The sequence below is a fragment of the Mesoplodon mirus genome (genome assembly GCF_964341445.2).
Source record: "Mesoplodon mirus genome assembly, chromosome: 2".
NCBI classification, from domain to species: Eukaryota; Metazoa; Chordata; class Mammalia; order Artiodactyla; family Ziphiidae; genus Mesoplodon; species Mesoplodon mirus.
In genome coordinates this window covers 202780955-202919874 of record NC_138977.1, presented here as the reverse complement: position 1 = coordinate 202919874, position 138920 = coordinate 202780955, and the positions used below count along the sequence as shown (strand labels likewise).

At 48.3% G+C, this 138920-nt stretch overlaps 8 protein-coding genes across 13 annotated transcripts in view; 2 read left to right on the top strand and 6 right to left on the bottom strand.

Annotated features, from left to right (window-relative positions):
• Nucleotides 1–4172, bottom strand: part of KAZALD1 (Kazal type serine peptidase inhibitor domain 1) — a 5510-nt gene extending 1338 nt beyond the window's left edge. Inside the window, exons 1-5 of the mRNA XM_082611782.1 lie at nt 3943–4172; nt 3131–3464; nt 2195–3040; nt 1231–1799; nt 1–87 (exon numbers count right to left, since the gene is read on the bottom strand). The exon at nt 1–87 is cut by the window's left edge and continues 74 nt beyond it. Of these exons, the coding sequence (XP_082467908.1) occupies nt 1–87; nt 1231–1747 (604 nt within the window). The 5' untranslated portion in view covers nt 1748–1799; nt 2195–3040; nt 3131–3464; nt 3943–4172. The remainder of the gene's footprint in view (nt 88–1230; nt 1800–2194; nt 3041–3130; nt 3465–3942) is intronic.
• Nucleotides 4173–21380: 17208 nt separating this feature from the next.
• SFXN3 (sideroflexin 3) lies at nt 21381–28601 on the bottom strand. The gene is made up of 11 exons (XM_082635911.1): nt 28502–28601; nt 27188–27351; nt 26356–26530; nt 25917–26011; nt 25505–25580; nt 25034–25119; nt 24685–24812; nt 24456–24505; nt 23558–23607; nt 23043–23090; nt 21381–22769 (listed from the first exon to the last, which is right to left on the bottom strand). Exons 2-11 carry the CDS (start codon nt 27346–27348, stop codon nt 22673–22675), a joined length of 966 nt encoding a protein of 321 aa, XP_082492037.1. The 5' UTR covers nt 27349–27351; nt 28502–28601; the 3' UTR covers nt 21381–22672.
• Nucleotides 28602–30745: 2144 nt separating this feature from the next.
• On the top strand, nt 30746–48571 carry PDZD7 (PDZ domain containing 7). Of its 2 annotated transcripts, XM_082604835.1 has the most exons (17): nt 30779–31016; nt 35145–35285; nt 35589–35763; nt 36282–36458; nt 36695–36842; nt 38054–38114; nt 38502–38909; nt 39418–39615; nt 40791–40883; nt 41195–41245; nt 41855–42030; nt 45059–45150; nt 45276–45367; nt 45519–45590; nt 46421–47008; nt 47324–47424; nt 47846–48571. In XM_082604835.1, the coding sequence occupies exons 1-17, from the start codon at nt 30794–30796 to the stop codon at nt 48059–48061; spliced, it is 3012 nt and encodes a 1003-aa protein (XP_082460961.1). In that variant the 5' UTR covers nt 30779–30793; the 3' UTR covers nt 48062–48571. The 2 variants fall into 2 exon arrangements, with proteins under 2 accessions (XP_082460960.1, XP_082460961.1); XM_082604834.1 differs by lacking the exon at nt 40791–40883 and having other exon boundaries at nt 30746–31016.
• Nucleotides 48572–48860: 289 nt separating this feature from the next.
• On the bottom strand, nt 48861–58895 carry LZTS2 (leucine zipper tumor suppressor 2). Of its 2 annotated transcripts, none has more exons than XM_082633611.1 (5): nt 58808–58895; nt 53083–53532; nt 51827–52474; nt 51041–51292; nt 48861–50214 (listed from the first exon to the last, which is right to left on the bottom strand). In XM_082633611.1, the coding sequence occupies exons 2-5, from the start codon at nt 53488–53490 to the stop codon at nt 49531–49533; spliced, it is 1992 nt and encodes a 663-aa protein (XP_082489737.1). In that variant the 5' UTR covers nt 53491–53532; nt 58808–58895; the 3' UTR covers nt 48861–49530. The 2 variants fall into 2 exon arrangements, with proteins under 2 accessions (XP_082489737.1, XP_082489736.1); XM_082633610.1 differs by lacking the exon at nt 58808–58895 and adding an exon at nt 56035–56195.
• Nucleotides 58896–60973: 2078 nt separating this feature from the next.
• TWNK (twinkle mtDNA helicase) lies at nt 60974–67256 on the bottom strand. The gene is made up of 5 exons (XM_082635888.1): nt 65348–67256; nt 64915–65155; nt 64669–64776; nt 64219–64360; nt 60974–63149 (listed from the first exon to the last, which is right to left on the bottom strand). The coding sequence occupies exons 1-5, from the start codon at nt 66588–66590 to the stop codon at nt 62829–62831; spliced, it is 2055 nt and encodes a 684-aa protein (XP_082492014.1). The 5' UTR covers nt 66591–67256; the 3' UTR covers nt 60974–62828.
• MRPL43 (mitochondrial ribosomal protein L43) lies at nt 67257–68474 on the top strand. Its single transcript, XM_082635899.1, has 3 exons — nt 67257–67441; nt 67532–67638; nt 67752–68474. The coding sequence occupies exons 1-3, from the start codon at nt 67311–67313 to the stop codon at nt 67985–67987; spliced, it is 474 nt and encodes a 157-aa protein (XP_082492025.1). The 5' UTR covers nt 67257–67310; the 3' UTR covers nt 67988–68474.
• Nucleotides 68475–70451: 1977 nt separating this feature from the next.
• On the bottom strand, nt 70452–82966 carry SEMA4G (semaphorin 4G). Of its 2 annotated transcripts, none has more exons than XM_082635866.1 (15): nt 82810–82966; nt 79344–79822; nt 79101–79249; nt 78772–78834; nt 76036–76134; nt 75821–75914; nt 75558–75671; nt 75199–75368; nt 74946–75115; nt 74537–74681; nt 74186–74408; nt 73664–73779; nt 73349–73524; nt 73100–73161; nt 70452–71505 (listed from the first exon to the last, which is right to left on the bottom strand). In XM_082635866.1, the coding sequence occupies exons 2-15, from the start codon at nt 79465–79467 to the stop codon at nt 70679–70681; spliced, it is 2532 nt and encodes an 843-aa protein (XP_082491992.1). In that variant the 5' UTR covers nt 79468–79822; nt 82810–82966; the 3' UTR covers nt 70452–70678. The 2 variants fall into 2 exon arrangements, with proteins under 2 accessions (XP_082491992.1, XP_082491993.1); XM_082635867.1 differs by having other exon boundaries at nt 73364–73524.
• A 4747-nt stretch (nt 82967–87713) lies between these two features.
• On the bottom strand, nt 87714–130360 carry SLF2 (SMC5-SMC6 complex localization factor 2). 3 transcript variants are annotated; one of them, XM_082601364.1, is made up of 20 exons: nt 129897–130360; nt 127268–127311; nt 126035–126759; nt 124632–124689; nt 119180–120168; nt 118126–118196; nt 115049–115171; nt 113952–114119; nt 112718–112820; nt 109319–109394; nt 108377–108518; nt 104188–104290; nt 103088–103264; nt 101619–101716; nt 100965–101052; nt 98391–98522; nt 97875–97952; nt 96154–96240; nt 93930–93998; nt 87714–91469 (listed from the first exon to the last, which is right to left on the bottom strand). In XM_082601364.1, the coding sequence occupies exons 1-20, from the start codon at nt 130034–130036 to the stop codon at nt 91434–91436; spliced, it is 3507 nt and encodes a 1168-aa protein (XP_082457490.1). In that variant the 5' UTR covers nt 130037–130360; the 3' UTR covers nt 87714–91433. The 3 variants fall into 3 exon arrangements, with proteins under 3 accessions (XP_082457490.1, XP_082457491.1, XP_082457492.1); XM_082601365.1 differs by having other exon boundaries at nt 119180–120165; XM_082601366.1 differs by lacking the exons at nt 87714–91469; nt 93930–93998; nt 96154–96240; ... (14 more) ...; nt 126035–126759; nt 127268–127311 and having other exon boundaries at nt 129272–130360.
• Nucleotides 130361–138920: the final 8560 nt, after the last annotated feature.

Genomic DNA, 138920 nt, shown 5'->3' with positions numbered 1-138920 from the left:
TGGGGTAGGCAAACACTTCACAGCCAAAGATCACATCCTGCCCCGTCACGTTCCAAATGTCATATGGATGTGCCACAATCTGGGGCTCTGGGGGTGGAGATAGGAGGCCTAAGAACAGGATGGCACATCCAGCCCAGCAAGGACCCCATATACAAACCATTTTGAATGTGTTTGTGAGGGAACACATATATGCTGAAGTAAATACACATCCATAAGCATGACATGACACATACACAAATGTAGCTGCAGGTACGTACAAGGGTGGGAACACAGAGATGGAAATGCACAGGCAGACAAGATGCACAAACAAGTACAGAGACCCACACCTCAGCTTGGCAACCACACTCTGTCCCTGATTGCTCCCCTGTCCTCATTCCACCCTCTAGGCCCCTACCCTGCTGGATTTGTAAGCAACACCTCCCTCACCCACACCCTCCCCCTTCTCTAACCAGGTCTTGCTGCCAAAGGCCCGAAGATCAGCCCTTCCCCCACCCCACCTTGGTGGGGGGGGCAGTCCACGTGGCAAAGGCAAGGACACTGAAATCAATCTGGGCAGCAGGCAGAAAGCCTGGGGTCGTGGGGAGACCCTCCCGCAGAGCGTTTACTTTCCCAGCAGCCCCAGCCAAGCCAGACCCCTCAAAGGCGCTCAGGAAGTGAAGGTTACTAGAGCTGCCAAAGAAAACTTGAGGCTTGAATAGCCCTCAGCCCGCTGGGATGGGGGAGGAGGAGCTAGAAGAGCCCCCCTGCTCCACTAAACCCTAAACGCAGAGGAAAGGGGAGGGCGGGCAGAGGCCCGGAGACTAGGTTAACTAAGCACTGGCTCTACGGAGCCGCCCAAACGAAACCTGATTGCATCTCACAGGAACCCAAGTTTCCCTGCCTGAATTCTAGTGGTCTGGGCAAAGTCTGAGAGTCTCTCTTCACTCTCTCAATTTTGAGGCCAAGCGTTGGCTATGTGCCTGCTCTCTCAGAGGGTTGGTCTCTGCCAGCCGGGTCTGGAGCTTTCACGCGCCCCAACGCACGCTGCTTATTGACAAAGCTCCGGACCCGCACCTTCAGGCGGTGGCTTCTGAGGACCAGCCCCGAGAGCAAACTCCTATAATGGACTCGAGGCCTCCCTGGCGTCATCTTTTTCGCTCAGCTGGCCAGAGACCAATGCTGTCGGGGACCGGGGTGCAACGCCTTGAGGAAACCCAAGTGCCGGGGGTCGGGGTCGTGGGCCGTGCGTACCCGATTCGCAGGGCCCGGGGTGCGCCACGGTGAGGTTGGCGTCCGGCCGAGCGCGGGCCGCCTCCTGCAGGCGGCAGATCTGAGCGTAGGTGCGGCCGTCGGAACCGCAGAGAGGGCGCTGCGAGCGGCAGGCACACAGTGGCTCGGGCACCTCTCCGCGGCTCAGGTCGCCACCAGCGTCCAACTGGCACTCAAGCTGCTCGCCGCAGCGCCCGTAGAAGTGGGCACTGGGGTCCAGGTCGCAGAGCTGGCCCTCGAGATTGGCGCATTCCCAGCAGCAGCCGCACGCGTCGCGCACCCGGCCGGCCAGGCAGCCCCGCGGCGAGGCGCACTCTTCTGGCCGGCAGGGAGCGCAGCCCTCGCCCTCCGCCAGCAGCCGTAGCCAGCCGCGCCGCAGGTAATCGGGGCCTAGGGATGGCCGCGCGCCAGCCGGGGTCGGCGTCCGCACCACCAGGAGTAGCAGCAGCAGCAGCAGCAGCACGGGCAGCGGCAAGGCAGCTGCGGGCGGCTGGGGCATGATTAGCTGGAAGCCTTGAGAGTACTAGGGGCTTCAGCGCGTGCGTGGCACCCTGCCGGGGATGGAAACCAGGTCAGGAGGTCAGAAGCAACCTCCTTGTCACTCGTACCAACTTGGACCCTAGCACTGCCCCCTCCCCTGCTACCTTGGAGTCAAGTGTCGAAGGGTCATAGGAGGGGTCATCCAGTTACGCTGGGTGGTAACTGATTGGGCTGTTCTTGGGGGTTGGGGAGAGGTGAGAGGAGGGAGTGATAAAGCTCAAGCACACACGCGCACCACCACTACCACCACCCATCCAACTTCGAAGCTTCCTGCCCTAGAGATGGGTGGGAATGGCTGGTCCCAGGAGGAAGGAGTTGTTAATAAGGGTGGAAAGGGGGTGGGGCGGGGGAGGGTGTGTGTGTTGGGGTGGGGGTGGGGTGATGCCCTGGGGCCCAGAGCGCTCACCTGGTGTCCGGGACTATGCCCCTCAGAGCAGCCGTGACTCCTGTCCGAAAAAGCAGGCAGTGGAAAGGAATCGGGTGGGCCCGCCAGCCACCTCTGCTCCGACTTGAGAATCTCTGACAGAGTCCACGGACTTGCACTCAGGGAGCAGCTCCTCCGCCCCCTCTCCCCGCCCCTCGACGTTGCATACCCCACCCCCTCCCCTAGTTCTGAAGCTGCCAATTTTATGCAGCCGCACGGGACCCTCCTGGGCCACTTCCCCCTAGCCTGGTCCAAACTCACAGTAAGCACAGAACAGCAGTAACCGGACACCCAAGCTGGGAAAGGACTAGAGATGGGGTGGAGTGCGGGTTCGGAGTAGGGGATGGGAGGGTGGGGGGTAGCTGGGAAGTTAGAGTTGGTTGAAAGGCTAGGCACTGTCCCATCTGACTTTACAGTCCCATCCGCTAAAGCAGCTGCAAAATGACGAGGTAGGAATTCTTGTGCCAAGTCGGGCGCTCCTGCAGGGCAGAGCCAACCAACGTCGTCTCCCCGCAGCCCTGGGGCGATTACAGGCTTGTCCACCCCACTTCCCCACCAAGTCGCGGACCAGAGACTCGTTGTTTACTTCTGCCTCCTCACATCTGGCCTCCTCCTCCCTCCCCACATCCGGCAGGTGCTTCAACCCGAGGAGGAGCCGGGTGATTATAGAGGTCCCAGCCGACCGGCGGCCGCTGTCGGAGAGGTGGGCGGGGCGCCTCCCCAGTGGGCAGCGCTCCGGGTCAGAATTACAGGTTATGGTTGCTAGGCCGGCAGGGCCAGAGGCATTCGGTCTCGCGGCCGCCACCGGCGCCACCGTGGCACTTTGGGCTGGGGGCGGGGAGGAGAACATTCCTGGAGGCCCGTCCTCCGTACCGGGGGTCTGCCAGGCCCCGCCCCGGCCTGCCCCCAGCGGCTTACAGAAACCGCGCTGCAGTCCAGTTTGTAGGGGACGGAGACGGAGCTTTGCAGCCAGGCAGGGGACGTTATTCAGTCAGGCTCGCTCCGGAAGGACCTGGCCCGGGGTGGACACCGCCCTCTCCATCAACCGCGAAGTTGGCGGCCGGGTCTCGGCCTCTGGACCGCCCAGGAGGACTGGCTCCGCATGCGCACCGGGTGCCGGGGGCGTCGAGCTCTCGGAAGCGGTCAGAGACTCTCTCTCCTGACCTGAACGCAGCCAAGCCCCTTCATTTAGGGGTTTCCTCGAAGGGCTCTACTGAGGTGGGCGTAGCCAGATACACAGTCACCCTGGTCTCTAAAACGCAGAAGAGTGAAGGGAAGTAAACTTCACGCGAGGTCTCGTAACTGTCGCGAGAATCAAAACAGGAAGGAAGTCTAGGAATTCAGAACAGGAAAAGCCCGCGGGTTTTAAACCAGAAAAAGAATGGGTGGAGCCCGGTAAGGCTGATAGTTGTGGGTAATTCCTTGTCCTTGGCCCTGGGGGCCAACTGAGAGTGTCGACCTGGGGCAGAAGTTAACTGTAAGAGAACTGCGGGAAGCCCTGAAAAAAAAGGGGGATGGGGGACTTGAAATTGCGGAGCTGACTAATGGAGCCACCCAAGGACAGGTCTCTGGCTCTGGTTTACAAAGTACCATGAGGACTGAGATCGATGTCCGGGTTACAGAGCAGAAGCAGTCCGGAATCTCTTAATGAATTGTTACTAGCTTCTAAAACCAGGAGCCAATATTTAAATAACAAACTCCACAGATCTAGAAACTCTTCACTTACCCACCTTGTTGTAGCCGGTTGTTTACTTTCAGTCTCTGCTGTGCTCTTTGCGCCTGGTATTAGGAACTGTGACTAACTCACCACTGTATCTTGTGAACCTAGCCCCTCTTCTGGCAGCACAATAAATTGTCGGTAAATATGTGTGGATTAAATGTGAAAGACTTTTCCTGAGTGTAAAAGTCAAGTTTAACGTGGATTTTCGGAGTCGCTGACGAAGGCTGGATAGACAGGGAACGAGCGCCCTCTGGTGGTCTTGCGGTTCGTGACGAGAACAGGACCATGCATACAGTAGGCACCAAAGTTGTTGACTCTACAGGACATCTTCTTTTATTAAGTAAAGATTTGTTTCAGGAAAACTCCACATATTGTAAAAATACGTTTAGAAGGGAATTTTTTGCATAAGACACAATTTGAAAGTTTAGATACTTTCCCAGATCCCCATCATCTGACACTTTATCCACTAAGGCTCCAAAACACATTCAGTAACATCTATTCGCATCGTAAATAGTAAATAAATAAATAAATTTAATAAATTTGCATACTTATACTTTGAAAATGTTGACTCAGTTTGACCGGATCATGCAAAACTGTTGGGCCACAGGAAAAGGATTCTCTTAATTCAGATGATGTGACCACTGCAAGGAAAGAAGCCAGGTGGCAGCATCTTTTGCATCGGCATGAGGGAGACTAGATTCAGGTGAGGAGGGTGAAGTTAAAATTTGTTGAAGAACATAATCCTGCCTCTTTCCTCTCCTTACTCTTTCCTGTAGATATTTGTTCTGAAGAAGGAATGGGGTGTAGAATATAGTTTGCTTTCCACTGTGAACCATAGCCTGGAGTTCACGGTTATCATACGTTTACTTTCTTTCAGCCACTGACCCATGAGATAATTGTTAAATATAATGACAGAATGAAATGGGTCCTAGACAAATGAACAACATAAGATGAAACACAGCATAAAGGATCAGTTTGGTAAGAAATTACTTGGGAGGACCCTCACATTCTAACCTGTCACTTCTTGAACCCTATTTTGACACAACTAGTGAAAATTATAGGGTTGCAACTTTGGAAAAAGCAGAAGTGAAATAGATCGTCCAGACTGACCCGTTAGAAATGGATACAGAGGAATTGTGCTTCCAGTGAACATTAGAATCAGTTAAGTCAAAAAAGTTTGAACATAAATAATTAAGACGGAATACCTTGTAGCTACCTACTACGACAAATTGGTGAACTCAGTCAAAATGAAAAATACATGTTGGAAAATAGAGTTAAGTGAAAAGGAGAAGTATATGAATACTGATCATAGCTGTGTAAATATTTATTATATATATCATCAACAAACACCCTAAGAGAGTGTGGAACAAGGCAAATGGTTGAGTATAATGCTCACAATCCTTTATTTTGTAAAATTATTTTTCATAATAAAAAAGTAGAGTCTACTTTTATAGGTAAATTAGGATGTTGAGATAAATGTAGAAAGTTGGGCTAACCAGGTGGGAAGATAAGCATTATAATTCAGCAACAAAAAGCGTTACCAAATGAAAGCTGGAACACCCAGCAGACTAGCTCTCTGGAATACCAAAACATTAAGGCAAGTTGAACGAGCTTTAAGACATGCAGAAAGAAATCAGGTGAAAATTTTCTTCAGCTTACTTTTCTTATGTCACAGGAGGCAACTCCTTCCCCCAGTCTCCCAGTTTCCCATCCACCTTTGAGATGGAAATCATAGCCCCATCTGACCTAACAATGTGGCCACATTTTGTATTGATAAACTTAGAAGTGATGTAAAATCATTGACTCTACATTTCTGTTCTCTTTGTTTTTAACCTTTTTTTTTAAATTTTGAAATATAACAGACAAGCAGAAAAGTGCACAAAGTAGATATAGAGTTTGATTAATTATTACAAAATAAACACTCGTGTGATCATCATCCAGATCAAGAAATACAACATTGTTAACACCCCCAGAAGCCCCCATCATGATTAATCCCTCCTTTTCCCCCTGGATAACCACTTCTAAACTCTATATTTTCATTTTACCTGGTTTTGACTTTTATATAAGTTAGGATACACCTAGGAATGGAATTGCTGCTTCACATGATATGCATGCATTCAACAGTAGTTACTACCAAACCATTTTTCCAAATTTTTCCCCATTATGCCACATCCTTGCCAACACTTGGTATTGTCAGCCTTTTTAGTTTTAGCCATTAAATAAATATTTTAGAGCCTAAGATTCTAACATGACCTATCCCGCAAGGATTTCCTCCCCTGGATTTTCAAAAAGCTTTATTTTGAAATAATTTTTAGACTTGCATAGAAATTGCAAAAATAGCACAGAAGGTTCCCATGTACCCTTTACTCACCCTGACCCAATGATAATATTTTATTTAACCATAGTATAATTATCAGAAGCAGGACATTGGCATTGCTACAATATTATTAATTAAACTATGGGCATTAAGTCAGATTTCACCTGTTTTTACATGTATTCATGTGTGTTTATAATTGAAAATTTATCACATGCATAGGTTTATGTAACCATGAGGTGAGTTAATGTGTCTTCTGGCGTATGAGAAGCTAAAGCTCATGCCAAGGGAAAAGCCAGTAGAATCTGCAATACTAGATAAAATGTCTTTTAATATATAAGTTGCCTTTTCAATTATTACCCAGAGTCATTGAAGGGAAGGGAGGCTAGTTGTCAGGGTAGCTAAATACTCTCACACTTTTCACACTCTACATCTACCTGTTGGGGCAGCTGTGGGCATGGGGAGAGTCCCAGTTTCACTGGTTGAAGTCTACTTGTTGTTATGGCACACGTGGAAGGGAAGATTTGGTGATGACAAGTGGTGTTCTCCAAAGCAGAAGGCTCTTGAGTCCCACCTGACTTTTTACTTGACAATTTTGCATGAGGCCAGTGAGATACCTTCCTGCTGACACCTCTAGAGTGACTCCTCATTCCTTCCACCATTATTTTATATAATGTCCAGATGATTACCAAACTTCTATCTCTGGCACAGACCTTTATCCTGAAAGTCACACCAATATATCCAAACTGATGAATCTCCTTCTGATGTTTTCTTCTAAGCAGCCAAGGAAGAAGACCATAAGCAGCTCCAGCCTACGTTATACTTATGGCTCCCAGAAAAAGCATCAGTACATCAAATTGCAGGGAAATATGTTATTGACTCTGCTGGGGTGCATGCTAAACAGGAATTAATCACGTGGCTGAGGCCTGACCAGCCTGGAGCTTGTCTCCCCTGCAGCAGGTGTCGTCAATGCCCTGCCCCCCAAAGGTTACCTGCAGACAGTTCCTGTACAATCTCATGGGTCTCTCTACCTGAGGGAGTCCTTTGGCCCCTAGAGTGAGCTCAGCTAGCAGGGCAGTCTAAAAATGCCACAGAGTTAACTCAGGAGCAAGCCATAGCCAGCGAGGCCCAGGAGTTGGAGGATAAATACCCCTGCTTCCTTTCCTTTCAGTGGAATAATTCTGTGCTGTATTCTCTCCAGGCTTGCAGAAGGGCTCCCCCTCACTGATGCACCTTTTATTTACTTTTCCTCCCTTCTGTCACTTCCCCTCTCCTTCACTGTGTTTTCTGGGATAACCTCCCAAATAATCCCTGTCTTAAGTTCTGCTTTCTGGGAAATCAAAATTAAGATAACCTCTGTAGAGGGAGGAGGCCATCCATCTGAGAGCCCCATCAAGACCATATGGACCAGGAAAAGTTCTTGGACCACAAACTACATTTGTTAGTGACAGTATCCTTGCTTACATTCCACTTTCAACCTTTGCTCTTAAGACATAACACAGTTTAGCATTGGCTTCTGTGGGGAGTGGAGCAATAGGTTAATATCCAAGACTCTCCTGAGCTGGCTGTTTCCTTGAAGCCAAAGAAGAAGCTGGGAAATGCATGCTAGAATTCCAAGGAAAAAATGGTGGGATGCTTTCCCAAGGGCTGATGGAAAATAGAACTTAACAGTAAACCAGGAACTACTTGGTGTTTAGGCAACAAAATCACACAGAGAATCCTGGACTCCAGGAGAGCATCAGAAAATGGTAAGTATAATGCTGAGCAGAGAACAACTGCCATCTCTGTTCAGTATGGGCAATTTGGTACTATCAGAACAAACGTGTTAGAAAGAACATGGGCTAGAAAGAAGAAACATGAGGCTCAGCATAAACCTTTGAGCATGTTATTGAGTCCATAAACCTTAAAAAAAAAGTCCACAAACCTTACATGTCGATATGCACAGCCTCACAAATCCCCAATTCCTTCGTGTATTTTCCACCATTTTCCCCAGGAGTAAGATACAGGGAGAGAGGTACCAAAAGATGACGATCAGGTGAACTATGCCTGGCAAGCCTCCTGCTGGTTCTGTCCCCTGACTGGGGGACACCCCAGTGGGGAATTTGTTGAGTAGAATCACACAGAAATTGAGCTCAAGAATTGTGTAAAAATATGGCGCTTTAAGTTAAGGGACTGAAATCTCTGGGGTCCTGGGACTTGACTTCTGTCACACTGCCCTCTACAACATTGTTTTTTTTTTTTAATTAATTAATTAATTTTGACTGTGTTGAGTCTTCGTTTCTGTGCGTGGGCTTTTCTCTAGTTGCGGCGAGCGGGGGCCACTCTTCATCGTGGTGCGCGGGCCTCTCACTGTCGCGGCCTCTCTTGTTGCAGAGCACAAGCTCCAGACGCGCAGGCTCGGTAGTTGTGGCGCACGGGCCTAGTTGCTCTGCGGCATGTGGGATCCTCCCAGACCAGGGCTCGAACCTGTGTCCCCTGCATTGGCAGGCAGATTCTCAACCACTGGGACACCAGGGAAGCCCTACAACATTTTTAAAGAATTTGGATTTATCACAAGAGTGAAGGCTGCCGTATATCAGTCTTGTGCTTTGGGAACTGTCAAGTGCTAACACTGGCCCAGCTGTCGGGTGCTGTCTGCAAAGCAGGCGGTAGCTGCAGTGGGAGGCAGCTTAAAACGCCCCACGGTCTAGGAAGGGCCTCCGAGAAGTTCTTATTTTAACATAGAATCCAGGCTTCCAGTCAGCTTTGCCAGCAGCTGTGACCCATCTGAACTTCAGTTTGTTCTGAGAAACGAGGATGAATTCAGCCTTCAAACATGTTGTATTTGGCACAGTGGGTTTTTTTTTCTTAATTGCCAATATTTAAATAATGAGAAATTTTATATAAAAATCCAGAATTTAGGGGCCGGAGTCATTAGGCCAGGATGTTCAGAGAGGCCTAAGGCCAGCTGCTCCTAGTGCTGAGATAAGGAAGTGAGAAAAGTTGGAGCTAATATCTAAGCTCTTAGTGCTGCCAGATTTTTGGGGGGAAAAAAAAAGAAAAGAAAACCCAGGGAATCTAGTCCACCCTGCAACCATTGAAGATGAGCATTGGCTGCTGTTTCAGGCAGGGCTGGCCCTCTCCAGCTCACCGCAGTCCCAACCAGGCTTACTTCCCTCACATAAGAGTCCTGCCGGCCGGGATTCCCTGGTGGCACAGTGGTTAAGAATCTGCCTGCCAATGCAGGGGACACAGGTTCGAGCCCTGGTCCGGGAAGATCCCACATGCCACGGAGCAACAAAGCCTGTGCACCACAAGTATTGAGCCTGTGCTCTAGAGCCCACAAGCCACAACTACTGAGCCCACCTTCCACAACTACTGAGGCCCAAGCACCTAGAGCCCCTGCTCCACAACAAGAGAAGCCACCCAATGAGAAGCCCACACACTGAAACAAAGAGTAGCCCAGCTCGCCGCAACTAGAGAAAGCCCGCGCACAGCGCGCAGCAACGAAGACCCAACGCAGCCAAAAATAAATAAATAAATAAATAAATAAATTTATAAGAAAGATTCTTGCTGGCCCATGTGGCCTTTGAGTTTATGATCCTTGAACTAGATGGTTCCTTCAGCTCTAACATACAAAAACAATAGCTACCCCTTATCAAATGTTTCCAGTGTGCCAGGCACTGTGGCAAGCAATTTACATACATCAGCTTATTTCAAACTTACAAAGGTAGTATTATTAACCTTATTTTTTAAATGAGAAAACTGAGGTTCGGACTTGTAGGTAAATTTGCCCACTGTCACACTGACCAGTAAACAACAGAGCCAAGACTTGAACCTGGGGCTGCCGACATCCAAGGCCCGGTTCTAACCATCACGTTCGTTATCCTGACGATATCGCTGTATCTTTGTCAGCCTAACTCCAGTGCAGCTGGAGCCAGAACTGCAGCTGGTGTTTTATAATTTAAACACCCTATATTCAGGAGCCAAGCTGTAGAAATGCAGGTGAGTGTGTACCTAGATGGCAGATCAGGAGGTGGGGAGGTGGTGGGGAACCTCGTTGGTCACAGCATCTGGGCATCTGAGGCCAAAGTGCTTCAGAGCTGGCATCAAGAGAAGACAACAGAGATGAGCTGGGGCTTCTGGGGAGGTGGCAGGTGGGAGGCAGGTCAGTCCCCCGTTAGAGGCCTTGGGGAGAACCTCCAGCGCCTCCTGGTGCTGAGACAGGCGGGTGGGAGGCGACAGGCGTTACAGCTGATACTTGAACAGCTAGAGTTGGCAGGAATCTTCCTGGCTATAGGTGGGGTGGAGGGGATGGTGACTGGAAATGAGGTGGCTCTCTGAGCTGGGGGGGCAGCGTGAGCCCCTGAGCCATAAGGCCTAGGGGTCCCGCCCCAGCCTTCCTCATTCTTGTCCCTCTCCCCTCCTTGCTTGAGTGGTTGGCCTGTGGTGACCAGCGAGGCTCCTCTGCAGGAGGCAGCCAGCTACCTCACAGGGAAAAATAGCATCGGAGCCCTCCTTAGATGCAGACACACAGCAATTTACCCAAGGCCTCCGGACCACGGCCACGTGCAATGCGTGGAGGTAGGAAGGGAAGGGAGGAAAGGTCGCGTCCAGAGGCGCCTCAGCTCGGCCTGGGGGCTGGGCCGCAACGTGCCTGGCCTGGCGGGTAGCAGGGAGGATGAGGCGCCGTCAGGGGGTGAGGGCACCGAGCGGTTTCGCGGCCCAGTCAGATGGTTGGCCCGGAGCCCTGACCCCGGCGGCTTGGCTGGGGTCCCGCATCGAAGGAGCGGAGCGCCCCCTGCGAGGGCCGAGAACGCCGCAGGCAGGCGGCAGCGCCGGGCGAGGAGGCCGACGGAGGGAGCTCCAGCCCCGCCGGGGGAGCGGGGTGCGCCCCCATCCCACCTGCGCGAAGGCACATCGCCCGCGGGAGGAGGGGCGGGAGTCCGAGGCGGGTCGGATTCCCAGCCAGCTCTCTGCTCACAGGAGGCGGCCCATTATCCGGCGTCGTTAAAGAGCAATTAGATGGAAATTAAGCCGAGAACAAGTATTGATTATCTCATTAAGGCCGGGGGAGCCCTTTCTGTCGGTGAGAGTTTACCGCCGCTCACCCCATTATCTGCAAGGTGAAAGCCTGCGGTCTTCAAAACCTAGTGAAGTATCGATCTGGTCTCCATCCCCAAACCCAGTCCCGCCCTTCCCCCCTAGCGTGTGTGTGTTCTAGAGAGGTGACACGAGGGGTGTGACGAGGTGGAGGAAGAGCTCAGGCCCCCACTCTCTCGTCTTAGTACTTCCTCTGTAGTTGCCTTCATTTTCTGCTCCCAAGTCATTTCTCCCCTGGAGCTGAGGGGTGAGGAGTAGGTGTGGGGATGGGAGAGGAAGATCAGAGACAGTTCACAACTCTCCAGGCCTGGAGAGAGGAGACTCCCCTAGTTTTACATCCAAGGAAGAGAAACTAGAGTCAAGACTTAATGGAAAGAATTTGCCCCTGTTGACACAGAGCGTTGGGTGCATCTGGGGCCCAAACTCCTGCAGGGAGGGGGAAAGGCTTAGTTCTGGGTGACCACCATCGCCAAGGAAGAGACACCTGGGACCACCCCACAGATTCCTCAACGCTTAGAAACCTCAGAATTCAGAAAGGGCTTCCTCAGGATCCCAGATGATGTGACCTTTGGAGAAAAATCACAGTGTGTTGGAGAGAAGAGTTGTTTTCATCCTGGCTCTGCTTCTAGTTGGTTGTGTGACCTCAGGCAAGTCACTTTGCCTCTCTAGGCCACGGAATCCTCAAAAGAATGGAGTTGGAAGAGCTCTAAAGCTCTTGAGTCCTCAGGCACCATAATCTGACCGACTAAGTGCTGAGCTCCCAGCTGGCAGGCAGCTGTGTGCCCAGCTCCTGCCTGCCCTCCGGGAGCTATGACCTCAAGGGAGAGAAAACATCAAACTGATAATAACAGAAATAAGTTACAATTATAATACGAATTAGAAGAAAGAGTGCAGGTGCTGTGAGGGTGCTTAAGAAGGTGGTGGGGGAGTTTACACAGGAAACAGATATTTCAATAAAAAACACAGGGAACAAGCCTGTTGCCCACTCATCCATTCAACACACAATTACTGAAGGTGCTCCAGAGCCCATGGTGAGCAAAGCGATGGTCCCTTCCCCCTGGAGCCCCCAGTCCAGTGGGGGAGGCAGACAATAATATAATCACACAGATAAAGGTAAAAGCACACATATGGTACATATACTGAAAAATGTGACACGGGGAAATGAGCAAGAATAAGAAAAGGAAGTGACTTGGGGGAGAGGGGGTCAAGGAAGCCTCTCCGAGAAAGCAAAGGTCAGTCCATCATTTAAGGTCAGAAATCCTTCAGTCAAGCCCTGGGGGAGGTGGGGGAGACCCCTGAAGGGGGTGCACCTGCCTCCCCTACTCGCCTAGCCTCAGAGCAAGCCCAGGTCGGAGACAGAGCAGGGCCTAGAATTCCGGTCTCTGACACTCCCGACCCAACTGTGGGACTCACCCGATAGCCTCAGGGACCCCTGGGGGCGGAAAAGGAGGTGGAGAGCGGGATGGCGGCGGCGGGTGGTGCGCCCGGCCCGCGCAAGGTTGGCCCGGCGCGGAGCGAGCGGCGCTGCAGCCTATCTGGGCTCATCTCCCTGCCCCGGAGCCGGGCAACTATTAATCTTGGTTGACGGTTTCTAATGTCCTAATTCGGAGGTGGGGAGAGCGGCCCAGTCCGCCCTAAAGGTAGAAGCGGCTAATGGGCCTCTTCATCACCGCCAGGAGCGGGTCCCTGGCGGAGCAAGAGGTTGCTGCAGCAGGTGAGACGCGGAGCCGGCGGCGGCCCTTAATGAAGCTGCCGGGGCTGCGGCGGACCGAGAGGGAGCTCGGGGAGGGAGGCGTTTCCGGGGGTGAGAGGACGGGTCGCCCATTCCCGCCCGAAAGCCCAGCTCCGGGGCTCACCTGGGCGCCCTTTATCTGAAGAGGCCTCCTGGGGGCGCAGGGCTCGGGGGAAGGTGCTGGGTTAGACCTGCGTAAATAGGGATCTTTTCAGAGGTGACAGGAGTTGGGTGGGATACACGGGGACGTGGAGGGTCTGAAAGCCCGAGTCTCCCTGCCGTAAGCAAGGGCCGGGCACAAAGTGGGTGCTCCGATGTTTGCTGACCTACGAGGCCTGTGCCCTACGTGAGCAGGGGGTAGATGTTAGGAGCAAGTGTGAATTCGCGGGCATCCGTGACCGCATGGCTCCAGAGCGCCTCGTCTGTTCATATTTGCGCCCCTTCCCCGTCTGTGACTCACCTTCCCTTCTGGGGCGGGTCTGTGAGCTAGCTCCCAGTCCTCCAACTCTCAAGCCCGTCCCCTCCTCCAGCATGTGCTAGCGGGACCTGTCGCTAACCCAATCCTCCCAAGGCAGCCCTCCTCACCCCCACCCCCATCCAGGTCCAAACTGCCCTGGGAAGCGGGGTTGGGAGGGGGTCGCCCACACAGCCGCTCCTCAGCCCTCCCCTGGGGCCCGCCGCGCCGTGGAGCCCCGGCTTCTCTACGGGATTCGCCGTCTCTCGCTCGCTGTCAGCCTCTTTCCCCCCCGCTCCCCGCTCCAGCCGCATCAGAAATATATTGTATTCTCACCTAATCCTGTTCAATTACAGCATAATAAAACACATAATAAAAACCTAATTCATTTTTCTCCCGTGCCCACCATCTCCCGGCATCTTCTTTCTCGGGATTAAAAATTTGTCTTCATGTTTGTGGCACTGCAGTCCCGGCGCCTCCGCATCTTTAATATATGAGCCGGGGCGCTAGGGACCCGCCGGTTCTGCAGTCTTCGCGCCGGGAAGGCGCCCACCAGTCACCTGAAGATGCAGGCGGGGAAGTAGAGAGAAGCATAGACCTGCATGGGGGGCCCAGCGGCACCCACACCCTCCCTCCCCGGGGATGGGGGCGGATCAAAGGCCTCAGATTTCCGGGGGCCGAGAGATAGCGCGTCCATTTGTCCAGCAGACCCAGTGTGGCCTCCAGGGGGCGTATGTGGGGCAGGTCTCTGGAGATTTTTACCAAGGAGGCTGGGCTACCTGGTGAAACCCAGCTGAAGGTGCAGAGCAGAGCCGGTCAAGGCGGCGCCCCACTGTCCTCAGCCTCCATTCTCTCCTTTGCTTCTGATCTTCTGAGCTGACCAGGTCAACGTGGCTCTGACTTCCAAGTTACCACCACCATCCCCAGTCCCTAGGGACGCTCTACCACCCTCTGATCACATTGTGAACACCTGTATCACTGAAACAAGATTAGAACTCCCCAGAAGCAATTATTAAGAATTTAATAAGAGAAAGTTTCCTACAGAGGCACAGTACTTGCTGAGCTTACAGAGGGGGCAGGTCTGAGACCCAAATGCAAACCAGTGATATTCCCTCATTCCTTCATTTCTTCCTTCATTCATTTAGGGCAGGGGTTCCCAATTTTTCTACATTCATGGAGCCCTTAGTTTTTCAGTGATTTTTTCACAGTACCCTAGACCAAAAGAAATATCTAACAATTCCCTTTAAATACTTAGGTCTAGGGCTTCCCTGGTGGCTCAGTGGTTGAGAATCCGCCTGCCAATTCAGGGGACACGGGTTCGAGCCCTGGTCCGGGAAGACCCCACATGCCGCGGAGCAACTAAACCCGTGTGCCACAACTACTGAGCCTGTGCTCTAGAGCCTGTGAGCCACAACTACTGAGCCCACGTGTCACAACTACTGAAGCCCGTGCGCCTAGAGCCCGTGCTCTGCAGCAAGGGAAGCCACGGCAATGAGAAGCCCTCACACCACAACAAAGAGCAGCCCCCGCTCACTGCAACTAGAGAAAGCCTGTGCGCAGCGACGAAGACCCAACACGGCCAAAAAAAAAAAAAAAGTACTTAAGTCCAAACAATTTAATAAATATTTACATCCTAACTCCTTTGTAGCCATTTGAAAAATGAACACACATAAATTGGAAGAAAAAAGAATACTTTTTACATTATTCTTAAGTTCGATTACTAATGAATGGAATATGTGTCTGTTGGGCTCTGCATAACTTCTCAGAACATGGAATCAGCTTGGATACTGCCACCAGTTCCTGTTCTACACTGATTTTTGTGTAATTCTTGCTGTTTGTCACAGCAACCATCAAAAACACAGTTTTGCAAAGACATCATTGAAAGTGATGTAGCACAAACTAATTGTGAAACTGTGAACTACCTCAAGCTAGTAGTTTGTGCAGTGTCTAGCAAATGTCGAGTATTGCTGGATTTCCCTCAAAAGCTTTAAATGTCTGGCAGTCCTATGAGTTTATTGCGGCACCCTGGGGTGCCTCAGTATACAGTTTGGAAACCACAGACTTAGGGAATCTACCTGTTTTCTTTAAGCAACAAGCCTCCTTAGTGGTCTTGGAAAGGTTGGGATGACTGAACAGAGGTCATCTGATTTGGCCACAGGAAAAGAACTTGAATCTTATCCACAACTCAGCGGTCAGATATAAGGAGGGGAGTCTGACAGCCTGGGGGTTCAGGTGTTAGTCTTACATCACTGTTACCCAGCACCACCTTCCACCCCACTGTACCTTGGTGACCTGGAAAGGAGGTCATGACAATGAAACTATATCACCAGAGACCAGCAACTCTGAGTGGGACTACTCTATAGGAACTGGACAAGAATGTGGTGAAGGTGTCTCCTTTCCAGAATGCCTTAAATGATGGCAGCTCGGTGCCCTCCCCAAGAAGTGGCAGAGGTGGAGGGCAGGTCAGCACCCCAGGGAACTGACAGAAGGAGAAGACATTGACATGTGCAAGGAAGCAGATAGACAGCACAGTTGGAGACAGTGGCTCTGATTACATGTTAGATACTTTCTCCCTCACGTCCCTGCATTTAGGACTCCTAGGGAGACACAGAAGAGGGAGAGCTGAGCTCCTTCTCTTGCTGGCTATCATACGTAGGGACATCTCTAGGGACAAGCTTCATTTTGCCTAGGGGACTTTTCAAGCCACACTACCCCCAAGATTCTGACATGCCTCCTTGGGAGGACATGCTCCCCATCCTCGGGGCTGAAAATCACTAAAGCTGTGAGCCATTGTTTCTGTTGTGAATATGTCATATCTTTTAGGTTTGTTGAGGAGTAAAACAGATTGAGAACCACTCGGTTAGTAAACTAACCTAGGACCAACATATGAGTGGGGTTTAGGGCACTTCTGGATTCCACATTCATTTATTCAGGAAACATGTACCGTGTACCTACTGTGGTTCGGGCACTATTATAGGTGCTGTTGGCATATAAAAGTGAAGATATGAGTAGTTGCTTAATGGGTAGAGAGTTTCAGACGTGCAAGATGAAAAAGTTATGACGATCAGCTCCACAACAATGTGAATATACTTAACACTACTGAACTTAAACATAGTTAAGACGGTTTTTATGTTATGAGTTTTTCATCACAATAAAAAGCGAATATTGGACTTCCCTGGTGGCGTAGTGGTTGGGAGTCCGCTTGCCAGTGCGGGGGACATGGGTTCGAGCCCTGGTCCGGGAAGATCCCACATGCCACGGAGCAGTTGAGCCCATGCGCCACAACTGCTGAGCCTGCGCTCTGGAGCCTGTGGGCCACAGCTGCTGAGCCTGCGTGCCACAACTGGTGAAGCCCAAACGCCTAGAGCCCTGCACTGCAACGAAGAGTGGCCCGCGCGCAGCAACGAGGACCCAATGCAGCCAAAAATAAATAAATTTTTTTAAAAAGTGAATATCACAATAAAATGCTGCCTGGCCTCAGGTTTTTCATTTAAAATGGAGAGAATCATTTGTATAGGATCAATAGGAATATACGTTGTAGCAAATACCAATCAAGTTAAGTCCCAGCCAGAGTGAGAGAGTGGCATGGACATATACACACTACCAAATGTAAAACCGATAGCTAGTGGGAAGCAGCCGCATAGCACAGGGAGATCAGCTCGGTGCTTTGTGACCACCTAGAGGGGTGGGATAGGGAGGGTGGGAGGGAGGGAGATGCAAGAGGGAGGGGATACGGGGATACATGTATACATATAGCTGATTCACTTTGTTATACAGCAGAAACTAACACACTATTGTAAAGCAATTATACTCCAATAAGGATGTTAAAAAATAATAAATAAATAAATAAACAAATAAATGAAGAGCAGTAATTATAAAAAACAAAACAAAACTTAAGTCCTAGCTCACAACTGCCCTTCTTTGAGAACAGCCCCAACCACAGAGGTGGACCTGAAGTAATGATGTGTAGTGTCTTTGCAACTTGACCCTGACCTCTGGCCACCTCCTAGGGGCAGACAACTGATCTAAGCTGTACCAATTTTTCAAACTTGAACGGAGAGACTGAAGCTGGTTGAAGCTGTTACCTTCATGGCAGTGTCCATATACTCCCATTGCTGAGGCCTCCAGAACTGCCCAGCTTCTTGCCCTTTCCAAGGCCTGGTTGGTTAGCTCCATGTCTGATTCTGAGAGCTACGGCAGAATCCTTCCAACACACCCCTCCATTTACTGAAGCTAGCCACAATCATTCTCTGTTGCTTTCCACAAATAACTTCAATTATAACCCAAACCAGTGGTGCTCCTTATGGGAAATAAAAGTTGTCAACTGAGGATTTGCTGGTGATAGGGGAGGGGAGGTCTTCAGTCATAAAATAGCACGGGTGGTTAATTTATAGATTAAAATAGCAAACTCTTGCTCCATAAGCAAACACTTTACCCTGAAGGAGCTGTGTATTGCTTGTTAGAGGCACAGGGTTATTTTCCTACTGGAGGTATGGGGAGGGGAGGAGGACAGAGTTGTGTAAGTAGCCTAAATTATTCCGCGCTCCTCCCCCCTTCTCCTGATCGTTATTCAGTTGCCAAATGTCGCTGGTCTGAGAAGACTGGAAGGAGAAAGCTGGAGGAGGCTGTGGCCTGAAGCTGAGGCTGCTGTTGTCCTTCCGGCAGCCTGGGCTGGGACTGCCAGTCAGGAAAAAGATGTGTATAAAAGAAGAGAGAAGGGAGCAGCCCCAGAAGCTGTCTTTTGGACACTGATCCAGCTGGTTCGAGGTTCCTCCACAATTCCTAGCAAAAGGTTGCCCGGCATCAGGACCTGAGATCACTGCAACGTGCGGGGAGACTGAGGAAGAGGGGACCGAGAGAGGTGCCTTAATGCCTGCCCTGCACGGGGCTGTGTCCCTGCAGATGGGAAGGCCCTCTTCACCCAACAGCCCATTTCTACTCAGCGCCAGGCACAGAGGCACACTTAGCGGAGTTCAGTGAACTGTGGGATACAAGGGTGGAGAGACGGAGAGACCACGGCAGGCACAAGAGGCAGGGCCAACAGCCTCGCAGGCCACTGGAAAAAATCGGGGCTTGGGACCCAGGAGGGGCCTCGCGTGATTCTTCAATAACCTCGCGGATTTCTAGGCGGGAAGTCAAAGGGCGGGCCCTGGGATGCTCTTGGATTTCGAAACTGGAAAGTAGGGAGGGGATTTGGCGGATTTAACGGTTCAGGACTGAGGTCATCAAGGAAGCGGATCTTTGACGTAGGTTCCAGGATCAGGTAGGCGAGGTGAATCGTACCCCTGGCCTGCGGCGCTTGTCATTACCCGGGAAACGGGAAGGAGGCGGAGCCAGCCGAATTTTGACTGACAGGAGCCAAGCAGGGGCGGGACTCTGCTTCTGACTGGCTATGTCCCCCACGAGGGGCGTGGCTCACCTATGACTAACAGGCCCAGGGGCGGGGCTGGCTTGAGACTGACAAGCTTGACGGGAAGGAAATGGGACTTGGTTTTGGCTCTTAGGACACCAGCCAGGGCGGAACTAGGATAGTCTGACTGGCATGAGTCCACAGGGCCTGAGCTAAAGCTGGCCCAAACCACCTGTCCTTAAGATGCCGGCCTCATTAGCCCCAGTGACCAAGGAAAAGGGCAGGATATGGCCACCTGGTCCCCTCCCTATGGCCAGGGTAAGCCAGGCTTCCAGGTCCAAGCCATTTTTTCCCTTAGAACGTAGGCCAGGAGAGAGGAAGAAGGCTGGGGAGGAAGGCCAAGGATGCAGATGCAGGTTCCCAGAGAAGGTTCCTGGAGTCTGAGCACTGGGAGGAAGAGAGGAGGCCCACGAATGGGGCCAATTATTTAACTGTGAGAAAAGTGCTATCTCTACCCAAATGCTGACTTCCGAGGGAAATTCCAAGCATGTGGAGGCAGTCTGGAAAACATGCCTGGCTAGGATTTGCCCCTAGAGAACCTGTGACGTTAGCTTAAACCAACCATTTTTTCTTTGAGAAGCTGGTATAGAACTAGGAATGAAAGATGGCAGGAAAGCCTTCCTTCTAACTGGCCCACTTCCTTCTAACTGGCCAGCCTTCTCTCTGACAGGATTTAGTATTATCTGCAGAGCACAGATAATTGTTATTAAATGTTCTTAATAATTTTGTTTTACAGAGATTCCAGCACCTCACTCCCCAAGTGGGTTTCTTTTACCTAGATTTTCCAGTAAAAGTGCAAGGCCTCTTTTCAAGGGGATTGCCAAAGGCCAAAGCTGTAACTTCAGAAAGAGGCTTTAAGATTTGACCCAGGGCTCCAGGTGGGCTTGGTGGGAGGTGCTGTTCCCCAGCAGAACAGGATGGAATTGAAACTGGCTATCTAAATGTTGTCCCATAGTTAATCAAGAATGGGAATCTTTGCTTTTACTCCTTCAGCTATAAAACCCTCAAGCTTGGAAACTCCTCCGTGGCTTTGGTAAAAGGTCTGTACGCTTGTGGGCCTGTCAGTTTTGCTGGCCTGTAAACAAACTGGGCCCAGGGAGGAGATGTCCTGGAATGTCAAAGGGAGTGGAGAATGACCTCAAGTTTGGCTGGCAGGTGAGGAAGAAGCATAGCACAGGCTTCAGAGTCACTCAACTTGGCTTGAATCCTGGCTCCACCACCACGTAATTGTGTAGCTGTGGGCAACTTTCTTAATGTCTTTAATAAGCCTGTGTCTTTGCTATGAATGGACATAACATGTCCAGCCTCACAGGGGTGGTTGTGGAGATTGAAGGAGACAATGAACTTAAAGCACTTGGCTTCAGTAAGCCTGCCTGGCACAACAGGGAAGGACTCAATAAGCCGTAGCTGGTGTCACCCCCACTGCACATCAAGTAAACTCCTACTTCCTAAGAGGATTGAGGAGCGCAGGCCAGGGTAACAGGTCACTTGAGGCTGTTGTGGGACCATTCAGCTCTAGAGGTTTCTCCTGACCACCTAGTGTGAGAGCTTTAGGCTGAAAAAAAGGGAGATAAGGGGTATTTCCTGCAGGGAATAGGGAATGAATTTTGTTATAGATTCATTCACGTTTATTCTTTTGAATCTTCCTAAGCCGAGACTTGGGGTAAGAGAGGCAACTATTGGGGTAATTCCCTGATGGTCCAGTAGTTAGGACTCTGCACTTTCACTGCTGAGGGCAGAGGGCACGGGTTCAACCCCCGGTCAGGGAACTAAGATCCCGCAAGCCGCAGGGCCAAAAAAAAAGGACAACTATACACTGTTTAATAGTAGCTCTCACCAGCTGTACATAGGCATGAACAGGACTTCGGGCCTTATTTTTCCGAGAAAAAAAAAGGTGCAGGGAGGGGGTAGAGGGCCCTGGGACGGGGGGAGGGGTGTTAACTAGCAAACGGTCCCGACCAGGCTTGTTCCAGTGTTGCATCAATGAGAGTGTGTAGGGGTGTAGAGGTGTGCTGGTGCCCTAGCAACTTCTCTGATGGAGCCAGGCAGTCCTTAGCCCTCTAGCCTTCCTCTCCCAGAGGCCACCACCCCATGCCAAATGCCTGAAGGGAACCAAGAAGCCCAGAGCCTGAGTTGGTTTGTAGGTGTGTGATCAGCAAACCCGCATCCCCCGCCCCTGTCCCCAGCCAGAAAAGAAGGAAATGAAGCCAGCACTCCATCTGCTGAGGGAATAGAAGGTGGAGGCATCTACCCACATCCCTCCTACTTTAGTACCCAGGGTGCTGATGGAGGACTGATTTTCTAATCTCAGAGCTCCCTCTGCTGGGGGCTGAGGCTCCCTACAGAAGGGGAGGGAAGAGACTAAGAACTGAACTTCGTAGGGAGAGAAGGGAAGGCCGCAGGCAGGAAGCTCTTCCTGGGCACTCAGGACATGGAATTGAGTGAAGATCAAGAAGTAGACAGGTTTTCGATTTATTGAGTAACAGTGGCACCATAGCTTTTATTACTGGTGGCGGTTGGTTGGGGGAGCAGGAAAGTGCTCTTAGAGGATCGCACTGGGGCCTTCACCCCACTTCAGCCAGAGGTCACAGGAGTTGGAGTCATGGTCCAGCTCTGCACTCCGTGAATGCACCAGCACATATTCCATACCCAAGTCCACCTCCCCTTTGGACCAGCCGTTGACTGCTGGGCCCTTCCTCCTCTTGGAGGTGGGGGTGTGGGGGAGCAGGGCCAAAAAGCCTCAAGAAGAGAAGGAACTAAGATCAGGATCCTGCTGAACGTCCAGCAAGATCAGTGGAACACAAAATCCCCTGTCTTGAGATTGTACGCTCTGGGCCTAGTTGCCCTTGAGGTGTCCTAGTTACAGCCACTCAGACACCTGTGGAGTTTAAGCACCGTTCCCACGCTGTGTCCCTCCGTAAGAGGGTGCAGTGGGGGCTCTTAAACAGGAATGCTTGCTCTGCCTTCGTGGCTTTTTGGTTAGGGGAGGGGGTTGGGATTGTAACTTTAGACTTAAAGTTATGATGTCTTGCGGCCCAAGAACTCCTAGGATTGTGCCTAAAGATGCCCGTACTACAGTGTGGGGGAGATGGGGAGATGACAAGAGCAGTACAGGACACTGACACTCCTTTGTTCTAGCAGAGAAGAGGAGAGGAAATGACCCGTTCCAGGATGTGGGGAATGCGATAAGCCCCCTGCCTCCCTTATCCTGCCATGTCGTCCTCTGCCAGCCCAGTTCCTGAGTCAGCTTCGGGAGCCAGGAAGCAGAAATCTGAAGGATTCAGCCCAGTTTAGCCTGCTAGTGTCCCTCAGTCTCTGTCCTGAGATCCTGGGTCTCCTCCTGTGTCCAGAAGGGGCAAGGTTCTATCAGGAATGACTTGGCTGGTGGAACTGTTTAGGTGAGAAAGTCCTGTAGCCTGGCCAGCTGGCAGGTGACAGGAGGCCAAGAAGGGAAGCCAGACATGAGGACATCCCAGGACAGCCTGTACACACACGTATCACATATGTACATACGTAGACACACTAGCGCAGAAGAAAGGGATCATGTGACCCTGCTCTTTGAAATCAGAGGAGAGAAAAAGGCTACGGGGGCACCTCTCCCAGTCTAACGGATTGCTGGTCTCAACGGCTGCTCCCACACCAGGCCTCTGCCCAGTACCAGGCAGATGGAAAAGTGGCAGTGTCGGCAAGGCTCCACTAAAGCAGCAGCCCAAGGAGGTGAGAGAGGAGGCCAGGGGCTGACGCCCCCTCAAAGCCCCTTGTTGTAGTAAACCACTTCGATACTGGGGTTTTGCTCATGGATCTGAGCTCTCAGCTCCGGCTCCAGCCTCCTCACGTGTATGGAGCTGCAACAGAACAGCGCAGGCAGGCTGAATGTCCCCTGAGCCCACCCCCCTCAGCTGGGTGCCCCCCGATCACCACCCCTCTTCCTCCCAGGTTGCTGAATCTTCTCCTTCAACTGCCAGAGGCCCAGATCACTGTCATTCCCCCACCCCCAGAATAAGCTGAATTCCTGCCAGGCCTCCTCCTGGAACACACTGAAGGAACCTAAATCAGCTGCTCCCAGAGATGTGGAGACCTGTCTGAAGCCCCCAGCCAAGGCTGGGGGCAACACTTACCTTCTCTGGGGGAACAGGGCACAGCACAGGGGGGTGGCAAATACCAGGCTGAGGGAGAAGAGTGTTGGAAAGGTTTGTGAAGCTCTGATCTAAGAATGTTCCCTCCCGGCACCCCACCCCATCTCTGAAGACAGCCTCTAGGGGTGGAGATTGATTAAAGCCAATGAAGACATTAGGTTCTGGCTGAGGAAAGAGCCTCCAGAGCAGTGACCCAGAGCGCCACAGCCAGTGACAGAATTGGGAATTAAATGTGCGTGAAACTCTGGGCTGGTACCAAAAGGTATATTTCCATGGTTTCCGTGGTGGATGTAGAACCCCTTCGACTAGATTCTTGACCTTCAAGAACAGAGATCACTCCTAACACGCACAGTATGCCCTACAGGTGTCCAATACCCCTACCAGTTGAATGTATGAATGAATGATGTATTTAAACATCTTAAAAGCAATAAGACCCACCCACATCCACCACAGAAAGGACACTCCCACACATTCTAGCTAACTCCCTGCACACTTACCAGAAGCCCACCAGTCCCACCTGCAGGGGCGCCCCCAGCCAGGGGCGGCGCTGTGGGGAGAGAGAGAGAATGTAATGGTGTGTGTCCCCTGCCCCCCCTCACCCCTACACATTCACCCACCACGGCTCTATCCCATCAGCGCTGCCTTTGAGCCTCTGATATGTGGCCCTTTTCTTTCCCCAAGTCCCATAACAGGGACTCACCACCCTCCACTCCAGCCAGGCCCATTTGCTGACACCCTCCCTAGCGTCCCACCACCCATCTTCACCTCTCTGAATTGCTTCCCACACTTCCTTCAGGAAGCCTCCTCTAACCCTCCACTCCCTCCCTCCCATCCCACTGCGTGAATCTGTCCCTTTCCAAACACATCTCCTGCTCTGCACACCCTTCTGGATTTGCTCCAGCCTTAGAGGTCACCAATCTGTTGCTCCGTGTACATGGTTGGCACTCAATAAATATTTGCGAATAAATGATTCAACAAATGAGCCAGAGCTTGTATCCCTGTGCCTTGCTTCTCCGTCCTGTTCGTGTGCGGGTGAGCCTGTGTGTATGTCTCAATGTTTTTTGTAGCTGACAGCACGAGCATGATATCAAGCATGGTTGTGATAGTCCATCCCTATGTGTGTCAGAGGTGTCTGGAGTGACACCAGCTTCCTTCAGGACAGAAACACTTTCTTTCCTTCCCTTCCCTTCTCCTCCTGCACCGTCAGTGTTCCTTCATTCCAGCTCAATTTATTCTTGCTGAATGAATTAATGAAGGTGGAAGGGGTAGCACAGGGGTGGGGCAAACAGGTAGCAAGTCTTAGACTCAAGTCAGGTTGGAGAGGAAGTTGGAGACCGGTCACTTCTGCCCCCAGTCACCACTATTTCTAGGACGGGAGAGGTGAGAGTGACGTACCTTTAGGAAGTCTTTCTTCTCCAGGGTGTCCATGATCACGGGGGGAATGGCTGAGGGGAGAGCAGGGCAAGGAGGGAGGGAGTTAGTAGAGTGAAAGTCAGGACCCTAAGGAAGGGGCGATCCCCCTTTGAAGCTCCTCCCACTCCCCCCAGAGTCCTCAAACCCCCCGAATAATGGCACCCCCTTCTCTTAGAGCCGCCCATGCCCCACCGAGCCACTCCTGCCTCACCCATGGCAGGAATCGCCATGCAGATTCTTGATGTCACCACCTGGAAGATTCCTTGCTTGGCTGCGGCCACCGAGTGGCCAAGCCTCTGACCCTGTTCATCGGTCACTGGGATGCCCACCTGCAGCTCTCTGAGTAGAGAAGGGGGTGGGGGTCAGATCACAGGCCCCAAATCTGACCTGCCATGCTCTCACGGGCAGCTAGTCCCCTCAGACAGCCTAGATTCAAAGGCTGGTTCTCCCACCCCAGGATCCCAGCACCAGACTGAGACTAGGCCCAGCAGCTCGTGTGGCTGGCTGGTGTGCCTACATGCACCCTGGGCGTGCACACGCCAGGAGCTGGGGCCACTCACCTCTGCCTCATCAGGGGGATGTTGATGCAGTTGGCAGCTGCCACAGCTGCAAAGGGCACAAATCTGCCAACCAGTGGGGGCAAATGCTGGGGGAGGAAAGATGTCATTTAATGCAGGGGTCCCCAACCCCAGGGCCGCAGACCGTTACCTGTTAGGAACTGGGCCGCACAGCAGAAGGTGAGCGGCAGGCGGGTGAGTGAGCGAAGCTTTATCTGCCGCTCCCCATTGCTCACATTACTGCCTGACCCATCCCCCCACCCCCATCTGTGGAAAAACTGTCTCCCACGAAACCGGTCCCCGGTGCCAAAAATGTTGGGGACCACTGATTTAGTGACCCTAAGGGCCACGGGGTGGTAAGGAACTCTGAGGAGAGATATGGGGAGCCTGTAGGTTGGGGTGGAGGAGTGGTAGGGAAAAAGGAGGCAGATAAAGCGTGAACTGGGGGAGGGCAGTGGAATGGGGGGGATTTACCTTGGTGAGGGATTTGAGTCCCAGGGCCGTGGCCACAGCCCCGGTGGTAGCACTCACGTAAGCCGTTCCCAGCTGCCTGTGGACGGAAGAGCCAGGACACAAGGTGGGAGGTAAACAGTCCAGAATGTGGCTCTTTGCTTCAGGGATGTGAGGCGTGGGAGGGTGGCCTCATTGCAGAGAAACGTCTCCCCTGCTCCAGTGCAGATTTGTCTGGAAGCCCCAATCCCAACCCTTGAAGAGGATTGGGTCCCCCAAAGCATACACAAGAAGACCTCAGGCCTTCAGTCAGGCCAGGAAAGTGAGTGGGGGGCAGGCTGAGAGGAGGCCGCTGAGCCACTGGCTGCATAGGCCCAGGGGAACAGGAGAGAGCAATGGAGGGCCGGGAGAAGAGTCCCTGGGGACAAGCTCTCACCCCCCAGTGATGGGAGCGTCGCCACTGCGGTTGGAGTAGTTAACGATGGCATTGAAGGACTGATTCACCCACTGCCAGAACACCACGGTTGGGGTCTTCCTGAGGGAACAAAGACACTTACTTCCACAGTGTCCCACATCCTTGGACACTGATAATAAAACCCCAAAGGTTAACCCCAAACCCTCAGGAGGGGCCCTGTTGATGCCCCTAGAACGTGCTCTGGTGACCCCTGCCTGACCCTCCTTACACAAACACACCCATTGTCTCTGGGGTGGGAGGACCCCGGGGGCTGAGTTCTGAGGAATGGAAGGGATTCTAACACAAGCTCTCACCCACCTACTATTTTCTGCCCAAACTGGCCCAGAGAGGAAGTGCCTAGTCCTCAAGTTACACTGTAGCTTGAACAGGGCACCCAGGGAGGAGACACACAGGATAGGACCTGCCTGTAGAAGGTGAGCATGCAGCCGGTGATGGTCATGTTCATGGGCACCTGGGCTGACATGCGGCCAATCAGGACCACCTTCTCCCCTGTGTCCGGATGGAAGGCAGAGTCGTACACATACTTGGCCCTCCAGAGCTGGTCCTCGGTGAGCCCTGGTGTCACCACGCCGGCCCTGCAGAGGTTGGCAAGGAGGAGATAGGCAATTCTAGGGGGCAGATCTGCCCTCCCAAGCCCTGCCCACCCAGCTCAGGGGAAGTCTGGGCAGAGGACCAGGCACTTTGGCTCCCAATCTCAAAACAAAGGAACTACTTGTCTCTGGGGAAGAATCAAGTCTTGCCAGAAGGAGGGCTCCTATTTCTATTTCCCTTCTAGCCACACTAGGAGGGGTGCCCTTCTGTTTCTGCCCAAATGCTAGGTCAATGCTGGGTAATGGTGGTTTCCAATGGGTCAAAAATGGCTGGGGTGTTGCATGAGTTTTTCCTCCTGGAGACAAGGAGGCTGCCTTCCTACTTTCTTGGGACTCAGCTGAGCCCCTCTGTCCTTACAGAGGGTGGCCCAGTAGTGGGACAGGTCCTTGTAGAGGGTTTGTGAAACACAGAGCAGCCCCCTACCCACAAATATCGACACCACCTCCTCAACCCAAACACCCTGAAATCCTTTAAGTTAAAGTTCTGTGCCCTAGTTGTCTGTGATTCCAACAGAGAGGGCAAGGGAGTGGGGGGGTGGAGGAGTGGAACAGGGTCACGCTCAAGTTAGGGGAGACAGGTGCAAAAGGTACTGTATTAACAGCAGGGAATGAGCCCCTGGGTTAAATGGGGTTGGGGGTCACCTGTAGTTCTGTACGATGTTCCGGGAAGCTTCTAGCTGTGCCCCGGACAACAGCAGATTTCGGGGGTCGGTCACAGTGAAGAAGTGCCGGGCTCTGCCCAGGAAAGTGCTCTGGTCCCAGCGAGGTTCCTGGATATTGATATCTAAGGGCAACTCACCCATTTTCTGCAGGGCAGGGACCAAAGTCAGAGGACTCCAAGGAGGGGTCCAAGGGCTCCACATGGGGGAGACTTTGGTGGTGCTGCCCTGGTCCCTGCCAATCCTTCTAGAGCTCAAGATGACTCTAGATAAGTAAGCAAGGATGTGGGGAGGAGCTGTTTTCTAGGCAATGTTCCAGCCCCCCTGGGCCACTAGAGAACATGGCCAGGAAAACAGATGTCCTTGCACTCTGGCCTGGTAGAGATTTTCATGAGTGAGGATTTACACGTGTGTGGTTGATGCATGAGCAGCAACTAATCCCATGCACCTACTCTTGTGCTCTGTATGCACAAAAATGCAGATTATATGCATTACACATCCACGTTCATGTCAGCTTTAGGCCCCAGTTGCCTTGAGACCTACATCCAAACCCCCAAGGCTGTTTGGGAAGATGACGTAAGCCATCTCACACCCCAGGCCCTGACTGGAGGACAGCAAGGGGTCATTGGCAACTCCAGGGCTTACCTATTCCAGATCTCAAACAGGGGACTCTGATGCCAGCCAGCCAGGTGTGCTCGTGGGCATGCACAGTCCCCTCTCCAGACCCATCTTCCTCAGCCCACACTGAATGGCCCAAGGTTCTCCTTGTTCCCTAGCTGGGCAGGGCTGGCACGAACACACATCCACCTCTCCCTGAGCTACCTGCCTCTAAAGGAGCAGGATTCAGTGAGTGACCCCTCCACTCAGCACAGAGAGGAAAGCCTGAAGCATTCATCTGGCCATGTTGGGCAATATCCTACAGAATGACTAATTCTCTCCAACCACAATTCCTCCCTCACAGGCAGACACACCCTCCCCTCTCACACACTCACATTCACATACCCACACACAAAGACACCAGCATACACAGACCTGCAAACAGGGTGGACACGCCCTGCATACAAAGACCGTTACTTAAACACACACACACAGCTCATATCCATCAGTTGCAGACACTTGAATGTGTGACCATACAGAGTCTCAGCCCGACATTCCCTCCCCAACCAACCTCCTCTCGTGCCTTAGAGCCCAAGATGCTGAATCTCGCAGGACAGAGGCAACTTTCCTCTCTGACTCCCAGCCCTCAAGCCCCTACTCCCCTGACCCCCGAACCCCGCCCGGCACAATGAGCACTCACGATTTCCTAGGCTCCTGGGCTCCCGTCCTCGGCAGCTCTCAGTCCCGCCTTCCTCTCCGCGGGCCGCCCCTGCCCTCACACCCATCACGGGTAACGTCACGCGTGACGCTCGCCAGCCTAAGGGGCGGGGGCTCCCTTGGCGCATCCGCCCGGCGAGGCCAGGGATTGGCAGAGCCTGGGGGCGGTGGGTGTCATTTAAGGGCGACGCCCCCAGCCCGGGCCACTGAGACCTGGCCCTACGCTGTCTCCCAGAGCCAATCCGAGCTCAGGGATCAGTTCTGGCCACGTCCCCAGCCCGAGAGAGGAGGGGAGCAGCTGCCCTATTTGCTTGCAGTCCCTTGGCTGGCCTCGGGAGGCACCCGGTCTCTGCAACCGGGGGTTTAGGTGCCCGGGGCGAAAGCTGGCGGCGTGGAGGGGCATCCTCTGACGGTACGCCCAGAGGGACTCGGGTTACCGCCCGGCTTGTTTACTTAATGGCTGCCTTGGCAGTGGCCTCTGCCTACTTGGACCCCTGGTCTCCTACCCCGGTTCCCTCAAGGTCCTCTCGCAGCACCTTGGCATTCTCACCCCTTCACAGTCCGGTTCTGCTCGTGCCTGTGCCTCTTCGGTGTCCCCAGCCCTTTCCTCCTCCCCAGTCCCCTCTATACTCCCCTCTATAACCTCTAGCTCCACTGGGTCCCCAGTTTCCTTATTCCTCAATCCCTACCCCTGCATCACAGACCCTGGCCGCAGTCCCTGCCCCGGATGTGGAGGGGCAGAAAGCTCCAGGTACCTCCGTCTGCATCAAGAAAGTGGATCAGAAAGTCTTCCTCCTTCTAGTGTCCTGGAACCAGCTTCCCTGCCTTGCGTCCTTTCCAGAACTGGGTGTCCAGAGAGACACTTTCTGACATAGGAGGATGCATATGAAAGCAGCGCTCAAACACACACACACACACACACACACACACACACACACCACCCAGGTGCCAGCCCGCGCTCCTGCCCACCGCAGGCTCACGCCCCGCTCTGCCCAGGTGGCATTCCCTCGCTGAGGCCTCAGGGGTGACCGCGGAGGGGTGGCAATTCCATGAGCCCTGGTAGCTGGTTTGGCCTGGAGAAGACGTGGTTCTGGGCTCCCCTGCGCTGAACCGGTAGCGGGAGCCGGGCGAGCTGAGACCCAAGGCCTAAGTTCGCGGTGAGGGGTGGGGCACCAGAACTCGAACTGGAGCGGGTAGAACCCAGAGGCCCCAGCCCAGATTACAAACGGCCGACCGGGGCACCCAAGGGAGGTGGCTGGAGGGAGTGATTGGCGGCCCTCCCAGCCAATGGGAGCCCGGGGCTGCGCTGGGCAGCCCTATTCCTTCAGCCTCGGTGGGGCTTGGGCGGGGATCCCCCTGCTGCTGCCGCTGCCGCTGCTGCCGCTGCTGCTGCTGTCGCCCGCGCCCGCGGGCGGGCGAGGCTGGCGGCTGCAGCACGCGCGAGCAGGTGAGGGGGGCCGGGAGGACCGAGCCGGGGGTAGGGTGCTGCGTTCTGGGTCCAGGAACTGCTCTGAGGGATTTGGCCCAGGTTTTGCGCGGGATGTTGGGGGGCTCTCGCCAGCAGGTCCTTCCCCCAAGGCTGGGAGAGGTTCACGCCCCTCTTTGGACGGGAGGGAAGGGGGGACAGAGGGGACCGCAGCCTGGGGTCTGGGGATCTCTGGGGCCCTTGGCTGCAGCTGTCCCAGGTTCTGAAGCCCCTCGAGGCCCGAGCCCCTGGGGCTGGCCCCCTACCCACATACACAGGAGGGATAGTTCAGCGAACTGTCCTGGCCCAAATTTCTCTCACACTGCTTGCAGCCCTAGGGCCGGCAATAGTCCCATCTCCACTCTCTCAACCTCGACTGAGGACTGGGGACCTACCCGAGTAGATGACTAAGCTGAGAGCAGGAACTAGGGGTGAAGGAGAGGTTCTCACCCACCTTGTTGTATAAATGGCTCCAGAAGTCCACAATGGTGGCTGAACTGGGCAGTTCTCTGGTCAGGGGGTGGGAGAGGTGAGAGGCCTAAGGCATGGGAGGCAGGATGCTCCAAGCAGGGGTGGGGTGGAAGTTCTGGGGGCAGCGGGGGCAACATTCACACCCCTTCCCCAATCCCTGCTCTCCCTATGCAGGCCTGGAGCACACACTCCTGAGAGGCAGCAGAGGTCGGGGACTCCGGGTCCCTGAGATCCCAGTCCGCACAGAAGGCTCATGGAGCCTGGGGCACGTGGGGCCCTCCTCTCAAGGGCTAGCAGGTTCTCTCTGGACCTGTAGGGCACCACCCCTATCTAGTCACCATGGCGCATGGCTTCCCAGTGGGCTTCGACCCAGTGGGCCTCACAGACCTAAGCTCTGGCTCTCTGAGCTCCCTCTCCTCCCGAGGCCACCTGGGCAGCGAGTCAGGCTCTGCAACCCGATACCTGCTGAGAAAGCAACGGCGGCTGCTGAATGGGCCCCTCCGCGGAATCCGAGCCTCATCGCCCATGGGCCGTGTCATCCTCATCAACTCCCCCATCGAAGGTGGGAGCAGGGCCCAGCCACCGGGCCGGGAGCTGCAGGTGGGGGGTAGGGGACAGCAGGCACTAGGTAGGAGAGGGCAGAGCCAGTGTGGGTGGGGGAACTCAAAAAATGGGAATCGTAGGGATGCAGGGAGAGAGGGCCTCTGGTAACCCACAGACTCTTCCTCATCTACTCTGTTCTCACCTTTAAGCCGATCCTTTAGTGTTCCAGGATTGTGGAGAGGTCAGAGGTGGGAGGTCTGGCATGGAGGTAGAGAAGGGGGGTGTGGTATGCCAGCCCCCAAGGAAGGAAGGCAGAGTATTAAATTGGCACCTCACTCCTATGGACTCTTCCTTTCTCCAGACCCATTCATGTATGACTTTGGGGGGTGGGCAGGATGGAGAGGGACATTCTTCATCAACCAGTTCATTGTGTGCCCAGCTCTGTGCTGGGCTGTGAGGAGTCAATGTCCAGCTGGACAGACAGAATTAAAGGCTTCAGGTGCAGAGGACAGAGACAGAGGTAAAGTGGAAGATGTTCCAAAGAGTTGGGAGAAAAGGAGGGTTGAGGATAGGGAGGGAGCCCCAGGTCTGGGCCCTGAAGGAGGGGGACACCTAATCTTATGTAGTTGCTTAATGTTTCATTGCACACCTATTGTATACCGGCTCTTGTTAGGTTCTGTGGGAACCTACAGAGAAATAAGGCTCAATCTTCACCTTCCAGAAACTTCCACTGTAGCAGGGCTTAGAGACAGAGCAATGACAGCAGCTGGTGGGGGGGCGGAGATATCACAGACAAGGTTGAAATGGAAAGCATGGGATATGATGGGTGGGCACTTAGGAGACAGCCTGGCTGCAGTGACAGATGTGAGGCGACAAAGAGCCGGCGACCAAGGCAGGACCTTGAATACCAGCAGGGGAGTGGGGCCCCCTGGGCCTGGGCTTTCCGTGGGTGGGACCAGATAAGTATCTCCAGCTCTGCTCTTCTCTCTCAGCCAGCAGGGCTCCCCTGGCTGGATCCCAGACTGGACTTTTCAGCCTGCTCCTTCCCGCTGACTCAGCTGGGCCCCTCTGTCCCCTACCCAGGGCACCAGGGCAGGGGAGGAGCATGTTGCTCAGGGAGCAGGCTTTCCTGCACCAGTGGCCCATCACGCTCACCCCCATCGTCCACCAAGCCCGGCCTCAATTTCAGGTGAGCAGCAGGGCAGCATGTCATTCTGGACATGGAGCAGAAGTCGCCAGATAAGCTAGGAAACACAGAGGGGGAGAGAGGAGGTACTGTAGCACGGCCCTTGCAAGTCCCATCGTATTGGAAGAACCACGTCATACCTCCCCCTCACACGCCCACGTGCTCCATGCCCAACTGTGATGCGAGGCCTATGCACACTGTCCCTCTAAAGATCCTCTTCCAGAAGTTCCATGAGTGCTCTCTCCCTCTGCCTCACCCCAGTGCCCTAGTGCAGCCAGGAGAGCAGCATCCCCTAGCAATGGAAGGACTGGGGCATTGCTCCAACCAGCTGGCTTGTCTGGGTTGGGAGCCTGTGAGCTCAGAATCATCCCCTCTGCCTGAGCACAAACATCTCCCAACTCACCACAGGCTGGAGCCCCTCCCCCATGTTATTATCAATATTTAGAACTTTCCAGAGGCCTAAAGTTAACTGATAAGGAGACACAGTGGGAAGGGGAACACTGCCACCCATATCACCCAGGAGTTCCCACCAACTCCTCAAACTCAGTGGGTCCCAGAGAAATGGTATTATCTTTAATCCCAACCAGCCCTTTCTCCTCACTCTCCTAATTCATTCATTTATTCATTATTCCACTTATTATTTCATTGATTAAAAAAAGACTTAGCAAATATCAAGCACAGTGCACCATACTGGGGATACACTGGTGGAAAGAATTACTAAGTCCCTACCATGATCGAGCTTACAGCCCAGTGAAAAGAGAGCACGAATAAATAATATACAAATAAGCAAATGATGAGAAAGGCTGGTAAGAATCTTGAAGGTACTAATTTGGATGATATGATAGAGCAGTGGTTCTCAAACTTCAGAATACATCAGAATTGTCTGGGGGGCTTGTTAGATAGGTTACTGGGCCCTACACCCAGAGAATCTGATTCAGTGGGTCTGTGGTAAGACCCCCAAGTTCACATTTTTAATAACTTTCCAGGTGCTGCTATGCTGCTGGTCTGGAGAGCTCGCTTTGAGAACCATTCGAACAGACACTACCTGGGAGGAGGGGGAAGGGACTTTCTTAGGTAGGGTTGTCCAGGAAAGCTTCTCTGAAAGTGGTGTTTGAGCCAGGAGGAAGTGGAAATAGGAGGTGGCTTTATGAAGGTCTGGGCAAGAGCATCGCAGGCAGAGGGAACACTGAAAGGACTGGCCAGTGAGCGGAACAGGAAGGCGGTCACTGTGGCCAAAGGTCATGAGGCTGGGGAGGGTGGCCAGAGGTGAGTGTAGAGCGGTGGGCAGGGGAAAGCCCAGGGAGGGCGTTATTGGGCATGGAAGGAATGTGGAGCTCCTTCTAGAAGCAGGGGTAGGCACTGAGGTTTGTAATCAGGGGAAAGGCATGATCTAGTATGAAAGTTGACTCTGGCCACTGTGTAGAGAATGGACTAAAGGAGGCAGGAGTGGAGGAGATAGTGAGGAGGCTGCCGAGTGCCTGGAGGGATGCCTGATGGCCCCAGGCTAGGGCAGTGGAGGTAGAGAATCTTCCCTCCTCAGAGGCCCCAAGCTCCTAGGCTCAAAACCCCAGATTTGACATCCCCCTGGCCCAGGGCCCTAGGGAGGCCCCCCGAGGAGAGACTGAGGAGAAAGAGGGTTGGAGGGCGGGAGAGCAAAAGCCTCCTCATCTGGGCTGAGAAAGTCCTGGGACCTGTGCAGATAGAATCAGCTAGGAAGCCCCAGCATCTCCCACAGCTCTGTCCTGCACTGTCCCCACCTACAGGCTGCCTTTGGGGATTACTTCCTGAGCTGCCCTGCTCATGTACAGTAACCTGATTTCTCTTAGATTGAATAGAAGTGTGTGTGTGTGTGTGTGTGATATTTCTCCTCTCAAACACCTCTGAGTAAGCCTTCCCCAAGAAGAACTGACCTTCCCACCTGGGACCCAACTTACCCCTCCAGTCCCCTCACTTTTCTCTAACCAAAAGGCCACCTCTGAGCCTTTGCTCACTCCATCCCCTCATCAGTGCCTTTCCCTTCCCCTCCACCCATCCAAATCCCATCCTCCAAGAAAACTTCCCTGACAGCTCCAGTCCCTAAGGACCCCCTCCTCTGACTTTGCCCATCACTGATGGAGAGGACCACTTCTGTGCTCTGGGCACATACTGAGGCATGGTGGTTTGAGTTTCTTTCCTCATGTAGTCAGTTAGCTCCTAGAGCCCTCACCTCCAGGATCACAGAGTCTATGAGATACAAGGGGCCTCAGGGATCCTTCCACAACATCCCAGACAGGGACTTACTAGGTATCAGTTTGTATGCCTCCAGTGATGGGAAACTCACTATCTTTCCTCGGAAAATTCATTCCATTGTCTGCCAACTGAAGGTTTTAGAAAGTTTTCCCTTATTAAATCTTCCTCCATATAACTTCACTGCGTGGGCTTGGTTCTGCCTTATGGATTACACAGACAAAAACATCTAATGCCTTTTATAGAAGAGCTCTTCAACTATTTGAATATAGACTCACCATACTCGTCTCTACTGCAAGCTGGATAGCCCAGACTCCCTCAACTGTGCCTCGTAGAATGGAATCGTGAACATCTTTCCCATCCATCTGACTCTCAGAGTGGCAGGATTTTTCAGAATTTGGCCTATCCCAGGCCTGTGGTCATGGGTAGCTTAGTAAGGATTAGATACAGGCACACACACACACACACACACACACACAGACCCTGCATTATGAGGAAAGGAGAACAGTGTCTTCTAGCATGGAGTCCTGTCCTGTCTGCTTCCACACCCTCCCTGGCCCATGGTCTCAAAATCACCCAGAGAGGACTCAGAAATTAGCTACCTACCCCCTCATTTAGGGCCCTGGGTGCCGGTGCCCAGTAACCCAGCCTTCGCAGGCCCCAAGCTGGGGAGGCCAGGGGCCCTCTGTGCCCAGAATGGGCAGGGGAGTCATGCCTGTGTCCCTACGCCAACAGCCAACAGCGACGAAAGTGACATCATCCATGCAGTTCGAGTGGAGAAGAGTCCAGCTGGGAGGCTGGGGTTCAGTGTGCGAGGTGGCTCTGAGCACGGCCTGGGCATCTTCGTCAGCAAAGTGGAGAAGGGGAGCAGTGCAGGTGAGTGGGGCCCAGGTCCTGGCTTCGGACGTGACCCCCACTTTGGTGGGGTGCAGAGATGCTGTTGTCAAGAATAAGAGGAGAGGGCCCTCAGCTTTGGAGGGTCTGATCCAATGGGGAGATGGAAGGGGCTAATGAACAGGTAGGTCCCCTGTCTGATGGCAGATACTCAGACCCTACCTGGGGATCCGAATCTCATCAAAGGTTTTACCCCAGGGAGCCTAGTCTGATGGGAGAGGCTCAGCCTCAACCTGGGGGACTTCTCCCAAGCGGCCCATGCCAGCCATGCCTCCCCTGGTGCAGAGCGGGCTGGTCTGTGCGTGGGTGACAAGATCACCGAGGTGAATGGGCTGAGCCTGGAGAGCACCACGATGGGCAGTGCTGTGAAGGTGCTGACGGGCAGCAGCCGCCTGCACATGATGGTGAGGCGCATGGGCCGCGTACCAGGCATCAAGTTCTCCAAGGAGAAGACCACATGGTGAGCAGGCCTGGTCCCACCCCACCCACCCCAGCACCACCACCCAAAGCCGTGGAGGGAGAGGCCAATGGCACAGGGCTCAGACGGGGGCCTGGCTAGTATGGCTTCTGTTCTTCCCATCCCCTGGCACTGGAAACACAGGGATCCGACAGCCTGACCTTGAAATGAGAAAAGGCCATTTCTTTCCCCAAGCCCTCCTCTCAACACCCTGCTGTCTCAGACCCCAGTGGCCCTGCCCCTCCATGCTGCGGCTGTGAGCCTGGGGACAGTACACGGCCTCTCCCTCGGGGCCCGGGGAGGATTTGAAATGGGGCCTGGCAGTTAGAGCTGCTCAATAAAGAGAGATTTGCGTGGTTTCCCTGACTTGATGAAATCTATATCCCAGTGAAGATCTCAGGTCTGGGAGTCCCCCAAGGGCAGCCCTGCCTTTCCTATGCAATTGTCTTGGCTGCTGAGAGGTGAGGGGGTGGCCGGTGGTGGATGAGGGCCCAGGCTGAGGGCCCCGTGCTGTTGTCCAGGGTGGATGTGGTCAATCGGCGGCTGGTGGTGGAAAAGTGCAGCTCAACGCCCTCTGACAGTGGCTCAGAGGACGGCGCACGGCGCATCGTCCATCTCTACACAACCTCTGATGACTTCTGCCTGGGCTTCAACATCCGCGGGGGCAAGGAGTTTGGCCTGGGCATCTATGTGTCCAAGTGAGGGTTGGGGCAGGGTATGGAACGGGGTTGGGCTGGAACCTGGGGATGGGTCAGCAAGTAAGTCCTGACCAATGACCTAGGTCAGGGGTGGGATCTGGAGAGGGGGTCGGGGGTCACCAGGAGGAGGGTCAAGGGGTTTGACTGGGGTATCCCTGTATGCGAGTGAAGAGTCTGGAATAGGGTGAGGGAGAGCAGCCAGGTGGCCTATCAGAATGCCTCCTTTCTGACCCCAGAGTGGACCATGGTGGACTGGCCGAGGAGAACGGCATCAAGGTGGGGGACCAGGTCCTGGCGGCCAATGGTGTCAGGTTCGACGACATCAGCCACAGCCAAGCCGTGGAGGTGCTGAAGGGCCAAACACACATCATGTTGACCATCAAGGTGGGCAGGACTGTGGGAGACAGGGAGAGGCCAGACTATAGGAAGGACTTCCCAGACCACTCTAGCACTTAATGTTGCCCATCGCTGTGCAACTTATGACTTTCCACAGCCTCGCGAGAGGTAGGGCAGGCATTGTCCTCATACCTATTTCACAGAAGAAGAAACTGAGGCTCAGAGAGGTGACATAACTCAGGAATCACAGTCAATTACTCAGTTGATCAGTAGGAGGGCCTGGTTTCTCTCCAGCTCCCCACCAGATGCGTAGGCCAGTGTCCCTTTGTATGAGTGGTGGAAGTCTAGGGGCCTCCACCCAGAAAGGAGTCCTGCCCAGAAAGGGGGTGGTAACTGTGGCTTTGGGCAGGACCTGGGTAGTGGGCATCCTCAGGGCACAGGGCAGGGAGGTCTGGGCTGGAGCCAGAGATTGGATTTCAGGGGATGTGCCTGGATTCATTATTCATGTGGGTCTCACACTTGCCTAAGGATCAAGTCCTTCTCACCCTGGCTCCCGGAGGAGGTGATGTCTCACTCTCCCCTAGCGCCCAACCCTGGCCCCTGCCCCCATCCTCTCCCTTGTGAGACTTCTTCCCTCTCACCATTCAGTGCCTCCCCTGCCACCACCCCCACCGCCTCTGTTTCCCACCTCTCCCACATCCCGTTTCTCCACTTCCTTCCTCTCAGATTACCCCAAACACTCCTCCTCTCTCCCACTCTGCCCCCATTCATTCATTCATTCAATATTTTTGAGTACCTACTACACGGCAGCCACTATGCCAGGTACTGGGTCACAGCAGTGAACAAGATAGACAAGGTCTCTGCTACTGGAGGGAAACAGACAAACTAGGTGCATGCGGACTGTGACAGCTGCTGTAGGGAAATTAACGGAGAGGTGGGATGGGGTAATTTGGGAAGGCTCTTTTAGCCAGGGGGGGTCAGGACCTTTCAGCTCTGAGGAGGTGACACCTGAAGAGCTGGCCATAAGACGAGGTGAAGGAAGAGAATCCAGGCAGAAGGGACAGCAAGTGCAAAGGCCCTAAAGTATAGAGGAACTTGGCACGTTCAGAAACAAAGTGGCTGGTGTGGCTAGAACATGATGAGCTCGGAGGAGAGTAATCAGGTTGAAAAGTTGACTCCTGTCCCGTCGCTCCTCCATTCTTACCCTCCCTCCTCAACCACTCCCCTCTGCCCTCCTGTGCCCACCATGCCCTCCCCAGGAGACTGGCCGGTACCCTGCCTACAAGGAGATGGTTTCTGAATACTGTTGGCTGGATCGATGTAAGTAGCCAAGACTCCAAGGTTGGAAGGTAGGGGCTGAGGCCCTAAATTGGGGCTGAAATCTCTGAAGAATAAGTGGGCAGGGGCACCAAAATCTCCTCAGGACTTTCACACGCCCAGAGCCGTTTCTGGGCTCTCCTCCGAGAAGCTGCGGTTCCTTTACAGGCTCTCCTGGGGTCTGGGGTTGCAGGGGGTGGTTGAAGAAGAAGTGACTTGCTTAAGATCTCTCAACCAGTCAGTGACAGGACAGCTGAGCAGCTGGTTCCCTAGACCCCATGCTTACAACCTTGCTGCCGCCAAGCCCACGGATGGCCTGCAGCCCCGGCAGGGCCCCAAAGCCACCCGGCCAGATCGCTGAGACGCCCCTGCCCTCCCCACTGCCCGCAGTGAGCAACGGGGTGCTGCAGCAGCTGTCCCCCGCCTCGGAGAGCAGCTCCAGCGCCTCCTCGTTCGCCTCCAGTGCCCACTACAGCTCGGCTGATGGCTGGAGCTCCCTGCCCTCGGACTGCATGGATGTCTGCCTGGGGCCTGAGGAGCCGGGCAGCTGGGGCCCAGGCCGGGGGCGGGCAGACACGGCCATGCAGACAGAGCCAGACGCGGGGGGCCACGTGGAGACCTGGTGTAGCGTGCGGCCCACAGTCATCCTCAGGGACACGGCCATCCGCTCCGACGGCCCCCCGCCTGCCCCCCGCCTTGACTCTGCGCTCTCTGAGTCTCCCAAAACTGCTCTGCTCTTGGCCCTCAGCCGACCCCGGCCCCCCATCACCCGCTCCCAGAGCCACCTGACCTTGTGGGGTATGTGGGGGATGGGGGGCTGCTGCTGTCTCCAAAGCCCCTGCTCCCAAACCTGTCCCTCACCCTGCCCTGAGCCCCAAAGCTTCCTTTGCGCCAGGCTTTGCCCCAGCGCCAGCTGCAGAATACACTCAGACCCTGCTCTGGGCTCCATTTCAAACTAGTCCTGGGCCCCAAACCTACCCTCAGCCCCAGCCCCGGCTTGTCAGCCCTGGGCCCCAAACCAGCCCTAACCCAGCCCCTTCATCCTGGAGTTCCCAGCCCTGTCTACAGCCAGACAAACAGACAGACACACGCACACACTCCTCACATAGCTGTAGCTGTGGGTGGGGGAGGGGTAGAAAGCTGGAAGAGGAACCCCAGCCCCGTGCTCATCCCCACCTCCCCACATGGCTGCAGATCCCGTCTGCCCCCTACTCTCCCTTTTCTCTGCCCCTCCCCACACCCCTGCCCCTCGTCCTTCCCTTCTGCCCACCCCTCCAGCCCCCCGGGTGCTCCCTCGTGTCTGCAGAGGAGAAGAAACAGCGGAGGAAGGAGAAGTCGGGGTCCCCTGGGGAGAAGGGGGCCCTGCAGCGCTCCAAGACCCTGATGAACCTCTTCTTCAAGGGAGGGCGGCAGGGGCGGCTGGCAGGGGACGGGCGCAGAGAGGCCTGGACGCTGGACAGTGGGAGCATGGCCAAGCCCCGCCCCCACCCGGACCTGGAGAAAGGTAAGTACTGGGCAGGTCAGCCAAGCAGGACAGAGGAAAAGTCCACTCCGGCACCCAGCAGGTCTGAGCTTAAATCCCACACTACTTCGTCCTAGCTGTGAGCCACCACTTCACCTTGCGAGCGTCATGAGTAAAATGAGAGTAATAATACCTATTTCTTTGGGAATAATGAGGAATAAGTGAATTAGTGTATGTTAATCACTTGGCACATGGTCTGACACACAGAAGGTGCTCAGAAAATATAATGGTCCTTGTTATACTGCCTCATCTTCCCATTTTACAGAAGGGAAAAGTGATGAGAGTCAGAGCATAGACAAGAAAGCCTTGGATCAGATCCCCGTGCTCTTGGCACTGAGGGGAGGCAGGGCACTCCTTCCCTAGAGCATTTGGCTTCACTTCCCCTGGCCAGAGCTCCACAGGCTTTACCCAGTTCTAGAACCATCTTGAGAAAGGCCATTTGTAGATCAAGGGCCAGGCAGGAAGGCCTAGACAGGCTTCACTCATGTCAGGGGCTTCCTAAGGACACTTACAGAGGGTGTCTCATCTCTCTGGTGAGATTCAGAGACTGGACCAAAACTGGATGAGTTGAGACTATTGGGGTTGCCTGTAACAGAAACTCAACTCAAGCTAGCTTTAAAAAGCGCTTCTTGGCTCAGCTACTGGCGCAAGCTGGGTCTAAACGTTTAAACAATCTCCTCAGACATCTGCCCCCTTCATCTTTTGGTTCCTCTTTCCCCTGGGTTGGCTTCATTATCTTGCCGGCTTTGCCACTTGGAGGTAAGAAGGCCACTGTCGCTTAGCAACCCAGGGAAAAGAGCTTCTTCTCCTTAAATAGTTCCAGCTGAAGGCTCTCATTGGCCCAGCTGGGATCACGTGCCCAACACATCACTTGTCATCTGGGAGAGAGAGAGGGTGCTTTCATTGGCCAGCCTGGGTCATGTGTCCACCCTGGAGTACAGGGACTGAGAATGGGGTGGGGGGGTGGTCCCCAAGTAAAATCAGGGTGCTGTTTCCAGAAGGGAGAGTGGATGTTGGGTACGCAAAAACAACCAGGGAATGAGGGGCTCGGCCCTGCCCCTCCCTGGGGTCTCAAGGTGACAGTCTCATGGGAGAGACAACCCCTTCAAATCAGGGCAGGCGCAGCCCCCTCCTTAAACCCATCTCTTTTTCCAAAGCCCCCAGGGCCCTGCTCTCTCCTGGTTCTCCTCCTACTTCTCTGGCCACTCCTCTCCTTCAAAGGCTCCTCTTTTTCTCTCTGTCCCTTGAAGGTAGGTGATTTGCCCTTGGGGTTCTTCCCTCCATTCATTTGCTTCCAAATGAACCTCCGTGAGCAGGGTGCAGACTGGACCCTCTCTTGATCCAAAGCCTTCACTGACTCCCCGTTGCCTGTGAATGAATCCCTGGCCTGAGCATGGCCTTCAAGACCCTCCTCAATAGCCTGGCCTCTTGCTTCCCGGTCCTACCACCTTCCAGCCTTGAACGCTCCATTCCAGCCAGTGATCCAGCCAGTCCTGAGCCCCCAAACCCCATTTTCAGATTGGGGACCAGGGCTGCAACTGAGCCTCTTTCTTCTTCATAGCAGGGGGAGTGGGATCCGTGCAGAAGTTTGTCACCTGGAGGCTGAGACGTGGTAATGCATGCATCCCTCTACCAAGCCTGGTTTACAGTAGAGCTGCAGATGGGGTGCATATTGGGGGTAGTAGCTTAGGGGCTTTGGGCTAAACTCAGTTGGGGTCAATCATGGGGGATCAGACAGATAGGAAGGTGCACTTTGGGGGGCAGCTAAAAGAATTGGACTATACTTTCTAAGAAAGATAGGGTTGCAGACAGATATTGGGGTGAATTTTTGAGGAATGGGAGCTTGAGTTGGGTCTCCCCAAAGACAGATTTTTGGGGAGATGAGGGAGGTGACCTTGCTAGAACTCCAGTGAGGACAGATGAGTATGACAGTGCATGTTCAGGGGGCCCAGGGGGCACTGGGCTAGGACTCCACTAAGGAACAGCCTGGGATAGGGGTCTGTGTTGGGGGCTGAAGGGCCTGGATTGGAGCTCCAATGATGAGAAGATTATGTGGGAGACCATGGTGGGGAGCATCTGGGCTAGGCTGGGATTCCGTCGGGGGTACATGGGCCCCTTAGCCAGTCTGTTCTGGGGTCTGACCCCACTGAGGGGAGCCCCCCGCCTCCTCTTCTGATGGCTCCTGGCTCCTTCATCATACCCTTTTGCTCCTGCCCTGCAGACCGGGAGAGGGGCCGGACTCTGCTCTCTGCCAGGTCCAGGAGCCCCTCCAGCCAGCTGCCCAACGTGGATGAGAGGGTGCAGGCCTGGGAGAGCCGAAGGCCCCTGATTCAGGACCTGGCCCGGCGGCTGCTGACTGATGACGAGGTGCTGGCTGTCACCCGCCACTGTTCCCGGGTGAGCCTCCAGCCTGTCCCCAGCCTTAGCACATAGTCACTCAGTCTCCCAGCCCTTCATTCATTCAGGCCACTATCTATTGACCAGTATCTGGGCTTCACACTGTGAGGCCAGTGGTAAGTAAAAGCAGAAGTTACCCCTGTAACTCATGAGTGCACACAGACACACGGACACATGGACACACACACACACACACACACACACACACGTTGAGCTCACAGCCAGGAAGGGAAGATAGACAGTAACTAAAACCTAAGCACCCATAGTGACAAATCATGTGAAGTACTGTGAAGAAAAAGAACATGAGAAAATAACCTAAGAGGCACAAACTAGATGGCGTGGTCTGGGAGGGCCTCCCTGAGGAGGTGATATTTAAGCTGAGGGGAGAAGGAGCCAGACCAGACAGGTGATGAGTTCGGGACCTGAGTCCCTGCAGTCACCTGCTCTGTTCTCTGTTCTCTTCTAAACCCAGGCTTCCCCACCCCTCATGCCTCCTTCCACTCCTGGGTCAGCCAACAGGCCTGGCCTCATGCCAAGCCCCCTCCCCTGTTACCCAAGTCAGTAATCTTTTGTCCTCCCAACATACCCCAAGCCTCCCCCAACACCTGCACTCTTGTTCTCTGTTTCGTTCAACTTCAGACAGAAGCAGAGGGCCCCGCGGTGGGGTAGAGGGTAGATCTCAGGGAGTCTTTGTAGCCTGGGTGTTGGGGAGGCTGCAGGAGGCACAGGCCACGCCCTCCAGGAGGATTGGAAGGCTCTCTCCTATCCCTCTGTCTCAAGAACCTGCAGGTTTCCTGTGATGGGTTCCTTGTGCTGGATCTGCATCAGTGCACACGTGATCCTGTATACCAGGGCAAGCTGAGGAGTTTCAGGAAATTGTTTGTGGTTCCCCCGACTCTCTCACCTTGGTCAGGGTGGGGCTGTGTTATGTCTGTGTGACGTGCATTTGTTAATCTCTGGGGTACCTGAGTTTGTGTTGACTTAACTGTACGGTTGTATCTGTGTGTATGTCACCTGGAGACTGAGGCACACTAATTAATGCATCCTTTTGCCAGTGCTTGGTTTACAGCAGAGCTACATATGGGGGTGCATCTGGGGGGCAGCTAAAGGCCTCTGGGCTAAACTCAGTTGAGTGTCACGCTCAGCTCTGAGCACCAAGTAGGGAGGGCTGTGTGTACCAAGCCTTTGTGAGCCTGCAACTCTAGGCTCTGGCCACTAGGTAGCGCTCTGCATCAGTTTCTTTGGTAGGCTCCTGTTCCCCAACCCCTCTGCTCCTCCCACCCTGCCCAGGCCAGGAGGGCCTCTCTCTGTGCCCCAGAGCACCTAGGGAGCAATGCCTACCACCCAAGCCTGACCCAAGCCCCCCACACACCAAGAGATCAGACCCTCGGGGTGGAGTCCTGGCTGGAATGATTAGTAAAGCTCCCCTGGTGACTTGGATGTGTGGTTCCCGAACCCCAAGCCTCCCTTCTCTCTCCCCCTCTGAGCCATCTCCCCACAGCCGCCAGACCAGGTATTATAAACCACCTCTCTGATCACTTTACACTCCCCAAGCCCCCTTGCAGCCTCATATCTTTGGCAGAATAGAGTACAAGTTCCTTATCCTCACATTCAAGGCCCTCTCTGATTTGATTCCCCAATTCACTAACCTCTGCTTTCCCATGGTCACCACATCACATCCTCTTTCCTTGGTATAACATACAACACTGGTTTACACAGCCTACGAATTGCACAACTCTAGGGGCACTACTCACACTGTAGTCACAAACTGTACAGCCTATATGGAGGCCCTCCATGTACCCCATGTTCCAGTTCAACCTCTATCTACCCATTATTCCACACTACCCTTTCCTGCCAGCTATCACGCTGTTTCCCTGAATTTATCCTTAAGAGTCAGTGTAAAGGCCATATCCTCCATGCAGCCTCCTTTGATCTTCCCACCCTCCTCTGAGACTGCCTCTGCCCCATCGCCAGTAGTCTGTAGTTTACTGGAGCATGTGGCTCTCTGTCGTTGTGTCCCCACTGCCCAGTACAGGACCTGGCACTTAGTGGATGCTGAACACAGGTTTGTGGACTTGAAGTGTGGGCACATATGTGACTGGCTCTGTGCAATTACATGTATCTCTCTCCAGACAAAAGGGGGTGTGTTGTCCATATTTGTAAGTGTGGGTCCCTGTAATTTTGTGTGTGGTTTAGGGCCACACACAGTTGAATTTCCAGATATTTATGACTGTCTCACTCTGGCCACCAGGGTGTGCTGTTTCCCTGTGTCTGTGCATGCCCAGGATGCTCTGTGTGTGTCCCGGAATCAGTATGTGTGTCCCTCATGGCACTAGGGGGCAGTGTGCTGGCCAAGGCGGCTGGCTCCCAGTATACAGTTTGCCAGTTTGTCTGGGTCGGTGGGGTGTGGCTGGTGGCATCCGGGCAGTGCCAGGCAGAAAGGCCTCCACCACCCTGGGTACTGACTGGAGAGACTTTCTGTAGGGCCACCCCTTCCCCAGAGTCCCCATTCCAGCCTTGAACAAAGCCTAATTTGTAGGTCTGTGCAGACACAAGCTGGGACAGCCAGGCGCACAGACTAGACTTTGGCTCAAATTCCTTCCTTCAGCCTGGGAGGTGGGGTGGGGAGGAGAGTCCACGCCCTGCATATCCTTTTCCGGTACCACAGCAGGCAGGAGCCAGAGCTCTTAGCTTGGTTCCTCATCTGTGTGGCCTGGGGCAAAGTCCTTCTCTCTGAGCCTCAGTTCCCTCATCTGTGAAATGGGAATAATTGACGTCTCTCTCAGAGTGGTTGCTAAATGAGAGACCACGTGTACGAGGCCTAGAAAAAGGCCCAAAGCTGTTATTGTTATTGCTGTTACAGCTCTGTCATTATTATTGCAGGCTTCCTCCCAGTCACCAAGATAAGACAGCTTGGGGGTGGGGAGAACCTCTCCTAAACGTGGGGTCCCTCCATGCCCAGGCATGCCCCCTCACTGGGCTCTGGAAGTTCCCGCTGCTATCTGACCTGTGGTGCCTCTCTCTGCAGTACGTGCATGAGGGCGGCGTGGAGGACCTGGTGAGGCCCCTGCTGGCCATTCTGGACAGGCCTGCGAAGCTGCTGCTGCTGAGGGACATCAGGTGGGGAGGGCTTGGGGGCAGGAAGGGGATCCCCGATACCTCCCCTAACCTCTCCAGGGCTGAAGTCCCTCCAGGCACCTCCAGAACTGAGCCCTGACCACCCCTCGTCTCTTGCCCTCCCCCAGGGGTGTGGTGGCCCCCACAGACCTGGGTCGCTTCGACAGCATGGTGATGCCTGTGGAGCTGGAGGCTTTTGAGGCCCTCAAGAGCCAGGCAGGTCAGCAGCCAGGGGGCAGGACTGTGGATCCCGAGCCGCAGGTGGGGCTGGGGGCGTGGCCTCCCAGTGGAGAGGGGCAGAGATTGCCTGGGCCCATTCAGCTGGGCCCATCAGGGAGCCTTGTTCCTGACTTGCTCTCCTCTCCAAACAGTTTGGCCTCCTGCCTTGCGACCAGCCCGGCAGGACACACCGCCCAAGCGTCACCTCATCACTCCTGTGCCTGGTCAGTCAGAGTCCCAGAGCCCAGGGAGGGGGCACACCCTAGGGAGGCTGGGGGAGGGAGAGTGAACCTTCCATCCTTGTCCCCATGTGGGCTGTCGTGGCTTCAGAGGTACATGTGTTTCCCTGAAGGAAATCCCTCGTCTGCCAGAACCATTTTCATCATGTCCACTCACCATCTGTACTATTATTTACTTAATAATATAAAAAATTTTTTTAATTAATTAATTTTATTTTTGGCTGTGTTGGGTCTTCGTTGCTGCACACGGGCTTTCTTTAGTTGTGGCGAGCGGGGGCTGATCTTCATTGCAGTGTGCGAGCTTCTCATCGTCGTGGCTTCTCTTGTTGTGGAGCACAGCTCTAGGCGCGCGGGCTTCAGTAGTTGGTGGCTCGCGGAGCTCAGTAGTTGTGGCTCACAGGCTCAGTTGCTCCAAGGCATGTGGGATCTTCCCGGACCTAGGGCTTGAACCTGTGTCCCCTGCATTGGCAGGCAGATTCTTAACCACTGCGCTACCAGGGAAGCCCCTTAATAATTGGTTTTAAACCCACCCACTTTTTAAATCATCTCATTCTATGCAATAACCTCTGCGAAATTACCAGCTTGGTGTGGGAGTCATATTTTTAGTTTCTATTGTAATAGTTACTTAAATAAAACTAACTATTACAATAGAAAGTTTTAAAATACTATTGCAGTAGAACCTGGGCACGCTGCCAAAGGGCCTGAGCAAACCCAGGCCTGGGTCTCCCTACACCAACAAAGGCAAGGACTGGGGTCTGGCAAGGTGGTCTGGGCTGTTGAGGAGAAGGCGGCCTGACCTTGGCCCTCTTCCCCAGACAGTCGTGGAGGCTTCTACCTACTTCCTGTGAACGGCTTCTCAGAGGAGGAAGATGATGGGGAGCTGAGGGAGCGTCTGGGGGGCCTCCAGGTCTCCCTGGGTGCCTCTGCCTCCTGCCACCCTCATAAAGGGATCCCCCCTCTCCAGGATGTGCCAGTAGATGCCTTCATCTCACGCAGAGGCGCCTGCACACCCCCTCCCCAGCCACCCCCCGTGGCTCCCCGGCCCCCGAGGCCTAACTGGCTGCTGACAGAACCCTTGACCCTAGAGGGCCCTCGGCAGAGCCGGAGCCAGGGCCCAGGCCAGAGCCGCAGCCGCAGCCGGGGCAGAGGCAAGTCCCCCGGGCGCAGGCGTTCCCCATCCCCGGCACCTATCCCCACTCCCAGCGCAGCCAGCGGGCGCTACCACAAGCCTCGGAAGGCCAGGCCTCCTCTGCCACGACCTACGGATGGGCAGGTGGCCAAGGCAGGGGCCAGTCAAGGGCCCTCTGAGAACGGAACTGGTGGGACAGCCGAAGAGGCAGCCATGAAGGTCCCCAGTGGGGAGCTGAGGACCGTCACGCTATCCAAGATGAAGCAGTCCTTGGGTGAGTCCAGGCGGGACTGCGCCTGCTTGGGGGTGGGGGCTCTTGGGTGTGAGTGAGGTTGGTGGGCTTGGTTTTGGGGTATAATTAGGGGACCTGGGACTAGGGAAAGAATCGGGGTATTAGGATATAGTTGGGAGGGTCCATATTTGGGAGGTTTGGGGTCTAGAGTGAGTTGAGGATTGAGTAGTAATAGAATCTGGGGGTTTGGGAGAAGTTGGGGGCTCTCTATTTGGGGATGGGTCCTGGGTTCTCCTGGGAGCTCTGGGCTTTAGGGGTGTGGCTGCATGGTAACCCAGTGTTCCTCCCTCTCACTAGGCATCAGCATTTCTGGGGGCATTGAGTCCAAGGTGCAGCCCATGGTGAAGATAGAAAAGATCTTCCCTGGGGGCGCCGCCTTCCTCAGTGGGGCCCTTCAGGTGGGTGAAGGGCACCCAGGCCCACTCCCTAGGCCCAGAGCTGAATTCTGGCAGGGGGCGGGGCTGGTACAGGCTCTTCTTCCAGCCAGACATGTTTAGACCAGGTCATGGGAGGAGGCTTGGGAGCAGCGGGGTTAGGCCTGAAGGATGAGCAGACCTAGGGAAAAATCTGTCCCCTCATGCCAGCCTGCGCCTGAGGGTGGCCCATCCTGTTACACCACTAGCCCCAAGGGACAAAAGGCAATTGTCTGCACCCCACCCTGCCCCCAACCGGCTCTGGACACAAAAGTCCCATTGTCCATCGCCTCCGCCCAGAGCCCAGATGGGGAGGAGTGTCCTAGCTGGTGGAGGTGAGAGGTTGGGTGGTGGTGTGGGGTTGACCTGAGGAGGGAGGTCTGTGATTCTCCCACCCCCATCCCAGGCTGGCTTTGAGCTTGTGGCCGTGGATGGAGAGAGCCTGGAGCAGGTGACCCACCAGCGGGCAGTAGACACCATCCGCCGGGCGTATCGAAACAAGGCTCGGGAGCCCATGGAGCTTGTGGTCAGGGTCCCCAGGCCCGACCCACTGCCCTTACCCTCTGACTCATCAGCCCTCACTGAACAGCGGCTTCCTGGTGACCATTCCCCTGCCCGCTGACCCCTTGATGGTACTCCAGCTACCTCCCACTGGCTCCCAGAACCTCCCATTAATGCCCTTCCCACCCATACCCAGACCCCTCCCGCTGATGCCAGGCTTCTCCAGCTGACCCCCAGCCCAGTGCCCTCTCCAGTCTTCCAGCCTCCTGATACTAATCCCAGACTCTCCCCAGCTACCCTGTAACTCTTCCCACTGACCCCCGAGAATCCTCCTGCCATCCCCCGGACCTCACCTACTAACCACTTCAGGCCTCAAGAACCTCCCACTCCTGCTTGCCTTGCCTACTCCCAAAGCTCCACACTGGTGGCTCAGATCCTCTCCCCCCACATTCTCCCTCCCCAGTTGTCACTAAGGCTCTGCTCATTCCAGATAAACTTGGTGTCAAGGACAAGGTGCTACTGGGCAGCTCTGTCACCAGCTCACTATCTCCAACCTCCCAAGACAGGAAGGGGGTTGGGAAACCCAAGGTCTGGAGCTTAGGATTGGTGTGCACTTTCTCATGATTCCCCCAGTGAGGGACAGGCACTCTCAGGGCCCTCAAGGGGGTCACTGTATCCAGCCCCCAGCCCCAAGCAGTGTTCTGTGCAAGGGACAGGATGGGTCTTTTCTAGTTTCTCAAACCCCAAGAGCCCATTTCATGTTGTGGTCCACTAGGAACTCAGATTTTCTGCTGGATTTGTCCCTCCCCCATCACCCTTTCTCCCCCGAAGACCTCCATGAGGGGTAGGGGAATAGCCAGCAAATAAAGAGGGTGTGGGGGTCAAACAAGTTCCCGTAATCTTTATCCAGCACACTCATCTTTTTCTAAAAACAAAAAAATTTTTTTAATTTTTTTCTTTGGGTTTTTACAAGAAATTTACAATGTGAAAAATATACAAGTGAAAACAAGGCCATAAACCTGGGTGTGGGGGAGGGGCCACTTGGTCACAAATACAAATAAACAAGACATTTCTGAGTTCTTCCTTTGGTCTGACTATAGCCCCCTTACCCCAGGAGAGAGGCTGCAGAGCTGGAACCTGGAGATCAGACCCCACTCCCAGCCCTGTCCCCCAACACAGGCAGGGTGGGGGCAGGCACATCTGGAGCAGCTGGCGCTGTCTGGCTCGCTCTGGCTGTGTGATGGGGAGAATGTGGAGATGAGGGAGCCCCTTCCTCTTCCCAGCCCCCTGGCTGGGTGGGCTGGAGCGCTGGGGGTGAACGGGGTTGGCAGAGTGGCAATGGCAGTAGTTGGTGAGTGAAATAGGTTGAGTGAGTAGGAGCCTCTGGGTGACAGTGAACACAGGGACCTTCAAGGAGTCTGATCTTGCTCATCCAAGTCATAGGGCAGCCCCGAGTCCTTGACAGAGGCCCAGAGGCCTGGATCACAGGGGACAAGTGGCCCTGGGACCCTGAGACTTCGGGGCCCTCAGTGGATCTGAGGCTACCATCTGCATTCAGGAGACCTCCCCGCAGAGCTGGATGCCAAGGCCCTAGATTTCGGTGGCAGTGATCTCCTCCAGGCAGATGCAGGGAGCTGGCTCCGCCAGGCCCAGGTCCGCGAGTTCCCGGGCCTCCAGCTCCAGGCTGAGCTGCTGCAGCTCCTGCTCCAGCTGCCGGTTGCGTCGGTACATCTGGATGTAGTTGTGCTGCAGCTGCTTCTGGTAGCGGATCACCTGCTCCTTCTCCGCCTGCCAGGCCAGCCGCTCCTCCTCGAAGCTGTCCCGCTGCTCCTCGCCTCGCCGCCGCTCCCGCTGTAGCTCCGCCCGGAGCCGCTCCACCTGGGCCCGCAGGCTGCCCCCAACCCCGGCTGCTGCCCGCTGTGCCTTGGCCTCATCACTCTCTGCCAGGAGGAATGGGTCAGCAGTGGCAGGAGGCACAGGGGCTTCCCGGAGTCCAGCCGCCTCGGTGTCCAACTGCCCAGCTTTCTCCCGCAGCCGCTCAGCCTCCTGGCGGTGCCGCTGCAGCTCCTGGGAACAGGCCTCCAGCTCCAGCTCCCGTGTTCGGGCCGCCTCCTGGAGGCCCCGCGCCCGGCCCTCACTGACCCGCAGCGCCGCCCGGGCCTCCCGCAGTGCCACTCGCAGGGCCACCAGCTCGCTGCCCTTCTGCACCAGCTCTGCCTGAGATTCCTTCAGTTGCTGCTTCAGGAGGGAGATCTCGCCTGACTTCTGGCACACCTGGGGGTGGGAGATAGTCAGAAAGGATGATGAGAAGTGTTCTCCCAGGGTGTCAGGCCCTGACATCATGCTGGGCATTTGGGGAGAGGTGGTTTGATCATTATACCCATTTTACAGATGGGTATAATGAGACAGCTATTAATTGGCTACGGTGGAATACAGACCCAGATCTTTTGCTTTCAAAGCTGGGGTCTTTAAACCATCATGAAGCAGTAGCGCCCTGGGGACTGGGTGGTGGCAGGTTTGGTAGGAGTGGAAGCAACTGAGGGCAGTGCCCACATTTCCAGTTGAGAGGCACTACAGTATCCTGGTGAAAAGCAGAGACACTGGAGCCAGACTGCCTGGGTTCAGATCTCAGCTCAGCCACTGACTAGGTGTGACCTCTGGCTCTAGCCTTTCTGGGTCTCACTTTCCTCACCTATAAAATGAGGATATTAACAGCACCCACTTCACAGGGTTGTTACGAGGATTAGAGGATACACTCTACATTACATGCTTAGAATAGTGCCTAGAGCAGCAAGCACTACATTCGCATTCTTATTATGGCGGGAAGGCAGTGGATGGGAACGTTACTGGCTACATGAGCACTTAGACCAGACCAATGAGAAGACCAAATGTGGAGGCCCAAGAAGACCCGCGCCCAGAAAGGGAGGTCAAAGGGGGAGCCTCATCTCACAAAGGGGAGGAAGGGGAGGCCCTCTGGGGGTGGCAGGTGAGGGGGTGTGGCTGGGCCCCTCCTTTCAAGGCTTACCCACTCCCCACCCCCACCCCCACCCCCAGCCCCCTGCCAAAGGCCCTGCTCCCTGCCCATCCTGGTCTGGCCCACCTCCCACTTGGTCTCCTCCAGCCGTGGCCCGAGCTCCCGCTGCTCCCGCTCGAAGGTGGCGCAGCGCCGCTCCAGCTGCTCACGTTCCTGCAGCAGCTGTGCAAAGTCATCCTGCAGCTGCCGCTTCTCCTGCTGCAGCTGGAACACCTGAAGCTGCAGCAGCTGCTGGGCCCGCTGCACCCGCTGTGCCTGGGCCGCGCCGTCCTCTCGCAGGGCCTCGCGCTGCCAGTGCCGCTGCCGTTCCTCGTACACCTATGGGCGAGAGGGCAGGCCTGGGTCCTGGTGGCTCCCCCAAACCTCAAGCCCTGGCCACCCCCAGCTCCCCAGTCACCGACTGCCCTGGCCCCTGTCCTGGGCTCAGGGAAGGTAAATTCCATTCAATAATTACAATACCAACAGAAGCAGCTCCTTTTATGAAAAGCAACACAACAGTAACAGCGAGCGCTTCCCAGGCGCCAGGCATTAGTCTAAGCACTTTACACCCTTCACCCTACTTAATCTTCATGATACCCCTGAGGTCAGGAATATCCCCATTTATAGATGAGGAAACTGAGGCTCAGTACAACTAAGTAACTTGCTCAAGTCTGAAGGACAGTAAATGGTGGTGCTGTGTCAACCACTCCACAGTGTAAGCCAGACAGCTGGGGTGGGGATGGGGTCACAGTGCAACAGCCCGACACCTGCCCCTCAGCACAGACAGAAATGCTTCTTGTATTCCCAGCACCTGTGGATGTCCTGCCATGCCACCCCCGTCACTGCCACTGGCCACACCCGGCACATGGTCACCTCGCTCTCGTCCAGACTGTCCTGCAGCTGCTGCAGCTCTGCCTCCCGGTCTCGGAGCTTTCCTTCCAGGACACAGTGCAGCAGGGCCTCGTCCGAAGGGGGTGGAGGGGGTGGAGGCGGTGGCGGGGAGCGTTCCCCACAAGAGCTGCTGTCAGGGGAGGCCCGGGGACCGCTGCCCAAGAGCCCCCCGGCCATGCGGCCCCCCAGGGAGCCTGTGCTCTTGCTGGAGGAAGATCGGCCGCTGTCTGAGTGGGAGGGCCCAGTGGGGGCCCCTCGGGCTGGCCCAGGCAGTGCCCCCCGCCCAGGGCCGTGGGAAGGCAAGTGCCCGCCTGGGGAGTTGGTGGCTGGCTCTGCACCCCCGGTGCTGTAAGTGGGCAAGCTGGACAGTGAGTTTCGGCCCGAGTCAGATAGAGTCCCCGATGGACAGCTGCTGGCCCAGCCACTCAGTGTCAGGGGTTTGTCGGCAGCCGAGGAGGAGGAGGAGGAGGAGGAGGAGGCAGGGCCCCCAAACAGCTGCGTTAGGCTGCCTTGGCTCCCTGACAGTCCGGCGGCCCGAGGACCCAGGAAGCTAGGTAGGGATGGTGCCCCTCGAGGTTTGGGCAGCACTGGCTTGAAGGCTGTTGGGCGGATCACAATTTTCTCCATGTTCTGAAATGAGGTGCCACTTGACAATGGGGATGAGGCCGCCCAATCTTTCAAAGCCCTTATCATACTCCCGGCCCTCCCATCCGGGGTCCCCAATCCCCATATATTAATAACAATTGCTACCACTGGCTGAGGGCCTCCTGAGTGTCAGCTTTATGTCAAGCAATTTAAAACGTTCCTCTCAGATCATTACAACAGCCATACTAGCAAAATATTATCACTCCCTCATACACAGATGAGGACGTGGAGGCTCAGCAGAGTTATGGGCCTTGCTCAAATTCAAACACGTTGTTTTAAGTATAAAACAGTATTTCTGAGCAGCTAACATTTATCGAGTACATATTATGTGCCAGGCACTAGGCTAAACACTTTACACACATTATTAAATGTAATTCTCCCAACAATCCTGTAAGAGTTGACCTATTACCTCCATTTTACAGATATAGGAACTGAGACTCAGAAAGGTTAAATGACTTCTCTGAGGTCATACAACCAGAATGAGAACCCAGATCTGGAGCCCACACTCCCTCCTCTAAATAGGTCTCCTGATTTCAGCTTCTCCAGGGGACCCCCGATTCCACCCAGGCCCCAAAGGAAGGGCTGGTCCTCACCTTCTCCAGCTTTCCAGAGACAGGGATGAGCTTTGGTGGGGGACCGCGGAGATGGGCATTGCGTGCCCGCTGTTCTCGGGCATCTTCGATGTCACTGCTTGGGCTGGGGGGTGACTCTGTCCGGAAGTCTTCATTGACGTACGTAAAGTTGGTGCCAGGGACAGCCTTCCTGGGGGGCACAGCTGGGCACAGCGGCTCCTGTGCCTCATAGCCACCCTGCAGCAGCCCATCCTGCTGGCGGAAGAAGGTGGGCCCAGGGGGACCGTGATGGCGGGGAGGAGCCGGCCCCCCAGGGCAGGGCCGGCCTGAGATGAGGCTGCTCACGCTGCCCATGGCTGGAGCTTGTGGGGCAGTGGCGGCCTCAGGAGCGGGCTCCAGTGGCACTGGCAGCGTCTGCACAATGGCCATGGCAGCAGAGGCTCAGGCCTGGCCAAGGGCCTCCAGGGAAACCTGTGAGCAGGGCAGTGGTGTCAGTCTCTCCATCTTGAGCTCCCTCCCTATATAAGGTGTCGAGTTCCTCCTGGTCCTTTGTCCCAGGTCAAACAGCCCCCTGACATCAGTAACAAGCACTGATACCCTCCCCCCAAGGTATCCCCTCCGAGTCTTGGCAAGAACCTCAATTATCCCTGGGCCCCAGGCCACTGCCCAATTCTGGTCTGAACAGAGCTGAGGACTGAATCTACCAAGCAGGGATGATGAAGGAATGGGGCCCCACAGAGGCCAGGACTCAAGTTAGGGAGGGAGCCCTCTCTACCAGCTCCCAGCACCAGTCCTTGGTCCCCTGGGACAGGTGGCCTCATTAGAGGCAGTCTGGGCAACCTCAGGGGTGCAGTCAGCAACTCAGATGGTAATTAGGAAACAAAGAGCTAAGGCCAGGCAGTGCCCAGCCTCCCCCAGCTGGGCCTCAGTTTCTCCCAGACAGACAGGCGGCAAGGGTGGAGCTGGTCAAACAAGAACTCAAGAGCTCTTAGGGAGCCCACAGGTACCCTCTGGGGTCTCCTGCCTCCAAGAGGTGGATGCAGGCTCATGCCTGTTTCCATGACAACTAGCCTCACCACACCCAAACAGTCAGGCCTAGAGAAGCCTACACAGACCCATTGCCAACCCCTATGAAACCTTCTAGCTTTGGACATTCCCCAGAGTAACCCCAAGGGGATGAGGATAGAAGCTCTACCATCACCTCTGGCAAGCTGCTCCAAGATCTCATTTCCCTGGAGCCCAGGGACGAGGGCTCCACCTCCCCAGGCCCTGCTCCTTCCTGGAAGGGGACAGCAAGTCTCCACCCGGAACTCCCTCCCCAGTCCTGAGGCTGAAGACCAGGACTCAGGCATCTGCTGAAGTCATCATGCAGAACGGGAGCCAAGGAGTGGACAGAGAATTGCGTAGGAGTAGGAGTGTATGCATCTTACTTATTTGTGCATGTGAAACTGTGTGCACAAGAGCATGAATCTGAGCACTGTGTTTGAAAACATCAGGAATGAATGTGTGAGTATATATGTTTGGATAAATGCATTAGTACATTCAGATATACATGCCTATGTATGTGAACTCATATATGCATATCTTACAAAAGTGTGTGTGTAAATAGGGTGTCTCTCTCAGAAAGTATGTGAAAGTTACAAATGCATACATAAGTGAATTTGTGGTGTATGACTGTGACTATGTGAGAGAATATGTTTGGTTAGATGTCCATTCATATATACATGAGTTTATGTATCTTACAGAAGTGTGTGAGTAGGAAATGAGGGTGCACAAGTGTGTATAGAGCACCGTGTGTGCATGGGAGCATGTGAGCGAGAGGGTGAGAGCCTGGGTGGCACGCAGGGCCTACTGGGTGAGTGGAAGCCTGGTTTTTGTCACTCACTGGATTGTGGGGAGAGGAGAGACACGTGAGTCTTTGCTTGATCTGCTCTCCTTCATTCTTGTGTGTGTTCCGTTAAGTCCGCCCCCACCCGCCCTCCCCGCCCAAGTCAGAAGATCTGGAGAACCAGGGAAGTGTCCAGACTGAGGAAGGAGGAGCTGGGGGTGGGGGTGACTGGTGTCCATGGAGCAGGGGCAGGGGCTGAGTCCACCCCACAAGCGCCAGCCCTGAGCAAAGCCAATGGAACACCCCCTCCTCTGCCCTCTCCCAGACCACTCCAGGGCCTGGAGGAAGCAGTGGGGAAGGGGCTTCTTAGGGGGCCATGGGGGCTGGCATCTCTGTCTCCATTTCCCCACTTCTGTGAGCACAGAGAAAGTGGAAACTGAGGGGAGGAGACAGAGAGATTCAGATAGGGACCCAGAAGACAAGAGACAAAGACTGAGAGAGGCCCCAGGGTCAGGCAGACCCAGTGAGCCGGGGTCCCTGCGCGCCACGGAGCCAGGAGCCCTTAAACCCAGAAGAGTCACTGAGCTGGGCCCTGAGAGCCAGACACCCAGGGAGCCAGCGCCAGGCGTCTGGAGAGCCAGGCCCAGCCAGCCCGTCTCCTGCTCTTGGAGCCCGAGAGAGAAGGAGGGGCAAGTGGAGGCTCCATTTTGAGAAGTGCGTTTGTGGCCGTAGGAAGGGAACCCCTAGCTCTCCCCAACATCCTTGAGAAACCGCTCCGGCACAGCACACACTCCCCCCGCCCAGTGGGGACTGCTGAGGGCTGGGTCCAGCCGGGGTCCGAGGGAGGTCTGGCCTAGGTCCGAGCTCCCACAGACCTGTTTTGGGGGCAGAAGAGTTCGGGAAAGTCTCCCCCTCACCAAACTCCAAGGACCATCCAGCGGGATCAAGTCTGGGATCACGAGTTCCCATTCCGAGACCGGAAGCCGGGAGCCCCCAATCCACCCTCCGGAATCCATCCCCCCCTCCGCCCCCCGCCGCTTCCATAAAGTGGGGGCAGCTGTAGAATGCCGCCTCCCCACGGGACCTCGGCCGTGCATAAGTTGGGGTCACCCCCAGGTCGTCTCCCAGCCCCGGCCCCCCCTCACCTCCACCGCGCTGCTCCATGCTCAGCCCCGGGCCGCCCCCAGCGCTCCACAGGCGCGCCGCCCGGCTCCAGTCCGTGCGCCGCTACTCGGAGCGGCCCGGTCCGGCCCGGCCCCGCCTCCGGGGAGCCCCCGGCCCCGCCCGGCCCAAGTGGGCGGTGCAGCGCGGGGGAGGGTCCGAGGGGCGACCCGCCCCCGGGGCGCGGATAAGCGTAGGCACCCCGTGTCACGCGTGCCCGGCGAGGCGCACGCACGCAGGGGCTACGCAGCGGGACTCAGGTTCCCTCCCTCCGAGGCGCGGTGGCTGTGTGTCTGGAGGCTTGGTCGGCTCAGGACTAGGCGGCGGCGGGTCACCCTGTACCCCTACCCGAGCCCCGGGGCCAGCGGCTGCTGATCATTGTTAGAGCACAAAGGGCCAGGCGCCGCGGCGGCCGCCCTTCCCCCTCCGCTCCTCGGGTCGATGCCAACCCCGCCCCCCCCACCCCCGACACACTCTCCGGCTTCGGAGTCCAGAGAGGGAGGCCGAGGGTCAGCTGCCCCCCACTCTGGGCCCTGCGCCCCAGCACAAGTCGGGGGCCGAGGTTTGGTGGGTGCTTGCCCCACCCGCAGCGGGTTGGAGGAGGTACGCTTGGATTTGCGGAGGCGGCGCCACCTAGCGGCCTATTCGGAGAACACGCCCAGTCACCCCCAAACTTGGGGGTCCCTACCCGACTCCCCAGCACTGTGCCCTCTCCTACTAGAGCCCAGGCCTTCTCCGAGCGCGGCTCTGTGCTCTCCAACCTTCCCTCCGAGTCATTTGCTAAGAGAGAGGTCATTGCTCGAGAGGCAGCCCCTGGGCCCCCAAAAGTCACTGGGGTGAGCTGGTCCAAACTTACAGGCCAAGCCTACACGAGCCTCATAGCAGACAACATTCCACTGTCTTCTCAGGGTCAGGGATATTCTCACCCTCTGGCAAACAACACTGTCTTAACACCCACACGATCTTTCCCACATTCAGTCTCACACAGCCACAATCACACAGTCTGTCTCGTCCATCACAAGGTTCCATGTCCCTTCTTTCCATAATCTTCAGGCCAACTCACAGAGATACACTCGGTGTCACACGCCTAGTTGTGCACAAGCTTTCACAGCTCGAGTTCCTTCGCACCCAGTCACAATCTTAAATACACTTCGTCTCCTAAGCATTTTTCACACTGACAGTCTTATTCAGTCACAAAGACAACTTCTTACACATACACGTTGTATTTCACAAACATTTTAACACATAGACTTGCCCGTAGGGGTCTCTGTGACCTAGTCAGGTCAGCTGATGCCCGCACCGCTGGGCAAGGACAGCCTCCTGCCCCCTAACCCCGCCCCCCAGGGCCTAGGCCCGCCAGAGCTCCTCTGCCCCAGGAAGGAGCATTCCCCCCCTTCCAGGCCACAGCCCTGGCCGGCTCTCAGCTCTATTTTTAGCTCTATGGAAAGGGTTGTTTTTCTTTCTTTTTCCGTGGAAAGGGAAACATAGACCAGCCACCCTCAGGCTCACCCTAGACCCTCTGCCTCACAAGAACAGACTGAGCCCCACCCCCCCGTGGAGACCCCCTCTGCTGGCCTTACCCTGATCCCAGCCTCCTGGGACACCAGGAGCCTCCTCCCCTTTCTGGCAGCCTGCCCAGAATCAGGCAGCAGCTGGGCTCAGCGTGTGTGTAGAGGTGGGGGGTGGGGCAGGGAGGGAAGCCGAGGGCCGCTGCCCACTACCTCATTCCCTGGGGGGAGGGGGGCCGTCCTCCCTTCTACCAGAGGGAGATAGGCCCACTCTGGTATTAAGGGGATGTGTACGCTCATGCATCCTCTGCGGAAGGGGGACTCCCACTCTTGCATGAGGGGCCTTCTGCTTCTACTTTGGGGGTAGGAGCTCCCAGTTCTGCAAGGAAGAGTGGCAGTAGGAAGGGGACCCACAGGCTCTCCCGCAGCTGCTCCCTGGGCTGGAGGACCGGGCGGGGGCTGCTGTACACTACCATCCAGAATAGCACCCCCTTCAGGGATACTTTCAGGGATGGGGGCACCATGTTCCGGAGAAGGAAGACGAGGAACCCAGGTAACCCCACCCCAGCGCAACAGTCTCTGGTCCTCCTGCACTACCCCAACTCCAGGGGGCGTTGTGTACCCATTCCTGGGGGAGGGCTTATCACGTCCACGAGGAGAATGAAATACAGCCCGGCAAGATACCTGGCAAACTTGCTGAGTACCGCGGAGGGAGGTTCCCGCCCCGAGGCTGGGGTGGGGGGAGCACAGCCCGCTGGTGGGCGAAGCGATCACGTGCTCAGCGCCTGTTTACGTCCCAGTCTTCACCTGCGGGCGGCAGGGAAGCAGGAACCTCCGGAGGTGTCCCACCCGGCCCGCCCCCATCCGCGGTCACTGGGCGGCCCTATTCTCCCACCCCCGTCAAGTACGCGACAGCAGCGCGCCCTGCCCGCTGGGGGGTTCTCGCAGGCCAGTGGCGCTGCTCCACGGGCTACTAGCGTTAACTCACTGGGCGCGTCCGCCCCGGAATGCACGTGTGTTCGTGTGTCTCCAGTACGCGTGTGTGTCTGTGTGCACGCGTGTGTGGGCTCGTCAGTGTGAGTTTCCGTGTAGGTTCCCTGTTCAGACTCCTGGCCTGCGGCCCCCGGACCGGGGACCCCCCTCCTCAACCCCAATCCCCAGCTTCCCCAGATCGGGAAAGTTCGCTCCGGGGCGGGGGTGTGCGGCAGGCGCGAGTTCCTGCACCTCCGCGGCCCCACCACTCACTCACCCAGCGCCACCTGCACCGCCGTTCCAGCTTCCGCCCGGCTCCTGCTCCAGAGCCGGTACCTCCTTGCCGCAGACCCGCCGGCTCCCAAGCCCGCTCCGGGTTGCGGACTCCCAGCGCCCGCCCGGCCGGGCTTGGTGGAGCGGGGCGGGGCGGCTGAGGCCGCGCCCCCGACCCCGGCAGGGGAGTGGTCTGCGCAGCACCCCCTCAACAGCCGACCCAGTACCCAGCCCAGCTGTGGCTCGACGGTGGCCCGAGACTGCCCCTCTGGCCTCTGACTTCACAGCTTACTGGATTTGGCTTTTGACTTACGAAGGGGCCAGTGGCGCCACAGCCAAGCTAAGCTACCTGGCTGCCCTAACCAAGTTGGCTATAGGGCTTTACTGCCACCCTCCTCTGCTTTGTAGGGAGCCCACCCTGGTCCACTCTCAGCCCACCCCCCAGACACAGGGGAAACCCCTGGGAATCAGACAAAGAAGGCTCAGGTTTCACCAAAACAGACCCCGCCCTTCCTCACACCTCGAGGCTGGGGCTGCCCGAGCAGAACCAGCGTCTCCCCCTCCCCTGGAGTAGGTGTCTGCCTAGGTGAGCAGGCTTGCCAGTTCTGGCCCCTACGGAGTATGGCCAGGTTTCTCTCAGGCTCATAAAGTTCCACCCACAGGCACAAACAGGAAGTTGACCTGTATTGCAGGGAGGCACCAAGGGCTCCCACCTTCCATGGCACTCAAGGCAGCCTGTGATGTCTACAGGTATCTGGGCCATATTTGCAGCCTGAGTACTTGGGCAGCAGGAGTCCTGTGAGTTTAGTCCCTTCTCAAACCCATTCCCAGTAAAGGGATGGAGGACCAAGGCTGCCCCTCACAGGCAAATGTGACAATGAATCTGAGGACAAGGCTGCAAATCCAGCTGGACTCTGCTGGGCCAGGCTCTTCCTCAGCTCTCAGGAAGATTCTTAATGTCCAGCTGGGCACAGGCAATTTGCCTCAATTCACTCTGGCTACGTACAGGGACAGTGACTCCCAGGGATCTTACACAGGACCCAGGGATTAACTACTGCTTTCTAGGCTCCAGGGACTCCTGAACACACTTTGGGCTAATTTTGATGTGAGGAGTTTAAGGCAGGTGTGGAATAGAATGTGTTTGTCTAGGGGGTGGGGCTGGGGGAGCATTAGCTTCCCCTCCCCCCATTCTGGTTTGTGCAGTGTGGGGGGTATCTGCTAGGAGGGTGGGGCAAGACAGGCAAGTGTGTATCTATCCCTCTAACCCCAATTCACACAGAGACCTCACAAAAGTCCCCTAATGGAAATCCCTAAAGGATTTCCTGAGAACACACCAGGCATCCTAGGGAGACCAGAATATGGAACCCACATCCTTATAGGTAGGACTGACCTGGTCGTGTGCATCTGGAAGGCATGGCTGATGTTCAGCGTTATAGACCCTGGATGAGGCCTAGACCAGCCAGCGGCTGGGAATGATTACTGCAGGATTAGGAGGCCTGGCTCCAGCCAGTCTGGGAGAGACCCCCAAGAAGGGAGGCCCTGGAGGAGGTCCCCCCTCCCTCCCCCCCAGAGAACAGCTTTGCTCCAGGGTGTTTCAGGAGACAATAGTAGCCACAGTTCTCACACACCACAGACCAGAGACCCCAGACCATTCCACAGGGTTCCAGAGCCCCCTCTTAAGTTGACAGGGAAACCTTGATAAAGCAGCCCTGCTTTCAGGAAGCAGGAACCCCACTGACCCCACCACCCTTCACAAAAGGCTTCTCCCCAGCCCCCTTAGAACATCTTGCATTCTCATCACGCTTGCAGGCAAATCTAAAGGGAAACAGACTTTAGGATATCAGAGGAAGTGAGATGGGAAAGTGTCACCATTTAGCAATATTTCTTAAAAAAATTTTTTTTTCATTAGATTTTTAAAAAATATTTATTTATTTGGCTGCACCGGATCTTAGTTGCAGCAGGTGGGATCTTTTTTTTTTTAATTGCGGCATGTGGGATCTAGTTCCCTCACCAGGGATTGAACCCGAGCCCCCTGCATTGGAAGCACCAGAGCCTTAGCCACTGGACCACCAGGTAAGTCCCTCAGCAATATTTCTGACAGGTCCCTAGGTAAGTTATCTTACAATCTCTGGCAGGGTTTCTTAAAAATGAAGAGTCCTTCAGCCATAAAAAGAAATGAAATTGATTTATTTGTAGTGAGATGGATGGACCTACAGACTCATACAGAGTGAAGTAAGTCAGAAAGAGAAAAACAAATACCGTATGTTAACACATATATATGGAATCAAAAAAAAAAAGGTTCTGAAGAAACTAGGGGCAGGACAGGAATAAAGACGCAGATGTAGAGAATGGACCTGAGGACACAGGGAGGGGGAAGGGTAAGCTGGGACAAAGTGAGAGAGTGGCGTGGACATATATACACTAACAAATGTAAAATAGCTAGCTAGTGGGAAGCAGCTGCATAGCACAGGGAGGTCAGCTCGTTACTTTGTGACCACGTAGAGGGGTGGGATAGGGAGGGTGGGAGGGAGATGCAAGAGGGAGGAGATATGGGGATATATGTATACACATAGCTGATTCACTTTGTCATACAGCAGAAACTAACACACCATTGTAAAGCAATTATACTCCAATAAAGATGTTAAAAAAATAGGTTCTGCATTTTTAAACAAGAGCCCCAGTTCTGACACACACTAACATAAGAGAAAAGCTGAGAGGGTACAAGAGGAGGGAAATGTATGGGGGGGTGGCCAGATAAGAATATGCTGAGCTTGGGTCCACGATGAGAGGTCAGTGAGTGGCTCATGTCACAGAGGGACAGCTGGTCAGGCAAAGCCTTAGGCATGGGGCCCAGTGATCCACACCTCTGCCAGGGATCACATGGAGATCCTCAGGGAAGACAGAGATAAAGAAGCACCATCCTGTCTTCCCTAGGCCACACAGAGATGTAAGGGTGTGCAGGCATGAAGACCCCTTAATACCCCGGCTTTCTTGGTAGTGCGTGGCTCAGACAGGGTGGGGGAGGGGACCTATCGGCTCCCAATTCAAAGTGAGAGGAAAATCCAGTTAAAGACTGGGGTGACACCCAGTGGTCAAATAAGAAAAAGCACAGAAACAAAGGCAATGGAAACTTTTTCCAGTAAAACTGGAAAAGGCTCTACAAAGTCACGACTGCAGCCACTCCAGCAGCATCCCATGGAACGAGTGTCCAGGTGGCGGGCGCCCCGGGCTGACAGCTCCCTTCCACGGCTCTCTTCCAGCTTCCACCTTTGTGGCTGTCCCTGGTATTAAAGGGCTGAGCACCTAGGTCCAATGGTAGTACGCACTACCTGAGGGCAGGCTCCAGAGTGGGGAGCAGACGAGACTGGTACCCACCGTGTCACCCCTTGGCTCTGAAAGCCTGGGCTGGAGTTTTGGCAAGACGTCCCCTATCCCCCTCCAGGTTCAGGGGGCCTGACCCCACTGCTTTTACCTCGACTTGCTCACTCCCACCTCAGGGCCTCTGTATTTACTTTTCCCTCTGCCTGGATTCCTTCCTCCAGATGTTCACATGGCTCAATCCTAGTTCTTCAGAGGCCCCAGCTCAAATGTCCTCTGCTCAGAGACACCTTTTCAGATCTTAATCTAAACTAGCCTGTAAGCATGATCACATTACTGTATTTTTTTTTCCTTTAGAGCATTTTTCACTATCTAAAACTATGTTTTGTATGTATTTGTTCATTGATTATCTTGTCTCTTCTACCACATTACAGGTTCTGTGGAAGCAGGGACCTCATCTGCCTCGTCAGTGCTATATTTGCAGGATGTAGAACAAGACCTGGCACACAGCAGGTTCTCAAATATTTGCTAAATTGAATTCTCTTGCAATGAAACCCTGCCCTAGGCTAGGCCCCTCGGATTGAGAAGGGCCCATAGGTCACAACTACAGGACAGAGGCAGCCCTAGCTGCCTTAGAGGACTAAGAAACAGTCTGTACCCCAGCCTGTCCTGGCAGGCTCGTTTCAGCATCCAGCTCTGCAATGCCTTCACCTTGAAGGCTTGGAGAGGTCTGGCTTCTTGGGGTCGGGGGCCTGGTCAGCGTGAGTCTCAGAGATCTGGGGCACAGCCCCCTTTTTGCCAGAAGAGGGCTTTTTGGCCACTAGCCCATTGTCATCCTTGATCTTCTTGAGCCGGGCCTTGCTCTTTGGTGGGATGGAGAAGGTGAGAGAGCTCTTGTTGAATTCAAGTGGGAAGACACCTACGTCTCCATCAAAGCGGTTCTTGGACACCTGTAGATACCGTTTCCCTGGCCCAGTTACCAGCTTCCTGTCCTGCAGGATCAGAACATTGTCCGCTTCCTGGCTTGCCTGGGGGATAAGGGGCAGAGGAGGAAGGAGCAGTGAGAAGACATATGAGAGAAGCACAAAGGAAGGCTGAGGGTGCAGGGAGGAATAGCAAGAATGGGGGAAGGGAAAAGTACTTCCCCCATCACCAAAGCTCTCTGAACGACTGACCAGAATGCTGGGGCCACTTGAGTCTTTTGGTTCCCTGACAACCCTGTTGCTGTCCCAGATTGTGTACATGCTGCTAACACTTCTGGCTCCACAGCTCACTCAACCCGAGCGAGCTCCTTATCATTTAGGTCCTGGTCTAAATGTTACACTTCATCAGAGAGGCCATTCTTGATCCCTGTAAATAAAAAGGCACTACCATCTTTCTACTTCTGTGTTATTCTCTTCCCCAGTTCCATGTCTGTTCCATTGTGGCACATAATTTGTGTTCCTTGCCCTGTATTCCCCGTGCCCAGCCCAGGCCTGGCGTGTAATAGGCACTCAGTGTACCACTGGAAGCTCCAGGATCTGGCTGGTCCCGCTGCCCAGAAGGCCCTCCCACTTATTTGCTTATTTAACACCTATTGTCCGACAAAACCCAACCCAACCTCTGTTGACACATCTTCTAGGAAGTCTCCCCCCAGGCTGACTCAGATGCCTTTTCTCTTTTCTCCCAATACCTGTGCTACCTATCATAGCTCTTATCATACTGAGTTGTAATCACTGTCTCCTTTCTTCCGTTTTTTTTTTGGATGTGCCACGTGGTGTATTGGATCTAAGTTCCCCAACCAGGGATCGAACCCGCGCCCCCTGCATTGGAAGCACGGAGTCTTAACCACCGGACCGCCAGGGAAGTCCCTCACTGTCTCCCTCTTTTCCCCATAGAATATGTGAGTTCCTGGAAGGCAAGCAGGGCAAAGGACCAACCATTATCGGCCTTTGTATTCTAGCACATGTGTTCCTCATGTCATGGCCCCAGAGGCAAGCTGCCTCCTGCCTGTTCCAGATGGACAGTCAAGATGATTTAAGGCCTAATGAGGGCTGTCCCTGGTCACACCTGCCCCCTCTACTTTCCATAGCTTGAGCTCCTCTAAAGCCCACTTACTTTGGCTGAGCCAAAAATGGATGCTGTCTGTAGTTCTTTATCATCATCTTCCTTCCGGGGGTGAATGACCAGTGTCACATGGCAGCTACTGTCTGTGGCAAACTTCCGAAAAGCCCCGATGACATAGTCTTGAGCTGCAATCCTACCCAACAAAGAGGTTACCAGACACAGAAGGACAAGAACACACACATACTCCTGATTCGTTCACATCTGCCCACAAACCACCACAACCTCACTCTACTTCCCTCTACCCAAGGACTCACACTTAAGTCCCTGTCCATACTTCCCACTGCCACACCCCACACCTCTACAAAGACAGTAATACATATGGGATGGTATGTTCCTGCACATATGTCAGAAAACAAGAGTACAGTGTGTCTGCCCAGAGGCCAGCTGCCTGAGAAGATGTGTGTCTAAGTGGGTTACAGCTAGGCAAGAGGAGGATGTCACCTGTCTGTGGACAGCTGCTCATGACCCATCATGAATTGCAGATTGTCGATAACCACATGACAAATGTCATACACGTAGACTGCATGTTGCATCGTGTCTATTACAGTCCTGGGAAGAGGAAGAGACAATGAATTCAAGAGTCAGTTACAAGTAATCTCCAGACCATGGCAGCCAGAAAACTCTGTTGGGAGTCTGTTCTCCCACCCTCCTATTCTTTGAAAGCTCCAGATTCTTTGGGAATCTCACCTGATGCTCTGTTGCCCATGAAAAGTCATGAAATAGAGGGGCAGGTCCTCAAAGCGGTCGGCCCACTCGTCATATTTGTCCAGTTGCTCTTCCAGTCGCCCCACAGCAAACTGTGTCAGCATGACCCGGGCTAGTCTCACGTTGCTGATCTCAAAGCTACCCCATAGCGTGTTCACTCCCTGGGTACACAAGTCCAGGGCATATTCACTGATGAATGTCGTCTTTCCACTGCCTGTCGGCCCTGCATGGGGGGTTGAACACAGACCCGGGTGAGGAGTAAAGCCCTACCCTTGAAACCAAGACATGCACGGAGCTTCAAAGTTGGGAGGGGAAGGCGCCTCTTCAACATTTACTGTAGCCCAAACCCACGTGCTTCAGTCATCTGACCCTCTGCCCCCAAACCCGCCCAAGCAGTGATTTCCCAAAGGGTCACCTGTGAAGACTGTCAGCTCGCCCTTCCGATGTCCCTTCAAAAGACGATTGAGGTCGGGGAAGCGGCTCCAGCGAACGCCAGCTGCCTGCTCCACATTTGATAGTTCTCCTAGCACCTCCTCCCGAAGCTGCCGGAAAGACACGATAGACTTGTGCCAGGCAGGCAGGGCAGTACGCAGAATACGAGAAAGATTTAAGCCTTGGTTCAGAGCCTCCAGGGGAGAGGGCTGCTGGTCCCCAGGCCGCACCAAGGAGCATCGTTTGGGGTTCAGTTTTCGGGCGAACAACTTGGCAGCTTCCCAGGACCGAAGGTCATCCCCCAGCCAGAGAACAATACGTCGGAACTGTTCGAGGTAAGGAAGCAAGGCAGGGGGTAAGCAGGCTGTTCCTCGGGGTAGGGCAAGGGTGGGCAGCCCTGTGGACTGGCTCAAGGCCAGGCTGTCCAGCTCACGACTCGTCAGCACCACCTCAACATCTCGACGACTGATCAGGGGTAACCCAAACAGGTTGTGGAAGGCACCAGGCTGGGGGATGGTGGTCTCCACATAGTGCACTCTGTCACCCTGGCCTTCGGCCCCTAGTAGCTTCAGGCCTCGTAATCCCAAACCTCCAGGGGAGAACCAAGGAAAGACAAGGCTGTGAGCAGGCCGCAGGTAGCGCACACTGAAACGCTTGAGTGTGTCATCTGTCACTTTGGTGAGGCCAAACATCACGCGAGCCAGCTGGGCCTCCTCTGGTTCAGGCAGCTCCCAGAGAGGTACGGCTCGGTCCCAGATCCTCTGGACCTCCTCACTGTCCTCAGCTTCTGGGGCCTCACTAAGCAGGACCCCTTCTCTGGCCCCATCCCCTCGGCCCTCCACGCTGGCCTGGAAGTCTTCCCAGCTCCCCTCAGCTAGGCTGGTCATGCAGAGAAAGCGGCCTGTGGTCTTGTCGATGAAGAGGCTGAAGGAAGTGGCAGCACCAGTCTCGTCCTTGAGCTTCGAGGCACCCACAAAGGGACTAGGTGCCCGCACGCAGCTGTGCCCATCCTGGAAGGGAATCCCATGGGCCCGCAAATATTGCCGGATTTCAGTTGCAGTTACAGGCAACATTGGTACCTCCAAGGCGGCGAGAGCCTCCTTCCTGTACCGTCTGCGAGGAGGGCCCAGGGCCAAGCTTCGTGGCAGGCCCCTCCACCCCATCCACGGCCCACGCAGTGGCAGCAGAATACGGAGGGGGTACCCACTTCGGAGGAGGACCCACATTCCTAGTCAAACGGGGGAAGTCACTGCTTGAAATGCCTTAGGCGCCCGGTTCGGGTGCCTTCACTACTAGGTCAGACCCTGGGGATCCTGCACGCAGCTCTCTTCTCCCTCTGAATCCTCTTCAGCCCCTCTACATTGCCACTTCACGTCTATGCCAGAGGACACGGCCCTTTCACGTCCGCGTCCCTTGGCCGGTTCCCTACCTCTGAAGTCCTCCACAGCTGCTCCCCCCGCCGCCTCCCCTCCGCGCCGCCCCTCGCCGATACGGTTTTTCTCGATCATCTCCTCGTCACTACCGCCCCTCCACTGCCCCTCCTCGTCGTCCTCATCTCTGCGGCCGCCTGCGTCCCTTCCGTAGTCCCTCTCCTCTGGACCCCGTGCTAGAAGACCGCTCCGCCGCTCCTTCCCTCAAGGGGACACCAGGCAACCTGAGCGCCACTCCTTCGCTCCCGCCGAGCTCCGCGCTCAGAGGGACGCCCGCCGCGCCTCCGTCGCGTGGCTTTCTCGGCTCCACTGCTAGGAGCTCCGCCGCTCCTGACCCCGGCCCCGAGTCACCACTCTCGTCTTGCCCCTGTCGCCTGCAACATGGGTCACTCGCGCCACTAGCCGCGACCTCGGAAACAAAACTGCCGCGGCGCCGGTGTTCCCGGAAGCGGAAGCCTCGGGTTAGTCCCTCCCCCACACCGCGAGGCCGGGCTCGACGGCTTCGGAGCTCCGGCCATGACTGCGCGCGGGAGCGCTAGCCGCTTCCTGACCAGTGTCCTGCACAACGGGCTGGGTCGCTACGTGCAGCAGCTGCAGCGTCTCAGTTTTAGCCTCAGCCGTGACGCGCCCTCGTCCCGCGGCGCCAGGTGAGCCGGGGAAGGGCGCGGAGGTGCGACTCCAGGCCGAGGTTGCCCCGGGTCTGGGGTCACCTTGCTCCCCCTTCTCCGGTCCCTCAGGGAATTCGTGGAACGGGAGGTGACCGACTTCGCCCGCAGGAACCCCGGGGTCGTAATATACGTGAACCCGCGGCCGTGCTGCGTGCCCAGAGTAGTGGCCGAATACCGTGAGTGGGGCCGGACGAGGGCTGGAGGGAGGCGTCGTGGGGCTCGGCCCGCTTGCCTGCCGCTCGTGTGACCCCTGACCCGCTTCCTCTTATCCCCACCTCCCTTCGGCCAGTTAACGGGTCTGTGCGCGAGGAGAGCATCCACTGCAAGTCGGTCGAGGAGATCGCCACGCTGGTGCAGAAGCTGGCGGACCAGTCGGGCTTGGACGTGATCCGCATCCGCAAGCCCTTCCACACGGACAGTCCTAGCATCCAGGGCCAGTGGCATCCCTTCACCAACAAACCGACAACTCTGGGCGGGCTGCGCCCTCGAGAGAGGTCCAGGATCCTGCCCCAGCCTAGCGGCTAACACAGTGAAGAGTTGCTCCACCTATTCCAGTCCCAGGGTTTGGACTCTGACCCCAGTAGAGTCCCAGTAGAGGTGGTTCTTCCTTCTGGTTTGGTTCACGGGAGACAGATGGAGCCCACCAAAGGGGAAGCTGACGCCAAAGCTTTTGCCTGGGATAAAGAAGAGCTGCCTGTTTCTTGTTGATGTCCCCTGTGAGGGGCAGAGACTGTGAGTCTCCTAATTCTGATCCAGCTGACATCTCTGAAACCCGAGAGTCTTCAGATTTCACTGGATCTTCATTTCTTAAATCCAGATCTCAAATCACAGTGAGCAGATTTAAGGCTGGCTTCTGAAGAATCCCTCATGTCCTGTTTTTGCAGCCATTGACCAAGAGAGAGCTAGTACCTTATACCCTGCTGTGAGCATGGCATTGGGCTAGGTCCTTTATATCTGTGAATGTTTGTGTGCAGATTAGAAAACTGAAGTTAATAAACTTGTCAAGGTCACACTTGAAGTCTGCTTCAAAATATGCACATATTTAAACTATAATGTCATTTTTTAATCTTAAAACCAGAAGCGGGCTTCCCTGGTGGTGCAGTGGTTGAGAGTCCGCCTGCTGATGCAGGGGACACGGGTTCGTGCCCCGGCCCGGGAGGATCCCACGTGCCGCAGAGTGGCTGGGCCCGTGAGCCATGGCCGCTGGGCCTGCGCGTCCGGAGCCTGTGCTCCGCAACGGGAGAGGCCACAACAGTGAGAGGCCCGCATACCGCAAAAAAAAAAAAAAAACCATTAGCAAAATGAATAATAACTCTTCAGGATGGTGTAGTATCAAAGGCCACGTGATTAATCTAGGCTTGACCCTTGGAGAGAGTGATTCTCAGGCCAGCTGATAAATAGGCAGCATCTTCTAGGCTTAGCTAAAAATGAGGTGAGGGACGGGGGGAGATGGTGAGAAAAAGAGCCAGGAGGTAAAAACCTAGAAACTGTTGTATGAATTCTTGAACTGTCGTAATTTTGTTTGGCATCCCCTTACCACCATGATCAATAAATAGTGAGAGCCTTTAAAAAAGGACTGTACCTGCCCAGGACAGTCAGGATGGAAGCTGAGGATCCCAATTTCCTCTGCAAATGGTTTTATGGGGAGCAAAGCCAACCCTGCAGCACCTTTACCATAGGCTCAGAAGCCTGTCCCCTGGTGATCAGGAGAAAACCAGTCTAGACCAAGCAGACCACTCATAGCTGTGGGGAAAGAGGGTATTTATTAACCAACAGTGGGGGGAGGAACTGAGCCCAGCCTCCCCACTCTGTCACATGCCTCTCCCGCCTCCCTGGGTCGTGAGCGGGGGCATTCCTAAAGAATGGTAGCCGGTTTACAATAAATACATTCATTGTGGGGTAGAGCGGGGAGAGGTTGGGTGAAGGGCAGTAAAAATCCCGTGGGACTCCACGTTCTCAGCTACAAAAATAACAGTCATCCTCACCCAAAGGGAATGGGGGAGCTCAGTCAGGTTTTGATTGTCCCATATGGGCCTGGAGACTTCAGAGGCCCCTGGACCCTGAAAGTGCCCCGGTGAGGTAGGACAGGGGTGGGAGCCAAGCATCCAAACTCCCAGCCTCTTATCCTTTGCATAGTTCCAAGAACGGGCTTCATGTGCCAGGTGAGACATCAGATCTCTTCTCCCCCTGCTCTGGTCTAGGGGTAGCAAATGTTTGGTCCACAAAAGGGAGGCTGGCTCTTTGAGTGCAGTGTTGGTCACCCGTCCTAAGGAAGTGTCTGTGAGGACAGCTAAGTGGGAGAGAGCTCTCCCTCTGAAATGTTCATGGATCAAACCCAACAGACACAGGTCCAGCGCAGCAAGGGGAGGCTCAGAAGGTGCATGTGAGTGGAAATGTGAGCACATGTGCATGAGGAAGACCATGCCTGGAACTGTCTCTGTCACTCTTGAGAGTGACTAAGGGGGTAAGGAGGCTGACTTACAAGGGCTGCACATTAAGGGAGAAGAGGGAATGATGCAGTAGTCTTACCTCCCCAGGCTGGCCTGTTCCCAAGCTCTTGCCAAAGAGGTCATCACACGGGGCTGGGACTACAGGAGAGGACTAGGTAGGATGGGATGTGGCAATTGGGAGGGTACCCAAAGTCCAGAAGAAGGGATGAAACAAGAATGCACCAGGAGGTGGGGGTGGGGGCCCTGCAGCCCAGCTGATAGACATTCTTCCATGTGCACACGTGAATGTACACAGGGCTCAGGTGGTTCTGGTGGCTGGCAGAGGTCTTGTCTGTTTTCAGGACCATCCAGCACATAGGGCCATGCAGAGGGTGGTGACATTGAGGCCATCTGGACCTGCAGAGCCCTGCCTGGGAGAAAGAAGAAGGGTTTGAGCAGATGAATGGGGCAGGAGGATGGCATCCTCTCCTCCCAAGTGCTTAGGTTAAAAGGGAACAGGAGCTGGCTCTGGGTCTGCAGAGCCTGAGGGAGCACCTACCTCTGAGGAGCACCGGTTGGCCTGGGCTGCTCACAGATGGGTCCGTGGAGACTGAGAAGGGGACTTTGGCTGGGCCTGACTCTGGCCAGCCCTACAGGGACATCAAGAAGTTGGGAGAAGGGCCTGGAGTTGTGGGGATGAAGGTAGGGTGTCTGTGCTGGGGAGGCAGCGGCCCAGCCTGGGGCAGGCAGGCTGGTTTGGAAGAGCATTTGTCCTGGGAGGCTGGGCTCAGACAGAGCTCTCATCCAGGTGCTCCACGAGCTGTGTGTGCTTCCTCTTCTCCAGGATGCGGCTGAGCTCCTCTGCGAAGGAGCAGGGCCCTGCCGGCACTCCATTGTTGCCCTGCCTCAGGAGCACATAGCTGTTGCCGTTCATCCTGCGCAGCCGGCTGGGCAGTGCCACCAGCCCGTTGGTCAGCTCAGCTGGGGGTGGTGGGGGTGGCGGGGGTGGCGGGGCTGGAGCCCCCTCCCCGGGGATGATCTGGAGGCAGCCACCCTCCAGGCCCCCAGCCCCCTCCCCATCATCACCCTCTTCCTCTCCAGGACACTGGCCTGACACTGTCTGCAGTTGCACAGCAGAGCCCCCTGCCCGGCCGGCCCGACCCAGTGAGTATTTCTGTCGGTGTCCTCGTCCACCTCTCCGAAGACAGGCCACGTAGAAGAGGGAGGAAGCCAGGATAAGGCAGAGGCCACCAAGCGTAGCAATGGCTAACACATAGAGCAGCCGCATATCAGGCGCCAGTTGTGCCCCAGGCATTGCAGGGGCCTGTGGAGCAGGGGCAGGAGTGGCTGGCCGCACTGTGAGGCTGTAGGAGGCCAGCAGGGTGTGGAGGCCATTCTCTTCAGCATAGCAGCCGTAGTTGCCACTGTGCTCAGGCTGTGTGTCTGTTACCAGTAGCCCATCCACACCCACGCGGTAGCCATCCTGCCCATCACTCAGGCCTATGCTTCCATTGAGCATCCACAAGGCCCGGGCCAGGTTGGATGGCTGGTCACAGGGCAATAGGACATCATCACCCCGGAGCACAGAACGGGTCTTCAGTGGTGGTGGTGGCCCTGGAGGGAGCGGGGGACAGGAGAAGTGGTCATTGCCTTCCTGTCCTGGGAAGGCATTGGAGATGGCAAGCCAGGTGGTTCACTGTTAGGTCCCCAGCACCAAGCACAGAATCTGGAATTACGGTGACAACTAAGCTCTCTGTGCTCATGCTCCCACATAAGGTTCATGTTGGCCCTTCTCAGTGGTTTCAATTCCTGACATCTGCCAATGATTCCTCATCTCTACCTCCAACAAAGAGTTCTCTTCTTCTGAGCATCAGATTTGAATATCTTCCACATGCTGGGCATCTCTTGGAACTAAGGCCAAAATCTCCCTCCCAGCCTACACCAGGTATTTTTCTTGAATTGTCATCACCATGTATGGTGCTACCAGCCATTTCCCAGAAACCTGAGTTTCCCTTGGCTCTCTCTCTCCCCCTCACCTTTCTATCTAACCCTCACTAAGATTCTGCTTCCAGAATCTATCTCAGACCTCTTCACGTCTCTCCTTCCCCAGCTGCTGACCCCCATCTAATCCATTCTGCATGTAGCAGTGGGGTGACCTTTTAAAAACACTATGCTGGGGCTTCCCTGGTGGCGCAGTGGTTGAGAGTCTGCCTGCCGATGCAGGGGACACGGGTTTGTGCCCCGGTCCGGGAGGATCCCACATGCCGCGGAGCGGCTAGGCCTGTGAGCCATGGCCGCTGAGCCTGCACGTCCGGAGCCTGTGCTCTGCAGCGGGAGAGGCCACAGTGGTGAGAGGCTCGCATACCGCAAAATAATAATAATAATAATAAAAATAAAAACACTATGCTGATCATGCCACTCCCCTGCCTCAACACAGTCCAGCCTCTTCTCTTCTTGTTCAGACATCAAGCTTGCTCTGCCTGCTCTTCCCTCTACTTGGGTGTCATCCCCCTCCCCATGCCCTCTATTTGCCCGGTTAACTTAGGGGAGAGAGCATAACAGTGATCAAAAGCGCAAACTCCAGGCAGCCTGCTTAGGGTCAGGTTCAAATTCAGACCCTACTGCTTAATAGCTGATTTAACTTTGGGTAGTTTACTTATTCTCTCTGTGCCCCAGAGAGATTGCCCCTCACAGAGATGGTAATAATGGCACCTTTCTCATAGGAATGCTCTCAGAATAAATGAAATTGTTCATGTAAGTGTTTGATCAGTGCTTGGTGCATGGTAAGTACTCAGTACATATTAGCTATGATGATTATTATGATTATTGCTCTTGCTTCAGTTATCAGCTCGGTCATCTGATCTTCCTTGGGGCAAGCCCTTGTCATAGTTGTAATTATTCCTTTTGTAACAAAAACCAAAGAAAATAATTGTAATTAATTGGTTGTGTGATCATTTGATTGCCTGTGCATATACTTGGCTGTAAGCTCCAGAAGTGACAAAAAACTGCACATCTTGAACCTGTTTCCTTATTTACAATTTTTTTTTTTGCAACAAATATTTGTCGAGTACTTACTCTGTGCTGGGTCATTCTCGCTGAAAGCACAGACACAGCCATTCAGATACATACATGCACATACAAGTGGCATCAAATGGTAAAGAGGACAGGCTATGCAGCCAGACGCACACACATCTGTGACGTCACTTACCTGTGTCCCTGTTGCCCTCACAGCCTCGGTTTCCTCTCTCTATGTCCTGTATCAGTGCTGTCCTGGAGACAGAAGATTGGGATTTATGAACAAGGAGAACTGGGCTTCAGTTTCCCCAGCGGAAGGGTCGGTAAAGCTGTTACCAACAACTGGCCCCTACTCCCTGCAGCTGGCAGGCCCTCCTCCACCCCTCAGGCCCTGATCCCCTGGGCAGAGGGGACCCTCACCCCCCCCTCCATGGCCTCCCACCTGCTACCCTGGGACCTGTTGGCTCCGGTGGTGGTCACCACGCAGGTATGGGTGCCGGGGTCCCAGCCACAGTAGGGGTCCCGGGCCAGGATGCAGTCGTAGCAGGAGCGGTAGCGGGAGCAGCTGGACAGTGATAGCTGGATGACTCCACTAGGGGCCCCCACGTAGAGGCTATGCTAGGAGCCAGAGAGGACAGCTGGTTGGCAACACCCCACTCCCGCTTACAGACACACACACACAGCCACTGCCCAGCCTCCCCACTCCCTCCACTTATTCTGGCAAGGCCGGAATATTGAGGGTCACGAGTCGGGCTACCTGCGTCGGAGAGATGACCAGGTTCTCCACAGACTGGGGCTCCTTGAACACCTGTGTCTCTTCAATAATGTGCATCCCAGAGCCCAGGACCACTGCCTTGTGGATCCAGCCATCAGCTGGTATGGGAATGGCAGAAGGTCAGACTCCAACAGTGGAATCTACTCTCAGCCCCCTGCAATAGCCTAATGGGAGCAGCTTGGAGTCATGAGGTCAAGGACAAGGATTCGGCCAGTAGCAGTGGGCCCTCTGGACATTGGGAACTCCAAGCTAGTCATGGCAAGAATTATTGGATTTAGAAGAATTAGTGACTAGGGTCAAATGTCACTGTGGTTGGTGACAGGAGTCAGCAATCACCAAGAGCTAGTGGTCATTGGGGACTGGTAATGAGTGTTCATTGAAGAATCAACATCAGTGGTCATCAGGGTTTTGTGATCAGGGGTCATCCAGGGGGCTAGAGGTCAACAGGGATCAAGGACTCAGGCCAGCAGTCACCAAAGGGCTCAGGCCAGGGGTCAGAAGCACCTGTGCCCAGAAAGAGCAAGTCATAGGTGGGTCCAGCTGGCGTGGTGACAGGTGTCCCCGTGAGGTGTGTGTAGCGCACACTGCGCTTGAGCAGCAGGGGCCGTCCGCGTGTGGGTACCACGGGCCGAGCCATCAGTGGGTGTAACTTCACAAAGTCCAGGACCAGAGATGGCAAGTCCTGGGATGAGTTGTAGCCTCGGCTGCGCAATGAATCTGTAATGCACTGTGGTGGGGGACAGGGTGGTGAACCTCAGGACTCTGCCACCTGCCCGTCCTCCCCACAAGGCTAGACCTCCTGCCCCTCTCAGGGGTCCCGTCTGCTCAGCACTGACCCCAGGCCTGGGCACTCACCGAGCCAGGCCGGGGCTCCGGCACCCCTCCCTCGTAGCGGCCCCAGCGTCGGACACCATCCTGGTATTCCATGTAGGGGCCTGCGAAGACAGCCTGCACCTCGGCCAGGTCGTAGCGGCAGATGGCTGAGGCCTCCAGGGTCTTCCTAGAGACGGGACGTAGGGGAGGGGGCTGAGTCACACTGAATGGAGCCTGCCCACCTGTGTGGCCTGGAGCCCACTGTTACCCTGACCAATCCCTGCTCCAGGCCCACAGGGCCTCTCCTGAGGGTGAGCAGGCCACTGGATGTGCCTGAAGTTCTCTGTCTGCAGCCAGCCTCCCCCAGTGGATCCTATCTCATCTTCACTAACCTCTGCTCCAGCCCCTATGCTGTCCCCGTTCCTTGCCTCCCCACTGTCCCTGCACTGACCACTGTGTGGTCAGCGTGAAGGCCGCATAGAAGTGCGTGCGGGCTGAGGTGTCAGCTTCCAGGCTGCAGACACCACGTAGTGTCTCATACTGTGGAATGTGGCAGATGAGACGCGCCTTTAAGAAGGAGGTCCACTTCTTCTGCAGGATCTTCTTCCCTCCCAGGTCTCCCTGGGGAGGTAGGGGCATGGGGTCAGGGGCCAGGATCAGAGGTTCAGCCTCTACACCCTGGCCCTGCCCTCAGTCCTCCTCACCTTGCACACACGGGCCACACGGGCCACACGGTGGCTGCTGCGGCTCTGAGCAAAGCTTCCAGAGCCCTCCTCAGCAGCACGCTCCGTGAAGAAGTAGTAAACCTTGTCGTCGTCACCCGCTGCACTGGCCTTGCTCTCCCGCACCAGGACAGAGAACACAAACTCAGCATCTGTGGGTCAGGCAGTTCAGGTGGCTTCTGAGATAGGCTGGGATCTCCCCCAACCGCCCTCACTCAACAACACACAGGAATAGACACGATCACCTGGGGATATGGGGATGGGATGGTCAACTGCCCAAGGGAGTAAAGATGAAGAAATAGTCCCCTGCCCCCCATCATCCTGTGCCTCGTCCTCCTAACCATTGAGCCAGTGCATTGGTGCCTCCTCGGTCCTCAGGGAGTGTGGGTGGCGGCTCCGGCGGATGTCAGGGATGCTCCGGAATTCATACCGAGTAGCTGTGTAGAGGCCTCCATCTGAGGCCGGGACATGCCAGCCATGAGAGACATGTCACACAAAACAAGACACATAACACATGGGTGGCAAGTCCTAGCAATGAGATCCATGTCCCACAAACAGCATGCTTGTGGATGAGGGGCCGATGTGGGGAGGAGGGCATGCTTACCAATGATGAGGCCTGTGAAGCCACGGGCTGGGTCATAAGGACACTTCTCCTTCCCCTCCTCGAAGCTGGTTGGCAAGGTGAAGGCCTCAGCATCCTGGGGGAATGAAGGAAGGGCCAGAAGTCATTGCTCTTGAGGATAGGCCAGGGTTGTTGCTGAAGATCAGACCAGTCCAGGGTCAGGGACCAGCAATCAGGGCAGGGACAGGCATACTCACAATGGCTGCACAGAGAGGCTGGAAGGCATGAGTCCCACACGCGTAGAGGTGAGTGGCATTGAGGCGCTGCAGGAATCGCACGTGGTTGAAGCACTCGGTCTGTGGGATAGGTGGGGGAGGGCTGTGAGCCCTGGGCCTCCTTAGAGACTGCTTCCATTAGGCCAGCTTTGGCTGGCTCTTGCCCCCACCCACGGGACAAATAGTTCTTTCCAAGAGCCTGGTGGGCTTTCTCACTGCCCAGACACAGACTATTCCCTGGAACTCACTGTCCTTTGGTCTCCCAAGGGCATGACCCCTTTTCCCTTGGCTATCTCTTAGATTGCCTGACACACTTGGCTGGCTTCTCCTGCATCTTCTGTAGTTCCCTGTACCCCCCAGTTCGGGGGCTCCAAGGGCTCTCACCACCCTAAGATGCTTCTCTCTTACATCTCCTCAGCACTGTCCCCCAGTCATGGAGCTCCCACACCTGCTTTGGGGTGGCACTACCAAATCTACCCCCAGGTTCCAGCCATTGCTCCACCTGATATCCCACAGACACGTCAAACCCATGCTGTCAGAAACCAAGCTCATCCCCTCCCCTCCCTCACCTGCATCCTCCCTCTTAAAACTGTTCATCCAGTCTTTCCCACTTCATTTCATCAGTCCATCCCATCACTCAGTCCAGAAACCAGGCGTCATCTTTGCTGCTTCCCATTCCCTCACCCTCACATTCAGTCTCTTTCTGTGATTAAGTCTTTGTCCTACATGTTTCATGACCTGGTCTACTCCCCCTCCACTACCACCACCCTAGTCCAAATTACCACCATCACCTCTTCCCTGGGCAGCTACGCGACCACCTGGCAGCTCTCCCAACTCTCTGCCACTCTTTACAGAATCCATTTATTTATTCAGTGAATGAGGAATACATGCACACAGTGTAAAATTCAAAAGGTAGAAAGGGATATGTTGTAAACAGTCTCCTTTTTATCCTTGTTGCCTTCAAAGGAGACTGCTGTTACCATTGTCTGGATTTTCCTTCCAGAGAGATTCTACCAGTCAGCACCATCTTGCAACCCACTTTCCAAGGCATATTTAAAAAATGTAAACCAGATCATGTCACTGCTGTATTTAAAAACCCTTCAGTGACTCACCAGAGTCCTGAACATAGGGTCCCATATGCTCCCGGCCCTACATGATAGGGCCCTACCCCTTCCTCTGGCCTAATTCACCCTACTGCAGCCACACTGGCCTCCTCTGCCCATCAAATGCCCTAAGCTGCCACCCTCTTGACTTCTTTGCCTTGTTAATGATTTCTCCTCCTGCCTATTACCCAGGGTTTGAGTCCACGCAGGCCTCTTTGTCTCATCCCACTCCCTCACCAGGTGCAGTACTTTGGCATCCATCCCTCCTCTCCAGAAGTCTGCTCAGGCCTCCCTCCTCTGACCCATATGATGCCCCCAACCTCCTCACTGCCTTTCGTGCCTCCAGACTCACTCTATTTTAAGCCATCTAGTGCCTGGGACCAGATAAATATTCTTATAATAGTGTTTCCCCAAGATGTTTACATGAAAAAACTGGGGAGCTGGGAGGGGGAATTCTCAAAGCCTGAAGGGTACTGCTGTGCATTGTGGGATTGAGCATGCAGCATTTCCCAAACTCATCTATTAAACATCTCTTTTGAAACTTAATGCTCCTCAGAACATGCTTTGGGAAATGTTCTAAAGCCAAAGTGTGGTTCGGGACCAGCAGTGTCAGCTTCATCTGGGAGCTTGTTAGAATTGCAGAATCTCAGGCCCTTCCCCAGACCTACTGTGTTAGCATCTGCATTTATAATACACCCAGGTGATTCACTACACATTAAAGTTTGAGACTCTCTAAAGTGTCAAATGGTGAGGGTGCCCATTGTCCTAGAATAAAATCCAAACCCCCAGCTGGGTGTTCACAGCCCTCCATAAACTGGGCTCCATCTGCCTCACCAGCCCCATTTTCTACCCATGTTATACTAAGAGGCAGCCTTTGATGGACTCTCCTGGAGACGCCTCTTTAAATGCAGCTGCCTCAACACCACCACAGACCCACTGAATCAGAATCCCCAGGCCAGTGGGCCTTGGGAACGCGTATTTTTAAAAAGCTCCCCAGGGATCTCCCTGGTGGTCCAGTGGTTAAGACTCTGTGCTTCTACTACAGAGGGCGTGGGTTTGATCCCTGGTCATGGCCAAGAAAACAAACCAAAAAAACCCACAAAACCCCACTGTGTAAAAAGCTCTCCAGATGGATCTGTTACATAGCCAGGCACAGGACCCCTGCAGACACCCTGTTCTTTAGCCAGAAAGGGCTGACACTTCACTAATACACCTCCACGGAAAACTGGGTACTTGAGCTATTCCTTGACCGAAGCCTCCTTTTTCTCATCTGTAAAATGGAGGATAATACTATTTCATAGGGTTATTTTAGAATTAAATGAGATAATAGCGAAGTCAGCACTTACTAGAGATTGCTTATTGTTATCATGATGATTATTTGGGAGCCCAGAGGAGATTAAGATGCTGGTCTCAGACCAAGCTAGTAGGTCGCCAGATGTTTGGATTAAAAATACTGCTCCCAGGGCCTGCCACTCCAGTGGCACTTACAGTGCTTACTGTGGTTGCTGCAGCTGACTGGCTGATCTGTACCCTCTCCATCTGTGTCCCCACCAACGCTGACATCCCACACCGAAGAGAAAGGGGAAAGGAGCTGGGGAGAGGGCGAGCCACATACCTGGTTGTTTTTCCCTTTTTGATGACATTTGCTTTGCATCTCTGGGGAGGCCTCCCAGTGAATCTGGAGGGGGCAGTAAAGGGAATTGGCTGATGCATTGAACCCAGTGCCTTTGCGTTTCCCCATTACCTGTGGGACAAGGTGATGGGACCGCAGGGCAGGGGTAAGTTTCAGGAAGAGTATTGGAGGTAAGGGAGACCTGGGCCAGGAAGGGCAGTGCTGTCTGACCAGGAGGCTATGGAAGACTGACAGGGTTTCCAGGAAGTTGAGGTCCCAAGGAGCTGGATGAAGCTGGAGACCCTCTGGTGGTCCAGGTTCCAGGGGCTGACCTCTTTGTGAGTCCCGTCTCCTATGTTGTGGGCGTTGAGAGAGAACAGGGCGCCTCGGGCTCCCACCAGCAGCCTTGCTGAGGCCTCCTCCAGCAGCAGCGTTGAGTAGTTCTGGGCTCGGCCCTTGAAGTGCTGGGTCCCGGAGATCTCTGGGGAGAGGGGGAGCTATAAGCCCAGCTCTGGGGCTGCCTCCCCATGCCCAGCCCTGGCTCCTGCTGCCTTTCGAGGTTGGGGATGTCTGACCTTCATAGGGGATGGTCATCCGCGGGGTGGCATCTAGTTCTCTGGATGGTCTCCGCAGCGAAGGTCCAGGGACTGCAGTTGCTGTGAGGAAGCTCAGGAGGAGGGGCCAGAGCCTCCCCCACATCTTCCTGGGGAGGCCCAGACCAACGAGACCCCCAAGCGGAGCCAGGGCCAGAGTTAAGGGGATGATGGGAAGAACAGTCACAGGGGTTAAGGTCCAGGGAGATGGCTTAGAAGGTCAGGAGTCATGGGGCCAGGGAGGGTCCTGGAATTGGGGAGACATGGAATCATAGGGTTGTGTGGCCATGGAATCCCAGGTAAGAGGTCAAGAGGAGGGATAGATTACACGCTGCCTGTCGGCATCAAATACAAACGCCATGGTGAGGGGGAGTTGTGGGGTCACAGAGGGGTTGTAGGTCACTGATGGGGTCACCCTGCCCTGACAGCAGGGCTAGTCCTGGTTCTCTGAGGTCTGTTTTCTGAAGAAAAAAAAACAGGAAAAAAAAGCCCTTTCATCTGTGTGTTGATGGGAAGTAGCTAGCATTACCCTCAGACTTCAGGTGGTACCAAAGGGAGGAGGCCCAGCATCTACGAAACTCCCACAAGAGGATGGATTCAGCCATTCTGTCCCCCTCGCTGTTCTGATGCAGGAAGTTGGGTGGAACTTGTCCACTTTCAAGACCCTAGACTCCCTTCAACCCAAACCCAAGGTAATAGCCCTCCTCTGACTGAGCCAGAAGTGTGGCTAGACCTCCATCTTCGTGGAGCTCGGGTTCCTAGGGAGAGTGCCTTTTCCCAACAGGGAGACCCAACACGGGCAGCAGCTGCCCCTACCGCCTGCGGGGGTGCCTTATGCAGGAAGGCCTGGGCAGAGATGCTTAATGGGCCTTTGTTTATTTTGTCCTGTTTTCCCTTTGTTTTTTCTTTTCCCTGGCCTGAAAGCTCCCTCTGGAATTTCTCTTTAATTAGATACTTCTCCTCCTCGGCATTCCTCTACAAGGGGGTGCACATCTCTGCCCTGCCCATGCGAGTCTGTACTATACCCTCTGGCTAAGCATCCACACGTGCCCCTACCTGCAAACAGGCACTCACAGGCACCTCGGGGTGTATCTGCCTCCCTCTGCTCTCCACCCCTCGCCACTGTACAGTTGTAATACCTGTACAGGAGCCTCTAGTGTGCAAGGTCACTTAATTGAGACATGAGCAACATGTAAAAGGTGAACGATAGGATCCCTGAGCTCTTGACCACCTCTCCTGGCACATCTTGGAGACTATTCCCACATCTGGACCCTCCCTCACGCCAACCAGCTGGGGGTGGGGTTGGGATAGGTGGCAGGTCGGATATGATCCCTGTAATAGGCCTGATCTCTGAAGTTCCTGAGGCTTGGCTGGGCTAGGTGTGGAGAAAAACCTGACCCACCCAATCTCATCAGACAAGGCCAGGGGGGCAACTGGCCTCTCCCTTTCCTTCCAGGTCAAATATTAACTATGTGGCCTTGAAGAGAGAGGAGGGACTGGTAACTGGCCAGAGGGAGAACAGGAACTTGGAGGGTTTTTTCAAGAGGTAAAGGTCACCACTGTGGTGGGCAGAGCCCAGAGAGGGGAGAATGGAGTATGAGTAGACTGAGGAGAGTGCCGGGCTCACAGAAGGGGCATGGGCCCCTGGTGTGGGGGCTGCGGCAGCAAGAGGCCCCAGGCAAACAGCGCATGCCCCACCTCTCACTGTGGAGGCACACCTGTTTACCTTTGGGCCTCCTGTCTGCTTAGTGCAGAAGTGGGGGTGCAGGGGAGCCCTATGGCTAGGAGGGATCAGCCTCTAGAATTGGGCAAGAGGAACACACCCCAGGTCAGAGGAGCCACTCAGAGTGTGGTGCATGGCACACTTACACAGGTTTAAACGAGTCACATATGTCCAGAGGAGGGTGATGTGCGTGCACATAGGTACACACACACATACATATTCATCAGAGGGCTGTGAGCACGTGTACTTGCAGGAGAGTCATGCACACACACATTCACAGGGAGGTTTGTGCACACATATGTTCACCTAAAGGGCCTGCCACATGTTTATACATACTTACATGTAAAGTTGTATTTACATGCCCATTTGTTCAGCAAGTCACCCAGCCTATGGGATTAACAAGGAGGCTTATAAACCCACACATGTCCCTATGAAGGATTGTACACCTATTCACAGGAGAGTCCTGCACATACACATGTACAGGTAGGGACATGCACACAAACCCATTGATATAGTGGGTCAGGCACCGTCATGTTTGCAAAAGGATCAACTACATGCGTACGCACACAGTCCTCAAACACACAGTTACATCTACGCAGAGACAAGCGTATGTACGTACAGGGGTCCAGTTCTCACTGCAGGCTTGGAGGCTGCCAGTGTCCACTGGGGGTGAGATGCAGAGCAGAACCCTGCCTCCTTTCCCGAAAGTCCCAATTCTAAGGCCAGAATCCAAGTATGTGTTTGTGAGTGTGTGTGTGTGTGTGTGTGTGTGTGTGTGTGTGTGTAGTGATGGGGGAAGTTTCTGACCTCGCATGCTCAAATAGGATGGGTGCATGGGTCAAGGCTGCTCTGTAGGGGAGGGAGGGGCTACCTAACCCAGGCAGGAGGAGGCCCCTAGTTTTAGCAAAGTAAAGATGCAATGGAATGTGTAACTTAGTCCTCCCCTACTCCCATGTATACTGCAGTTCTAGATATGGGAGTTGGGCAGGAGCTCTCAGCCCCCATTTAACTTGTTGGGAGGGAGGATGGGGCTAAAGGGGGGGGCGGAGCTGCCAACCCCCTCCCCCAGTGGCAACGAGGCTTCAAGGTCTCCAGTCCACATCCCACACTCCAGCTTGGGTTCCTCCCCCAGGGCCAGCCCCCTGAACTCTGACCACCTTCCCTCTATTAGATCTTAGGGCGGAGGTAACTGAGGAGGGGAGCCACCCCGCAAACAGGATCAGTGTAGGATGAGCAGGCTCTCGACCTTCATCCCAGATGTCCACCTGCCTAGTGTAGGTGGTATCTCCCTCTGCCCAGTAGGATGGCGGTCCCTCCTGGCCTGAGAGCCCCTCCCCCGCTACCCCCTCCCTCTTCCATCCCGGACAGTCCGCGGTTCTCTCCTCTCCTCAGGTCTAACCTCAGTCTCTACTGCTGCAGCTCGAGGACAAGCTCTCCTTCGATGCAGCCAGACGCTGGGAGACGTGACCCAGATCCCAGGGAACACTGTTCGCCACGCGGGCCCCCGCCCCACGCCAGTTCCCGACTCTGCGGTGGCGGGTCTGCGCCCAGCGCGGCCCGAGGCCTGGCCCGCACCCCTCTAGAGCCTTTACGCGGGACTAGGGGACTTGGCGGTGAGGAAGGCCTGGCCTAGCTTGGCGGGTTTAATAAACGTGGGAAGGCCTGGCCTGGCCCCCGCCCCCCGGTCCGGGCACCGCCGCCGCCCGCACTCCACGCCTCTCTCACCTTTGCGCTCAGATCCCCGGCCATAGAGACAGCGGTGCGCGGCTCCGCGGCCCCACAGCACCACAGCACCAGCGGCTGGAGGAAGGGGCCGCGGCCGGAGGAGGGGCGGGGTGGAGGCGGAGCCGGGGGGTGGGGCGGGAGCCTGGGAGGCGGGGCCAGGGAGGCGGGGCCAACAGGGTGGATTGCGGGGAAGGGCGCTCCCCGCACTACACCATAGGTCAGGGCTCACACACAGCCCTCGGGTGTCTGGCGTGCCACGCCCCCTAGGGCCGCGGCCCCGGTAACGCCCCCTGGTAGTGGCTTCACCACCCCGTGCGCCCTCGAAGGGCTGATCCTACCTTCCCACCCCTCAGCCCTAGAACCCCTTGGACTTGACTGCTCCTGGGGATGTGCACACGTCTCCTCTCGGGGCTTAACTCTCCGAAGGCCCTCTGGCCAGTCCTCTAATCTGGAGCTCATTTCTTGTGCTCCTGCCACCTCCTTCTGCTCTCTGCCTAGGGCAGAGGGCCAGAGTAGGTAGAGACCAAGAGTTGGGGCAGCTCTCACCACAGAACAGTGTCTTGATTCCTAGCTCAGGGGTCTCCAGCCGAGGTCTGAGGAGGTGAAGGGGGTCAGGCTTGGAAGGATGAAGTAACAGCTTGACCAGAAGTGCACACAGAAAATGCTGTTTTTCTGATTAAATAAGCCACAACCATTTGCACCCGTCCACTCAACCAAATCTTAGATGTAACTGGGGTTCACCTCCTCGGGGACTGGGTCACTCAGACACCTGCCTTTCCTTCCAGCTCATCTTGAATATCATTCTTACTCCAGATCTTAAAGTGAGCTCCTCCTAGGCAAATATCCTGTTCTGCCTAGGCTTAATCATCTTACCCAGCAACAATCTAGGAAGCCTCCTCAGAATCAATTCCCCAACTCCCTTAAACTCAGCTAGGGAAGTCCTCCCATGCCATCTGGCCTTGCAATTTCCCCTCAACTCAGGCCATGCTTCCTTCCCACCACCTATTAAAACCCCCTCTAGGGTTTGAATCAAACCTGAGTTCTAGCCATGATCTGGCCTGATCCTCCCTCTCTCATCCGTGACAGTATTGATATGGGCCCAAGAATAAGACCAAAATGATAAGGGCCACAGGGTCATAGGTAACTGAGTAGTATCACATGTGCCTAAGAGTCTGAGCTCTGGAGGAGCAGGGGGTGGGGGAATAGGCAGATGAGCACTGGCCTGAGAGAGAGTGAACAGGATTAAAGTAGCTGCCATTATTTAACTGAAGGGACCCTGGGAAAGACAGGTCATCCCTCTTCTCAGAATTCCCCAAAGCTCAGTTTGGCACTTCATCATATACAGTCTCATAGTCTGTGCAGTTGTGTGTGACTGCAGACCGCTAGACAGCAGGGCCCACGTCACACTTCCACCACCCCAGCACTCTGTAAATAGGATGTGTGTGTATGTGGAGGGGGAGATAGCTGGGGAGAGATGTTTATATTAAAGTATACACAGGGAATTCCCTGGCAGTCCAGTGGTTAGGACTCTGCGCTTCCACTGCAGGGGGCATAGGTTTCGTCCCTGGTTGGGGAACTAAGATTCCAAAATAAATAAATAAAATGTACACAAACTTTTACAAAGGTGTCCAACTTCTTTCTTTCATTGTAGCCTCATTCCACCCTGAGGGATTAATAGCCCTATGTTATAGATTGGAAAACAGGCTCTAAGGGGTTAAGCAACTTGCCTTGAAATCAGGACTGGAAAAGCCTGAGAAGAGGGAAGCAGGGTAAACCTGAAGGGGAATTGTCAAAGCAAAGGCAGAAGTGTGCAAGTTTGTGCACAGATGAGTGTAGGGGGAGTAGGCAGAAGGGAAGGGGCATGAAAGAGGAAAGTGAGTTTGATTTGATGAGATGAGAAGGTTCCTAGTAGGAAACAGAAGGGAAAAGTCAGCAAGTAGTGCAGAAAAGACTACAGAAAAATATCCTAAAAAAGAGCTGATGGATTGAGTAAGGAAGTCCAAGGTGGGACGACCAGGAGAGACATGGCTATGAAAAATAAATCTGCAGTCCTTGTGGGAAAGTGGGTTGGGGGACAGTGGAGGGAAGGCAGGAAGACTGCTAGCCCCATGGTACCAGACAGGAGAGAAATTAAACTGCAGGTGCCCAGTGGGCTAAGGGACACAGCTCCTCATGTTCTCACAGAACTCAGTGCCAACCGCAGATACCTCAGGAGGTGGCAAGAAGGCCAAAGTGACTTGGTGGTCGGTGTGGCATCCCACTTGCGTACACTCTACGAGGCAAGCCTTTCTCCTCTAAGGTGCTCTGGTGGCTGATTCAGAACCTCACACATTTTCAAATGAACAGAATGTACAAATCACAATGCTGAGTTCCAGCATGGCACTTGCTAAACTGTAGTTGGGCAGTTACTTCACTATCTCTGATAATATAGATTCAGACCAAATCCATTTCTCTCTGCTGTCCTCCCATTTCAATCTCTGAACTTAATGATCAGATGTAACAGCAATTAATGGAACTTCCTATAGGAAGCCCCTTCGATTGACAATACTCTCTACAAATCAAGCTGATAAAATATGAATGAGGGGATAGTGACAGTGAAAGAGATTCAAAATCAAACCAAGATGTTAATCCTAACCTAGCCATGAATCTGTATCCTGGGACATAGGAAGTTCATTCTTTGAGTGGGTTGTTACTTACCCCTAAAGTCACTACCCTGGCTGCTTCATAGGGTGGCTATGAGAGGATCCCATTTGAAAACCTTCTGGTTTTCAAAAGAAACACAGAACACAAATATGGGTTTTATTTTTGCTAGGCTATTCTCCCCAACTCCGCTGTAAGAAAGTGGCAGAGGGCAGTGCTGGTTGTCCTCAGCCACCTACACACCAGCGTTTGGCTCCAGGCTTTGCACAGAGCAGTTACTCACTGTAGCAGAGATCCTAGGTGAAGGGGGTAGGTATGAAATCCTGAAACTTGAGCAGAGGTTCCCTGAGGCAAAAGAACTGTGGCCTAGTCAAGTTGTCCCGCTTCCTGTTCACTGTGGCAGCACTTCTGTTCCTACTTTGCCATCTCCAGCTCTGGTCTGCCCAGTACTCTCCCTTTTGGTGGTGTGTCATTTATTTTGGCCACACATACAGCTGAGGTGCTTCTTCTGCAGGCACTGTCACCAGTGCAACAATGCTGTAGTCTCACTGTCCCACTGTGCCTCAGAAGCCTGTTTTGCTTGGTAAGTTTTCCTCCCAGCCAGTCGTCTTGGAGTCAGACCCAAAGCTGGGCCTTCTGGTTTGCCCTCTCTTGACTCCAGCCTGGGGAATGGTTAGCAAGGAAAAGGGAGTGTTAGGACATGTCCACAAATGATGGAAAATCACCACCCACCATCCCTTTCTCAGCTTAAGCATGCTGGGTTTAAAAAAAAAAAAATCACAGTTTTTTGCCAGCAGAGACAGAGCTGGACAGAGCAGCTTCTGGAGGTCCCTGTATCGGAAGGAATAAGCACACATACACTATAATTTTAAGAGATATGGTTTGCTCAGATGTCAGTGAACCCCAAAGTGCCAAGATCAGTTTTGTCATCTGAGAAGAGCCTCAAAGTAGAGCTAAATAACAGCTATCATTTATTGAGTTATTGCTATATACCAGGCCTTTGCTAAGCACTTTTCATGAATTAGCTTATTTAGCCCTCACTAATCCTGAGGTAGACACTGTTATTATTCCTTTTAACAGATGAAGAAACTAAGGCTCAGAGGAGCTAAGTAACTTGCCAAAGATCACATGGCTGGTATGGTGAATCTGGGATCTGAGGTCAGGACTAAGGGCAGGGTCAAGGCCCTTAACTTGTAAAGGCTGTACGGCCTGTCTCCAAGTACTTAAGGCAATTTCTCTGCTTTGCCTAGGCTGTTGCTCCCTACCCCTCCATCCCACGTCTGGAGAAAAGTGCTCACAGGCGGGTTGGTCTCCTCCTAACCAGCCTGTCAGAAGGGAGAAAGAAATACTGGCATGGTTCTGGAACTCAAGCCTCTGGCAACCATGCCTAGCCCTTCTTTGAGCTCATTAGAACAGTTTCTCCTGTGAGGAGGTCTCAACCTATGTCTCCTCTCAGCTGGCATATCCAGAGCTGTATCTGCCTGGCAGGTTGGAAGTGGTCCTAAGCTCTGCCTCTGCACTGTATGGCTTCCCCTTTCTTTGCCCTGAGCTCTAGAACAAGGGAGCCAGGCCAAGGGAATTCTTTTCCAGTCCCCTTTGCCTAATAACAGAAAATATTTTCACCTGGATTTCAGAAAGTAAGATTCATGAGAGCTCTGTTTGTGTTGTTTACCACTGAATCCTAAAGAGTGCTTAGCATGCAGCAGGTACTTAACAGTTGTTGAACAGACATAGTGAATGAGGTAATCTAAAAATGAGATTACCAAATTACTGACTGCAAAGTATGCAGCAAATTATTAATTGGGTTATATAAAAGTGAACTATGTACAACTATGGCTTTATGTATTCCAGAAACAGGAAACATCAAGCTAAAAAACTGACTGGAGAATCCAATGCAAGAGGAAGAAAGGAAGAAATCAGTTTAAAAACTAGGGCTTCCCTGGTGGCGCAGTGGTTGAGAGTCCACCTGCCAATGCAGGGGACACAGGTTCGTGCCTGGGTCCGGGAAGATCCCACATACTGCGGAGCGGCTAGGCCCGTGAGCCATGGCCACTGAGCCTGCACCTCTGGAGCCTGTGCTCTGCAATGGGAGAGGCCACAACAGTGAGAGGCCCGCATACCGCCCAAAACAAAAAACAAACAAAAACAAAAAACAAAAAAGCCCACCAAAAAACAAAACCCGAGGTGAGGCAGGGGAAGAATCAGGACATTCCAGATACTTAACCATCCCCACTCCCAAACAAATATTACTAAACACATGTCCAAAACGAAGAAAAAGCCATTTTAATAACAGACACATACATTCATAGGACTTAAAACAAGATGTAAATAGTATAAAATTTAAAAAAAAAAAAGGAAAGAAAAAGGAAATCTGCATTTACTTGTAAACTTCATAAAAGCTGGTGGATTAACTGGCTGATAGGATTGCCCAGGGAAAACAAACACACAGATAAGGAGGTGCACCAACACTGTTAATGAATAAGAAATAACTGCAGATCATGCTCTACATGCCCAAGCCACCTGTACCCTAACTTGTCTCCTTAGAGACAAACCAGAACAGTCCTCCCCTAATTCTCCAACTCAGTCACTTGTTAATGGGTCACCTCTTAAATTTTTGTTTTTTTAAATTTCAAAACTACTCTTGGTTTAAAGACTCCACAAATTACTGGCCAGTCCCCACCAACTATACTTGTTTTGACAGAAATAAAAATACAAATGCTCCAACTGAGCCTGGATGACAACACACCGTTTTCTTTTACATCTGGGGAGATTTTTGTGAAGTCCAAAGCAAGCTACTACTTGTACTTCAAAACAAAAACAAAATGCCAGCCTTCTAAAAGGTGACAAAGGCACCATTGCCCTCAGGAGATAGACAGAAAATGTACAAATGCTGTTACTTTACTGCTACATAGATGCATTTTGTGCATGGAAAGCCTCTTCATTTAATATGGTATAGCCAACAATTATATTTTAGAATAACAAGAAAAGCAGTTTAGAAAAGGCAAACAGTTACACACAGAAGCATAAACACAAGTACCTTATTTTTCAGCTTGCAATAAGGGTAATAAGTTTGACATACATATCCAGAAAATTAGAAAAGGTGATTTTTGGCACAGTAATATTGCCAAACACACCACCACTCAGTGCAAGCTTTGTTTGCCAAGTCCAAAAAAGTGGCCTGACATTCTCTGTGCAATGAACATATTCTCCCCCACTACTATCCCATTCACTGGGCAACAGCAGCAGGAGGGAGACAAAGCATGGGGACTCAGAGGGAAAAGGATAATACTTAATTTGGGAGAAAAACCATGGGCCAATTGTGCTAAAGAGACTCACAAAAATTTCTGAGAACCCCAATGCAAATACTGGCTGGAATATGACCTGGAGACTAAAGACACTACCAAAGTCATAAATACAAGGGTCCAAACTGATGTTTGGCCATTGTTTTTAAAGGGACAGATGAAGTATTTTTCTCTAATGGAGAAAGACAATTAAAAATAGAGACTTTTTTGGGGGCTTCCCTGGTGGCACGGTGGTTGAGAGTCCGCCTGCCGATTCAGGGGATGCAGGTTCGTGCTTGGTCCGGGAGGATCGCGCATGCCACAGAGCGGCTGGGCCCATGAGCCATGGCCGCTGAGCCTGCGCGTCCGGAGCCTGTGCTCCGCAACGGGAGAGGCCACGGTGGAGAGAGGTCTGCGTACCGCAAAAAAAAAAAAAAAAAAAAAAAAAGAGAATTTTCTTATTGGAACTGCTAAATAAAAATGTATCAAAGTGGTTTTAAATTTGATGGGCAGTTATCTGTTGAAACTGCAATACAAAAGGGTCACTTAAAAAAAAAAACCTGAATAACCCACTTGTCCCCCTGTCAATGTACACAATTAGAAAATATTTACACACTGTAATTACAAGCAATATAAGCAGTATTTTATACTTTGAGATATTGTACACTTTACACAATGCAAAATGAGAAAAATATGGACACTTATAAAATTACACACAAATAATGTATCTACAAAGTATTAAATTACAGAGTGAAAGCCCCCATTGTTGGGCAGATAGATGCCAGAGTTTCAAGCTTCTGTCAATATAACTCTTTGTATCTATCTCATTAACCATAAGTGGCATTTTCTAACAATACCCTTGAGAGGTAGTATCAAGATAATAATATTCTTACCAGTAAACTCAACACAGAATAAAACTTTTGTTGGTCTGACTCTTGAAGCCTCATTCAGCCCGGGTTCTTGGGAACTGGATTAACTTAGTCTTCCCTATAAAATCTCTAACTGCTCAATGCTTGACATGGGCTCAAAAGTTACTGATACTATTTTAAATGATAAATTTAAGATAAAATGGTTTTTACTCCTAAGCCTCAATTTAGAGGTAGAAAGCTAGTTTTCAAAATTTATTTTCTCCCCTCTCAAACCATAAACGTCAAGCCCAATTCCCTTCCCCTCCATCATCCTTCCCCCACAATTGGAGGAAGCAGAGTGCTCAGGAGAGCAGTGTCATCCAAGTCAATATTGAAAGAAAGGAAAACAAAGCTGGCATTATCTTTCAAGAAACAAACCCTCCTAAAAGGGACACTCAGTCAACAAAAGAAATTTTCAGTTAGCTAGTAAGAGGCTATTACTACCAAAGGCTTCAAAAGGCCCTTAGGCTAAGACCAGCATGTGCACTTCTACTAACCCTCCACCATTTAAACCAAAGGATGGCTTTCCAGTGTTTAAGAATTTAGAGCAGCTGTGGTTTTCAAGTGCAACAAATTTAAAATACAAGCACACATGCGCACACACAAATACACACGCGTGCGTAGTGTACCAAAGAATAAATGCCATTCAGGTCTCTGTCAAGGTTATATACTCATGAAAGTAAGGTTTTTGGAAACTTGTCCAGATCTTTAAGCTTTTACAATATAGACTTCTGTAATATGGCTACAAAGGGCCAGAATTCTAAGATTTAGCCAAGATTCTAAAATTTAACCAGTATTAAAAAATATATATATATATATGCACTTAAAGAAAATCCAAAACAAACTACATATGTATGTTTTGGAATAAAAACAGAGCCACTATTTTATAGCTTAAACTCTTCCCCTTAAGGGGATCTGACAATATACCAAACTTGTGTTTCTCAACTGTTCGTTTCGATGTATTTTAAAAACCCAACAGATTTATAATCTTGAATAGCCAAGAAAAATGCATGGATTAAAACCCGCCAGTGGTTTACAGGAGTAACAGAAGAGATTTATCCTTTCTATTAGTAAACTCATTTCTAAGCGTTCCCTTTGAGTCGTAAAATAACCAAGATGGAAAATTAAACCAAACTAGAACTTGATCTTGGTTTCCATGTCCATCTCCTCAAGTTCATCCAAACCCTTTCTTACATCCTTTCTGTGATTATCCAAGTGCCGCAAATACAATCCAAACAAACAAACAAAAAAGATAACTGGCTTACAATTTAACAAGAGTTAACAGGGGAAGGTTAGACATGCAACTATCAGCTGCTTCCACCCCTCCCCTCTTATTATGGGATTCTGCTCTTTTAAAAGGCTGGTTTGGGCTTCCCTGGTGGTGCAGTGGTTGAGAGTCCGCCTGCCGATGCAGGGGACACGGGTTCGTGCCCTGGTCCGGGAAGATCCCACATGCCGTGGAGCGGCTGGGCCCGTGAGCCATGGCCGCTGAACCTGCGCGTCTGGAGCCTGTGCCCCGCAACGGGAGAGGCCACAACAGTGAGAGGCCCGCGTACCGCAAAAAAAAAAAAAAAAAAAAAAAAAAAAGGCTGGTTGCCTTTTTAAGCAGATGGCATTTTGTATCTGCTTCAGAAATGCCAATTTCTTCATTACCAGCTTCATACTAGATATTCAAGTAGCACATTTGCTGAACATTTTCTTGGCCTTCCACTGGGTTCTGTACTACTTTCTACTCCTTTAGGAAAGGCTCTTATTGAACTTCTCTTGGTTCATAATTTTGATGCTGCAACTCCTGTTAAGAATCTGGTACCCAGAAGTCATGAAGCTGCCCCTAGAAAACGGAAGGGGGGAAAAAAACAGAATAAAGGAAAATCAGATTATGAATTAATCCTTATAAAACCACTAATCATCAGACAATGGGCTTTGATAATGAAAGTAATAAAGTCTTGATATTATACATTGCTCTGAAAATTTACGGTAATCAGATTCAAGTTTCACATTTTATAGTCTAAAAACTAAAAAAAAGTATAAGTAAGTACAGATGTTTTCCTCAGTAACACACACATGTGGAGGGACATACTTAAAAAGATTAAGTAAAACGTTAAGCTGATATTTAAAAATTTTATTTACTTATTTATTTATTTGACAGTGCCGGGTCTTAGTTGCGGCACATGGGATCTTTTTTAGTTGAGGCATCCGGGATCTAGTTCCCTGACGAGGGATCAAACCCGGAGCCCCTGCATTGGGAGTGTGGAGTCTTAACCACTGGACCACCAGGGAAGTCCCTGTTAAGCTGATTAATATGAAGTTTTGGTATTAAATTCTTTTCTGTTTTAATGTTACATCAACAAAAATGGCAGGCCTAAAAAAAAAAGTCTACTGAGATTAAAAACTAAAACAAGAATAACAAAACGGTAACCTAAGATTTCTCAAAGACTTCTCTATCTTATGAAGAACACCAACAGCAAAAGAGTCAAAGTGTCATAACACAGTGAGACTGCTTTTCTTAACTAATCTTCAGTGTTCCTGCTACTTTTATATAAAATATAAGCAACTTCTAGGCCCTATCTAATGAAAGTATGGTCCCCGGATCAGCAGCATTGGCATCAGTCTGAGAACCTGTTAGGAATGCAGCATATCTCAGGCTACACTCCAGATCTATTAAATCAAAATCCGTATTTCAACAAGTTCCTTATTGAAGCCTATGTACATTAAAATTTGAGAAGCAGGGAATGCCCTGGCAGTCCAGCAGTTAGGCCTCTGTGCTTTCACTGCCGAGGGCACAGGTTCAATCCCTGGTCTGGGAACTAAGATCTCACAAGCCACATGGCGTGGCCAAATCAAAAATAAATAAATAAATAAAATTTGAGAAGCATTTTAGACAATCCCATATTAGTTGGTTTGTAAATAAGCAGGATGGCAAACTTAATATCAGGTGTTTAAACAATGCCCCTCTTAAGGAAAGTCTCCTTAGATATAACACCAAAACCCTAAGTGACAAAAGAAAAAAAAAGATAAAACTGAACTTCATCACAACGAAAAATTTCTGTTCTACAAATAATATCATCAAAACAATAAAAGGCAACACACAGAATGGGAGAAAATACTTGCAAATTATATACCTAATGAGGGACTTGTATTTAGAATACATGGAAAATTCTTACAATTAGAAAATTTAAAAATGGGCAAAGGATTTGAACAGACATTTCTTCAAAGAAGCTATATGAGTGGCCAATAAACACATAAAAAGATGCTCAACATCATTAGTTATTAGGGAAATGCAAATTAAAATCACAATGACATTCCATGTCCAACCCCCTACTATGACTATATCGAAAAGACAAATAATAACAAGTGTTGGCAAGAATGTGGAGAAATTAGAAACCTCATACATTCTGGTGGGAATGTAAAACAGTGAAGCCACTTTGGAAAAGTCTGGCAGTTCCTCAAAACATTTAACACAGAATTACTATATGATCCAACAATCCCACTCCCAGGTATATGCCCAAAATGTTTTCATTTGAAATCATACATTACACCAAAACCTATGTACAAATGTTCATGGAAGCATTACTCATAACAGCCAGGAAGTGGAAACAACTCAGATGTCCATTTAATAAGTAGATATATAAAACGTGATATATCCATATAATGAAATATTATTTGGCAATAGAAAGGACATACAACATGATACAATATGGATTAACTTAACATTATGTTACATAAAAGAAGCCAGTCATAAAAGACTACATCATATATGATTCCATTTGTATAAAATATAAAAAACAGGCAACTCTATACAGACAGAAGGTGGATTAGTGGTTGCCTAGGGCATGGAGTGCAGACGGGAGTGCAGGTGGTTGGGAATGAGAAGTGGCCGCTAATGGGTATGTGATCTCTTTTGGAGTGACAAAAATGTTCTAAAGTTAGATTGTGGTGATGATTGCACAACTCTGTGCATATACTAAAAAATACTGTACACTTTGGGTGAAATGAATGATATGTGAATTTTATCTTAATAAAGATATTAAGAAAAATACTACACGAGAAATAACCTCCATTTGATGCAATGTAACATTTTAAAATGGGGTCAAACACCTTTGGAAATAAATTAATGAATATAAGAGCAAACAAAAATTTGAAAACATACATAAAATATTATACTGGGGTTTTCAGTTCATTCTAGGATACCTAGAAGCAAGTGCTCTGTCATGCTTTTTTTGAACAGTATGAAGAAATAACATTTAGCAAAACTACTGAGAATAAATGAAACTGTTTAATAAAACAACACCTGAGTAGGCCGACAGTTCTGGATTATTTCCTGCCATTTTCCATGTATCCTGGCAACCAAGTCTTTTACCTTAAAAATATCAAGAAGGGGAAAAGGGATCAGAGCAAAACAATTTAATGCTTGATACAAAAGACCTGATAGCTGTGACAGACCCACACCCAACAACTCAATGTGGTTTCTGTTAAGAAAGAGAGAATAAACTCATCAACTTCTGGAGGGGCTTTCAAGTCACAGTGATTACTAAGACTTTCCTTCATCACCATATCTAAAATACTGAATGCTTAGGACTCCATTTTCCCATTACTTACTAAAGATCATCCAGAAAAACATACTCCCTGCCTTCAAGACACTTATATTTTCAACTTGCTGTCTTCTGAACACCCACAAAGGGAAGCTGAAGAGTGGCCTTTGTTACAGGACCCAAAGCTTTGGCTGTTCCCTGCCTTCCAAGTTCTATTTGAAAGACACAAGGCCACAAAAAAAGGGTTGTCATTTGTTCCTTTTCACACTATTACAAGATCCAAAATTCAATGTTAAGCCTCTCTAGGTTTTTGCAAAGTACAGTGGACTCTTGAACAATGCGGGGGTTAGTGGTGCCAAGCCCCTGCACAGAAGAAAATCATACTGCTCTCTCTGCCTCAAAAACAAAGAAAGTGATAAATGACTTACCCAAGGGCAGGAAGCTGAAACGGTTTGGACAGAATCAGTACTCAAATCTGTGTTGTTCAAAGGTAGACTACACTATTAATCCTCTTTCCGCCCCCCCGCCCCGGTACACAGGCCTCTCACTGTTGTGGCCTCTCCCGTTGAGGAGCACAGGCTCCGGACGCGCAGGCTCAGCGGCCATGGCTCATGGGCCCAGCCGCTCCGCGGCATGTGGGATCTTCCTGGACCGGGGCACGAACCCGTGTCCCCTGCATCAGCAGGCGGACTCTCAACCACTGCGCCACCAGGAAGCCCCTATGAATCCTCTTTAAATACCTATCTATTCCTATATTTGGAGGTTTAGCAAGTCTCTGTGTGGAACTCCTACCACACTAGAGATTCTCAGTTAGTTCCTGGACATAATTGCTTGACAAAATGTTTTATTTAATTAAATTATTTATTTGGTCGTGCCACACAGCACGTGGGATCTTAGTTCCCTGACCAGGGATCGCACCCATGCCCTCTGCAGTGGATGCGCAGAGTCTTAACCACTAGACTGCCAGGGAAGTCCCAACACAGTGTTTTAAACAGGTCAGGAATTTTATAGTTGCTTTAAGTTTATAAAGTAAATTTCAAGGTCTGCTTTTTTCTCCATTTAGAGTTCAGCAGATTCAGTTTCTCTAAAACAATCACCACCTTTTCTACCAGAGGCTTGTGGAGAGGCATGCAATTCATCTATTTCAGCACGACCATCCCCTGAAAGCAACTGCCACAGACCTCTGTGTCATTCTCTGCTCTAAGTAAGAGGAGTCCTGGCACCAGTCTATGCCCAGCCTCTTGGCTTTAAGAAACAAAAACCTTGGGTGGTCCCCCTTAGCATGTCTGTCAGCAGTAGCCACTACCACCAAGTTCTATGGGCCAGTAACTCTAGTTAATGTTCAAAAGAATGTGCTTCTGAAACTACAGTTTCCACTCTAAGGCAAAGAGCTATCCCCTACATGTATTTGAAAATCTGCAATCTGATACAATTTCATTAGTTGCTCATTTTTGTATTTAACTTAAATCTATTACAATAAATACAGATACTAAATCTAAATGGGAATTGTTGAAATATCTAACCTTCACAGCTAATTAATGTAAAATATAAAGTTACAAAGCTGAAACCTCACATTCAATGATTATCCAAACACAAATGGGCAAGAATGGATCGGCTCTACACTACAAAAGCTAAAAGATGATTCAGAATAAAAAAAATACTTAGAAGAAAAAGTTTCCCCCCAAAATTTTTATGCTTCAGTAAAAATCGTCAAATTGTTTTATTAATACCAAAGTTGCTTTCCTAACTCCATACTCATATATTCAGCTTGTCTTAAAATGTATTTGCTTTTGAGATCCCCCCCCTTTACTTTCAATCTAGCTAGAAGTACTTAGTAGAAGCTAATTTGTTATTAAAGGAGAAAGTCATATTTCTAATCTTATATGTTCCTTCTTAAAGAGAGGCTTTTCTTACTCAAGTATTAACGAAACCAAGGTTAAACAAACAAACAAAAAACTAACAATAAGAAAAGCACACACTTACCTTAGTTCTATAAAACAGTCTTGCATCTTCCCTAATATCACACTTAACATGCTTTTCTAAAGCCCCACAGAGGTGCACAAAGTGTTTCTGTGTAAAACAAATGCAAGGGATGAAAACAACTCTGAAGCATTACAAATTAACAAAGAAAAGATCATGTAGCTAGGACAGCTAACAATCATTTTAAAAAATCTACCTTAGCAATTTCTGATATTAACCATCCAACATAATAGCAGTCATATCAGTAAAAAGTACTAACTGCCACAACAATAAGACTGTTATGGTTTATTGCTAGTTAATGCATAAAATATACACAAAAATAAAGGTTGTTTTGCTATGTATTAAGGCACATTAATGAAAATTAACCCTAGAATTCAGACTGTGAAGTAGTGCCTAGAAATTTAAGAGTCTTTCCATTAACACATTCTCTAATGAAATATTCAAGTAACAGCTAACCTATTTTTTTCTCTATGAACAAAAGGAGGTTTAGTGGTAGTTCCTTGAAAAATTAAGTGTCTTAAGTTTTAGAAGTGTATAGTCCAAAACAGTCACACTCATATATATATACTAAGGTGAGAATGTAAATGGACATTTTTTGGGAGGAAAATGTGATAAAAACCATTTTAAAATAATTAAAATTTGAAAAATTTATAACCTTTGATCTAGCATTTCTACTTCTAGGAATTTACCCTACAGAAATGCTTCCAAAGGTTCATGTTAGCACTGTGTGTAATCACACAGAAAGGAATGTTCATCAATAAAGGTTCTGAAATACTACGGTTATTAGATAGACGTGCCAGTAATTTACAGTGGGGGAAAAAGACAAGTTGCAAATAATATGAATAATATGAACTCATTAAAAAAATAATTATGTTAGTATATGCATAAATTATGGAGAAATTTATAGGAGGGCACTGGATTATAAAGTCTTTCACTTTCTACCTTATATGGTTTTATAATAATTGAATTTTAAAGCAATAATCATTGATTGTTTTCTAATCAATGAGAAAAAAATAATTAAAAAATTTAAAGACCATATATAAGAACAGATAGATGACTATGTTAGGTTCCAATCAGCAGAGCAAACATAGTTCTATGTACAGCAGTGTTTATAAAAAGACATGAACCAGTCTTGTGCCCTTCTGATCATGCCTAAGGAGATACAAAGTTTTAAACAGCGGTTGGATTACCTAAGGTGTGAAACATGAAGAATTAAACAAGAACGTTCCCCAGGAGTATGGAACATGATAGGATAGGAAGAATAAAATAATTCAAAATGAAAATCTTAACATGGTGAGATAATTGAGAAATGCATATCTGAAGTAGCCTGACTTACCATCAGTTTAATTTTGAAGGCAAACATTGTTTCTAAAGAAAAAGGCAGTGGAGTGGGAGCAGAGATGGGAAGAAACTAGCTAAGAGCTAACCCATTTGGTATTTGGTGATCTTGATATCTTATTAATGTATTACACTACTGCCAAGTTATCACAGTTAAGTTCCACTCCAGTAAACAGAACATGTGTAGACAAATAATTTTTGTCAGTGACATGGCTGCAAGGTTACTATTACTTCCCTTTTTCCAGTGTACACTGGGATTTCTATAGTGAATCCAAAGGTAACTTGATAAAAGTTATTTTATTAAGTTTTCTCCTATATAAAGAATGTTCATTTATTCCATCAGTAGTGACACTTATTAAAAACAAAAAACACTAAAATATACCTACCCGTTGTCCAGAAGAAAAAGAGTGAGAACAACTAACTTCACCGACTAAATGAAGAAGAATGTAGGTCAGATAATATGCCTGGTAGAGAAATGAATAAAATCAACATCCATGAATTAGCTAGAATACATATCATCCCAGTTTATACATTAGGAAAGCTGTCTAGGAAGGATTAAGGATTTGCTAAAGTTAACTGAGCTGGTTAGTAAGGAAAAGCCAAGCATTTATCCCAGGTTTCTGATTTCTAACTCAAGTGCATTCCTTTTACCACCTCACGACTGCCCTAGTAAAGGGCTACAAAAAATACTCCCAGTATTAAATTACCAACAACCATCCTTTTACCTCAATCCTCAAGTTAACTGAAGAATTTCATGACAGCAATAAACAAAAATATCATTCACTATATAATTGTGTTTGCTAGAATGTATCTAGTCTCTAAACCCAGAAACGTCCATGGTTAGGAAGTTATCATTGGTTATGCTCATATGTACTCTTTTGAGATGATCTAGCCGTGGATACCTGCTTTTCAAGTTCCAGATGAAGACTATCATCAATAGTGCCATTTGGTTGTTCAGCCCTTTTCTTCAAGACCATTTTCTTCAACAAATCTGAAGGCTTCATTTGCACAAGATAGCGATGCAAGACTGATATCTATCAAAAGAAAGAGACACTGAATAATACTAGGCAATACACTTACTCTTTCTTAGGCTATTTTTATTTTCAGTGTGTCCTCTGTTCATTTTGCCTTCTCTAATTTTGCCCCTTTAGCTTCTTATGGTCCAGTGATATTCACTTAAAAGTCCCCAATTGACCCACCAAGGTCATGTGACTTTTTTTGTACTATTAAATTTCACTGCAATAAAATGAGAGTAAAAAAAAAAGTCCCCAATTGCTTAAAAGGGATCTTATTTTATTTTTTTGGCTGTGCCACGCAGCTTGCAGGATCTTATTTCTTCGTTCAGGGATTGAACCCAGGCCCCAGCAGTGAAAGCCCTAAAGTCCTAACCACTGGACCACCAGGGAATTCCCTAAAAGGAATATTAAAGATTTAGTACTTGTAATTGAAGATGAAAACTTAAGGAGACCAAACAGCTTTACAATAGAGGTCAAAGGGAGGACTTTCTTTGAGGAATTATTTGAAAGGCAGCAGAGTTGAATCTTCCTCCCCATGAGTAGCATTATTGAATTCTGAAAATAATTCTTTTTTTAAATAAATAAATAAATTTATTTATTTATGGCTGCATTGGGTCTTTGTCGCTGCACACTGGCTTTTCTCTAGTTGCGGCGAGTTGGGGCTACTCTTCATTGCAGTGCGTGGGGCTTCTCATTGAGGTGACTTCTCTTGTTGCAGAGCGCCGGCTCTAAGCACGCGGGCTTCAGTAGTTGTGAAGCACAGGCTTAGTCGCTCCGCGGCATGTGGGATCTTCCCGGACCAGGGCTTGAACCTGTGTCCCCTGCATTGGTAGGCGGATTCTTAACCACTGTGCCACCAGGGAAGTCCAAGAATTCTCTTTTGATGGCAGTAAATATCACTGAAAGGACTGAGAGCTATTTGCTAATTACCCTGGTGGCTCAGGTGTGGTCCCCCAAAAAATCTAGAATGAAATCTACATCAACTCTACTAATGTAGAAACCAGCTGTCCTTTTCAATCTCTCTGTCCCACAGCACCTTGTGCACACGTCCATCAGAGTTCTTGCTACACTGTACCACAATGGTTGCTTAATTCTGTTTCAACCACTACATTATGTTTTCAAGGTCAGAGTCTCTATCTTATTCATTTTTTTTTCTTAATCTGTAGGACCTAACGGATTATCTTGTACTGAACTGCAGTTCAAACAAGAACACCACATCTAGATCAGGTTCTGTGTTGAGTTTTCAGATTCAACTATGAATAACCCCATTAGTTCTATTATGCTTGTAAAAAGCCTTCAGGACTTCTCAGAGTGGGGTTTCTATAGGACATGTTTATACACACTCATGTATACATGATATATTCACTACTGGGCAACCACATTTAAGCTCTATAATTTAAAGACTGTTTAATATTAAAATAGGTACAAGATGCAATTAATGTTTAATAGTTCTGCAATTTCTAATCTTGTGATAAAATTGCTAACATTGACAAGGTGAACTAATTAAATAATGTCATATTTATATAGCATATTATGATTTTCCCAGTACTTTTTTAAAAAAATTTATTTATTTTATTTATTTTTGGCTGCACTGGGTCTTCGTTGCTGCGCGCAGGCTTTCTCTAATTGTGGCAAGCGGGGGCTACTCTTCGTTGTGGTGTGTGGGCTTCTCATTGCGGTGGCTTCCCTTGTTGCAAAACATGGGCTCTAGGTGTGCGGGCTTCAGTAGTTGCGGTGCACAGACTCAGTAGTCGTGGCGCACGGGCTTAGTTGCTCCATGGCATGTGGGATCTTCCTGGACCAGGGCTCAAACTTGTGTCCCTTGAATTGGCAGGCAGATTCTTAACCACTGTGCCACCAGGGAAGCCCTTTCCCAGTACTTTTTATTGATTTATTTATTAAAATAAATCTATTTATTTATTTATTTTTGGCTGCATTGGGTCTTTGTTGCTACGTGCGGGCTTTCTCTAGCTGCGGTGTGCGGGCTTCTCATTGCGGTGGCTTCTCTTTGTTGGGGAGCACAGGCTCTAGGCACGCGGGTTGCAGTAGTTGTGGCTCGCGGGCTCTAGAGAGCAGGCTCAGTAGCTGTGGCACATGGGTTTAGTTGCTCGGCGGCACGTGGGATCTTCCCGGACCAGGGCTCGAACCTGTGTCCCTTGCATTGGCAGGCAGATTCTTAACCACTGTGCCACCAAGGAAGCCCTTTCCCAGTACTTTTTATACATTAATTCATCTAACTGTCCACAACCATCCTATGTTGTAGAGGGTGTGATACTGTCTCTATTTCACACATAAAGAAACTGGGTCTCATTAGTTAAGTACCATGCTAAAGATTACATGAATAGTATTATGCCTGATTTAGGATCTAACCTCAGTACTTTTGACATAGGATCCATCAATTTTCTCTACACATCACTAGCTCTCCCATTTATTAAAAGAAAACAAAAATGTTATTTATACCTGCAGATTATTCACATTAGGGATATCTTCATGTTCCTCATCCAAAAGCTTTGAAATAATCACTAGGCTGAGGCACTGTCTCAGTTGCCTGGAATTAGAATTTTAAAGTATTTAGAATGTGTTTAATGAATACTGCTTAAGAAGCAAATGAAGTTTGCAAAAAGAAGTTCTTCTAATTCGAAACATAGCTAATGTTTCAAGAGAAGGCTATACAAGAATATATAAGCTATACTAGAACAGTAAAATTTTCATGTAAAGTATTTGTACACAAAGTTAAAGTTGCGTGAAGCTCAGGAAAACCATTAAGAGCCTTTATCTTTGACCCTGATGATTTACTATTGGAAAATCTATTTTACTGCTGGGATTTCTTTTTACTAAAGCCAAAAAAAAAAAAAAAAAGGCAAACTGATTCATTTTCATGGTATATGCCATCTATATTAAGTTATCAGATAAGCTAAAATTAAAAATCAAGAATATTACAAACTGATCTAAGTATCAGAATCAGCCTGTCACTGCCTTTTCCCACAACTGAATATGAAATGAAAGACTCTGATTTAACATTCATGGAATGATTAAAGGAAATAAATGAACTAAAAGCATTTCATTAATGTAAACATACATTTTTCTTAGTGTTTAATTCTCACTTTTCAATACCTTCCACGTGATGTCCAGTTAGGGACCAGCTGTACCAACCACAGAAGGTTGTGGGGATGACTGGAGAGCTCATTTATGGCCAGACAGAGTTCAGGCACCTGAAAACAAACAGTGAGCAAGATTTTTCAAATAGGTCAGTGGAATCAAATATCTAACAGATCATCCACATCCCTTCTTAATAAAGCATTATTATAAAAAGAGCATTCATTTTTAGAAACAGCATGGAGTACACATATTCAGCTTTATTTTAAACTCTAGAATAGACTGAATAGATACATTTACCAGAATTTCATTTGGCTTTTTTTTTTTTTTTTTTTTTTTTGCGGTACGCGGGCCTCTCACTGTTGTGGCCTCTCCCGTTGCGGAGCACAGGCTCCAGACGTGCAGGCTCAGCAGTCATGGCTCACGGGCCCAGCCGCTCTGCAGCATGTGGGATCTTCCCGGACCAGGGCACGAACCCGTGTCCCCTGCATCGGCAGGCGGACTCTCAACCACTGCGCCACCAGGGAAGCTCGGCTTTTGTGTTTTGTGCTACATCATATCTATCTGTATTTAAACAGTCTTTTGAAGAATAAAGTAATCTAAGTGCACATACCAGTTTCCAAAGGTATATAATGAGAGCTGCACAAGATAATACGTGTTCCTGACTTGGGATTTCTTGAATTTTAGGAATCCTCAACTATTCCAGTATTTAAAGTCTAACAGAACTACTTCAAAATAATCCCTGAGTAGGGAAGTATGGGATGAGGGTAAGAGATGAGATAAGATTGATTATGTCTTGATAATTATTGAAGTTGGTTGATAAGTATTTAGGGATTCATTAAACTCTTCTCTCTACTTTTGCATGTTTGACATTTTCCACCAAAAAATGCTGAAAATATAATTTAAAAAAACCTGACAAAAACTATACATGTTTACCTCCAATGGCTGCAGAAGTTCAACTCAAATTCTTGCTGTTACGTATGATTCACTCTATCATTTCATTTAGGTCTCTGTTCAAAGGTCACTTCAGAAAGGGCTTCCTTAACTGCCTCATATGAAATAGTAGAGCATCCCTGCCTTGTCCTGCTTTATTGTAATTTGTAGCACTTATTACAACTTAACATCATATTATAACCTACATTTACGTTGTTTATAACCTAACCCTTTGACTAGAATAGAAGTGCTGGGAGAGCAAGGGCTTTGCCTTCTTCACAGCTTTATCTCTAGCACCTGCATGAATGCTTGGCCCACAGTAAATCCCCAGTAAACATAATACATTTTTTGTGGAATGAATTAACTGCAGTTTTAGAAGAGATTCAGTTTCATGAATTTAAATACAGTGCCAGCACAGACAGTCATTTCTTCGGTTTATTTTTCATCTGCTGAAGATCTTAACTGAGGTTAGAAACTTTCAATTCTGCACGCACTATGAAAGTCAAATTGTGATGCTATACAAAAAACAATATTAAAATTTTAAGTAATGTTACCTTTGTATTCCAATCTCTGATGTTTTTCATCAGGTTTATCAGGAGGCTTTGAAAGTCCACTAGAGGAATCTGTTTCAGTTGTTTCTCCAGACTCATTTTAAACAACATTAAAATCAGTAACATTATTTCACAATCCTGGTAACCTTCCGGATGTATAGATGTACACAAGCCTAGAAACTTTGACACATATCAGAGACAAAACAACTTAAGGAGATATATTTTGCTTGAAGAATTTACATTATAAAAACGTTTAAACAAAAAATGCAAAAGAGAACTATATAGAAATTGAAACATCAGTTGTCTAGGAAAAAGGCAAGAAATACTCATGTTAATAGTTGACTTGATAAGTATTTTCTTCCCCATTTTTAATTTTCGAAATTTTCTTAGCAGTTCAATATCACTGATTTGATTCAGCCACTAAAAATGTTTTAACACTGTTATTAATTCTTGGTCACTAAGTTATACTGTAAGTTACAATTTTTTTCTTCATATATTCTAATTCTAAAAAATTACTGGTTTCAAAACTACTAGTAGCAAAAAGCTTCTTGGTAAAGGTATTCCTAGAACTATTTTAATCACATAACTTTGATTCAAAGTTCCCTTTTGTTCCTAACATTAAAACAAAAATAAGGGACTTCCCTGGTTTGTGTTAGGGTTAGCGGTCCAGTGGTTAAGACTTCACGCAGGGAACTAAGATCCTGCATGCCGCACAGTGCAGCCAAAAAACAAAACAAAAAATAAATAAATAAAACAGCAAAAAACACCTTTAATGTGAAGATTATTGCTAAGAAATTTCAGAGACTAGAAATCCCATGGTAAAACACTAGTGAATTTTTTTTTTCTTTTTTTTTTAATTTGGCTGTGCTGGGTCTTAGTTGTGGCACACGGGATCTTCATTGCTGCATGCGGGGTCTTCAGTGAGGCCTGCGGGGATCCAGTTCCCTGACTAAGATCGAACCTGGGCCCCCTGCATTGAGAGCGTGGAGTCTTAACCACTGGACCACCAAGGAAGTCCCTGATTTTGTTTTAAAACCATTAAGCAAAAAACTAAGTGGTTCCAGCTCTGTGCTAAAGACATACAAAAAAGAGTTTTCTCCTACCTTGACAACATTTAAAATGTTGGTTTCAGGGACAGATGAAAATATTGGCTTACAAGATGAATCTTCACTTCCTTTCACCCCCAGTGTCATCTGTGTTTCAGAACTATGGAAGAGTGAATAAAGCAATGTGAAACTAGGCACAAAACTGTGAGAAGTACTGAACAACAAAAGTTTTACTGAGGTATAATTTACATACAATAAAAGGAATACACACATTTAAAATTTTGTGTAACCACCATCCAAATCAAGAAACAGAACATTTCTATCATACTTCAAAAGTCCCTTCATGTCAGATCCGAGTCAATCGGCTACCTCCATTCCAGGTAAATCTGATTTCTATTTCTATGCATTAGTTTTCCCTTGAACAGCTACTTTTTATGAGGCATTCTCTCTGTTGCTCTGGGTGTCAGAGAGCTATGCAGAAGGTGGCTCTGACTACAAAGAACTCATAATATTTAAAGGCCTCATAAGTGGCCCAACAAAACTTCCACAGCAATATAAACAATTCCAAGCACCCCAATTTTGGTTGAGGAATCAGTGAAGGTTCATGGAAGAGGAGACACATGAATTTGGCCTTCAAAACATAGGTAATATTTTCTTGTTTAATTTATTTTGAATAAATAACCCTTTCATATGGTTAAAAAAAAAAGGTTAAAAGAAATTAAGGCACAGTGTGCTGAAGAGAATTGTCCTCCCAGTCTAGGCCTTCAGCCACTCATTTCCCCTCCTCACAGACAATCACTACTAGTTTTAGTCATTCCTCCCACAGGCATTTTATATACATACAAATAAATATGAATACACCTCTCCCCACTGCTTTAATACAAATGGTAGCATACTATACACTCTGTTGTGCACCTCTATTTCTTCACTTAATATGTCTTAGAGATACTCCTATAACTACATGGGAAGAACTTTCTTATTTTTTAAAATATCTGCTCAGTAGTCCTGTGTCCATTCCTAGCTATACAACCTCAGGCAAGTTACTTAATCTTTCTGTGCCTCACTCACCTGTAAATGGGAATGAAAATACTATCTAGTAGTTGTAGTGACTATTAAATGAAGTACTATATATTAAGCCCCCAGAACCATGTCTGGCACATAGTAAACAATATGTAATGTTGGTAATTCTACTCTTATAAACAGTGCTTCAACAAGTGAGACAGATAATTTTGGTGAGTAGACACTGAGGATGGAGGTGAGGGACTAGCATGAGGAAGATCCAATGCAGCAATGGCTAACGTGGAGGAACAGCAACAGAATCAATTTGGTTAGAACAAAAGGGTGAACAAAACAGAAAAAAGGTCAGAGTCAACTGTAGAGTCTTAAATACAGGTGTAAAGCTTTAATAGTGGAGAAAAAAAGCTTTCATAAAAGGAATCCTCTAACAATGAAAGGAATAAATATCTTGGAGGTGGAAAGCCCCACAGGAAAGGAGATTTTTGCCAGGCTAGGCATGAAACGAGGATCTGAGTTAGACTGACACTGGGAACGAAAAGGAAAGAATAGCTGTGAGATAGGTAGAGGAAGTGGAACTCAGGGATGTGACAATTGATGGAGTACAGACTAGAAAGAGGTTAGAACTAGGTCTGTATTTCCTGCAGAATAATGGTAAAGAAAAGAACTGTCCTAGTATCCTTTAACATCTTACTCTCCCTACCTGAATATTTACTCTAACAACCTTTAAACATTTTTCACTCCAAACCTAGTTGGATAGAAACTTGCTACTGTGAATATGCACATATATACCAGCAAAAATGCATAAACTGCACTTGAGTCCTAGTGAGAAAAGAGTGAGTTGTGATATCTCAACAGAATTCACTCTCGTGCTCATGTTGTTTAAACAGGTATTTGATTATGTTTCACTCATTCCTTCACCAGCTTACTCTTGCTTACCTGTGTTCATCTTCACCTACCACTACACAGCAACGGTGGTGACTTATAGCCACCACCTCCTGGCTCCCAAACCTGACTGAGGCAACTCTTCAGTTGGTAAATAATCAATCAAAAAACAATTTTGCTAAATATTATTTGCATTTATTATGTCTTAATGAAATAATTATATATCTTTATTTCACTATTTCCACTACAGTACCTGTTCACTACAGTGAAGAAAGGAAAACAAATCTGTTGCATACAACATACAGAATCACCACATACTATTCAGTTCATTAAATGTTAAATAATATTTTAACTTTCTAAATATAGGTATTTGAGTATTTTGGTCATGTTTGGGGTTTCTGAATGGTCTGAGAAAGCATTATTTTTCCTATTTAAATGGAATAGGATGGATGATGGAATACAGTCTTTATGTGAAAATTTGCTATCCAACATATTTTCAGATACAGGTTACATCTGAGCAACAAGGAGGGATCCTGTATGGGGTGGAAAGAAACGGAGAGAAGAGTTTGGTTCTGGATATACCAAGTAACAAAAATTTGCTTTTTTTTTTTTTGAAAAAGTGAAGATGAGAATATTCTCATAAAGTTTAAGAACTGTTATTTTTTTTGTGGTACGCGGGCCTCTCACTGTTGTGGCCTCTCCCGTTGCGGAACACAGGCTCCGGACGTATAGGCTCAGTGGCCATGGCTCACGGGCCTAGCTGCTCCACGGCACGTGGGACCTTCCCGGACCGGGGCACGAACCCGTGTCCCCTACATCGGCAGGTGGACTCTCAAACCACTACGCCACCAAGGAAGCCCAAGAACTGTTTTAATTTCTTTTCTTTTTCTGCCTATTTCCTTTGTCCATTTTCCTAATAGGTTATTGATCTTTTCATTAATTTCAAATTAAGCCTTTGTCTGTGACCAGAGTTCCATTCTTATATAGTTGACCCTTTTTTTTCCTTTTTTAGTATGTATGTATGTATGTATGTATTTTTAGCTGTGTTGGGTCCTCGTTGCGGTGCACGGGCTTCTCACTGCAGTGGCTTCTCTTTGTTGTGGAGCAAGGGCTCTAGGTGCGTGGGCTTCAGTAGTTGTGACACGTGGGCTCAGTAGTTGTGGCTCACGGGCTCTAGAGCGCAGGCTCAGTAGTTATGGTGCATGGGCTTGGCTGCTCTGCGGCATGTGGGATCTTCCCGGACCAGGGATCGAACCCGTGTCCCCTGCATTGGCAGGCGGATTCTCAACCACTGTGCCACCAGGAAAGTCCCTACAGTTGACCCTTAAACAATGCAGGGGTCAGGGCACCCACCTGCTGCAAAGTCAAAATCCTCATATAAAGTATAGTTGGCCTTGGACTTATTTTGTTCCACTGATGAAGCTATGAATACCTGCATTTGTCCCATGTTATTATCTGCTAAGGTCAGTCCCGCCTCATAACTCTTCTTTCTCAAAACTTTCCTGGGTATTTTTTCTATATGACTTTAGAATCACTTGTAGAGTCCCAACTACCCTCGTCCCCACAAAAATCTGACTGGCATTTCTTTATTTTATTTTAATCTTATTGGAGTATAGTTGATTTACAATGTTGTGTTAGTTTCATTTCTTATTAGGATCTCATCAAGTTCACAGTTTACCTCAGGGGTAGCTCTAATGTATTTATGATGCTGAATTTTCCTATCTGGTCTTCTTTTTTGTCTCTTAGTAATGCACGCACACACACACACACACACGCACACACACACTTCTATTTTAGTCCAAGGTATTTAATATATTTTTCTTACTATTGCAAATGAAGTGTATCTATTAACTAGCTACAGTTCATATACCTTAAGGTTACTTATTTCTCTTTATTAACATTGTACCCTGGCATCCATACCAAATTCTCTTACTGGTTTGCTATAGATTTTCAGTTGATTCTTAGGCTTCTATGTATATATTAAATCACTTTTTCTGCAAATAATGAATCTTTCACCAACTCATTTCCTATCTTTATATCTCTTCTTTTTTCTTGTCTAATTGTTTTGGCCAGTAGCTCCAAAATAATGGTAAATAACAATAGGCAGTCTTATTTAAAAAATTTTTTTTTAATTTAAAAAATGTTCCCATTTTTTCCCTGTTAAACATGCTGATGGCATTTAGATTAAGTTAGATGTTAAGAATATATCTAATTCAAGATCCATTTCAACTTTAAGATTAAAAAAAAATCAAGCATGAATAGTGAATTTATCAAATGAATATTAACTGTTTATATATAAATTGTTTAGAAGACAATTTTTGGAGTTAATTATGAAAAGAACACTTACACTAGATCATCTTCATTAAAGTCTGGCTGAAGATTCTCCAGAGGAAACAAAGATTTAAAATCAATTCCCATATTGAAAAACACAGCAGCTATATCAGACAATGATGGGATCCAAGGCCAAACTGGTGATTCACTGAAGGTATCTAGTTAACAGAAGAAAATATTTTATCCCAAATCCTGGGTTCACAAAACCATAGTTGCAAGATGACAGTCTGCACATGAAACATGGATTATTACTATGATTTTATAGAAATGGCAGCTGGTAATGATATGTTAACCATATAGTTATTTAGAATGATCATATAGGAATTACAGATTTTCAAATAAATGTGAAGGAAATGACATTTATAAACAAAATATCTGCAAGTGATGGATAAAAGGGTGTAACTCAGGAGGAACATTTGCAAAAGACTGGAAAATAACAACAGTAAAAAACCAACTACTGCTAACACAAAGATTTCACCATGTTCAGTGCCTATATAGTCCCAAGCCTTAGAACAAGTGAAAAAGGTAAATCACAATGCTTGTTTCATTATAAGGGATCTCAAAGGTAAGAATGCAACTGTCACAGTTTTGCAGTGGATACTTTCAATATTCTCAGTGCATAATCAGTACAATACTGTTGCTCACCAAAAAGCCATCAAAGTTAATTGGCTAAATAAACTTGCAACTATTTCCACTTATCCAGCACAGTAAGCTATGTCTTGGTAAAAATTAGGTAAGGGATGCCACTTGCAAGATCTTATACCCTTTTCTCAATGCAACTAGAAAAATGCACTCATTTTTTATTGGAGTTTCATTTCATTATTAAGGACTTTATATTACAAAAATAATTTTTTATTCTATATATCCAAATATCCTAATTGTTTAGTAATATGAAAGAGATCATGTACAAAGCAACCAATAATTCACACTGTTAATCACAATAAATTTATCTACTCACCATTTCTTATTGTTATTTCCATTAATGTACTTAAAATCTGCACAGACACAATACAGTCTGTATGAACTGACATCATCTGCCAAAGTAGATAAATGATAGAGTATTAAGAGAGAAGAAAGAGCAAAGAGGCTCAGAGAGATGAACATACTCCACCCAACATAATACATGAGTTGGAATTTAAATCCAGGTCTGATTTGTAAGTCAGAGCCCTTTCCATTCTAACATGCTGCTTGTTTTCTTTCTTTTTTTTTTTTTACAACTTTCATCTATAATTAGATAAATATAACTTTAAAAACTATCAAAAATACCTTTCTAGTTCATATTATGCCATGAAACCCAAAGACCATAAAGGGGAAGGCTATTAAATGAATCACATCACAAGCAAAAATCAAACCACAAACTAGTAAAAATATTTGAAAAGATACAAATATACAAATTAATAGACCAATGTATATTTTTAAGAGCTATTCAGAATCACTAGTAATCAAAGAAATGCAAAGAAAAATGACATGATATCATCAGCTGACTTCAAGACTGGTAAAGATTAAGAGTTTTCATAATACCCAGTGTTCACAAGGAAAGAGGGAGTATCTCCAGTATGAGTGTAATTTGGTAAAAATTGTAAAGTCATTTGGTAATATTTATGCAAAGTCATTGTCCTTGCACTTTGCTCTACTCAGCCTTTTTAACGTACAGGAATTTATATACAGAAGCATATAATTAATGTAATTTTACAAGACAACTTTCTGGGAACGAAATCTCAAGTTTAAAAGATGTTAAAAAATCATAACATACTGAAAGTTATTTTAAAGTGGTTTTGTAGAAAAAACATGTTGTATTTCTATTTCTCTTTTGTTTTGAAACCATGGATTATGATTATAATAAATTTAAATCTAAAATATAAGGGTGAAGAGCCTAAACTCTGGTTTCAATCAGGCATATAACTTGTGTCATTTCCAAGTCAACCTATGTGAAAAAATGTCTTTGCTATGATGTTTGAGTCATTACACTCAGCCACTAGGGGCAGCACCATTCAAAGCCATGTTGGACACTGGACAAGTTCTGCATAATAATCTTTTTGTGGGGGGTGATGAATTTTAAGGTGGGCAATACAGTACATGAAGATAAATAAATATGTAAAGAGATACATACATATATATAAAACAATCTAATGTCTGTCAATTGAGATTGGGTTAAATAAATAAATAAATCATGGTACAGCACTACAAAGGAATACTACTACTATTACAATATAGTATACAATATAAAGCCATTAAAAAGAATGATAACATGTTTCTACTAAGATGAAAATACTCAATAATTTATTGTTACCTGAAAAAAAAAAGTTATAAAACAGCACATATTCTGCTCACATTGTCTTTCTGGTCAACTATGTTTAGACACATGATAAAATCATGAAGATGTAAACATTTCAATTACATTTTAACAATTAAATTTCAAACTATCAGGACTATAGCATTAAAATGAATTCTGACATACTTTATTAAAAAAAAACTTATAAGTTGGTAAGTCTCTCCTTCATGAAAAAGGGACTTGGAATTGAAAAGGAGAAACAAGACAAAGTGTCTTACACAGAAAAAGCACTTAACAAATGATTATTAGTTTGCTTTTCAAAGAATAAATATAGAGTATAAAAAGCTGCTTGCATGAAGATATGCTTGTATGTCATCATTAGGGTTTTAAAGGCTAAAATGATAGGCCCACACCAACAAGATGAAAACACAGATAAATGCAAAGTCCTACTTGTAAGTTTAAGAAAAGATATATTACATAATTAGAGAATAAAGAGGTCCTGGTGTGATAACAAATGAAGTTTTGAATCGCAATAAACATAAATATGTGGGGGCGGGGGTAGATGCGTAAGAGCCTTGCTGGAAACTGCTGGTAGGAAAGACCTTATCTGGAGCATATATTCATTTACTGGGGGGAAGGAGGACATTTTAGGAGGGAAACTGACAAGCTAAAGGTCATTCAGAAAGGTGATCAGTAAAGGGACTGGATATTTAGTGACTCGAGAAAGTTTAGTGTGGGGAGTAATGAGGGTCATGATAGTTGTTTAACTGAAGGACTGTTAAGACAGATGAGGCATACTGTGGGAAGCTACAGAAAAGATAATTAGTACTACTACTTAAAAAACCATTTGGAGGCAAATTTTGATTTAATTAGGACTGTTTAAAAAAAAAAAATCACTGGGATCCAAGTAGTGAGCTCCTAACCACTGGAAGCAAATGCTCCTGCCCCACAGTCTGTCCCACCTGTTATTCTCTCTGCCTAGAATGCCCTTCTCCCATTTACCATCTGACATATCTATAAACGTACACACACCTGTTTATTGTCTATCTCCTCTATACTAGAATGTGGGTTTCATGAAATCAGAAACACTGATTTTTTAAATTGCTGTTCTCTCCAGAACCTGGCACAGTTGGCACTCAAACATGGCAGCTATATGAAAAATGCATGAAAAACTATATTGGAATATCTAGTTCTTGCAAATATGAGATTCTCTGAAATGTAACCTTAAAGCCCAGAATAGAAACTGCATATATTTTTCCCACTTCTCACTTCACATATATAGTAGTTACAGTTCTCTGATATCACTGAAATTTATAAAGTTACCATGTAGATAATACAAAATTAATTATTTAAGTGGATTTAAAAGTTAAATACGAATGGGGAAAAGAAATATTCAGTTGGATTTGCACTCCCCGCACCCAGTTATGAATGGGGAAATATCAGTATACAAGTCAAATCCTAAAAATGTATGTAGGCACCTCCACAAAAACAGGGGGGAAAAGGTAGAAAAAAATCCCACCAGGTACGCAAGCATTAGAAGACTTCTTCTAAAGCAAACTACAACAGTGATTTACCAGTGGGATGAAACGTCTTAGGCACAACTAGCATTATTGCCTATCCTGCACACTATCTGCATTAGCATTTCTTCTTCTTTTTTTTTTTTTTGCAGACAGTTAGTAAGTGAGGAGTATTCCCCTTTCTGAATTTAACTGGTACGCGGGCCTCTCACCGCCGTGGCCTCTCCCGTCGTAGAGCACAGGCTCCGGACGCGCAGACTCAGTGGCCACGGCTCACGGGCCCAGCCACTCCGCGGCACGCGGGATCTTCCCGGACCAGGGCACAGACCCATGTCCCCTGCATCGGCAGGCGGACTCTCAACCACTGCGCCACCAGGGAAGCCTTAGCATTTCTTTTATAATCTCTTTATTCTGACTCTTCTTGCTTCATTCTAGCCCACTAAAATCCTGGGTTTGATATGCTAGATTTTTTCTCTAGTAATGTGCAAATAAGATTATATTTTAGAAGTTTATTTTTGACTGGGAAATATAGAAAGAGGCAACTATACCCCCCAAATATTTCTCTTACCCGAAACAGCCACTTTAACACAGGTACAGGACACTGGACATAGTGATAAGCAGAGGTAAGGAAGCCTTGTGTTGTCAAAAAAATCTGATCTGTTTTTCCTGATCTGAAAAAATACAGTGAAATCAATATGATTGTTATCTTCATGGCAAGAAACTTCTACCACTACCACATCTGACATAATCAGGGAAATGAGCAAGCAAACCATTGCAGTCCGTGGAGGTGGACTCTACCCCAGTGTGGATGGGTTACTCATTAGAAATTCAATCAATGGCCTAAAGCTGAACCAATCTGTTGGCTTGGCTCCAGATTTATCTGGTGGTCAAATCTACAGTAGCTGGCAGTGTTGAAGAGCCTATCAAGTCTCAGAGCATCGTTTGCTTTTGCCAACTTGGGTTTGTACTTCCATAAAACTCAGCACCACAATTAATGTGATCTCTCTGGATCTGAGCTATCACGTACTGAGAGAAATTAGACCAGTTTGAGTATTGTGGTAGAGACTGTTAATCCCAACATTTATTCTTGTCTTTCCTCTTGGTAACTGAACCCTGGGGTTTTTAGCTGGGCACACTGGCTGCCTGAAATAAAAATCACTTCTCAGCCTTCCTTGTAGCTAGGTGTGGCCACGTTGACTAAGTTCTACCCAACTAACCATAAGTAGAAATGTTGTGTGGGGTTTCTGGGAATTTAAAGGCTGGAGCTCCAGTAGCACCTGAAGCAACCAGGTGCTAAGGATGGTGGGGAAGAAAGATTATATGGTGAAACACCAGCCCTGGACTTCCCACCTCTGAACTTCTTCCACATCAGAAAGAAATATACTTCTTGTTTAAGCCTTGTTATTTTATTTATTTATTTATTTTTAACATCTTTATTGGAGTATAATTACTTTACAATGTTGTGTTAGCTTCTGCTGTATAACAAAATGAATCAGCTATATGTATACATATATCCTGATATCCCCTCCCTCTTGCGCCTCCCTAAGCCTTGTTATTTTGACAGTCCCTGTCATTAGATACTGATCTTAACCCTAACTAATAAAGGCATGTAATATGCCAAGCGACTACCTTATACTGCTTCCTATAACTAAATAATAAAACACAAAGAGCAACAGTAATAAGTAAGAGGATGAGGAAACTGGATAGGTCAGAATAGAAATTAACCTTTCAGAAGCTTACATCAGTCAGAAATCTTTCAATTTTTATACAAGAAAGAGTTAAATGTCTATTTTCCTACTTACTTAAGAATAAGCTTTTCTACAGCACTTTGTCCGATAAAACCAGAGTCTCTTAAATCCAAGGTATACTGATTGAAAATTTTTCCAGAATTAAGGAAATTAAATATTTCTTCGCCTGGATGATGATCAGGAATAGCATCAATTGTAACTGAAAATTTCTTTAGAAATTCTCTGAAAAAAAGAAGTTATTGAATACTGAACAGTTATACTGCATATAATTTTGTATTTAAAGATTGGGTGCAAAAAACCCTTTTCTTAGGACCACTATTAATCCCACATTAGAAGATGAACATGAGAACACATGTTCTGCTCTCCCACTTTTTGCTAGTATTGAATAGTTATAGTCCAAAGCCACTAAATCTGTCTGTGTGAAAAGACAAAAATGTAACTTGGCCTTAAAATCTGCCTTTCAAATCCACCCCAGATGGATTAAAAACCCATCATAGATTATTCACAGAGTAAATAACCATCAATGGCCCATTTATTTTAGGAAAACAAAATTTTAAAATGTATTTTTAATACAGCATACATCATGAAAAATGCTGTCCCTGTGCTCTTTTTTCCTCTGATTTTATTTATTTACTTATCCAGTTTTATTGAGGTATAACTGACATACAGAACTGTTTAAAATATACAGCATAAGGATTTGACTTACATACATCATGAAATGATTATGACAAGTTTAGTGAACATCCACCATCTCATACTGATACAACATTAAAGAAATAGGAAAATAAATTTTTTCTTGTGGGGAGAACTCTTAGGATTTACTCTCTCAACAACTTTCATACACAACATAAAGCAGTGTTAATTATATTTCTCATGCTGTACATGACATCCCTAGTACTTATTTATCTTATAACTGGAAGTTTGTACATTTTAACCACCTTCATTCAATCTTCTCTCCCCCAAACCTTCTGCCTCTGGTAACCACAAATCTGATCTTTTTCTTTGAGTTTGTTTTTGAAGTATAACTGACCTACAATACTGTTAGTTCCTATTACACAACATCATATTGATTTTGTACTTCTATACATTGCAAAATGATCATCATAAGTCTAGTTATGATACACCACCGTTTACAAAGATATTACACATACCTGTGCTCTTCTAAGAGGCCATCTTCATCATCTGTACTGTCTTGATCGCCAATTCTGATTGGGGATTTAATGCCTCGGCCCTGCCTTATGTCTTCCTGTAGTTGCTTCTGCAGTTCATCTAGCCTGAGAATCGAAAGAATGTTATAATAAATGGCTTAAACTAAAGATTTTTTTATTTTTAGGGTATGTCTAAAAGCAGCACCAAAGAAAACTCTTATTAAAAGATTTGAATATTTCTTTACGGCTAGGACTTCAAGAAAGATGTCCAAATCATTTAGAGATCGGAGGAGGAAAAACCACAAAGAATAAACACCACTGATTTGATTATCCCTCTAATCTTTAATGCTCATTGGACTTCCAGTAGACCAACAACCTGATAATGTTAACTAGGCTTTCTAGAAACAGTAGTCATCACCATTGTCACTGTGATTATCACCAACACCCAACACTTACTAAGCAGTTACTATGACACTGTACCAAGGACTTCATGTATTAACTCTTTTAACCCTCACAACAATTCCATGAGGTAGATTATTACCCATTTCATACATGAGGAAACAGGCATTAGAAAAGCTAACTTGCTCAAGCTCACAATGTAAGGAGCTGGGATTCAAAGCCAGAGAGTTTAGCTCTGGAGTCCTTGCTTATATTGCTTGCCAAGATTAAGTTACTTTAACCAAGGTCCTTGTTCCCAGCTCCAGCCCCACAGTAGATGAGTATAATACAACAGTAAATGACCAGTAAAGGCACTGCTCTATCACTACAGGAAAGAGTTAATCATCAGATCAAACTAGAACCTCTGCCTTTGGTCTGTGCAATGTTCAATTTTAAATAAGCAACTTCAGATCTGACATCACAAATCACATGAATTCATGAAACTTTTAAAGAATTTTACAGTTGACAGGAATTCCCTGGCAGTCCAGTGGTTAGGAATCCATGCTTCCCTTGCAGGGGGCATGGGTTCCATCCCTGGTTGGGGAACTAAGATCCCACATGCTGCACAGTGCAGCTAAAAATAAAAAATTAAAAAAAAAAAAGAATTTTATAGTAGAGACAAATTTCTCCAGTTAAATCCAGAAAGGGGAATACTCCTCACTTACTAACTGTCTGCAATTCCTATGCTTAGCTACTTAAAGACACATATATACCAACTTCAAGCCAACTGAGGTTTCAGTGAATTTCTCTGCATTAGTTTCAAGGATAGTCTTTTAACTAATAAGGAATATTATTTTTCCCCTTTCATAAACAAAAGCAGTTTGCAACTAGTTACATAAATATCATTGGGGTTATTATAATTCCCAAACTTTTTGATTTCTGTATCTATGTGTGTGTATGGGGGGGTTATCAGTAATAATTCTAAACTTCTTCCTCAAAAGAGTAATTTGATGTAGAAATACCACTTCTGGTTATACTCGTTTCAAAACTTGGACTAGGACGGCATACAAATGTTTAACAAGTATGAAGGTGCCACTTCATACCTGTTAGGATGGCTATCATTAAAAAACCAGAAAAACCAAGTGCTTGTGAGGAGGTAGAGAAACTGGACCCATGTGCACTACTGGTAGGAATATAAAATGGTACAGCCACTATGGAAAACAGTACAGCAATTCCTCAAAAAATTATGTATAGAATTACCATATGATCCAGCAATTCCACTTCTGGGTATATACACAAAAGAACTTAAAGTGGGTATCTGAAGAGACAATTTGTACACCCATGTTCATAGCAGCAAAATTTACAGTAGTCAAAAAACAGAGGCAACCCAAATGCGTCCATCAATAGATAAATGGATAAATAAAATGAGGTATATACATACAGTGGAATATTATTATTTAGCCTTAAAAAGGAACGAAATTGGGTCATTTGTAGAGACGTGGATGGATCTAGAGACTGTCATACAGAGTGAAGTCAGAAAGAGAAAAACAATTATTGTATATTAACGCATATACGTGGAACCTAGAAAAATGGTACAGATGAACCGTTTGCAGAGCATAGAGACACAGATGTAGAGAACAAACATATGGACACCAAGGGGGTAAAATGGCGGGGGGAGTGGTGGTGGTGGGATGAACTGGGGGATTGGGATTGATATATATACACCAATATGTATAAAATAGATAACTCTTAAGAACCTGCTGTATAAAAAAATAAATAAAATTCAAAAATTCAAAGAGAAAATTCTGACACATGCTACAACATGGATGAACCTTGAAGACAGTATGCTAAGTGAAATAAGCCAGTCATAAAAGGACAAATACTGTATGATCCCATTTATATGAGGTATCTAGAATAGTCAATTTCATAGTAACAGAAAGAGTGGTAGTTGCCAGGGGCTAGAGGGAAGGGGAGAATAGGGAGTTATTGTTTAACGGGTATAAAATTTCAGTTAGGGAAGATGGAAAATAAAAGTTCTGGAGATGGGGCCTCCCTGGTTGCGCAAGTGGTTGGGAGTCCGCCTGCCGATGCAGGGGATGCGGGTTCGTGCCCCGGTCTGGGAGGATCCCATATGCCGCGGAGCGGCTGGGCCCGTGAGCCATGGCCGCTGGGCCTGCGCGTCCGGAGCCTGTGCTCCGCAACGGGGGAGGCCGCAGCAGTGAGAGGCCCGCATACCGCAAAAAGAAAAAAAAAAAAAAAAAAAAAAAAAAAAAAAAGTTCTGGAGATGGATGGTGATGATGGTTGCACAACAATGTGAAATGTATGGTAATGCCAGTGAACTATACATTTAAAAATGACTGAAATGGTAAATTTTATGTTATATATTTTTGTCACAATAAAAAAAAAAAAAAAAAATTTCTACCTATGCTTTTGATCAAGAACTTCAGCTACCAGATACCAGCTGCGGTAAGCAGAAAGGAATTCGTACTATTAATTAATGCAGTACGCCATAAAAACCAGGATCTTCTGATTCAGCCTGTAAATAAGAACACCTTATTTCTAACATAGTTGACAGCAAGACTGTTATAATAGCACTAGCACAAAATACATGCTAATTTCTCATGTTTTTTTAAGGTAAATTAAAAGCCAGCCATACAAACAGTATGTTAAATTTAGCAAGATAGTCACGATGCTAACCTACCTTTGTGTGTCTTCCATCTCCTTCACTAGACGCTCTAAAGTATTTGTATAAGTTCCACTATGAACATGTTCCTAAAACAAGAAGAAAATTTGGGAATACTTTATAACATACCTTAGTAGAAGAATTGGGATGTTTTAAATTATTCAGAAGACTAAAAAATATTTTCTATTTCAATAACCTGGGCCAGGAGGATATCTTTCTTAAAAAGGTAATTTTCACCATCATGCTTTAAATCTAGAATTTTGTACTGCAGGCAATTTGATTTTACCATCTATTAGGAAAGGCACTACTTATAAAAACCCTGCTAGCCTTAGGAACTGACTGTCAACACCCAAGGGCTCCACAGCTACCCTGTCTTTATTTTTAAATTCTATTTTAGTGGAATTAAACTACTAATTTTTAGGTGTTACCATGAAACATTAACACCTTCCCCACCAAATTTTACACACGAGAATTTAATTCAGCTTATTCCCAAGATAGAATGAAGCACTTTATAAATAAAATTGCACACCACAATTAACAACATTTCTACACTCTACCTTCATTTACAGCAGTGGTCTCCAAAGCAGGGGGTGTGCAAGGTGATCCATTGGGGTGCAGGAAGAAAATAATAGAACTTCTATTTATATGGAACTTCTATAGAAACTCCAGTAGAACTTACTCTATTGTAACTTCTATATAACTTATATAGGAAAACACTTTTTTCTTCTTCCTTTCAAATTCTGTTTTCTTCATATGCTTCAGAAAGTACATAGTAGTATAGTAGTACATGTATATAATCTATAGGTATACATATATATTGGGGTACATGCTCAAAATTTTTACTAATAAATGTGTGTGTGATCAAAAAAAGTTTGGAGACCACTGATTTACAGTTATAAAGCTGAAGATATGGGAAATCCATTAACCAAAAAAGAACTATACCACTTTCAGTCTAATTGTAAGTTGTAACAAACAGTGAATTTTAAAGTAAGTTCTAACAATCTATCCCTCTTTCACTAGTCAATCCATCTTTCTCTCTTCAAGTAAAGATAAATGTCATAAAACTACTTACCGTATAGTCTGATGACTGAGATCTAAGCCCCTTAGAAAGAGCAGGAGGCTTTCCTGTAGTTGCAGGAGTCTGATTGAAGTTCAAAGCCATTATTTCTTCCAGTGATTTTAATGTTTCCTCTTCCTCATCACTGTCTAGGTTATAACCTAAACTTTCTTCATCACTATCAAAATCACCCCTTAGTTTTCTTTTCAGTGCATTGCTACCTGCATTGGAATTTCCTGAACTCTCTTTATCTGAAGGGGCTTTATCTGAAGGTGCTGTTGGGCTCGGAATACATGGCACAACTTCCAAAGCAGCCGGGGGAGACTTTGTAGCAGTGCCATATTCTGAATGCAAAGATCCCCCACAAATTTTCCCTGTAGATACGTTAGAATCAGCCTTATTAGTCTTTGCTTTGTGTTCCTTGTGTTTGGAGGACTCTGTAGAATGCCCAGAACATTCTTTAGATGAGGAACGCTCTTTATCTTTTTTAGGAACTGGAAGAGTGCAATTTTTAGCATTTAATGGAACCCGAGAGGAACCAGCACTTGGAACATGGGAAAGTAAAGGTAGAAGTTTTGTCTCCTGTGATGCCACAGAGCTAGCAGTTTTATTTTTCTGAAGGTTGCTAGCTTTTTTAACTGCAGACTTTTCCTGAGGTAAAGATAAGTGGGGTTTCTGTATCTTAGTCTCTTTGGTACTTGCCACACGAATTTGGTCACTATTCCTGGAAGAATGGTGCCCAGAATTTGAAGGTGCCAAGCCTGCAGAGGAGCAATCAGCTTCTTCATTCGGTTCCTTGGATATATCTTCCAAGCGCAATACACCACCAGGTGTCTTCAGTGCAATATGTTTTATAAATTTTTCTCTCTGATGTGGTCCAACAGGACGCTTCTCAAGGAAGGACTCTTTTGCTTTTGGCATTATAGATTCTCTTGTGCTTTTCAGATCTGAGTCCACAGAGTTCCTTTTTCTTTTGTCAGGGAATTTATTCTGCTTAGAGCCTGCTAAAATTTAATTTTTGCCAGATTAGTGAAAAGTATACTTTCCTATCTTATTAAAGTTTATTCAGTAAGTGTCTAGAATACCCTGACAAAATGTTTAAATTCTAAAAGTTTAGGCTGAGATTATTAGCTACATATGGAATGAGGAAACAGAGTTAATATTTTATTTATTAATTGATAAATACTAGTGTCCATGAAATTTAGTCCAATGCTAATGACAAATGCTCATTTTCATTCAAAAGCTATTAAAAGTTTACCTCCTAAATAGAATTAGAGGTGTTACAACCCAAAACACTAAAAAACTGCATATCCGTATCAAGGAAAGGATCCTAAAGGCACTTTTCCTCAAAGTGCATATACTCTTTCTTAGACTAAAGCCTACCTGGTTCTAGAAATGTAACACTTTTACAGCTAAATTTATAGTACCTTAAAACAACATACACAATAACTAGTTGAAGGCAGAAAATTTTTAATTTCTCAATTAAAAAAAATTCCCCTAAGTCTTTTCCCCTACTATTAAATTGTTTATTCTTTCCCATGTATCCCTCTAGTCTTCAGCTGTGTTAATGGGTTGAACTGTAGCTCCCAAAATGATATGTTGAAGTGTTAACTCCCAGAACCTCAGAATGTGACCTGAATTAGAAATAGGGTCTTTATAGGGGCAATCAAATTAAAATGAGGTCATTAGAGTGGGTCCTAACCCAACACAACTGGTGTCCTTATAAAAAGAGGAAATTTGGACATGGAGAAAGACATACAGAAGGAAGATAACATGAAGACACATAGGAAGAAGATGCCACGTGACTGGAGTGATGCACCTACAAGTCAAGGAATGCTAAGGATTGTAGACAAATGCCGGAAGCTGGAAGGTCAAGTAAAAGGAGTCTCCCCTATAGTTTTTAAGAGAGAGCATGGTCCTGCTGATAACCTTAGTTTGGGAATTCCAGCTTCCAGAATCATGAGACAATAAATTTCTGTTGTTTTAAGCCACCTAGGTTTAGGAACTTTGTTATGGCAGCCCTAGGAAACTAATACAACCTGTCTCTGTGTTAGGAGCTCCATCCAGAAGCACATATACCATCCAGAAGCACATATATTTGAGTTAACCAGTTTTTTTAAATTTCTGTGTTTAAAAATGTGATGTTTCATTAATTCACTCTTAAAATTTATTATTCATTAAAAATTCACTATTTATATAACTAGTATTCTCAAAATCAAATTTCTCTAAATCAAGTTCTTTCTGCACATGGACAGATATCCCCAAATTCTTAACAGCTTGATTTAAAAAACAAAAACCAAAAAAACTGAAGAGTTAAGCAATTATTTACATAACCTGATCAATACATACTCTGGAAAACTCAATTTATAAGAATGAAAAATCAATTAATAAACAAATGCTCCTATCTACATTCTTCTACAGATATTTTTATTACCTGAGAAATCATTCCATGCCCACTAAGTTTTCTGGGGTTAAATGTCTTATAAAAAAGGACAGAGGTCCCTTATAGGGCAGGATGAGAAATCAGATAACTAAGAAAAAGAGAAGACTTACACTGATTATCTTAAGTTTGGGGGTTACAAAAAAGCTACAGAGCTGCCAATTTGAGTTTTGCTCCATTTCCTTAGAGAAGTCAATTTATACACAGCTAGTAATGAGGGGAAATTCCTGCTTTGTTTAAGAAGTAAAGACTTACCTAGGAGGAAAGAAAAACTGTGGGCAAAGTTTAGGAAAAATCAGCTTATTATTATTTTTTTAAAGTGGACGGTGTTTTTTTTTTTTTTTTTTAATTTATTTATTTTACTTTTGCCTGCATTGGGTCTTTGTTGCTGCATGCGGGCTTTTCTCTAGTTGCAGCGAGCAGGGGCTCGTCTTCACTGCCATGCGCGGGCTTCTCTTGTTGCAGAGCACAGCCTCTAGGCGCACGGGCTCAGTAGTTGTGGCTTGTGGGCCCTAGAGCGCAGGCTCAGTAGTTGTGGCGCACAGGCTTAGTTGCTCTGCAGCATGTGGGGTCTTCCCAGACCAGGGCTCGAACCCGTGTCCCCTGCATTGGCAGGCAGATTCTTAACCACTGAGCCACAGGGAAGCTTATTAATAAATAAGTTTATTAATAAATCAGCTTATTAAGAGCTTTTAACATCTAGTGTTAAGAGGAGGGTGAATTGGTACTACAGGTCTCCTTTTGCAAGCTCTCTAGGGCAGTAATGTAACTATAAACATTTCATGATTCTTTTCATACTTCTTGTACAACCTGTAGGCTGAATGTTTGTTTTACAACACTTCAAATATCTATTAACATATAAAATGCTCAGATAAGATAGGGACTGAATTTGTAAAAAGAAAAAAAGGAAAACTCCAAATGCTCAATAGGGGATTGGTTATTAATAAATTATGGAATAAACTAGGGAGGGATTAAGTTGGTCCTCAGAATTCAGCCAAAGGACAGGGCTCTGGAAGATCAAAGAGCTAAATGCCTACCCTACCAACATTTTTGAAATCCCTGAACTTGTGTGTGATTAATGAATGTGTGATTATGTATATCACCACAACTGTTAAGTGTAGTTAGCAGTAATATAAATATAACATAATATTTGGATTATTAATATCTATTCATTATTTATCTATCAGATTAAGATAAACATTCTTCATGTTATCTAGAGTGAAAAATCCCCTTATGCCCTTTATATTCTGTTGATATTCAACTGAAGTATAAATGTATGCTTACTGAGATTACAACACCATAATTATTAATGAGGATTATGAAAACATGCAAACATATTAGAAATAAAAATACAAGTTGGGGCTTCCCTGGTGGCGCAGTGGTTGAGAGTCCGCCTGCCGATGCAGGGGACATGGGTTCGTGCCCCGGTCCGGGAAGATCCCACATGCCGCGGAGCGGCTGGGCCCGTGAGCCATGGCCGCTGAGCCTGCGTGTCCGGAGCCTGTGCTCCGCAACCGGAGAGGCCACAACAGTGAGAGGCCCGCGTACCGCAAAAAAAACAAAAACAGAAACAAAAACAAGTGAAGGCAATTACCTTAAACCTGCCTCTGAAAATATGTAGAAAGCATCCTTTTCAAGCAGTGTTCAAGAATGCGGGAAACAGTATATGGGAAACTACTTTAGTCACCACTGATGAAATCTGCAAACCCATGAACTGAAGAGAATTTTTATCTTAGTCATTATCAGAGAAAAAAATGCTGAACAGAGCTTGGTGGCAACACCACCACCAGTGGTCCCTTATACTAGCAGAGCTAGCCTAAAGATACTTTGTTTTCCATTCACCTCAGTGCAAAGTGATCATTTATTTAGTGTTACAAATATGTAACACAGTACAGGAGCAATCTCATGGCTCATGGCTGAGAAATTATTGTTCTTGTACTATAATGTCAAAATCCACTAAAATTTGATCACTAAAACCAACAATACTGTAAAATTTTTAAAAATTAAAAAACACATAAAACCTCAAATTTATTCTTTTATCCTAGAAGGTCCTTCTACAATAGTAAAATATGATTTCAGCCTTGGCTGCAGATGGATTTTAAGACTCAAGATCACTTGGTCAAAATGCAGTACACCTCTAGAATGTATAAAAAACAGAGTTTTACATGAAACCTGAAGAAGAATGAGTTAGAACTGTCTCTCTGTACCTATTTTTTCATCTCTAAAAGTAACCACCTTATAAGGATGTGAATCAAATGATTAAAAGCATGGCACACAGTAAGTGCTCAATAAATGTTGGCTATTATCACTATGTCCAATGTATCTTACTGACTGGAAATTTATGTCCATTTTTCAAAGTCTGCAGTTATAGCAGAAAAAGAAATTTGATACACCAGACTATTCTGAACAGTTGGCATTTCTGGGGGCCTTTTATTTTCTATTTTATACATTTCTGCGGTGTTTGAATTTTACACTGTTCTATCTTCTAGTTAAAAAAGAATACTTTAAGAATTACTGAATTAACAGTAGCTGTTTGTTATTATGTATTTTCTCAATCAACAGTTACTGAAAGTACAAATTAATATCATGTAGGTGTCCTTGAATTTGATATTAAAAAGGGACCTTTGTATTTGAAATATTAAGAAACAGTTTTGGACCTTGATAACAGTTTCAAACTTAAACAAAGCATCTATAATATCAAGACCTCAGTCCGTAATTCCAAGAATTTAAGATTATGCTTCTTAATGTAGCCAAGGATTCAAAAGTAGAACACTGAGTACCAATATGAGAAGCACACTGTTAGGAACTCTTGAAGAAGGCAGAAAAGAGTCAAGACAAACCACTGTTTACACATACTGAATTCAAGAACTATTCCTTCTGAATATAACATTACCAAACTTTTAACTAATCTGAGACACCCAATTTACCTCTAGGAAGGAAACTGCATATTTAAACAAATTTAAGTAAAAAACAGTGCCATTAAGATGTAAATTTATTTAAAATTCTGAAATTTAATTTTGATTCTACCTGAGGCAGGTTCCCATGAATCAGAAGAGGATCTTTTTCTTGAGAGAGGTCCATTTTCCTATTAGCAAAATGAGAAGAAATTAATTAGGAGTTGGGAACGGTCAAGAATGTGAACTTTTCTTCATAATATTTGAACACAGATTTCTAGACTGAATAAAGCAAGCACCAAATTTGGAGGTAAACCCAAACTTCTATAATAAAATATTTTAAATTCTTAAGTCTTTTCATAAAAATGAAGTACATTTGTATCATATGTAAAAATGTCAGTTTTCATAATGTAAATTTAGAAATTTTTATTAATAGCTCAAGATTAATATTAGAGCACTGTACTGTACTATTTTAATAAAGAAATAGCCTAATATTTGCCTATCGAATGGCTACAACTCACTCTTCAACACTTCTGTTTAGGTACTGATACACCACCAAACACTGAAATGTTATGAAAATGGACCAAATGTTACTAACTTCTATTGATCATTAGCAAATCTCACTGGTAAAGGCACCAAATTCCTTGCAAACAAACCCATGAGTTTACAAATATAATTTTCCAGCAGTATAAAATACAACTCCATTCACTCTTAGAATGTCATAGTTTGGTTTATATTTGGTCCATCTGGTTTTAAAATTTCATAGTACCTTATCAACATAGCACTTTCTTGATATCTCATCTTCCTTTAGTTGCTCTGTATGTAGAGAAGCTTTCTGAAACAGATGTACTTAACAACTTGACTTTCCAGGGGACAGGAACAGCTTTTATGCTAATTCTCAAAACAGAAGTTTGATGAGCTTAAGATGTATCTGGATAGTTTTCATCATATTCTAAGTTTTCTAAGACCCAGACTCAACTACTTAAGACATATAACCTAAGCCAGTGATTTTCAAACTTTAAAGTGCAGCAGAATAATCTGGTAGGCCTGTTAATTGCAGATTACTGGACTCTACTTCAGTTTCTGGTTCATTGGGTTTGGAGTGGGGCCTGAGAATCTGCATTTCTAACAAGTTCCTAGGTGATGCTGATGTTGCTAGTCCAGGAACATTTTGAGAACCTCTGTTCTAAACCATTTCCTGTTGTTTTAGATTTTCCATTCCCTCAAGAATCTCCCTTTAGTGCAGCCTAACTTAAAAATAACTGCAGTTGTCTAAAAAAAAAAGCTTACTTTCCTGATTAAGAAAGATCTTTGTTCCTGGTCTGAAAAAATTATGGGCAAAAAACAATGCTTTACTAAGCGTGACGGACAGTTGGAGGAAATTTAATGAAACTAGCTTCTATACAAACTGTGTATCAGTATTTCCCTAACAAAAGGTACCAAACTGTTTCTTGACAATTATCAAACATTTTTAGATTTAGTATTCTAAATATGATAAAATAGTAGCCAAGCTAATTCAGCATTTATTGCACATACCAGGTTTGAAAGATTACTATTTCCGGCTGTGACATCATTCTGTTTACTCTGTTCCTGCCTTGGTTTGCATCTTCTTCCTATACTAGAGGATTTTAAGGAAAGAGTGCTTGCTGCTGAGAAAGAATTTTCTGAGTTGATTCTCTGCTCCATTTGCTCCCTTCTCAACCTCTTTAGTTCTCTTTCTTTGCAGTAAGAAGCTAGAGACAACTGGAACTTAGCTCCCAGTGGGCTTTCTCCTGGGTGGTGCCTGGATAGGCTGCTCCTGCTGCTAAGACTTCTGGAGCTGTTCTTGAAGATGTCGGCTTCTGTCACCGCAGCCTGCTTTTTAGAATCTGCACTGATTTTGCCTCGATCTCTATCATTCTTCTCCCTGCTATTTTCATGAATGAAATGTGACTTCCTTCCCTCTGGAGACTGATGTTTTTTCTTCGTCTCTTTTGACAAGAGATATGAAGGAGGAACATATTTTGTAACTGCCTTTGGACATCTGGTGGCCAGTGACACACAAGGCTGACGTGACTCATGTACACCATGATCTCTATGGTGCTCTTTAACACCTTTCATGAATGCCTCTAAGACGGGGCTCTTTTCTGATGGCACCCTTTTGGGTTTAGATCTTTTTGGTGAGGATAGTTTCCTTTCAAATTGCTCTGTTCCACTGATGGACAATCCACTTTCTCCATATTTGATGTTCGATTTTTGTGGAGAATCCAACATATGTCTATCTAAATAGCCAATTAAAACACATACACATTGTATGTTATTAAAAATAGCACAAACTATTACATTTGTATATTTGATAAATTATTATACTTAAAATATTAAGCTATCACAAAAGTTTTCAAATTGGTAATTAAATGATACACATATTATTGGGGGGGAATTAAGACATGATTTAATAGCCTTACTTTCACAAATCTCCCTTTTGTTACATCATGTAAGCTCCCTATAGCTCCACTTATGAAATAAGTTACTTTAATACAGAATCGAAATAGTATACATTATGAACATTATTAACTGGTATATTTTCAATTAAGAAAGCCTAACAGCAAAAAGTTTCTTCATGATGTTTAGAACTTGTTTATCTTTGTAAACAACACTGCATCTTCTTTACATTTTCTATTTTGAACACCATGTTTAATCAAATTAATTAGAGTTTAGAGTAGATTTAAAAATTGACTCCATCTTCCTCCCCAAAAGATCCCACAAAAAATGCATTAACAGTATACATACCTTGTTTTGAAGCTGGTTTGAAGAAATCTATAACTGACTGCTTCCTGAAAATAAAAGCATAACTAATATGGGATCACATTAGCAAATATTAAAACTTCAATAATTCAGATTAAGTGGAGAATATTAGATTTATAGACTATAGGCTGAATTTCACTATCTGGTTTAATCAAATTCTGACAATGACAATAATGCTTTGCTAAGATGATTATAAAAAATTTTAAAAATTAAATTCAGCACTTCCTGTAGGAGTAAATTTATAAAAGCAGTATTGAGGTTTATATACTCTATAGTACTAAAATGATAAGACTAGAGTATGGATCTAAGGAATTGGTAGAGTATTTCCTAGGACTGAAAAGCTTGTTGCTATGTGGGAGAAGAAAAGAACTTGAGGGGATCTGATCCTATTCCTTGATATTTCCAGTGCCAGGTACAAAATAATACTCAATAGATGTTTGCTGAATGAATAATGGAGATTATAAAAACTAAGTAAAACCTGAACAGACTCATAACAAGAGTAGATGGTAGAATGGCAAATATGGGTGATTCTGCTGGTCTGGAGAGGCAGATGAAGAGTGTGCTGGGCAAAAGGAAGAAAGGATCAAGTTCTAACCTTATACTATACTCTTTATACATTACAGTTAGATGTTAATCTAAGTAACAGCAAAAACTGGAATGAATCGTGTTTCAAAATCTTAATTTTTTACTAAGAATTCTTAAGATATTTACGAAAATAATGCGTTGCCTGGGAAAAACACAGAGGAAGGAGAAAGTTAACAAGAATAACAAAAACCAAACTGTTTTAATTTTTAAGGGTTTCTGCATCCTACAATGAACACAAAGTGAAGTAGGACCATATTACCATAATTTTTATTCTGATTTGTTCATGTGTTTAGAGTTGTCAACTGCATAGAGGGATGTTATTATATGTTGAGCAACAAACCACCTTTCTGGCAAATTTTGCTAAAATGTATTCATTTTAGCTGAAAGAAAATAAGCAGTAGATGAGTTTCCCTAAATATTTATCCACTATGAGCTTGGAATGCTCAGAGGAAACTTGAACAATCCAAGTCCTTTGAAGGTTATGCTTCTTCTACATCTTGTACTCTTTACTTGCCACATTAGAATAGCAATGCCCATTCTTAATGGTTTACTGAGAGTCCACAATGTTTGTTTGAGATGCTGGTAGAAAAGCTAAGCAGCTATGAAATGAATGAGTGGGAATCTATGCATTTTTTTCATAAAATAAATTATATCAGAGGGTAAAAGAAGAAATACTAGAGGTCTGCAAAGGGGAGAAGGATGATGCCTTCAGTTACTGGTTGAATTAAAGATGAGAAAGGACTAAAAAGCAGCTAATTAACTCAAAACAATACTGAATGTTTTTATGTTAATTACTAAAAGTAACACTGTATCTCTTCCGTAAAGTATTACACCTTTTTGGTTAATACACCTGAGAGAAAAATGGTTTTGGGTAAAACATACAAGAAACCTGTAAAACAACCATGAATGTGACTTTCAAGAAAGAACAGTCCCCTAATTTCATATGCACAGAAAGGTCCATTACTTATTTATAACTAATTAAACTAATTATAACTAATTAAAAAATTATTTGTAACAGCACACAAACCCTTATCTGAAACTTTTGGGGCCAAATGTGTTTTAGAATTCTAAATTTTTTTTTTTGGATGCATTATGTAAAGCCCCCAGTGGGGTCTGAGACTGCACCCTGTAAGCAAACACATTAATATTTCTCCAGCAAAACTTACAAACACTCACACCTAATGAGATAAAGACCATCTATAGCCTTCCCTTAGTTCTGGTCAGGTTTGGCTGCCAAGTTAGATGTGGTGCCAAACTTATTGAAAACTTTCGATTTTCATAGCTTTCTGAATTAAGATAAGGGGTTGTGGACCTGTACCACAGTATCTGAAGATACATTTTCTGTTAAACTTACGTTACAAGCTTTTAAACTTAAAATAAAAAAGACAGTACCAAGTGCGTAGAGAATTTAAACATGTTTTATTGTCAGAGGATGTCATTTGATTAAACTCCCCATCTCATTACATAGCCCCCACAAAATCTTTACAAAAAACCCTGGCCTCTTGGAGAGGCGTAAAGTTACTGAAGGAGAAAACATATTACATTCCAAATCTGCATGTTTTTAAATTAAGACTTATTGTGCGTAGTGGACTTTAAAGCAATTCGTGGAAGGATTTCCCTCATCACATCTTACATAATTTCACCCACAATACAGAAAAGGCTTATCCTATTCAACCACTAGGATCAGTAAAACTGACAGCGTACAGAAAACCACTTAAATATGCATTTAGCAGTCAGGGCCCCAGGTCCAGCTAAAGTAAAGGACAAAAATCACGTTCCACCTAAGGCGGGTGGTCCGTAGCCATCCAGGCTGTGGTCACTAGACCAAGAACAGCGTCCCAACTACAGAAAAGGAGACTCCAGCTCCCAGCAGCCCCCACGCGGAGGCGGGGCGGTGGTGTGCCAGGCCCCGGACGCGGAGGCCTGAGCTCGCGGAGGATGGCGGGAACTGGAAGAGAGGCCGTTCGCAGTCCTCCCTCATACCCTTGCCCCCGCGACCCGGCCCCTTCTCAAGCCCTCTGCACGGTACCTGTCCCCAGGACTCTCTGTTCTCTTTCCCGCTGCAGCAGGGGCGGTACTACCGGGTCTCAGATGGCAGCGCGGGGGCGACGACCCCGGGGCTGGGGATGAGGGGAAACCTGGCCTAGCGGGCATGCAGCGCCTTGTCATGTCGGCGCCGCTGGCGACGGCGGCATGTGCTGTGGCTGGAGAAGTTGGGTGCGTGGTTGCCGTCTTGCTGCTGGGACTCGGGGAGGCTGTCGGAGCAGAGGTGGGCGGCACCCCCTTCTCTCTTCATGGCGGTTCTCTCTCTTCGGAAGTGACTCCGGTGTGAGCGGGAAGGAACCTGAGGACCAACAGGAGGCGGGTCTTACTTGAAGCGTCGCGTTCTGACTGGCTGGCAGGGCGGTCATTCCTGTCGTGGCGCAATGGAAAGCCGCAGCCTCTCAGGAGAAGGCGGGTTTTCGGTGAGGGGGAGGAGAGAAGGAAAACTGCCCCCCGTCACGTGCACGGGGACGGGGGCGCGGGGGGTGGGTGGGTGGGGGCTCAGCGGCCTCCGGGCCGCGTCGGCTTCGGCGGGCGCGTGGGGGCGGGCGCGTGGGGGCGGGCGGGCAGGCGCAGGCAGCAGAGCGCGCTGCGGCAGCTGGCGACACCCATCTTGAAAAGGGCGAGGGGCGAGTCAAACCCCGAGCTCGGTAGCTGACCTCAATGAAGATGGCCAACAGTTGGGCTTCCAGTGTCATACAGTTGTGCCTCAGAAATCCCCAGCTGTTCATTACATCGTCTCTTTAACATCTTAGGCCAGAGTGCCCTGATGCTGTCGCCATTTCCTCGGTAGTCTGCACAGCCCAATCTGAAGACTTGTTCATTCTGTGGGGGTTCTTGCTAAGTGCTGGGGGTGGCTCCTTTTTCTCTTTCTTTTAAAGAAGGAAAAAAACCTCATTGAAATAAAGACTTTTTATTCCACAAACGCATTTTGTTTCTCAGTTGCTGAAATGAGTTATCCATAAAACCTCTGCAGCCAGATTCCTGGGAGATTTCTGAAAGGAACATAGGCTCAGCTTTCAATTACCCATGTTAAGCGTGGAGAGCATAGGTTAGTGAAAACTGCCAGCAGCCTCCAGTCCTCCTTTGCAAAGGGCTTGTGCTTTGGAGGCTGTTAGCGTTTTCCCTACAAACTGAGAGGCTGGTCAGAGTATCTCTGAGCTTGTTTCCACATCTATAAAATGGGCATTCTACTTTTCTGGGCAATTGTAAACCATAAAAATGGTAAGCAATGCAAAGTGCACAGCTCAGAGTCTCTCATGTAATAAGTACTGGGCAAATTAGTGTTCCCTTCCCTTGTTCTTTAGACAGACTCTTACACTTTAACTTACTGCAAAATCTTCCAGAGACAGGTCAGATATTATAATAACTATTAACCAAAATATCAATCTCAAGGTTGTTCAAGCCTTAACTGTCAGGCCTGTTCAATCAGTTGGATGGAACAAAATCTTAAATGACAGAATTTAGACGGGTCTTTAAAGTTTATTGTACTCAGATTTAACTGCTTTGCTAGCTAAGCATGCCTGACTGGCCTCAAATTCACCTCCTTCCCTTCCCCGTTAGCCTTCAGGAGGAAGAATTAATGAGGAACAAAGTGGCTAACAGGGTGGCAAAGTGGAGGATAGAAGGTAAACTGAACGTACAGGTCTCTCATTCATCCCCAAAGTATATATCCATAGGTATGTACTAGGTAGCAGGGATGCAAGAAAGGAAATACTGAAATAGGCATTTTTCTGCTCCTAATACTTGAGAAGTTACTGTACCTAGCATTGTTTCTTAGATTAAAAAAATATAGTAAATGCTCAAAATGTGTTGAATGAATAGTGCCTTATATGTTTGTTTATTCAGGGCTTTTCACACATATTATTTCCAATCTCTTGTCTTATTGTGTTCTGTTGGATGTTACTACACTAGCAAGCTCCTGTTTCTATAACAGCACATCTACAAAACATTTAATCTGATTCATTTCATTGCATGCTTGGATCATAAAAAAGAGTAATGCATAAAAACACGTTCTGCATAATCAATTAGTTGCTTTTCTTGGATTATAGTATTTGAATCATCCAGCTTCCAAGGTGTCGCTTTAAAGTCTATACTCATGCTACCAAACAATAGTTTTTGGATTTTCTTAATCTGAGCAACAGATTACGGAGTTAAGTGAGGCAAGAAATCCCTAGATCAATAAATGGAGACGGAGTCATAACGAAAACACAATTTAAAAAATCTCTTCTTAACAGTGAAGTAGTTATCCAAATCCTCAGTAAGCATCAAGGCTCTTCTTTGTTTAAACTGTGTTTGAGAATGATACAGATTTGGGTTGCAGGGTGAAATATACTCAACATACCAACCGGAACTGCCGGGAGCCTCTAAGACTCTTCCTACCCCCACTGCCATCCCCAAATAGTGCTGGTCAGTCTATTATGTGTTTATATCCCTTCTCTCACTTTGAATTTGTGTGTGTGTGTGTGTTTGTGTATGTGTATACACACATACATACGCTGTGTGCACACACATAGTTAATGTAAGGGATTTTTACACATTACTTTGTAGTGGGCTGGAAATAGATGGCCTGGAAGCTGTACACTAGGTGAAAGACGTTAAAGAGCCAGGTATTTGCACGTGAGGAGACCAGGGGAGAGAAAAACAGGGGTGGGGCTGCGGGAAGAAGATGATGAATAAAGTAGACAAGACTGAATTAGAGACTTAAGACAAAACTTCAGCCAGGATTGGAAAAGTAATTTAGAGAAATGAAGACTGGATGACCATAAAAGGCTAGTTGGAGAAGATTTCTGGGCATGGGGATGAGGAAGCAAAGATCACAGGAATGGAGTGGCTTCTAGGCCTGAGGCTTCTATGGGGTACCCCTCAGCTCAGTTTAGCACCCTGAGCTGTTAAAGACAATAGGAGGAGCACAGACTCTGGCCTTGATGGGAAGGGATGGGGCAGCCACAGAAACAATGTTACGTGCACGACAGATCAAATCTGCTGGGAGCCTCAAGCCCAACGTGGGAGTCCTGAGAGGAGTGACAGTATAGCTGATGCCAGAGATCCCAGCAGTCACAAAGAGAGACAACTATTTAGGGAGATTGGCTCACGCTGTACCTTAGCAGGCAGGGGCTAAGAGAACAAAAAGTCAGTAAGTTGTGCAGAATGTTACTAATAAGCAGGGAACTCTACCTTTTGATTCAACAGTAATGATATACTTTTGCTCTAAGATTGCTGCACTCTGGAATAAACCCCAAGGCTCTTGTTGGAGGGTGCTCCACGGCAGGCGAGAGACAATGATGGGTTTGCTGCAGAGCAAGGCAGCTCCTTGATGGTGGCCAAGAATGTGTGTGTGGAGGGGAGGGTAGAGGGTGACCTGGGAAAGGGGATAAGGAACAGACTCAGAAAAACCGGAAATAATTAACTTGAAAGCCTGACAGAGAAAGACCACGTGATGATCTGAAGGAGGGAAGGCGAGCTCCAGCGTCTCAAGATCTGCACAAATCACTTTGCGAATGGATGCTGAACTCAAAACTGCCTAGCAAATGCTTGGAAAAAGCACTAGCTTGGGTCTTAGGGGCTGCTGGGGAAAAGCCAAATGTAATATAACATAATGTCATGTCATGAAACCTAAACTTCCTGGGAGTAATTAGTAAAACTGTGCAGAAGCAGATCTAATGTTAAGGAAAGTAAGTTTCTTGTTATTTCATTATGGAATGGTGCAAGATAGAGTTTCCCACACTTTAGAACACGAGTAACATATTTGTAAATTTTGACATACCTGAATGTTTCCTATATTAATAGTTAATTAATATTTTTCTGTAAATCACTTTTTAAACTTAAATACATTTATTTTAGAAGAAAACTTAAAATCATTTCCACAAGTGGAAAATCAGTATCACTTGGAAAGGGATATCTTTTCAAATGGAAGCTAACTCTAAAAACTAACAAATAACTGAATAATAACTAGAAAAAAGTCTCCATGTTTCTTCTAGAGACATCTTGTTTTCTATTGGTGGTAGGTATAGATATTACCCATACATCTGAAATATAAAAGACTCTTTGGGAAATATCGGTTTTGGGAATTCCAGCCTGGAATCAGGTGTTTTTCACACTGGGTTAACAACCCATTAGGTTTTGAAATTGGTGTAATGGGTCACAGACCACATGAAAAGAAAAAAGAAAGAGAGACAATGGAATAGAGAGTATTGATGCACTGCATACAGTGTATGAGTATGTGTTTTGCAAGACTGTTACTTATTCAGTTGTACATATATATTTTATATGGCAGTGATGTAAAAGGTATTCCTGTGGCCCTACTGTAGGTGGTGGCGTAAACTTTTGAAAGTTGTTGCTGTAATCTGTATTCATATTTCACACTTCTCTGTATTGGTGGCAATGAACAGCAGAAGCTGCTTGGGGGGCAAAAGATGGGCTTTCTTTGGTCACTCCTGCTGTTGGGATGACATAACTCCGGCTCTCCTTATGCCCTTTTAAGACCATACCCTCGAGGAGTGGGGGAGGATTGTAGAGAGGCAGACTGTCTCTCCAAAGAAGCTTTCCTTTACCCCTCCCTGGCTGTAATAGTTTCAAGATGGGGAGGAGCGGCTGAAGTCCTATCAGATCCCTCCTTGTCCTCAGTAATCTTGAGACTGCGAGGGAGAAATGGGAGAGAAGGGAGAATGATACAAAAGAGGTGGAAAGACCTTATATCCCTTACCAACTTGCCCCTCACATAAAACCCCACCACCCTGGAAGGAAGAGCATCTGTTGAGGATAGTACATATGATCTCACACCTTTGCAATGCTCTTCCCAGAATTCATCACACCTACTATCATGACCCATAAAACCTTTCTTTATCGGGCTCAGACCTGCCTCTTCAGAGTCATTCTACCACCACCGTCCTTAAGCTGTAAACTTCCACAGTACCAAAATACTGAACCCTCTATGCCAGGCATGATAAGACGGCCTCCTGAAGGAGCCATCCTTCATCTCCTTCTTTTAGCTCCCAAAGAGGTTTTTGTTTTTTTTTTAAGATGTGGGGTAACATTTAAAAATCAAGAGATTTCCCACAAAATTCTAGATTTCTGGCTTCAAGAATTACAAAGATCGGTCTCACATTTATGTCTACAGGGGCTAGGTAGACAATATAAGTACGCGAATCAGGTCAGTTCAAGGCCCCCGCAGGCTGCTTGGCCACACAAAATGGATGCCAAGGCAGCAATATATGGAGTAATTTAGCTGAACTCTCAACACTTGTAAACAATATAAACTGGTATGGAATAATCTCTAAAATATGTTACGTGAAAAATTAAGTTGCAGAACAGTGTATGCTACAGTGTATCCATATATTATGTTATTGCTTGTATAAATAAAAGGGGTTATTTGCGTGTATATGCCAAGAATATCTCTGGAAGGATGCTGTGCTTTCCAAATAACTTCCTAATGCAACATAATATTCTACTGTAGGGATCCGCCATAATTTACTTAACTAGTCCCCCACTGCTGGCCTAGTTAGTTTCCTTTCAGCCTTATGTTACTGATAATGATGCAACAAATACCTTTAAACATCCACCTTTGTGAACATAGAAACATATCTCTAAGATACATTGGGAAGGGAATTGCTGGGTCAAAGGACATATACATTTTATATTTTGATAGACATCAGCCATTGGCCCTTTTAAGTGTCTAACTTGAGCATAGGTAAATAAGCTTATAACAGCAGTTGCCTCTGGAGAGAGGTTTTCCCCTATTTGTGAAATTTATATTTTACCAGGTGCATATATTGCTTTTCCAAAGAAACACATATGTCTATCTCTATCTATCTATCTATCATAAAATAAAAGGTCAATGGTTTTTGATGAAAAGTTACACCCTGTTACATTAATTGCTTTCCATGAAGACTTCGCCAGATACGTTCCACTATTTCTGTTAGCATCTGCTCATTTCTCCTTCATCTCCCTTCTGTGGAACCTTGCCACTGACACCCCTATTCCTACCTGCCCCTTTCAGGCGGTGTTGAGCCTATTAAGTTATGTTGCCTGACCAGGGATTTGGTAGTACAAACATTTGTTGCTGGGTTCTCAAACTCAACGTGTCTTAAATAGAACTAATTGTCTTCCCTCCCTGACCTCCGGATTTGATGTTCTCTCCTCCTGTATTTCTTATCTCAGTGAATGGTGTCATCATCTTCTCTCACCTGTCACTCCAACCAGAAACCTGGGAGTCTTACTAATCTCTCCCCTCCGTCACCCTCAACCCCCCCCATTATGTCACCAAGTCAATGGTTTTGCTAAATATCACGTGTCCTTTCTTTTCTCTTAAAAACACATGTACACACCTACCCATCCATCCATATTTGATTCTTTTTAGAAATGTAAAAGATATAGACAAATACAAAGAATAATATTACAAACACATATTCACCATTCTGAACTCACAACTGACTGTTAAAATTTTAACCAGTTACTTCTCTTTTTTGGTTTTCTTTATTTTTATAATAAAACATTACAGGAGTAGCTAAGTCTCTTTTTATTGACACTCCAGTTTAATTCCCTTCTCCCCTACTCCTGTGGTTTTTCAAGTCCACAAGCCTCAGATTCCTCAGTTTTTACATACATGTATAGCTCATCATAAAGAATATAGAGGATTATTTTGTATATGTTTTTTTTAAAATATGCACACATTTAGATTTTATTTATGTATGCAGTTCATATGTCACATTTTATTTGTCCATTACAAACAGTACTGTCACAGACATCTCTGTACATGTTTCTTTTCACCCATGTGCAAGAATTTCTGTGGGTTATATAATCAGAAGGGAAATTGCTGGGTCATAGGGTATTTGCATTTTCAAGTTTATTGTATGCTGCCAATTGCTTTCCATGAATGGCTGAGTTAATTTGCAGTCCCACTAGAAATATATGAGAGCACTGTTTTCCTCATGTCTGCTCAAATATTTGACATTGTCATCCATTTTTATTTTTGTTAATCTGAAGGGTGAAAGTGGTTTCTCACTGTTTTATTTTGCATTCCCCTAATTGTGTATCTCTTCATACATTTGGGAGTGGGTCATTTGGATTCTTCTTTTGTTAATTGCCTATTTCTATATTTCACCCATTTTATAAGCTCCTGTGTTTTTCTTATTGGTTTGTAGAATTTAAAAAATGCATATTTTGAATACTCAAAAATTCTTTCCATCCCTCCTGCTGCACCCCAGTACAGGTCTTAATCATCCTTTGCAAAGTCTCTTGCAACAGCTTCCAAATTGATCTCTCTGACTTCAGTTTGCCCTTCTTCATTCCATCTTCCACACTACAGCCTGAATGATCTTTCTAACAAGCAAATCTGAGCATGCCACTCCCAAATTCATTACTGACAGGGAAACAAGGCAAAACAAAAACATCATCATCAGATCATCATCAGCAGAATTACCAAATAAACCAACTTTAAAGCCTTAAACTCTCTGGCATACCATACCAGCTACTCCATGATCTGATCCCTCTCTACCTGTGCAAAGCCATCACGCTGTTCCTCCCCATACATCTTACATCCACCCATTCAGAACGATGGTATTGTCCATTCTTTGAACACATCAGCCTCACTCATGCTTCTGGGCTTTTGTGAACCCCAATTTGTACTGCTATCTTGTCCTCCTAGAAAAAATTTCCCTGACATCCCTAAAGAGACCTGGTTGCTCCTTGCTCAACTGTTATATGCACTATAGCTCCACTATAGTCTTTATGACTTTGCATTGACATGATTTATTGTATATATGTCTTCTCTCTAGATTGGAAGCATCGATAGAACAGGGCTCTGTCTCTTGGTGTCAAAAGGCAGTATAGCAGCGTGGTTAGGAATGTGGGCTCTGAAGCCAAACTGTCTGGGTTTGAATCTTAGCTCTGTTACTGTTTAGGAAGTTGTTTAGCTTCTCCATGTCTCAGATTCCTCATTTGTAAAGTGGGGATAATAATAGTACCTATCTCATCCACTTGTATTAAATCAGTTAATAAATATAAAGTGTTTATTACTAGCCAAAAGGTGAAAGCGACTAAAGTGTTGATTAATCGATGAATTGATAAACAAAATGTGGTATATATATACATACAATGGAATGTTATTCAGGCTTAAATAGGAAGGAAATTTCTGATATGTGCTACAACATGGATTAACCTTGAAGACATTATGCTAAGTAAAATAAACAGGTCACAAAAGGACAATTACTGTATAATTCCACTTATATGAGGCATCTACAATAGTCAAATTCATAAAGACAGAAAGTAAAATGATGGTTACCAAGGGCTGCAAAGGGGGGAGATTGGAGGATTAGTGTTTAATGGGTATAGTTTCAGTTTGGAGAGATGAAAAAGTTTAGAGATGGATGGTGGTGATGGTTGCACAACAATGTGAATATACTTCATGCTACAGAACTGTACACTTAAAAATGGTTAGGGAATTCCATGGTGGTCCAGTGGTTAAGACTCCACACTTTCACTGCCGAGTGTGAAGTTTCTATTCCTGGTGAGGGAACTAAGATCCCATAAGCAGCATGGCACAGTCAAAAAAAAAAAAAAAAAAGGTTAAAATGGTAAATGTTATGTATTCTTTATCACAATAAATGAAAAACAGTGCTTATAATGGTGTCCAGTATATAGTAGGTGTTCAATAAAGGTTAATTCTGATTATCTCTATTAACAACCCATTATTAATAACCATTATTTATTCATGGTAGGCACATAGTATTTTTGCATGAATACCTTGTCCACCCACTCTGGATATCTTAATGCTATTTTCAGAATTAGGACTGAGAATGTTGAAACACTTTTCCACTGTCCTTGAGGTGTTACATCCTCCAAGGGGGCTAGCTCCTACAGCTGGGTCAGTTCTCCCAGTATGTCTCCTGACCAGTCCTAACTTCCTCTGATTTCCTGACACAAGGCCAATTCCTCAGAAGGAGATTCCTAGCGCAAGAGGATGTACTTAGGAGCAATGCTAGCCTAGGTGACACTTGGGCATCCTCAACTA

Excerpts from the sequence above, each read along its gene's own strand:
- TWNK (XM_082635888.1), bottom strand. The coding sequence starts at position 66,590 with ATGTGGGTCCTCCTCCGAAGTGGGTACCCCCTCCGTATTCTGCTGCCA. Across the intron at positions 65,156-65,347 it reads CGAGCTGACAGTCTTCACAG|GGCCGACAGGCAGTGGAAAG; the intron begins GTGACCCTTTGG and ends CCCCCCATGCAG. Across the intron at positions 63,150-64,218 it reads CCATTTTTGGCTCAGCCAAA|GCAAGCCAGGAAGCGGACAA; the intron begins GTAAGTGGGCTT and ends CTTATCCCCCAG.
- SLF2 (XM_082601364.1), bottom strand. The coding sequence starts at position 130,036 with ATGACAAGGCGCTGCATGCCCGCTAGGCCAGGTTTCCCCTCATCCCCA. Across the intron at positions 115,172-118,125 it reads GAGATGGAAGACACACAAAG|GCTAGATGAACTGCAGAAGC; the intron begins GTAGGTTAGCAT and ends TTCGATTCTCAG. Across the intron at positions 112,821-113,951 it reads GTAGAAAAGCTTATTCTTAA|ATCAGGAAAAACAGATCAGA; the intron begins GTAAGTAGGAAA and ends GTATTTTTTCAG.
- MRPL43 (XM_082635899.1), top strand. The coding sequence starts at position 67,311 with ATGACTGCGCGCGGGAGCGCTAGCCGCTTCCTGACCAGTGTCCTGCAC. Across the intron at positions 67,442-67,531 it reads CCCTCGTCCCGCGGCGCCAG|GGAATTCGTGGAACGGGAGG; the intron begins GTGAGCCGGGGA and ends CCGGTCCCTCAG. Across the intron at positions 67,639-67,751 it reads CAGAGTAGTGGCCGAATACC|TTAACGGGTCTGTGCGCGAG; the intron begins GTGAGTGGGGCC and ends CCCTTCGGCCAG.
- LZTS2 (XM_082633611.1), bottom strand. The coding sequence starts at position 53,490 with ATGGCCATTGTGCAGACGCTGCCAGTGCCACTGGAGCCCGCTCCTGAG. Across the intron at positions 52,475-53,082 it reads TCTCTGGAAAGCTGGAGAAG|AACATGGAGAAAATTGTGAT; the intron begins GTGAGGACCAGC and ends ACCTCATTTCAG. Across the intron at positions 51,293-51,826 it reads ACAGTCTGGACGAGAGCGAG|GTGTACGAGGAACGGCAGCG; the intron begins GTGACCATGTGC and ends TCTCGCCCATAG.
- SFXN3 (XM_082635911.1), bottom strand. The coding sequence starts at position 27,348 with ATGGGTGAGTTGCCCTTAGATATCAATATCCAGGAACCTCGCTGGGAC. Across the intron at positions 26,531-27,187 it reads AACATCGTACAGAACTACAG|GGCCGGCGTGGTGACACCAG; the intron begins GTGACCCCCAAC and ends CAACCTCTGCAG. Across the intron at positions 24,813-25,033 it reads ATCCCCCTGATGAGGCAGAG|AGAGCTGCAGGTGGGCATCC; the intron begins GTGAGTGGCCCC and ends TTCTCTACTCAG.
- PDZD7 (XM_082604835.1), top strand. The coding sequence starts at position 30,794 with ATGGCGCATGGCTTCCCAGTGGGCTTCGACCCAGTGGGCCTCACAGAC. Across the intron at positions 41,246-41,854 it reads CACCTGGAGGCTGAGACGTG|ACCGGGAGAGGGGCCGGACT; the intron begins GTAATGCATGCA and ends CCTGCCCTGCAG. Across the intron at positions 45,368-45,518 it reads GGCCCTCAAGAGCCAGGCAG|TTTGGCCTCCTGCCTTGCGA; the intron begins GTCAGCAGCCAG and ends CTCTCCAAACAG.
- SEMA4G (XM_082635866.1), bottom strand. The coding sequence starts at position 79,467 with ATGTGGGGGAGGCTCTGGCCCCTCCTCCTGAGCTTCCTCACAGCAACT. Across the intron at positions 73,525-73,663 it reads TGGTCATCTCTCCGACGCAG|CATAGCCTCTACGTGGGGGC; the intron begins GTAGCCCGACTC and ends TCTGGCTCCTAG. Across the intron at positions 71,506-73,099 it reads TGAGGGCAACAGGGACACAG|GGCCACCACCACCACTGAAG; the intron begins GTAAGTGACGTC and ends CGCTCCCTCCAG.